Source organism: Rutilus rutilus, assembly GCF_951802725.1.
Source record: "Rutilus rutilus genome assembly, chromosome: 1".
Taxonomy (NCBI): Eukaryota; Metazoa; Chordata; class Actinopteri; order Cypriniformes; family Leuciscidae; genus Rutilus; species Rutilus rutilus.
Window position 1 is genome coordinate 36,200,439 of NC_140209.1, and position 144,179 is coordinate 36,344,617.

Here is a 144,179-nt window from a genome sequence, read left to right on the forward strand (position 1 = left end):
TTGAAAAAAGTGCACTTTTGATGATATGTTGTGATATTAGTACTAAGTTTTGAAAATGTACACCTAACTTGTGAAAATAGTACCAAAGTGAATTTAAAAAAAACTAATATTTTTCTTGAAACCATTCAGGATTTGTTTTAATAAAAAGTTTAAAATAAGATAATTTATTTGAAATATATATATTTTTTTTACTTACTTCACCTAACTAATTAGGCACTATTATTTGCTCCACAAGATGGCATGCATAGACATCATATGATGTGATATTATATTACATTTCAATTCAGCAACTCACTTACTTTCTGCTGTTGAATTGACTCTCTGGACGGCAACTTGACTCCACGCACCAGGCGCAGCACCACAATCTATGACGCTTAAACCAGGTTTCAGAAGTCTGTATTTGTCATCTATCTCGATCAGTTTAAAGGCGCTTCTACAGCGGTAATTCTGCAGGTGAGCAGCTTTAACGAAAGGGTCATTTAGCTGCCGCACCAGCCATCTCTGATCAGCAGCACTTTTCCCCTTCATGTGCAGAGGCGTCTTCTTTAGCGAGACCGCTGACACGTGAATGCACGACCTTTGTATACACTTCCACATCATTTACAAAGAAGTGACCTGTAGAGGAAATTAATGAAGAAGTAACGTTATGAAATGAAAACAAGAAGACACATGTGCGTCTGGTGTCCGCATGATGTCAAAGATGCGCGAACATTGCGCATAACTTTTCAAATCATTGAGTTATACAATATTGTGCTTTATTTGTCTTTAGGATAACGTGTGAATTATTTAGATTAAATGCATAAGCCTATATATCAGATACTCTAACGAATCTTTGAATTTATTTCTGTCTAATATTTTTTTTCAGTCGAGAATATTTGACTGTTGCACACTGCGATGTCCGATTCGTGAAGGACTCGTTCTTTTGAGTCGGATCTTTTCAATGAACTTCATGTGACGGAATCAGGAGAAATTATAGCCTTTACTAGTCGCATAGCAGAAATGTTACTAAATAAAACGTATTTGATATATTTTGCAAAAACATTTTTAAAAAACGATTAAGTGATTTTAGGTGGTTTACATGTTTTTAAGTTCGTTTAGTTCTGTTCAAAAGAACCGATTCACAGAAACGAGTCGAATTTCCGACCGAGAACATTTCACTGTTGCACTCTCGATTACAAATCTTAGGTAGGCGGAGTTTATATATTTTGCAGATCTGTAAATCATCTGTTGAACAACCTGTATGTGGACGTCAGCAGACGTCAGTCACTATGATGACCAAATTCACTGTTGTCAATCTGAAGCCTCCATGTGATCGCGAGCAACACGCGGGAAACAAGCTCGACCGACTCATTAAATTCTTTCCGTAATCACGTCTTATGTTATTATTTCTTATATGTTAATTTTTTTTTGTCTATACTGATTTCGTTGGACAAAGTAAGCAAATTATTTTCGTAGAACTTAAGCAACTTAAGAAACTGCACTGTACTGATTTATATTAATCATCTAGCCTACCCTATAAGTTACCATTTGTCGCTTATTGTTTATAGACTCTTAAGAAAAGCTAATCATCTTTTGAATGCTGCAGTGCTAGTGTAAATAAAAGTAAGAACTTGATCTGTATAATGAAATATATTATTTAAAATACAAATCCTCTATATTGCAGGAAGCAACTGCTAAACGACATAACATTATAATGATATAGCCCATATATAAAGACATTGTATTACAGCATGTTGTATTATGTAACGTTACAGGGTGATGATGCTGAGCTCTAAACTGCTGACCCTGGTGCTGGTAGTGCAGCCCGGCCGGGTGTTATTGGGCATGAAGAAGAGAGGCTTTGGAGCGGGCAAATGGAATGGGTTTGGAGGGAAAGTCCAGACAGGAGAGACCATAGAGCAGGCTGCCCGACGGTGAGTCCAACACACAGTCACTGATGTGTTCTTCTGCAGCAATGACACACAACAGTTCAGTGTCCTTGATATGCTATTGTGGATTTTGTTAACTTTTTTTTTTTTTATGTCTATATAGTTATTTATTAATAAATTTAGTCCTTAGGTTTAAACTAAACAAAAATGAGAAATGTTGCTTTGGTAACTAGCTGAAATAAAATAAATTTGAGTTTTTATATTTTATTAGATTTAATGTTTATTTTATTTCAAGTAATGAAAATTATTTTTATTTTATTTTTTATAATTCGTTAACAATAATAACACTGGTTAATATAACGTGACCAGATTTCTGAAATGGGACCCGTGGACATTTCCTAGTTCAGTGGTTAAAATATTAAAGGGTTAGTTCACCCAGAAATGAAAATTCTGTCAGTAATTACTCACCCTCATGTTGTTCCAACCCCGTAAGACCTTCGTTCATCTTTGGAACACAAATTAAGATATTTTTGATGAAATCTGAGCGCTGGCTCACTCCTCCATAGACTTCTAGGTGACCGAAACTTGCTGGCCCAGAAAAGTTATTAAAGAGATCGTTAATATAGTCCAAGTGACTCCAGTGGCTCAATCTTAAGTATATCAAGTGACGAGAATACTTTTTGTGCGCAAAAACAAACAAAAATAACGACTTTATTCCACTATTAATTTCCTTCTATCTGGGCCTCGAGTCTTTTCACGTAGTGTTTTTGCGCAGCGCGTCTGTGTTGTACGTCACACGCATCACACACATGACCAGCGTCGGCCAATAGTGAGCCTACGTTGTGACGTGTAACACAGACGCGCTGCGCAAAAACACTACGCGAACTCACTCGAGGCCCAGAGAGAAGGAAATTAATAGTGGAATAAAGTCGTTGTTTTTTGCGCACAAAAAGTATTCTCGTCGCTTGATATACTTAAGATTGAGCCACTGTAGTCACTTGGACTATATTAACGATCTCTTTAATAACTTTTCTGGGCCAGCAAGTTTCGGTCACCTAGAAGTCTATGGAGTAGTGATCCAGCTCTCAGATTTCATCAAAAATATCTTAATTTGTGTTCCGAAGATGAACGAAAGTCTTACGGGGTTGGAACAACATGAGGGTGAGTAATTACTGACAGAATTTTCATTTTTGGGTGAACTAACCCTTTAAGATCTACTTTTTGTTTTTTAATTGTTGTGGGTTCCATAATACTGTTATTATAATCAGTGTTGGGGAAAGTGACTTTTAAAAGTAATGTGTTATAATATTGCTTTACTCCCTAAAAAAGTAACTAATTGCATTACTTGGTTACTTTTTATGGAAAGGAACATGTTACGTTACTTTTACGTTACTTTTTCTCACCTGGGCTGAGCTAATGAAAAAAAAAAAAAATATATATATATATATATATATATTTTAATAAGACCAAAACGCAAGAGAAGAAAGTTAACACTCTAACATCAGCAATAAAAACAAACGAAAAAGAAACACAAATGTGATGTTTATCTAAAATCATATTTGCTTACAAAAAAAGGTTTAATTGGATCATCGAAGGTTAGCAGTAAAAACATTGGTTAATAAAGTGAGAATAAATGCATAAAGTAAAAAAAATTGCAGTGTATTTGTTATAAAATCAGACATTTCCGGGAACTGGGCACCAAAAATGGTCATCCATTAATATAATTGCTTTACAGTTCCAACACTGAGTAATAGCAGTGTTTTTTTCAGGTGTAAAAGCATTAAGAATGGTCATCTTTCTGGTACCAAGAGACTGAAAGTGAAACCTACTTTAGAAAAGCCATACTTTTCCCTCCAGTGTCTGCTTTTTCACTTCCTTGACGCTACACATCAAAGTTAAACAGTTTGAACCTTGTAACTCTGCGAATGATTGATATTATTTACTTCTCTGTTCAACTTAACAACGGTGTCTGCGATTGGTCATGTTCAATCTTCCCTGCTTTTATTGGTTTCCAACTGAAACAAAATGCCATTTAATTTGACAGGGAGCTGCTAGAGGAAAGTGGTCTCACTGTTGACACCCTTCTCAAGATTGGAAATATCAAATTTGAGTTTATTGGAGAAACAGAACTGCTCGATGTCCACATTTTCAGAGCTGACACCTATAAAGGAGAGCCAACCGAATCAGACGGTAATACAGCTCCACATCACTTTATGAGACACATACTGAGACAGAAGGTCTAATAACGTGCCACTGAAGCGGTTTGTTTTGTCTTTCAGAGATGAGGCCACAGTGGTTTGACACAGACAAAATACCTTTCAGCCAGATGTGGGCAGATGATGTCCAGTGGTTCCCACTGATGTTTCAGAAAAAGAAGTTCTTGGGATATTTTAAATTCCACGGTCATGATGTGATAGTGGAGCATAAACTGGAGGTGGTGGATGACATTTGATTGGGGTTTTAATACCATTGATGGACATTGTCATTGTATCAGTAGAAATTATCCAGCAAAATCTGATGTTCACACTACTGAGTACATGACTCCATGGAGCACGACATGCATAAGAAAATAACGTTATCCATTAGTTTGATGTTTCATTTATAGTTTGGTTGAATCCTCAAATGCATCATGATCTGTATTCTAATGTTTTGTTTTTTCCTGTTTCTTTGTTCCTTATTCTTACAACTGATTTTCCATTAGTAGTGTACATAAAGTTCTTCATCTCCAACTACCTGTCCTCTAAAAAAACAAGTTTAATCAGAAGAAAACAGAAGTTTAACTTCATTAAATATTCTGACGTACATCTTTGTGCATTCTTCAATGATTTCAAATTATGTATGATAAATATATCTATACATAAATATATTTTAAGGCATACTTTCATATCAAGAAAAAAAAAACTGGCTGCATAGTATGAACCAGTTTCAGAAACTAAAAAATATATATTTTATTAAAAAGTTGAAATCGAATTTTTTTTTTTATACATTATGAATGTTACTGACACTTTTGATCAATCTTCTCAAACTTGCATTTACTCTCTGTGCCAGCAGATGGCAGAATTGAATATGCATTTGAGTACAAAACAGTTTCCATTCCTTTGTTGCTTTCCTCAATTGAACCATCAAACATGAACAATAATAATAAGCTCTGCAAAGGGGTTTGCTACAATGTTAAACAATTAAGACAAAATACGCATGATATGCGTTATCAACAACAGCAAAAATGGCAGACATATTTCAAAGAGGTCCACGTAATGGCTTACAAGCAGTCTTGAGAATTTCAGACCTTCGTGTTTTATCAAATGACTGAAAACAGGTCGGGTAGCTATAGCAGCTAGCGGCTAATAATGACTATTAATTCCATACTAATTGTAGTTATTGCTTCATTTTAAGACCCCCTCGATCCAGGCACAGACTTAGAAAATATAGAAAAAAGTTTAGTGTAATAGAATATAGAGTAATAGAAAATACATTTTACAGAACTGTTTGACAATTAATTATAAGTCTTTCACTTAACGTTACATAGCCTACACTACCGTTCAAGTATGAATATCTCACGGTAATGTTTTTGAAAGTCACTTATGCTCACCAATTGCATTTACTTACAGTAAAACCATTTAAAATAACTTTTATTTTATTATAAAATGTAATTTATTCCTGTGAAGGAGATTCTGAGTTTTTATCAACGTTGAAAACAGTTCTGTTGTTTAATGCATGATGCATTTATTTCAGGATTCTTTGATTACAGAAATCCTAGATGTCTTTGCTCTTTACAGTCACTTTTGATCAATTTAATGCATCCTTGCTGAATAATTAAGAAATAAATGAAATGAATAAAAATACTAACCTCTTTTGAATGGTAGTGTATAGTCTATTCCTTAAAAATGATGAAATGTAAAAAAACAAAGCTGGAAGCACATGGAGTGCAGATCACAAAATACACAACAGATATCAGACTGGCAGCTGAAACCACAAACAAATAATAATATAGTGCCTTTGCAACTAGTAGCATAATCTCTGCATATTTTCTGTTTGAACACGGCAACCTTTAGCTCTCTGGCTATTAGCTTCTCAGCTCATTTCTTATTGCACCTAAGATAGCGTCTAGAAAAGGTCATTTTTCATGTGTTACACTGTTTTATACAATGTAAAAATTCTTCTCTTTCAGATTAGCTTACATTTCTAAACAGCAACATCATCTTTGCATAGGCTACATGTAAAAACAGTAATACAGTGTCTTCCTAAAATGATTCTCAACAGCATAGCCATTTATTTTAGCCGTCCATTTGCTCAAACTGTAGGAAATCGAGGGCCTTCTTCACCTCAGTAAGACTTTAAGATCTGGTTTCCCATAATTCTTTGCAAGGTGCTTTTATATGATATTGACTATCTGTAACTCCAGTAGAGATCCTGCAATTCAAACCAGGCTAGAGTTCATTGTCTTCTTGAGATTCTGAAGGCACAGAAGGGAGGCTATTTTGGGCTGAGAGGCGGAGACCGTCCATTACCGTCCCCAAAAAGACTTGTTAGCTTGGAACGAAGATCTTGCCACACCTCACCCATCTAGATCAGAGCAAAATAAGACACATCAACAAATATGTCAAGGTTTTGTTAACATCTAAGTAATAAAGAAAGCAGCTTTGGCATTTATTGAAAAGAATAACTCTTAACACACATACTGGTGATACTACATAAAGGATAAGCTTACATCTTTATGTCCCAGCACCTGTGAGTCTACAAATGCTCCCAGGATGAGAGACGTGATGGGCAGGTATGTGAATATGAGCTGGCTCTCCTGGTGCAGGCAGAACAGGGAGAAGTAGTTGCGCAGCTCCATGACCTGAATGGCGTTTTCTTGCTGCCGTGAGTCAGAGATCAGAGTGAGGTCACGGTGCGGTCACATCATCCCACCCTAACTATCATCATCATCTTCCCTGTAGTGACCAATTTCTGCTACTTGCTCACAATGAGCCATCCAGCAGTTAAAACCCACTGGATCATGACATGTTATTTGAAGGTTAAACAGATAAAGTATGTGCCTCATGATTTGGCATTGCATCATGTGACATACTTTCTCTCTTCCTCCAGCTGGCCGGGCTTTTATCATAAAAAGAGAACGGGCCTTTATAAAAGTTATATTTCTAACAAAATTAAATAGCTAAATCCTTAAAATAATTAACAAAATTGTAAAATGAAATAAATGTGCAAAATGGCTACTCAAATGATCAATTAAATGCTTAAATGCAAATCTGGCCAGTAAAAATATAGATTATTAACTTGCTTGGAATTACCTGGTTGCTTTTACAATATTTTGAGTGCTCTTGATGCAATAAAATTACATTAGAATAGTGTTTTTTTTCTTCAGTTTGGTTCAATTTTACATCAAATAACTACAGTATTTTCTATTTTAATATATTTTAAAATGTAATTGATTTCCTTTATGTATTTTAGCAGTCATCACCCTAGTATTCAGTGTCACACGATCCTTCAGAAATCATTCTAATATGATGACTTGGTGCAAAAACAAAAAAACAAAAACGTGTTATTATTATTCTCAATGTTGAAATCAGATGCTTAATATTTTTGTGGAAACTGTGATACGTTTTTTAGGATGCTTTGATGAATACAATGTTCAAAAGAACAGCATTTATTTGAAATAGAAATCTGTTATAACATTATTGTCTTTACTGTCACTTTTAATCAATTTAATGTGTGCATGTTGAATTAAATGATTAATAAATAAATAAAACATTTTACTGACGCCCAATTTTTTTAAACATTTTTGAATATCTTAAGCTAACATTTTAACTGTGACATCACTAAAAAAACATCTTCTAACATATTATTTTATATATTTTTATACATATTCTCAAATCTTTATCTAATATATATAAAGATTATATATATATATATATATATATATATATATATATATATATAACTCAAATCTTTTACAAACCCCTGGTCTAAACCCAAGATGAAAAAGAGGCCTCCTGCTATCTCTCTAAAGTGGCATGGCAGAGATCCCAGTTCATATTCCTGCGGCATCCCTAAAGGGATTTTGAGGACACAAATTTTGCTCTAGGGCTTTAGTTTCAAGTCCTTCAGATCAATTTCACCTACTAAATTAAAGAGATGCATCAGCTCCCCTGAAGCTACTAGTCCCCACATTTTCCCTCTGCTGATTCTAGCTCACAAGCTGCTATAGCTCTTTGTAGTGTGTGTGTGTGTGTGTATGTCTGAGTGTGTGAGGGCTGACCTGGACGATGCGGGACTCCAGCTGCTCTACAGAAACCTGTTCTTTAGGCTGCACGGTGGCGCTCAGCATTTGTCTCTTCATGACACTGTACTTCTGTAGCGCTCGCTGATGTTCGTGCAAGACCCCTTTCTCGTGCCGTTCACACAAGTCCTGTATGACAACACACATAAACGCTCATTAAAAAAAACCTGCTGTGGCTTGGCTTATTTGTTACCTTATATGCACATTGAGCTTTGGTGCTCATGTGGGTGACACAGGTTTGAATCCAGCTTGCAACGAATGCCAATTTTGTTACTCATTCCCATTATTTCCTGTCCTCTCTCATTATAATATGCTGATTTGCTGCTCAGTTATAATTGTTGCTCAATTCGTAATAATTTAGTTCTTATAACTTAATAAAGTTCTTATTATATCAATGTTGAAAAGGTTTTTGCTGGAAACCGTGATTTTTTTCATGATTCTTTGATGAACAGAAAGACCAAAAGAACAGCATGTATTTGAAACAGAATTTGTGTAATATTATAAATGTCTTTACTGTCACTTTTGAAAAATGTAATGCATCCTTGCTGAATAAAATGATACTTACCCCAGATTTTTGAATAATAGTAGTATATCATGGTTTCCACAGAAATATTAAGCAGCACAACATTGATAATAATAAGAAATGTTTCTTGAGCAGCAAATCAGAGTATTAGAATGATTCTGAAGGATCATGTGACAATGAAGACTGGGGTAATGATGCAGAAATAAATAAAGGTAAAACATATTAAAATAATATTTGTAATATTTCACAGTATTTACATTTTTACTGTATTTTTGATCAAATTAATAAATGAGTTTGTGAACATAAGAGGCTTCTTTCAAAAACATTTAAATAAATCTTAATTATTCCTAACTTTAAACCAGTAATGTGTCAAAAAAAATCATATTTCAGTTTATTTCTTAAAAATGGACAAAAAAAGAAAGAAAAACTTCTCAGCTGAGACTAAAAATTTAAATGCATCAGTACTCACCCTGTACGACTGCAGCAAGTCCAGAAACAGATTTAGTTTTTCCACCACATCATCCTCCTCTCTTCTGCCCTGTATTAAGCAAACAAATTAAATTCCTCTGTAGCAGCATGCCACCAATTCACGTGGTATGTGTGGGCGGCACAGTACCTGTTGGGCAGCTCTTTCAGACAGAAGTGAGAACTCAACAGAGAGCCCTTTGACAGAGTGTCTAAGAGCAGCCCAGGGACTCTTGCAGGACGCCAGGACAGGCACAGGTGACTCATCTGATCCCAAACAACTGGAGTGGAGAGAGACCAAAGCTTAAATCTATACAGCCAATAGTCAGAAACATTTGGCAATCAAGCTCTCTCAAACCACTGCAATAATAAATATTCCAGCATTTTCTAACTATTCAAACAGTTAATGTTACATGTACTATTGTGTGTAAAAGATGTACAGTCAAATAGTCAATTTCATATAAATAAATAAAAACACTGCAGGGTGATTTGTAGACTTGTATCAGAGTAGGGAGTAGGGGACTCTTTACGAGAAGTGACATGGGATTTTTAATGACCACAGAGAGTCAGTACCTCGGTTTAACGTCACATCCGAAGGACATTTAGTACATTTACTAATCTCATTCGCACAAAAAAAGATTCAGTATTCTTTGAAATGAATTAAATCAGTGAAATGCAAAATTCAGAATACTATGCAAACCTACATAAATAGAACAAATATTTTTAAGCATTTAATCTCACTTTATTGACCAATGTACTTGCTGCTGACCTTCGATGATTCAGTTAACCATAAGCAAATATGACTAGATTTTTTTTTATTTTAATTATTTTAAATAAGTGTTAAACTTTCTTCTCCTGCATCCTTTTCTTCTGCAATCCAGAATGGCAGCACAGCCCTTAAAAAAAAGTTTACACTGTGTTTTGTGTTATAGGACCCTTATTTTGATGTTCTGTTTGCCTTGATGTTTCTGGTGTCTTTTCCAGTGTTAAGTTCCTGTCTGCCTTCGGCTGTGTCCAAAATCACCCCTTATACCCTTAAATAGTGCACTACATAAAGGGACAGCTATTTGTAGTGAAGTCCGAAACCATAGTGGACGTTATCGAGTGCACTCATTCAATCCCATAATGCACCGCAATAACGAGTGTACAACCAATGTATGCTCAACGGCTAGAGAGTACCCATAATGCACTGTGAATCACACCACGAATGAATTCCCGCGTCTGACCAGAAGATGGTACCCGCATGTTAATCATCCATACATCTATTTTCCAAACCGCTTGTCCAATGTGGGTACAGCATAATATCATGCTGGTATAAATTGGTTTTTAATTGATTATGAAATTGTTTAAGTAAGGTTTATACATAGTTCCCATGACAGAGTTCAAGATAAATCTTTTCATTACTACTGGAGCTTCCAGTTTGCTACGTGTCAAATTATTATTAAACGATAAGCACAAACTATGCAAAAGCGGCAGCTCAGTGTCAGGCCTTGTCTACACGGACACGGGTATTTTTATAACCGTGACTTTTTTTACGCGGTTTGGCCGTTCGTCCACACGGAAACGCAGTATCAGGTCACTGAAACCGAACATTTTTGAAAACCCCTGCCAGGGTGAGGATTTTCAGAAACGCCGGTTGCAGTGTTGTCGTGTAGACAGTAAAACCAGGGTTTTTGCTTCTGATTCAGGCTTCTGATTGGCCAACGTGGCTTTACGATTAGGGTTATATCGCCGCCTGCTGGTGTGGCATGCTCTTGACAGCGCTTGATAGCATGTTTTTGCGTTTTCATGTAGGCGGAGATTTCTTTTAAACCGAGCATGTGTGGACGGGATTTTTTTTTAAACGCAGGAGGAAAAATGAGGGTATAGGGGGCGATTTCGGACACAGCTTTTTGTAAACCCTTTTTAGTCACCATGGCGTTTAATCAGTTTCACCTGTGCCTTGTTATCCTCTTGTTTGTATATATAAGTCCTGTGTTTGAGTCTTTTGTTGTCAGTCATTGTCTTTACATCTCTGTTGTAGAGCTGTTGCGTCTCCTGTTTTCTCCTTTTTTTGTGTTTGTTGTATAAATAATGTTTGCGTATAATCCTCGCCTCATCTGTTCCATGCTGCATATGATACACCTAGAGAATTTTAGCAAAACCCTTCACAGTAAATTAAAATGTAAGATTAAACTAATAAAATGATCTGTAGCTCATACTTTCTAATGTTTTGGTGCTGTTTTTGTGAACCATTGGTCTAAGAGACACTGCAAAGATTTAGGCACAACACTGAGGATAAGTTGGTACCTGAGCTCCTTCCCAAACATCAGCAGATCTGTGGCGTTCTCCTTTGAGCGCTCAGCCATCCTCTCTGCCCGGTCTCGTAACTTCTGAAAACTGTTATGGATATTTCTGATGAGCTCCCTGCTGGATGAAAACTGACTTTGGATATCTGCTGGGAGGTAATCCTGGAGGAGAAATCACAATACAGGCAATATTGATAAATAAATATTGAACAAATATTTAACATACGAGTAAAATAAAGCTGAATCAAACCTTGGCCTGCGTTGCATATCTACAGGTCATGAACTCATCCCCCAATTTTTTGCAAGCATCTCTAAGCTTAGGTTGGACATCCTGTGGGACATAAATAAGGGAAGTTACAACCTGATGAACATCTATGAAAAACATAAAAAAAATATACATACTGTATATTTTCTCAACCCAAAATTGGCATATCTAATTTATTTTTCTTGTACTATAATATATCATAAAATTCAATCCTGTTTATCTAGAACTTTGAATTAAGTTGGTGTTCAGGTTTGGCGAAAAAGTCCATACCGAGCCACTGAAGGTGAGGAATGTTTTCACAAGCTCATCTTCGGAAAAGACAGGGTGTCGTGCCACAAGATTTAGGAACCTTCCCAGGGCTCGTCTCCGCCCTTCAATGAACTCTCGCTCTGACATGGAGGTCAGGACTGCAGCGGGGCCAAAGAACAGAGAAAAGATTAAACTTTTCCAGAAACAGCTAAACATAGTCCTTCCATTAACACAACACAGCAAGGAGCTTTCTGGTACTCAGTTACTATGGAAGTACAACTTGCTGAAGTCTGCAGAAAATCAGAACAAGTTTACTTTTTTTAACCTTGGCAGAGCCGCAATTGTTTGTCTGGTGGATTCCCAGAAAGCACTGAATGTCACAGCACAGCCTAAGTGAGAGGTGAACAAGACTATAATCTAAAGGTTTGATCACAAACCCTTCACAGGCTGGTATTTTACAGTGAATAAAACAACGGCCTACCTCCTTTCAGCGCCCTTTTGGGAGGAAGCGCCGGCACGGCTCTGTAAGCATATCTCTGAAGCAGGAGCTCATGGAAGACGTCAAAATCGCTGTATCGCCGATAGACCGATACTGTAAAACGCTGGAAAGGGCACATGGCACATGAACTATCAGCGATACATATAAAATAATGCAACTGTAACTGTTGCAATGACTCAGCAGCTTGCTTAAAAATGACATACTTTTATTATATTGAAAAATAAATAAATAATGTTTAATTGTATTTTTCCTGTTGAGGTCCTTATATAATACTATATTTTGCACCAGAAATAATTTTCTCTGAAATGGCTTTTCTTTTGTGTCAAATATAGATTTTAATTTCCTCATTTTTCAATAACAGCCTCTTTGCAAAGTCTGGATTATGCACCACTGGTTCCCCACATTCCTTTTTAGACTGGAGAGGATATGTTGATTTGCTCATCAAGCTATTTTATCTCAAATAAGATACTGCACCCTTGAGAAAAAAGGTTCTTTATTGGCATTGATGATTCCATTTAGAACATCCATGGAACCTTTCCATTCCACAAAAGATTCTTTATAGTAGAAAAAGGTTCTTTAGATTATGAATACATGGTTCTTTTAAAGGGATACTCCACTTTTGTTGGAAATAGGCTCATTTTACAACTCCCCCAGAGTTAAACAGTTGAGTCTTACCGTTTTCGAATCCATTCAGCCGAACTCCGGGTCTGGTGGTACCACTTTTAGCATAGATTAGCATAGATCATTGAATCGGACAGGACCATTAGCATCTCTCTCAAAAAAATGACCAAAGAGTTTCGATATATTTTTCCTATTTAAAACTTGACTCTTCTGTAGTTACATCGTGTACTAAGACCGACGGAAAATGAAAAGTTGCGATTTTCTAGCCTGATATGGCTAGGAACTATACTCTCATTCCTGCGTAATAATCAAGAAACTTTGCTGCCATACCATGAGTCCAGCAGGTATAATGATATGACGCAGCGCCTGAAAATAGTCCCCAGCTCGGTAAATTCCAACGCGACCGGGACTAAGTTTGTCTAACCTATTAGACCTATTTTCAGGCGCTGCGTCATATCATTACGCATGCTGCACTCATGGTACGGCAGCAAAGTTTCTTGATTATTACGCAGGAATGAGAGTATAGTTCCTAGCCATATCAGCCTAGAAAATCGCAACTTTACATTTTCCGTCGGTCTTAGTACACTATGTAACTACAGAAGAGTCAAGTTTTAAATAGGAAAAATATCGAAACTCTTTGGTCATTTTTTTGAGAGAGATGCTAATGGTCCTGTCCGATTCAATGATCTATGCTAAGCTATGCTAAATGTGGTACCGCCAGACCCGGAGATCGGCTGAATGGATTCAAAAACGGTAAAACTCAACTGTTTTCAACTCTGGGGGAGTTGTAAAATGAGCCTATTTCCAAAAAAAGTGGAGTATCCCTTTAAAGGTATAGTTCACCCAAAAATGAAAAATCTGTCATTAAAATTGGGAATTAAACGCTAAATTCATATGGATTAATTTTACGATCTTTTTATGAACTTTTTGAAGCGTCAAAGTGGTAGTTGTGTAGCTGTCAATGGAGGACAGAAAGCTTTCCGATTTTATTAAAAAGATCTTCATTTGAGTTCCGAAGATGAACAAAAGTCTTACGGGTTTGGAACGAAATGAGGGCGAGTAATTAATACAGGATTTTCGTTTTTGGGTGAACTATCCCTTTAAGAACTGTTCACTGAAAGGTTCTTTTGGAAACTAAAAATATTTCTTCAGCAAAACCCCCCTTTTGAAACCTTTATTTTTAAGAGTGTGATCACAAAGACTCAGTGGTCTCTGTTTACACATTTATTTTAGGGTGTCCACGTGTGATGGCATCACCCAACACGAATGCTAATGCTGAAGTGAGCCATTTTTTTCAGCTTAATATGGAGAGAAGAAAATGTTAGGCTCATTTTCCCAACATTTTAGTCTGATTTTTGTTTGTTTGTGCATCATGGCTAGCATGACACTACAACAATGACTCAACTAATGGTTTAGGGCCTAAACCATTAGTTGAGTCATTGTTAGGGTGTAGACTTGGACTAATCGATTTTGTCTGATTAATGACAGAAAACTGTAAACTTGTAATGCCGCCTCTAAACTCACTCACCTCACTGGTGACCTGATACTCCACATGTTTAAGAAACAGTCCCTTCTTCTCAGGAATGAGGTCAACTTTGACGGTGTCCTTCTTCAACAGCTCTGCCAGAGTCACGGACAAGATCAGAGGACTCTCCTGAACCGACTGCATCTTTAGACTCTGAAGATCCTTCGGCTCTCCAAGCTGAGGCTTTGGGAACTCTTAAAAAAACATGACATACAACACAATGTATTCAGCGTGGTGTGACAGCCACATGTGACTGACTAACCATTACATGTGGGTGATCACAGTCTCATACTTAATCACTTTAAAGAAGACAAAGAAGATGACTTTCTTCCCATATCTGTTTCGCAACAATCTTATGACAGCATATAATAACACAGCATGAAGGAAATCTCAAAAGTAACGAGAAGGAATGAGAGAAAAACAATGAACAATGTTGAGCTATGTGGCACACCATATTTTTTCCGGTGGATTTCTGTGGTTTGTGTGCCACATTTAGAAAAGAAAATCTGGAAAAGGAGAAAAAACAACATGACTCTGCATAACAAAAAGTTGTCTCAGCAGATTCAAACCAGGATCTTTGCTTTTGTTTGGTAAAATGCAAAAACAACAAAATATCCTTCTTGGCCATTCCATAGAGAGATAAGCAGTTGGCATGCAATGGACGGGAAACTTGGTTTTGCTTAGAGGAGAGAACAGGAAACCTCACTATTAAAGTGCACAGTCAACTGTCATACTGGCAACACCTGAAATAACACAAGAGGCCTGTATTGAATAGAAACTTTAACCCTTCAGAGCTGATGAAAAATCATTAAAATAAGCCATCGAACAACCAGCCCAACATAACCATAGACCCGAGTATTGTAAATCATACACACATGCTGTAAAGGTACCCATGAGAACAGTGAAAAGTGCTGAAATGTTGAAAGCAGTAATATAAAACCTCCACTTATTAAGCTTTGCTCTTGCGCAAATCACTGCGCACAGATGGTGACAGTGAAATGCAGCTTGGATGTAATTCAGTTGGGATAGCATGTGAGAGGCAATACAATATCACGTGATATGTTGAACACAAGACAGTTTTTATGGAGACTAACTGGGGTTACTGACTTTAAAATGACATCTGATTAAGCTACACATTTACTACAGTCAGCTGAGGAATTGATCTGCTTTTGCTTACCTTGTATGAAACTCTCCAGCAGTTTGGGACTTGGTGGTTTTCCTTGTTGAGCAAGGGCAATGAGAGCCAAGCCTTTATACAGCGAGACTTTACTTAGGAATCCATCACTGTTGTTTACATGTTCGGTTATCTAAAATGTAAATGACATATCTTTCAGTCTATGCAGAATAAGTCATGGTTCCACAAGAGAACCCAACAAAATCATGATATTTATCCTTATCCAGCTGTAAATAAGGTCACTGAAAAAAAGCCTGTGGGATGTAATTTAGCTAACTGTCGGCTACGGTCTTCCTAACCAATAATAAGACGTAATCCTGGTGTAAGTCTCACCTGGTTTTGAACAGTGATGGAAAGAGATGTTCTGCTGAGAACTCTCAGGAATACACTGATAGGCACTCGTTCATCAGTTCTGGAGCAGATGGCTTGATGCACTTCACGATAGTATGAAGGGACGGATCCTAGATTCAAAGGGCTGTATGTTAAAGGAATAGTAGTTCATCCAAAAATGAAAATGCTGTCATCAGTTACTCAGCAGCACCATGAGACTTTCTTTAATCCTTGGAACACAAATGAAGATGTTTGTATCTATCTTATACATTAAGATTTCTGTCCCTCCATTGAAAGTCTCACTCAAAACTCAGAGGGTTCAAAACTTTCATAAAGAGTAATAGAAATCCATATTAATGGAGCGGTTTAGAGACATGATCGCTTTAAATGATGAACAGATTTAATTAAAGCTTTATTCACATGTAAACATTGATCAGCGAACAAATGTGGTAAACGGCAGCTCAAGCATGCTTAAACTGTCAGAGTTTTGGGTGAATGGAGGGACAGAAATCTCTCAGATTTCATTAAAAATATCTAAATATAGAAGATTAACGACAGTCTATGGGTTTAGAATGAGTCATTGATGACATTTAAACATTAAATTGATGACACAGATTTTTATTTTGGGTGAACTATCCCTTTAAGAGCTCTGTGTTGAAATAACAAATTGACAGAAGAATTATGACTAGGAATAAACAACTACAGTCAATTTCATTTCAACAAGAGAACACAGTTGGGGTTTTTTATCCAAAAAAGCTTATTGCTAAAACACTGACAGGACATTGTAGTTGCGCAATACATTTGTATTTTTACAGATTTCGTTTTATTTATTTTTTGAGTTCAGTAAGTTCTCAATGCATTTTAACAAGTAGTGTAAAATACTAAATAAAAATAAAACAACGAAAATTAAAGGGTATCACAAACAAACATTAATTTTATTTAACAGAAACCGTTTTAGGTTTTTTTTTAACATTTAATAAAAACCATTTCAAGGTTCCCATTCGCAATTTAAATTGGCCTTTGCAGAGATAAATTATCTGATTGGCTTAAAAGCAGATTCTCGCGGCAGCACTGACAGTCTCTATGGCAACATTCAGCCTATAGGAATGGATATTCACTGCATGTATCATTGCAATCAAACATTCTGCTGTGCCAACTCGTGAACAAATCGATACAATGTTGTCATACAAAAAAATAAATAAATAGGCTATAGCTATAGTATTATAAAGACATATCAGTTTAAACTTTGAGTCGTCAATCTGGACAACTTCGATGAACAAGTCAGAAAACAGGAGAAACTGGTGAAACAACAAATAAAAATAAACATTTATGCAACAAGACAACAAAGTAAAACGCATAGCTAACTCGCGTTAAAGTGACTCACGATTTTAGTCGCGAATTTTTACAACATCGTCAGCGAAATCAAGAAAACAAATTCGCATATAACCGTTCAAATACATATATAAAACAGCAAAGTAGTACAAAGGTTCAAATACATACGCTACATAAAACAGACAGCAAAACATTATCTAAAACTGTGCGATATTTAGCTTAAATGACCGTAATTTCTATTTCCCTACCTTCATTGATGTCCCCTGCCATAGTTTAGATGTCATGTGAGAGCGATAGCACCTCCATGTGATTTCCTGCAGAAAAGAGTAGGAATGTCCCTCTCCTTAAAGTTGTAGTGATGTGGAAACACATGGTAAAGTAAAGGCTATGTGTGACAGACATGGGTGGGTGGAGCTAGAGACTCATCAGGTTCGACAGGCTCTTTGAGGACAAACACATCTTTATATGACGCTATAGACATGGTGTTGTGTGGTTAGAATATGTAATTCACCCATGGGAAGTCAGAAAGCCCCCGGCCAAAAAAAAAAAAAAAAAACATCCATATTAGACTCACTAATATTGTAACATTGTATTTACCATTATAATAACAAAGTTTTTAAAAAAGTGTTGCCCACCTGCTGCTGCAACTTGCTTATTATCATTTTTGCCCACTAATACAGAGATTTCTGAAGAAGAAAAATGCACAAACAAGGAGCATGAAACCTCTAATTTCTTTCCAAGTTCATTGTTCCTCTTTCAGTCAAAAATATTTTTCTGTTGAAGACAAAACACATCCTAAACTAAATCCAACTTAACTTTAAGGAACTGAAAATAGTCATGATGAATTGATTTGATTGAGTTGAAATTCCCTCTGACTAATTCAAATGCAACCAAAAAAAAAAAAAGTTTTTTTTTCAGTGAAAAAACAATAAATGTTTGAGGAAAGCTGACGTCACATTACGAGCAAAAAAAAAAAAAAAAAAAAATTTGGAGTCTAACTCTTGATTAATCATTCCTTGAGACATAAATAGCCTATGTTTTATCTGTATTAACATTGCATTAACATTTACAGTATAGCATACTGTTGACTAATTATCATCATGTAAGTATACTTGCTCTGTGAAGCTTAAATGCCTAAGCTCAAAATGACTTGCAGAGCTTAGCTTATGCAAATATAATTTTGATCCCAGTGCCTCCATAGTGGAAGTGAAAGTGAATATGCGCAATTATTTAGACTCAACCAAGGCAGTATTTTAAAGTTGCCTGCTGCCTACAGCACACGTTATCTAGTAGCCTATGCATTGTTGATTATTACCAGATTTAGTTAGACAGTTACCAGTTTTTGGTTATGGCACTGAAATGATGCAATTGTTGATTCACAAAGTAAAGGTTAATAATTTTAGTAATACAGTCTTTTCCTGTCAGATTTAAGATAAACAGATCTGTAAAACATGTTTTTACTCCTTAAATCTGTATGTTCTATAAGTTTGTTTCTAAAATCACTTACATTTATATATTTTTAAGATGCAACTTTGGAGCATTATTGTATTTTTTTTTTTTTTTTTTTTTGCTCATTAGTAGTGATAGAGTCCTTAAAAAGTATATTCAGACAGACTTTCACACTATTTCAAGGGCCGACTAATGAATAATACTTTGATGACATTGTACATTGACATATTGACATTTTTCCATCCTGGCATATATCCTTATGTATTATTTATTCTTGGATACATTGCATATTCTATACAGCAGAAACCATCACACAATTTTAGGTTTCATTTAGGCTTGTTTTGAGAAATTATTTTGGTTGTCTGTCTTGCAGGCACAGAGACAGAATCCAGATATTCATTTATACTGCCATGAACAAGTAATTCACCAACAAACCAAATTTTGCTTAGGTTTTAATTCCTTAAGCTTTTGGTCAAAGGTCATTTTTATGGTTTCTTCCTGTGAGGATGTGCATTAAAGGGACAGTTCACCCTCTTGCTCACCCTCAAGTTGTTCCAAACCTGTATGAGTTTCTTTCTTCTGTTGAACACAAAAGAAGATATAAAAATATCTTCAAAAATATCTTATTTTGTGTTCAACAGAAGAAATAAACTCATTCAGGTTTGGAACAACTTGAGGGTGAGTTAATGATGACAGAATTTTCATTTTTGGGTGAGCTTTCCCTTTAAGGGGACTTTTTAAGCACATCAATGTATCATTGTTTGCTTAAGGCTGTGAATGCAATGTTTTAACATTTATTTGTCACCTACTACGTATTGGCTACAACGCAAAACATTACGTAAACATTTCGTTTGATTTAATTTTTTATTTTCTATTTTATTATACAATTTTATTTTATTTTATAAATTTCATTTTATAAACAAAATACATTTGATATGTATTTCCACAAGAATGACCATCCTCCTCTTCCTAAGGATTTTTTTTAATTTTTTTAAATATTCATAAAAGGGAATATTCCTAGTTTAACACAACATGAGATCCTGATCCTAATAGGTGGTTTCTCCAAGCCTCGTGTGTATTATTGTGTCTGACCACTAGATGTCCCTGTTCTCAACAGTTGCCTCATACCGTGATAAACCTCCACTATCTCGGTGTGAGTTTGTTTCGGTGGGCAATCTGGGCATACGGCTCGGTTGCTTGGCTGTTCTTCACACACTCACACTGGTGATTAGAGATCATCTCACCGAGTTTTGTCGGCAGGGAGGAGTCGCGTGGCGTCTGCTAACCCACACACGGACATTTTGACTTCATAAACACCTTCCCCGGTCATTTATGAATAATAAGGACAAAAGGACGGAGGAGTTTCACCGTGGGAATGACGGAGCCGCGGACAAACGCTTGGCATTAATCTCGACCAAAGCAAGGGAGATACATCTCGTAACTGGCTGGCATTGCGAGCAACCTGAGGACTGAGTCTTGGATCTAGGAAGGTTTCAGCTCTAAATTAATGCATATCTCAGGGTTGGTGTACATGCGTGTAGTTTTAATGTATCCAGACAAAAGGCAGTTTTGAAAGGAGGAAGTAAGATCTTGTAATACACGCTTCCCTTGTGTTTACACAGTCAGCCGGTAGGGAAAGGAAGGCTCAAGTCCTGTTTTATACAGCTGAACGCTTCTAAGCAGAGAAGATTCTCTAAATAATTAGCTCTTTGCCGTTGCTTGTTGTTTAAACCCCTCGTTTTACTTTACAACCAGCTTTCTGTTTCTCTCCAGGCGGGTTAAACAACTAATCGCATTTAGCTCCATATCACTATGGGTGAAGGACGATAGACGGGCATTTTCCAGGGAAGAGCAGATTTATGTGTCACTTTGTAGTCTAATGACATTGTTTAAACCCGGACAGAAGTTTTAAACTTCCTGCTTTAGTTTCTCTGGGCTCGGAGTGTTATTGCCATTAAGATTATGGCTGCCGTTGTGAATTACTCTCCTCCGTGGTGGGTTAACTTGATGCACAGACTGCCTCACTTTAATCTGCAATTTGAACAAACCAGCAGTGATTTTCGCCCAGAGGACTCATCATACCAGCAGGTAAGTCCACGCATTAACCCTGCTACTGCACTGTGAAAGAAAGAAAAAATGATATGATCAATAACTTTTTAAATATTGTGACAACATATGTTTTTACATTGCTTTAACTCATCAAAATGTAAGCAATTTTCAGCTTTTATTTATAAGTTATACAAGACTCAACTTATTTTTTGTCAGTCTAATGTAATTTCAGTTGAAATGACTTAAACATCCAAGTTGATTGTACTTAATTTAAGACAGAGTTTGATACTGCGACTTGTGCAGATGAAATGCTGTTGTGTAATATGAAATGTTGTGTGTTGAAAAGGCAGATAACAGTAAGTGTTGCTGATAATTCAACATAATTCAGATTTGACCTGTGAATTAAGTAATTTGTTTGAGACATAAATTGGCTAGTTAGTTCCTATATTTTGTTCCTAGCCACTGAGACATGCAGACACAGAAAGAGCTGGTTAACAAAAGAGAAAAGATGTGCTCACTGTAGGACAAGAGAGATTGAGACAGAGATGCACTTCCTCCTTCACCGTCACAAATTCAAATCAATAAGAGACCTCTACATAAATTCATAAACTTAATAAAGACCTTTACAGCCATTACTGAAGTTGAACAAATGAAGAATACAAATCCCAAGCTTTGGCAATATTGTAATATTCACAGTCATGCCAATAAAGCAATTTTGAATTTAATTGTTTAGGTGTGGGGTTGGGGTTAGGCTTCAACGAGATGGGGTGACAATTTGGCTGGGAATTCGAAATTCGGCACAACACCTGTCTGGAGTATGAGTAGGTTTCCATTTTGCACTTTCCAGCACAGTAGTGAGAACTGGTGTCAAAAATATAATTTTTAAGGGGAAACCCTAAAAAATATAATGTGAAAAACGCTTAACGTGGCTTAATGTGCTAAAACACTGACCAAGGACACCCAAATTTCTGTTAGATTTTACTACTCATTTACTACCAAGACAATGGCACTGTGATCCATGCAGAAAGACAATAGAGTGGTGCAGGTATGACGTCACTTTGTAGGCCAATCGGCAGTTAGCATCACACTGGTTCCCTTGACAAAAACCCAATAGGATTTTTCCATTGGCTTTTGGTGTGTCGCAAAAAATAAGCTCTGTGACTGTGATCAACAAAAGTTAATGATACTTATTACTTCCGTTTTGTCCATCAAGATCATTTTCACTGATGAAGACAACTTTTATGAAATATTGAAGCCTAAATGCAGTTGCCAGAAGTAAAAAGTACTTGTTTTAAAAAGTACATCATCATCTTGCTTAGGCCAAAGTTCATTTGAACGCACCCGACGTCGCAACTTCCCAATTTGTAAATACGAACTTCCCAGGAGGACTTCAGCGCACCAAGAAACCCTGATACTTTGATGTGAAACATTTCTTTGTCTATCGCATTATAGGACCAGAACGAACTGTTAATTTTAGCTCGAGTTAATGGGTAGCTTATCTCTTAAAGAGATCACGCAGATGTGCATTTCTTTGTGCCATAAAAATGCAATAGCGATCATTCAGTCTTTATGATGACTTCATAATTATTATTGTAATGCTTGCATGTCTCTAATGTTGAACACACCCAGGTGTGGCTGTTGAAGGTAGAAGGTATAGGCTTCTGAGGACCCTTTGAACTTCTTGGCTGTAGGGTTTCATCATAGAGACAACAGATGGCCTACAGACAAGCCAGGAGTGCCATCAATCTGGTGACATTGTCTAATCAAAGCTCCTTAAATCAAGTTTGGCCTTCCCTATTGTTCGCTTTTATGGAGTTTTGGGTTAAACCAGTTGGTAACATAGAGTACTAATGTAAAAAAGCCAGAATTGTGCCTGGCCATCAGAGAGCAACTTTTGGATGACAAATTTAGACATTTGAATGAAATTGAGAAGCCAGGTGGTACCATATGTTGTCAGAACTATAGGCACAAAATCATGATAATAGTGACAGCCCTACTGCATAATATATATAAATATAAAACCGAAACAAACAAATACCATATTTTGTGAAGAGATAAACACAGTGAACCATTAAGAGGACCATTTAAGACATCAAATAGCTATTATGTAATGTATAAAGCTATTGTGTAGAGCTATTGTGTAATGACTGTTCACCTTGAATAACCCTGTTATAGGTGCAACAACAAACAATTTTGCGGTTCTCTGTTCCAATTTTGGTAAAAGAGCAAAAACTGTCGAATTATATACGTACATTTTTTGTCTCGTTTTGTCTCGTCCGTTGGTTATCACTGCCAATCATCGCAGTTTCCGATTCAAACGAGCATTTAAACATGGTTGTCAATCTATAAACTTTGCAGTGTACTTATCAGCATGAAAAACATAACTTGCATTCAAATTGTGAATGGGTAATAAACAGAAAGCAGGAGAAAGGCTCCCTTTATAATCTCTAAGGCCGCATGTCCACCAAAACGTTTTTAGCCAGCTGAAAATGCTTAGCTGTGGGCTCTTGAGAGCGGAAGTGTTAGTATCTCATTTCACATGATAGTTTGTTTCTGTATTGTTTGTATATAGCCACAGATATGATTGTGATTAGCTACCTACATGGCTAAATGCATGATGTACACACTGTAAATAGAAACCTGTGATGCTCAAACAAACACAAACAAAAGTGTTTGAAAGTAGCATCTATCGGCGGGTACCGAATACTCAGTAATACTGGTACTGCAGAAATGCTGGTACCGTCAACTTGTTTTGTTTTTTTATCACCGGTAGTACTGCCATGTTTGACAAGCCTATTATGCAGTCATACAGGTGATCATTTGGCGGGGTGGCAATGACTGATTGGGTACTGTAGTAATAATTTAGGCATACAGTTTTGACTTCAGGATGCATTGCATACCATTCAAAAGTTTGGGGTTGGTAAGATTTTTTTAGTTGCGTTTTTGAAAAAAGTTTCCTATGCTCATCAAGGCTGCATTTATTTGATCAAAGATAAGGTTAGAACTAGCCTGGGTTTCCCCATGCTGCCTTGGGCGCTGCGCGATTTTATTCACGCTGCTAGGCAGCCTGGACACCATGGACCAGATTTTCCCCTCAAAAAGGGAACCAATCACAGAACGGGGAGGGAGCAGCAAGACGATGACGACGTCTATGCGACACACCGAAGCAGTTTGTTTATATCTATGGATCCAACATGGCATTAGACGCGAAGTTACCTTTCGATGCAGCCTTAGATAGTGTTCTAAGTAGTTTAGACGGCAATATTCGCTGAACGCCATCGTGTACGCATAAATCTCTGACCCATCGTCTTCTTCCTCGTCGAATTTCTGTCGCTCTACATACGTCATCTGGTATAATTGAAACGATTGGCTATGAGCTACGTACAGGCGCATTTGATAGACATTTGTAGCGCCCAATAAACGGCTCTGGGCATTCGTAAACCACGCCTCAAATACGAGAACATGAACATGTGGTTCCCAGTCTACGTCTCAATGAGACGAGGTCTGACGTTAGCCAGGCTAGGTTAGAACTGCAATATTGTGAAATATTAAAAATATTTCTTATTTTAAAATAATTGGAAATGTATAATGTGCTAACCTACACGTTATTTAGTTTTTGACTGTGCATCCACAAAAAATGACACTGACAAACTGTCTGACACCATGACACTGTTTGATTAAAAGTAAATGCAAAAAAAACGAGTTAGTTGTTTAGTTAACAAATGCCATTTGCTTTTATATTTGTTTGTTTTTTAATGAATTGCAATGAAATTTATAAGTGGGACTTATGTGTCTAGACACTGGCTTGGGGCCAGTGTATGTGCGCACATTATGATAAGAATCACTTCTCTTTCAACTAGAAGCTACAAGTGTAGTGGAACTAGATCAAGGAATGAGTGGATTCATTTAGACACAGCAGTTGCAAGCTGACAGCCGACATAATGCTCAGTTCCTGCTTATCTTCTGGCTTTTTCTACTGAAAAGTTGGTCACTGAGATGTTAAGTTGCACGAGAAAGCAGATAAGATGGAGAACAGAGATAAAGTCAGAACATTCAGTGCTTCTATCTAGATCATAAAGCCCAGGATAGACTGTCAGCTGTTTGAAAACATATTTCACCGAGCCAACAGGATTGGAAGAATGTCTTAAAACAGCATGGCAGGAGACTTAGATGAAGCAAAGATTCTCTGTTTTTACAGTTGTGCTAAGGGGTCTATCCTCCTCCTGTCAAATGCCATTGGCATCAGTTGCATATGGCATTACAGATAACACGTGAACTGTCTAGAAGCTCATCTGCCATGGATGGAGAGGAAGGTCTGACTCCTAGCCACTTGGTTTTATTGTTTATAATTTATGACAAGTGCCCTTTTGCTGCACCAAGCATGTAGTCCTGTAGTAGTCATTTTTCTGTTAGCAATTCAATCATTTAAATGCTGCTTTCTTTTGTCTTTTTTTTCTTTTTTTATATACACAGGAAAAACAACATTTAGTTTTTTTTCCCCACTGATATCAGCTAAAGAATATTATCAGTTTTCTTAGATTTATAATAATAAAAAAAAAGAAAATTATCTTACATTTTTAGGCACATTTTTGCTGATGATATGTCACAAATACAGTTTATGTCAGAAATTTTTTTTGAATATTTCACTACATTAAAATTATTACATTTAAATGATTTAATTGCTAAAAACATAACTGTAAATTCTATCACAGACTTCTTAATTTTACTGATACGACCAACCATTCACTAATTTATTGACTGAAGAAATGTTTTTTTTTTACTTTACATTTGCAATTGACAGGACGCTCAAGCAGCTTGTACTAGCAGCCTGTTCTCTGTAACATTTGTCTTGGAGTCACAGCAGCACACATAGTTGAATGATAAAAGACAGCACAGCTGAGGATGGGGGAGAGCGAGAGAGAGGACACCTGCTGTCCATTGAATGGCGCTTGTTCACAGGATTGGAATTAACTAGAGATGTCATCTCGTTTGGCCACTAGTTAGGGGTTAAGCTCACTCCTGATGCCCCAGTTGGGATTTCCTTGATGCGCTTATGTGGGAACTTTGTACTAGTTTTAATTTCAGCTCAGTATTTTTTTACTTCTGATGGTCTGGTTCCGTTAAAAAGAACAAAGGCAGACTCGCTTTTAGCATAAAATCATTATTTATTAATGCTGCAGCCTAAATATTCAGTTGTTGGGGACTGCTGGACTTGTAGATGACAGGTTATTAATGTTGCTCTGTAGACTGTCAAGAAATGTGAAGTTGCAAGCTAATGCAATCTAATACAAATGCATACTAATAGAAGCTAATGCAGTAAATGCATACTGGAGATAGTTTGGGTCATGGGTCTTTAACACAGGAATTACACTACTTTTCTTACATTGGTGTCGGTCTGTGTAAATATGCCATATGTTTAGTTGTAGCTGTATCTTCAATGAACCTTTGGGAAAATAGTTTTTCATAAAATTAACTTTATTTTATAGCATTAACAACATAGTTGTGCTTGCTAAGACATGAATTATTTATGAATTATTTTAAAATAAAAATTTCTAAACGTTTAACTAAGTACAGATAATAAATGAAGTCTCTTATGCTCACCAAGGCTGCATTTATTTGATCAAAAATACAGTAAAACAGTATTTTGCAAAATATTATTACGAAATGTTCGTAATATGAATATAAAATAAAATAAAAACATTTATTAGAAATGTTAATTAAATAAAATTTGTAACAATATAAACGTCTTTACTGTCCCATTTGATCAATTTAATTTGTCCTTGCTAAATAAAAATATATTAATTTCTTTCAAAAAAATAAAAATAAATCTTTTTTATGGTAGTTTTGCCCCAAACTTTTGATGGTAGTTTACATGAAATCATGTCAATACCATTTTTTTTCTTCAAAAAACTAAAGTTATTTTTAAATGCTACAAGTGAATTTAGGCATCACAACATGATGATGTAAAATGCATTCTGAGTTTTGCTAAAATTACAATTAACTGTTATTTATAGGCCCGATTAAATAAAGTATAACAATCTATAAAAATAAATGAAATATATATTTCATATTGGCCGATAACTCTTTCATTTTTTAGGCCACCATTCCGTTTGTGAACTCAAGTGCAGTGAATCAATGTCTAATATTGTAGTTGAACCTCACCCTTTCCCATCCCCAAACAATTGTCATTGGCCATCAGTGGGTATTGCATTGAGAGAAGCATGTCTCGCATGTTTACAAAGGCCAGGACTGTGGGAGTTTGAGCAGTGCTTCTCACGAATTGTCGTGGATAAAAGCCAAGCTGTGAAGGGGGGAGGTCCAGTCAGTTGGATGATGGATGAGACTGGAGCTCTGGGTTTGTTTGGGTGAGGACAGATCTGCCAGCGGATGAGGAGGGCACACAAGGCTAACTTGAGTGTGCCGCCACTGGGTTGTCTGCCACAAGTTGATTAACCTAAATGTAGAGTTTGGGAAGTCTTGTATAGTACGGTATATGATTTCCATCCAGAGTTGGGAATGGGTATGTGAACAAGTTAAGAGTAAACAGACTTGGTGTAATTTCATATTGACTTGTAAAATTGGTGGTATTTTCATATTTAGTCTTCAAACCATGCTAGCCCATGTGTTTTACTTGCTTTACTTGCTTGGACTGTTCTTTCTAAGCAGATTTTTCTGGAGTTTAGGTGTATTTGAATTGAAACAATTCTAGGAATTCTAATTCAGCAATTATAGGAGCTTTAAAAGTAACCCTTTAAATCCATAAACCAGGCTTTTTTTTTCTGAACATTTGAAGACCGATTATTAGTAAGAACCTTGATTAGATAATAATTGTATTCAGAGACTCTACTGGAAATTTGTTTAGCATCATCTACCCAGATTCTACTCAGGTCTGTAAGAAACTGGGTTTTATCCCGTCCTGACCGCGCCAAGAAAGTCTCGCAAACGTTCTGCAATCACCAGATTCAACAAAACCAAACGTTTCTACTTGATGAAATCGTTTGACAAGCGCAGTTTCTTTCCTGTGTTGAATGGTTTCTCATTGTCTCTTTTTAATTTAAATTAGTTGATCTATAGACACTATTGAAAACAGCCAGAAATAAATATTAGGGTTGGATTCTGGAATGACGCGTCAGCGTAATCGAGTACGTAGCCTAGATTACGCACTGTTTATGTTCGTCCCTAATACCCTGTCGTGATTCACACGAAACAAAACTCTTGGGATACTTATAATGGATAGAATGGCGGTGCCGCTTAGTATGGTTGCGTTCATATTAGGACTGTGCGATTTGGGAAAAATATCTAATTGTGATTTTTCTGACAGATATTGCGATTTGATTTGTGATTTAATTTTGTAAAGTCAAGCTTCAGCTTCTCAATAGGGTTCAGCACACACTTTAAATTAAAGGAGTACAACAAGCAGATGCAGTGTGCCTTTCTATTAGTGTTCATTTTTTCAGCTATTTTTATTTCTTTATTTAGTCTTAGTTCATATAGCGTTTTGTTTTTTACAAGCTTAATAACCTACCCAAACTAATTTTCGGGACTAAATTAACCGAACTGCAGTGGACAACTATGTCTGCCACGTCATATAATGCACGAGACATAGTGAACTGTATAATAATGACGAGTTTAGTTTACTCACGGAGAGCCGGAGGATTATGGATGAACTAAACAGTGCATAATCGATGTAATCAAACAAACCATAATTTGCCTCTTGTTAGTGATAGTTGGAAAGAGATTGTATTTATAATTAGAGGGATTAGACATTTCTCATTCTAGAAACATATTATTTGACTAAATTAACCCCTGTGAACAAAAAATGTGCAAAAGCTGTCACTGGGCAGTACTCGCCTTTGTACCTTATTTACCCCTAAAGTAGGCGTGTCCAATCATGGTCCTGCAGGGCCAACGCCCCGCAGAGTTTAGCTCCAACTTGTCCCAAAATACCTGCCTGGAAGATTCTAGTAATCCTGAAGACCTTGTTTTCCTTGATTCAGATGTGTTTAATTGGGGTGGAAACCAAATTCTGCAGGACAGTGTCCCTCCAGGAGCAGGATTGGACACCTCTACCATAAAGGGTGCATATTATTACCTAAAGTGTACATATTGGTGCCTAAATTGTACACATTAGTACCTTAATAGTCCATTTTAGAACCTTTTGAAAGGGTACCACCCTATTGACTGCTTTTTTTTCTGAGAATGTGTGTGTGCCAGAAGAATTGGCCAGTTTTGCCAGAAGAGAAAGAATGTAAAAACTATGTGAATTTTGTGTTCTCACTTGAATTTGACTTTCCAAGCTAACAGATGTGGACTAAAAGAATCACAGTTTTGATTTCAACAGTTTTCACCACTATTTTATTAAAAACATCAGAGCATGGGTTGTTAATTTGCCTTGTAGTGGGAATGTGGGTTTGAGCACGGCTTGAAGTGAAAATTTGAAAAACACAACCCCTACATGCTTTCCCACACCCACTCCCCAGGCTGGCTGTGGGGGAGGTTGGAGAAATTCGTGACTGGCCTCTTCATGACGTGAGGGGAGCACTGGAAACATTTCCATTTTTGATAATTGTATCGCCGGTGTTTGTTGAATCATTTTAGTCATTCTAGCGCGTCCTTCTCAGGGATGTCGTAGGGCGCACAGGAAGCGAGAGCAGGGATGCTGCTAATCTATTTTGTCAGCGTGTTTGCATGGTGCGACACAGACTGACGAGGCCGTCCTGTCGTCAGGCCAGGCAGGAAACACAAGCTGTCTCTCATTGTGGCTTACTGCCAATAAATTCATCACGTGGTTGGCTAGTTATGAAGGATTTGTGAGGGAAGCCATTCATGGAACGATGTAAACACAATCCTATTTGAAATATTAATGTCTGCTTTGATTTGACTCCAAATCTGATCTGCGTGGCTGTTTTTTTTACAGTTTACATTTACAGTTAGGTGTTAACTACTGACTTCCTGTGCATGTGTGTGGGACAGTTTATTGCCTCCAGTCTGCCTTCAAAGGCTGAAATGCTTTTAGCATCCACTCTGAAAGTGTTTCTAACCCCTCCCCAGATTACTCTTGGTTTCCCAAAGAAATCTCTGACCCAGATTTGGCCCCTTGCTGCTCCAACAGCAAATGAAAAGAGCCTCACTCTTTTCCATGACAATGTGGAAGCTATATCGCTCCCTGAGGAAAATCAAATCATTTGAAAGAGATGCTTTGGGATATCAACATTTAAATTTTGGGCTTTAAGGACAGCAACATTTTTCTTTGTTCAGTGTTTGATTTGCTTAAAAATGAAATTAAACTGCTTCGCTTTTTCAGAAGGAACAAATATATCTGCCTATGAGATGCTAGTTTGTCGTATGTGGTTTTTTAAATATGGTTTCCTAAAATGGCAGCTATATAATTTCATGTACAGTTGTGGTCAAAATTAATGGCACCCCTGGTGAATATGATCAAAATTGGCTGTAAAAAATAAATCTGCATTGTTTATCCTTTCGATCTTATCTTCAGAAGCCTACCAAAAAAATAAATCAAACATCCCCACATGTTGTTTGGGAGGGTTTCAAGAACAATCCTCCTCGCTCATCCAAAAACAAACTCCAGCAAATTCAGTTGTCAGACACGACTGGAACTTTAAATGGCACAGGGTTCTGTGGGCAGATGAAACTTAAAAGAGAGCTTTTTGGCAGCAAACGCGCTGGGTTACCCCATGTGTTCAATTTAATATACCGTTGGATCTTTAATGTTGTGGGCATATTTTTGTCTGCTGGAGGTCCTGGACATCTTGTTCAGATACATGGATTCTATCAAATATCAACAGATCAAAACCTGACGGCTTCTGCTAGAAATCTTATAATGGGCCGTGGTTGGATCTTCCATCAGGACAACAATCCAAAACAAACTTCAAAATCAAAACAAAAATGTGTTACGGAGCACAAAATGAAGCTTCTGCCATGACCCGTCCCAGTTCCCTGACCTGATGAGTGGAGTGAACTGAAGAGAAGAAGCACCAACATGGACCTTGTGAATCTGAAGGATCTGGAGAGATTCTTTATGAAGGAATGGTCTCTGATCTCTTGTCAGGTGTTCTCCAAACTCATCAGGCATTATAGGAGAAAACTCAGAGCTGTTATCTTGGAAAAAGGAGGTTGCAAAAAGTATTTAATAAAAGGGTGCCAATAATTGTGGCCAACATGTTTTGGACATTTGTTTCATAATGTGATTTCCCCCACCCAATTCTACATTTTCAATTCTTTTGCGTCAATGAAAGATAAATTTTTTGAAAGATGAAAGATCAAAAGGATAAACAAAGCAGTTTTCTTTTTTTACAGCCATTTTTGATTAAATTGACCAGGGGTGCCATTAATTCTGACCACAACTGTATAAACTCAAGCGTTTTTACTTTAATTTTGAAGGTGTTAAGCTTTGTGCATATCTATTTTTTTTTTCTACCCAATATTAAATTTACAATATTCAAATTAAAAATATAAATGAGATTTATATTTTATTTCTCACTATTTAAAACTAGGGCTGTCCGTAGAATAGTCAGAAGTGGTCTCCTGAATTTAGTCTTTCAAGACTTAGCCTATTCTTTTGCATGAATAAAATGTGCACCTTGCATGGTTTCTGTTACCCACACCACCCACAAAGATGCTTTTTTTGGAAACTAAATGATCTTTCAAACCTGTAGGTTAAGTTTCTGTTTTGTTTTTAAAGCCACATATTTGTATAATACAAAAACGTGTCATTTCCTGGGGCAGTTGTGACATTTTCCAATGTCATTTCCGAATATTTCCAATGACATTCACTCAAGAGCTTAAGGCTGAACTATCCTAGACTCTTATCGTCTTGAGCTTCAGTCTCTGCCAGACTGAATGAAACCGTCTGTGAGTTTGTCTGCTGTGCCGCATTCATTCAAAGAACCACATCCACCATCTTCTATAGGAGAATGAAGGCCTTTCATAGACAGTTCTGAAATTAAGATTAGGTCAATTACGTCACTTTTTTTTCTTCTTTTCTTTTAACTGATCTTCTGAATCAAATCTCAATGAGTGATTGTTTATAGTGTCCCATAGAGAAGATATGGATGAACCTATGTTTCCACAGCTATTACCATTGTAAATCTAGCAACGTTTTTTTAATATTCTAAGAAAAAAAATTTTTTTATGATACTATACTTTATAATTCTATACAATGATGCTTCACAACGACCTGACAGAAATACTAGTATGTTTAATTATTTCTCAGTCCTCCACGACGGGTTCTATCACATCTGTGACGTTGACCAATAGGAGCACAGAAGCTCTACATGGCGAAACAAAAAGAGAGACGATGGCTTTGGTGCTGCTAGGTGAAAGGTTTGTGGAGCTATGGTGTTTATGATGTATCCTCGAGGGACTACCACGTCAGAGTGAAAAAGATAAATGCTGCCGAACGATAGAAACGCTTCAGAAACCCAGTGAATACTGGAATTAGCATTAAGCTTGCTAATGATTCATATTATCCTTCACAGCTTCGGTAGCTTCATTTCCTGAAATCAATCTCTAGCTCCACATTCTCGTTGACATCACGCATATCATTAAAAATGGCATGCGATGATTGGTTGGGAAGCAACGTGTTGTCTCTCCAGACATTTCTTGTCCACAACACAAGAATTTAGGAGTTAAAATCACATAATCTGACACAGAGACTATCGTAACAGACACAAATATTGTGTAGTCTGAACCCGACATAAGGGAGTGGTGACAAATTTGACATCTCTCCTCTGACCACTGTAATCGGTCACTCTATATTTTTTTCCTGTTTTGGAAAGTCATTGAAATGTTCTCATGGATTTTTTTTATTTTGCTTTTGTGGTAAATGAGAACGCAAAAAATATATTTGTCATAGTTGGGTGACCTATGGTTCTATTGTGGTGAACGTAATTTAAATAGTAAATAAATGAAAAAAAGTGTATTTTCTTAGTAGAGCACAGTGAGATTCCATTTATGGCGAAAATCTATTTTCTCTGAAACGTAACAAAATAAAGGGTGGTGCATATTTTGCAAATATCAGGAGGATGGCCTACAGCCAGGAGCACATTTCAGCACAGTGACCTTGTGTTTGAAATGCTGCTGTTGTTCTTGGGCAGTGGTATCGCTCAGCAGGGTCTTTCGCTGTGCTGCGTCCTGAATCAGCATATGGAAAGAGGAGATCCATTAAGATAATCTGCTGAAGATTACCGTCTGTTTAGAAAAGCTGAGTCTGGGTCTTTTCCTGTTAGCAGCAAAAGGAGAAACGTTGCAGGATTGAAATCTCTGTAATTGCAGTGACCTCCTTGGCACAAGTTCTCACAGGAAAACATGATCATGAGCCGCTGGCAAAGGCCAGTTGTGTTTCAAACCTCTATCCGGCGAGGAGGCCTCTCGAAAACATGTAGATCGTATACAATTTGCATTTACGCATTTGGCAGATGCATTTCTTCAAAGCAACTTGCATTGTATTCAATGTACACATTTGATCAGTTTATGCATTCCCTTATTTGAAACTTGGTTTTCTTGTTTGAAACCAATTTTGTAGATGATAAATTGACCTCCAAACCTCTTGTTTATTCTACCATCTTCTACTAGTGCTGATTATTCGATTGCATTGTATGTTTATAAAGCCACAGCATTCTGCCAATACGCTGAGATGATCTCATAGGCACAAAGGCTGTTAATCACATTCTCCAAACACATTAGCAGAGGTTGTCAGCTATGCCATTCTGGTTAGAGCTGTTATTCTTTGTAAATGAGAGTATTTAAGCACTGATTAATCATATCAAGATTGCTTACTGGCCATTCTGCCAGCACCATTTCCTGCTGGCACAGATTTCCTCATCCTGAGTCGTCATTTCACCCATCATCATCATCATTCACACCTCATTTGTCTCCGATGAATTCCTGCCTCATATTACCTATTGTTGTATTGGATGGTTTTGGGTTTGAGTCAGTAAAAAATAAGAACAAATACACTAATTACAAGTATAGATAAATACAATATAACAAAGTTACAAAGTAAGGTCTAACTGTAGTGTATTCAACTATGGACGTAATAATTAGGCCTAAATGTAAAGTAACACAATAGTGTTCACTTTATAAATTAAATATAGATTAATCTTTTTGTTGTTTGATTAACATTCATGACTTGGACAGTAGCAGGTATTTATAGGTTGCTGTGACTTTAGTGAATGCACTGATCCAATACAATGATACACATCCGATTTCTTTCTCAACTGTGTACGTTAACTTAAGACATAACCGACTGTGTTTACGAGAATACTTGCAGAGACTGGTATTTTAAAATAAGTTTGTGTCTATATGTCCATTCAAGCGCATGGAGATGGAAAAGAGGAATCAATTCGCTGTTCTCTTGCTATCTGAAATCTGGCACGTATGGGCAAGTATTGAATTGATGGTGAAACTTAGTAATTAATCTGCGAAACACACATGCGTGCCGTACGGCCCGTACAGATCATGGATCAAATACGATCTGTTTAACCAACTAATCATCCAACAAATGTTTAGTCGGTTTGTGATTTTGACCAGGAAAGAGGTTCATGCTCCATTTTCTATTTATAAGAGATAGTCATCAGTAAAGTTGTCTCGGTTGGTTCGTTTATCCTAAATATGCATCTATTTGGTTATCCACCTGTTGGCTTAAAAAGAATCTTAAACGTAAAGTCCAGGTGTCTGTTGCCAGTCGGCATAACCTTCACTGAATCTTTCACTGTGTGAGAGTTCAAGAACAGACAGAGGGCCTCACAGAAGATTCATTTTTCTTGAAGTGCCACTGTGAATAGTGGGCATTGTGGTTTGTGGACAAGTGGTTTTCAGCCAATACAGTACAAGGCTTAATTGTGCTTCTAAAATTAGATCAGGGTTTAGCATTTGCCTGCAGGGACTGAGTTGTCTTGTTTTTTGGAAATAATTTGTCATGTTTCTCTTAATGTAAGTCAGAACGTAATGAAGTAATAGACATTCTGAAAATATAATCTAGTGGTCTTGAATTTAAATCTATGCAGAACACAGATGTATTGATATTTTTAACTTTCTGCAATGGCCAAAGACCCATCAGCTGGTGGACCATCGTGACTGATCCTTGGTTTTGAGTGCTGAGTGTGTTAACTGAGGTAACCTAATTAACAAGGCTTATGTCTAGTAAAGAAGAGCTGTGAAGCATACTTGTTATTCTGTTGCATTACCCTAACTCGAATTTTAACTGGTGAAGTGTTGTTGTTATTATTAATCTAATGGTGAGGCAGACTTGTATCAGTCTGGTGCACATTGTACCATATCCTGGCTGGAACAGTCCACTTAATCTGGAAAAGACTGAATGACTGACATGTAAAATAACCAGCCAGTGTCCGGATGGAGCTGAATTTTATGATGCCACAATAATAGACCAGTGTGCAATGTGGTAGCTCATTCAAATAGCTGCAGCAATGACAGTGACAAACAAATGAGTAGAAAATACACTAAATCCCAAATTCTGGGGGTTGGTAGGAGTTTTGAATTTTGTCCTTGAAGAACGTCTCTTATGCTCACCAAGGCTGCATTTATTAAAACAGATTATTATTATTTTTTAACATTATAAATGTCTCAACTGTCACTTTTAAACAATTTAAGGAATCCCTGCTGAATTTTCTTTAAAAAAAAATATAAAAAAAACGTAAATCCTACAGACAGCTTTTGCTGGCCCTGCTTACAGACCACAGATGTTAATGGTAGTGTATGTGTAAACTTTGTTCAAAATGTCCCTTCACCCAAAAGTACCAAATACTGTCTATTTCACGGACATTAGGCAAAATGAAATAGTTATATTCATATATATATCTTGTTTACTTGTTAGCAGCTGCCTAAAACGAAACTCTTGAACTCTTGAACTCTTTCATTTTCAAGACTCAATGACACAATTGTTAATCCACAACTTGCAGCAACTAGTTGTTCCTCGGAAGGTGACATTGTGGCAGTCTGGTAAAATGTAAACTTTGTTTCATGGCGGTCTGATATACCTTCACACCCAAATTCACCAGACTCATCTGAGCCTAAAACGCCTAAGTAATTAGAGATGAACAATCAGGCTTTGAACAATCAGGCTTTGTGTTTTAAAGTAAATGCATTGAGCAATGATGCCCTTTAAGTATTACAGACTGTGCTTTTAAGACCTGTTCGCTTTTCCAGTCTGACTTGCTGGGCCCCTTTTGAACCGACACAATGGTTTTCCCAGCTCTCCTGTGATCACACACTGTGAGCTTGACGGACACTTGGCACAGGTTGAAAGCTGTATGGAAACTACTTGATTTGGGAGATTTGAAATGCTTATATGTTAAGAGGGGTTCAGTGAGTCTGTGCAGATTAACTGATTGGATACCAGGCCAAACCCATCATGGGTGTCTCCATTTGACCGATTCCCCCGGTAATCAGGCGCGACCAGAATTGGGTCAGTTTTTGAGGAATTTGAGTGTGGATGATCTTAAAGTGCTTAATCCCTGTGTGGTTGTCACAACAAGATTGTCAGAGCGAAGTGTGTGTCTTAACCGAGAATAGCTCTGACCTCATTATATACAAAACTTCCCCTGCAGGTTATTTGTCACGTGATTTTCAGCGGGAGACTCGGCTTAGAGCAACCCACACAGACGTCGTTTCAAGTGTTTCAAGGTGCTTATGAGTTGTCTTAGTCATATTCTGAACATCAAGAGTCATAAAAACTGAAATGAACAGCTGCAAAGAAATCTACCACAAACTTGGTTGGGTTCAACAAATTAGGTCATTTATTTTTTTGTAACATACAGCTTTTTTTACGTTTATGAACTAATATCAAGGCACACTATTTTCCTTTCTTTTTACAACATTAGATGTAACATTCTTTTATTTTTTTGCTTTGGAGGCTAAAGCCTGAAGTATACTTCAGTTTTTGTTTCTTTATTGGATTTATCTACACAGGAAAAGTGTACAGATACCAAACCCATTCGTCACAAGTTCAAATTCCACAAAATGATTACCCTGACTAACAAAACAATATAATTATATAATAATTGTAGTGTTTTATAATACAATAAAACAGACAGTACAATAAAACGGTAAGATAAAATACCTAACAATAAGTAAATAGAAAAAAAAAAAAAAAAAAAAAGGGGGGTGGAAGAAAAGGTGGTGCCCAGCTTAACTGTTTGTAGAGTAAGCCAGTACTTTATCCAAAAAGGCAGGCCATATCATATCAAAAGTCTTTAAGGATCATTTAAATGAAAAAATCCCTGCTATTGACAGACTTTTCCATCATTTGAGAAAACGCTTCTCCGCCATTGTTGGAATTTGTCTTTGTTTCGACTGTTATACAGTACGGGGCGCTATTACACATATTCTGAAAGAGTGGAGATTCTCTGGAATAAAACACAGACAAAAAAGGAGCTGAAACAAGTGATAAAAGCATTGCTTATGTACATTGTAGTCTTGAGAAAGAAAGAAAAAAGGCAGAGGCTCTGTTCTTTCTTTTGATGTATTGCATGTTCATATATGCCCTATACAACAAATGTCCTGGGGGTCATTACATTTTTATAAAAATGATCAAAAACGCTGCCGGTGGCTGACAACTTTTTTTGTTTTTTAAATGCTGGCGAGGAAAGAGTTAAATGTAGAGGGTGACACAGGCTTCCACTTTAAAATAATGAGACATCTTGCTAATGAAGTTGTGAAGGCCAGAACCTTTTGCAGTGATGCTGAAAAGTAAATTTCAGATGGTACTCCAAAGATAGCTGACAGTGGATTTGGATCAGGGTTTATACTTCAGTTAAGAGCACTTTGGTACAGCTGAACACGTATACTCTATTTGATAGTGTGTGCGAACACAAGCGGTCGACACACACGCACTAGAATATTTCATCCGTGTCCAGTGTCTGCACTATGATTACATTTTTTCCATTTATGACACATTTAATCAATAAATTAAGGATGGATTTTTTTTTTTTTTTTTATGTCTGCACTATTTCCCTCCAAACATGATGACCGAAAAAATTTCCTTGTATTAATTTTAACTAGAGTTGCGTGGTGTCTCTTAAACCCCCTCACCCAAGTGCTCGTCAGCACAGGCGTCTTTTGTTGTTGCTGTTTCTTTTTCAACTGTGAAAAAACAGCCCGGGCCAGTGTCGCCACCAAGAAAATTCAAGGCGCATACACAAACTGAGCCTACAGTTTATGCATGGGTCGAAAAATCTGGCTACGCACATACTATGCTGCTGAAGAAATTTGCATCATGCTTAGCGTATGCATGGAAAAAAGATGTTTACTTTGAGTTTAACGTTCCAAAATTGAAGGTTCATTACCAACAGTTGACTTAGGTGAAGAATGGCTCTTGTTTTGAATATTATGTATCCAGAATTTCCCGCATCTCTAAAATAATTTTCTCTTCTCCTCTTGCAGTCCATCCTGCTGCTGGGCAGTGTAGCTCTGGCATGCTTGGCTTTGGACCTCCTCTTCCTCCTCATCTACTCCTGCTGGCTGTGTTGTCGCCGTAAGAAGAGCGACGAGCAGCCGAACGCAGACTGCTGCTGCACCGCCTGGTGCGTCATCATCGCCACCCTCGTCTGCAGGTGAGTCTGAATGCATTCTTCCTCATATCCGCTCTGTCAGCGTCATATTCAGGCAGAAGATGACGCATGTAGTCACTGCTCGCTTAGTCTGGTCTCAAGTGAGATGCTTTTATCAAATGTTCCCGCCGCTGGAAAAACCCATCTTGTTGGAGTGTAAAGGACGTGTTGCATTATCTGACGGGCTGCAGGGTTTCATTTCTGGAAGGGAATTCATTTCTGCACTAATCTCTGCAGTTTATTTGGAGCTAGCTGCAGGTGTGGGTTTAATTTAGGGATGCACCAATACTAAATTTCTCCACCGATATCCGATTATTCAGAATGATATCCGTCAATGCCGATTTTGGAGTAGTCCAATGGGCAGTTCTGACTGAAAGCAGCAGTTCTAATCTGATTGGCTGGCTTTATGCAATTTAAGGGATTAACAGCCCTGATTTTGTTGTTCAGTACGTCTGGTAAAGAATCTGTGTTAAGAAGCAGGTAAAAGCTGAATATGGTTAGTGCTTTTGAAGAAGATCTAATCTCTGGATTTGCCAAAGATTGTCAGGTTAATAGCATCAAAGTTTTAGTAGGAAATGAAGTGTATGTCCATGAGCCATTCAATTTGTTATTCAGGTAGCTGAACTTGAACCTGTGTGCTTAGCAAGATTCTCTTCAGACCATTTCTCTGCCATGGCATGCTTAATTTTTTTGTCTTGTGTGGTTCCCAGGGTTTGAAAAAGACCTAAAAAAATTCTGAATATGTGACCCTGGACCACAAAACCAGTCACATGGAGCAATTTTATGAAATTGAGATTAGGGCTGAACGATTAATCGCAATAAATTGTGCTGCATTCAATTACAAAAATAAATGTTTTATATATTTACAGTAGAATAAAAAACAAAGAACTCCCGCACACTATCCGTACTTGCAAAAAAGTATCAAAAATTCTTTATTGGCAACGTTTCGGTCTCATGACCTTCATCAGGCATATGCCTGTTTTATTTTACTTGACCTACCTACATGGTCTTTTTTTCCCACACACCTATCACCTGCAGGTGTGCGATGGTGTTTGCGCTATTTACAGTAGGAAATTTACTAAATATCTTCATGGAACATGATCTTTACTTAATATCCTAATGATTTTTGGCATAAAATAAAAATCTGTAATTTTGACCTATACAATGGCTGTTGCCACAAATATACCCGTGCGACATGTGACTGGTTTTGTGATCCAGGGGTCACATATGTTACTAACAATAAACAGTGGGGGTACATTGAAATTTCTGCTACCCAAAAAAATTCAGTCAATTTTTTTTCTAGGATACTAATAATTTAATAATACTGTTACCGGTAAATGTAATAGTTAGTAAATCTCAAAATGAATTTCAATTTTTCATTCTGTACATTATAATGTTGTGACAAACATTTAAAACAATCAAGGTTTTATTTTTAAGTGTAGGCAAAATATATAGAATTTTAGATTACTTTTTTTTTTTTTTTTTGCTGCCGTTTTTCTGGAGTCTTGAATCCCCTCTGGGTCCCTCCACACACTAGTGTTGGATTGCTTGGATTAATCACGGGATGTCTATTGATTGGTTGGTAAAATTTGCTGAGGTGAAACATTGACTGTTTCATTGGATATTCCTAGTGTAGTGTGTCAGAGATGACAAAGTGCTGAGCTGCAGAATAACGTGGCTTTGTGCATGAGAAAGTCATTACTTCAAATGCAACATTCTCTCTAGGGCTGTTGCTCTTATACATGCCATCACAAAGAGTTTTAACTCTAGTTTTCCTTTAATGTCTTCTAAATCAACCGTAGTGCTGCTGTTTTATTTCAAGTGCGTTATAATCCATTCAAATTCAAGATGTCAAGACGTTTCTTTGAGCGAATGCAAACCACTAGAAGGATTCATAAACAGATTGCATTAGTAATGCTGGCTTTTGTTATGATGATGTTCGAAAGCGAAATGGACGGACAATGTGAATAAAAAGATTTTGGTGAGAAAGTTGAGGCTTGACTATCATCCGGCCTGTTGCTATGGCAGTGTCTTTCCCGGCAGCACCTAACTTGTGTACTCAAAAAAAAAAAAAAAAAGACCACCACCCTTTCCGTATCTCATGACCGCTCCTCATGTTTTGTCCATGTTAACGTGCGCTAGCTCTACAGGGAGTCCGCCTGTGCTTGTGTCGGCATGAGCGAGGGCCTGCTGTGTGGTTTTATGGGTCTCTCTCCTTCAGTTCATGTTCTTAGCTGTCAGGCAAGATGACAGGTGAGAACTTTATGGTCACTATGACTTACACACCAAGCAGTAAATCCTGTCTTTAATACATGGTCCATTTTTTCCCCCCAGCTCGGAAGTTATAAAGAGCTCAAAGACAAGTCAAAAAGACAAAGGAGTGGTGTTGTCTCTTCATATATTCTTCAAAGCCACCATGGTAGCAAAATGCGCCCTCATACTAACTTAATACACAATTACATATCCTGGTCTTATTTTGATTGATTTATCAGTGCACATTTAAAAAAATATACCAAACATAACAACGTAGCATAACATAACATATAACATAACACACAACATATAACATAACATAACATAACACACAACATATAACATAAAACAACACATAGCGTATAACATAACTCACAACATATAACATATAACATAACAACTTAACTCACAACATAAAACATAACACACAACATAACAACATATAACATAACACACAACATATAACATAAAACAACACATAGCGTATAACATAACTCACAACATATAACATATAACATAACAACTTAACTCACAACATAAAACATAACACACAACATAACAACATATAACATAACACACAACATAACAACATATAACATAACACAGGTTTTGGTCTGTTTTTTTTTGTTTTGTATTTTTGCTTTGTGTTTGGTTTTTTTTTGTGTGGTGTTTTGTTTTTTGTTTTGGATTGTTTTTTCTTTTGTTGTTTTTTAAGAGGGGAAAGTATATATTTCATTTGGGCCTAATTTCATCCATGAAGAGCTAGTCTCACACATCCTCTCACTTTCTTTACCTACTCACCAAGAGTGTCTCGCTCTGTCCGTCTCGCACTCAATCCGTTCTCTTGCTATATCAGTTACGGAAACTAATCTCTTTCTCTCTTTCTCTCTCTCACTCTTTCTTTCTCTTTCTTTCTTTCTTTCTCTCTTTCTCTTTCTCTCTCTCTCTCTCTCTCTCTCTCTCTCTCTCTCTCTCTCTCTCTCTCTCTCTCTCTCTCTCTCTCTCTCTCTCTCTCTCTCTCTCTCTCTCTCTCTCTCTCTCTCTCTCTCTCTCTCTCTCTCTCTCACATATATTCATATGCTTACTGCTGTGCTTATCTTCCCTTCTGTGAAAGTCTATCCATGCACATCTGGTCCTGTGGAAGTAGAAATACGGAGAACCCTCTCTCTGTCGTCTTCACAGAATCCCTGCTGACTTTTTCCCCCCACGGGGAGGAAGATGAGCTCGTTTTCAACACAAACACCATTAATAATCATCACACCTGCGAGGGGACATGACTCAGGATTTCTCATAATATGTGCCTGCAGTCATTAATGCTTTAGGCTGGCTTCATTCTCACTTTTAATTGGTACACTTAAAGTATCAGAAGAAACGTTCAGGAAGATAAGACAGGTAGAGTCTTTACTCGAGTAAAGTTTTACTGTTCTTCCCACCGTTTACATTCCTGAAGACGATGGATCGACTGTGTGTGATGCTAAGCTTTCGTGCGGACGCTTGCAGAACTCTGTCATGCTGTCTGATCTAGACTCTACCTGTCTTATCTTCCTGAACAACAACATAGTTTATTTTCTGATGTTCCGAGTCAGACTTATGTTCTTGTTCATGATATTGATGTAGGTAAGAGCCTGCCCATTAATCCTGCTATAGTTGAGTATTTACTCCAAAATTATTTCGCAACACCTAGTGAAAGTCCCTGGTGCTCACCTTGCTTATTAGTCCCAAAACCAGATTCAACCTTTCACTTTTGCACAGGCTATTGCAAAGCGAATAGTATTACTAAGCCGGATTCTTTTCCATTGCCCCACTTAAAAGACTGTGTGGACAGAGTCTGTTCTGCTAATGTGAACAAGCTTGATCTTTTGAAAGGCTAATGGCAAGTTCTTTTAATGCCAAGAGCTTCAGAAATCTCTTTTTTAAATAATTTGCTACTGTATCCTGTTCTCGCCTTTGGGATGTGTAATGCACTGGCGACGTTCCCGATGTTGATGCATAAGGCTAACATTGCAAATTGTGCAGCATAACTGGATGACATAGTTGTCTTAGAATCAATGTAATCTTGTAAATGTCTTGTGTATTCCTGTTTGTCTACTTTGTTTCTGTTCTCTCCTAGAATGAGAAGCGACAATTGATGTTAATCAGAGCTTATGACTGTCTCCCTCTTCTGCTTCGCTCTCGTGGCCTTGTGCTCCCATACAAAAGCCGGAACCAGGTTTGGAATGATGCGGAGACGTGAGGCTGGATTTCTGTTGGGTCCCTTACTCCTGTTCCAAACATTTGTTACATTTTCCTTGTGTTTGTGTAAGGAATTTAGGTTTGTGTGAGACTATCACAAGGGAGATTTGTTGCACTGATTGTTAATTGGATATTCATTTTATCCCTGAGTTTGTTTCTTTCTTTATTGATTATTGAAATTTAAGGAAGCTGTAGGGAGGTGGGCTCCATTTTATTTAGTTGTCTTTTTCTCTTGGTTATAGTTAGAGAGGGAGTTATGTTTAGAACTGCGCCTTTTTTTTAGGTTATTTATTTGACTAAAACAGGTAAGTTACTGTGTTCCTTAAAACTTTGTCGATTTGGAATATTGTGGGGCTTATTCAAAAGTGCTGGGACTGGAGACAGGGGCTCTGTAACATTAATTGGTTTAATCTATTTAGTTTCCTTAGCTTTCATTTTAAAACTGTTCCTTCTCCTCTACCCTAGACAGGGCAGGACGTAACAGTGACAACAGAAATGGTATTCCACATAAACACGCCTGCATGATAACGGCATCATCAGAATTCCACTGAAAGCTCTGCAGCTTTCTCCATGTAATTCTTTTGTATGTTAGTCATACAAATGTCCTCTCCCCTCTTACCATATTTGAGATTATTCTGCAAAACTATGCAGATATTCCTCCCCAATCAGCGCATAAATGTGTAAAAGTGCAGATTCTGCATGGACTACTCATCACTTATGCATGAGGAGGAAATGAGCTCATGGCGTCCGTCCAGTGGACAGTTTTGCTGTACACCCTGTGGATCTAGACAGCCTATACAGGAACAGGTTGTTTAGTAAGAAGCCCTTGTAATAAATTAAGTTTTTTTTTTTTTTTGGTCTTTCTTGGAAGTAAAGTGAAATCTCCTGAGAATTGCTGATGAAGGCACATATTTTGAGAGCTTTACAAGAAATCTCAGCGGATGCATTGAGCGCTCAACAGAAACCAGAAAGTACAAGAATGTTTTACAAAATGTGGTTAAGACATGCAATCCTCTGTCCTGCATCAATGATTCATGAGGACGCAGAGGAGCGATCGTAAACAGCAGAATTTAAGGATTCATCTACCGTCCAATCAGTAATGTAGGTCAACACCTACTCTAAATGTTTCCTGTTGGTTGTGAGTAACATTTAGTGTCTGTGTTGGTATTTATTCCTACATAGGAGTGTTTCTTTGACGTCTATTTTGAGTTATGTTGCACCACATGCATTATTTAGTCCTGATGAAATCCCATCAAATGCACACTGTTCAATCAGAATTGATATAGTGGAGGCTTGCAGGTCAAGACACATGAATTTGCTTTGATTAAAGGCACTATGCAGTTTCCGTTTTTCTCAAACAGCTACCCCTAGAGTCGCTGTGGAGTACTTGTATTTAACTTTACTGTCGTAAATGCCACTCACTCACTTCCGAACGCGCTTTCTTCGTTTTCTTCCTCGACTCTGCCATGATTCACGCATGAAATGCGTGCTAGTGTCTTCCATAGAGGCTGCTTCATATCTTGTTGATTTATGTGACGTCGTAAAGCAAGTCGTGATTCTTGTGAGACTTGTCGGGGCGCCACCTCTCAAACTTGCATTGCTGGTTTTGCCAGCGGTTTTGAATGTAGTTGGTGTGAAACAGCCTGGAGGACTCATTTCAGATGCACAGCACCTATGTTTCATGCATGGACTTCTGATATCTGTAGCTTCAGGCACATTTTAGCTTTAGCGCTGCATAACTAAAGATTATGGAAATCCAGAGCAAGACTCTGAAACCTTTACAGCGTTTATGCTAAGCAGCTCATGACTTGACATTGAAGCCACTTCAAAGACTTTGATAGCATCATAGCAGCTCATTTGGGAATTCTGAAGACCCTGAGACTGACACATAATCTGTGTCCATCCAGCATTTTTATGCCTTCAATATGATGGATCTGTCCAGCTCTACATCACTGTAAAACATACAAATTATTTAATTATAGCAGAATTCCTTTTTTTTTCATTCTGATTCACAAGCACTTGATTCCAGTTTTGATTAAATTCTGATTCATTTGGGTATATTTCAGTTATAATGTCCATTTTTCATACTTATTAAATATATTCGGTCTCCGCTAATATTGGGCAGTAGGGCTTGGGAATGCATTGTATGTTAGCGATGTTATCATGATCTCTTTGCTGACAATATAAAATTAGGGAAAATAGTGATAATGTTAAAAGTTAATCTCATGTGTGATCTGTAAAAACTGTCCATTTTTTTCCACGCGTGTTTGTAGCATTGTAGCCAATCTCAGATAGGTCTGTTCACGGCATGAATGCAATGGCCAATCAGACGTGTTTCAGTTACTGAGAATCCACTCAATACCTGCTCTAGGTGCTGGAGTTTTCAATCAATAGACCTGCCACTTGTTCTGTGTAATGTGTTTCTTTGTTCTTCATATGTTTCTTTGTCCTTCAAAGACCTTCAAAAAATATTAATTTATATACACTTTAAAAAGTATTGTACTTGGTTGATGTGAGGCTTGCATGCAGCTGCTTGGCCATGGAAACCCATTCTATGAAACTCTTGTCGCACAGTTTTAGGGGAAGTTGTGGACTAATGGTTAGAGTCAGACTGTCAACCTGAAAGTTGTGGCAGGAAATGACTAAGGTGACCTTGAGCAAGGCACCTAACTCCCAATCGCTCCCCGGGCGCCACAGCAAATGGTTGCCCACTGCTCTGGGTGTGTCCACGGTTTGCAGTGTGGCAAGCAGCAAGCAGAATGGGTAGAATGTCAGAATAACAAATTAGGCCTATTTGAAATAAATTCTGTGGTTGGGAAAAGATGTGTCTACCCTTTTAAATCAAGATACGGATGTGTCCCGGTGTCGGATAGTCCATACTAGCACCAAAATGTCAATGCTGTTGTACCAACTTGTCTGTAAAACATATATTATTTTGGACTGCCCAATCTTTAATGTTATGAGACGGCGCTTTTTATCAGGACAAACTTTTAAGGACTTAATTATGGATCCAGAATTTTTATTTAAATTTTTTAGCACAAGTACTTTTAAAGAACCTTTTATAGAATTGCATTTATTTTGTACTTTTTATTTTTGTCAAAGTTTGTTTTCATTATGTTGTTAAATGTTTAGTATGTATCTGCCATGTAATAGCCGGTGATGCTGATATGGCAAACAACTCAAATACTACTACTACTACTAACTTGGATGGGTTAAATGCAGAGGACATATTCCGAGTATGGGTTACCATACTTGGCCTTCACGTCATGTCACTGTCAGTTTTTGTGTTGTTATTAAAGGGTTAGTTCACCCAAAAATGAAAATTATGTTATTAATGACTCGCCCTCATGTCGTTCCAAGCCCGTAAGACCTCCGTTCATCTTCGGAACACAGTTTAAGATATTTTAGATTTAGTCCGAGAGCTTTCTGTCCCTCCATTGAAAATGTATGTACGGTATACTGTCCATGTCCAGAAAGGTAATAAAGACATCATCAAAGTAGTCGAGAATACTTTTTGTGCGCAAAAAGTAAACAAAAATAACAACTTTATTCCACTATTAATTTCCTTCTCTCCGGGCCTCGAGTGAGTTCACGTGGTGTAATAGCGCAGTGCTTCTGTGTTGTACGTCACACATAGGCTCACTATTGGCCGACGCTGGTCATGTGTGTGATGCGTGTGACGTACAACACAGACGCACTACGCTATTACACTACGTGAACTCACTCGAGGCCCGGAGAGAAGGAAATGAATAGTGGAATAAAGTCGTTATTTTTGTTTACTTTTTGTGCACAAAAAGTATTCTCGACTACTTTGATGATGTCTTTATTACCTTTCTGGACATGGACAGTATACCGTACATACATTTTCAATGGAGGGACAGAAAGCTCTCGGACTAAATCTAAAATATCTTAAACTGTGTTCCGAAGATGAACGGAGGTCTTACGGGCTTGGTTGGAACGACATGAGGGCGAGTCATTAATGACATAATTTTCATTATTGGGTTTGGAACTCTTCAGCCATGGAATCAGCAGAGCGTTGTCACCACATGCTCCATGTGCCTCAGCACTCGGTGACCCCACTCTGTGACTTTATAGAGCCAGTGGCAAAATTTGGCAAAATATTGAAGTATACATTTTTTGCCCTGTCCTATTGAATAGTGATTCAAACTGTTTTTAAATTAGTCATTAAATGAATCCGCACATGAGAGCCTTTTGTTTTGGGAAGAACACCAAAGGCCGCTCACTCTTCAGGCACATTGTGACCAAACCTGTCTCGTCTTAACCGTGTGACACTCCACTTAGCCAAATCCCCACTGATTCAGGACGCTGTGCTTTAGGGGGATGGGTGCACCAGAACGAGCATAAGTAATGAGATCGCTCAGTGTGATCTGCCCAGTCAATGGAGTGTTATTCTCTAAGGAGTGTTTAACCCCATTCACATCGATCAACATTCACAGGTCATTACTTATTCTATATGTTACTCATATAAAGTCTGCTGCTTAGCATCAGCGAGCCCTGGGATAGATTTCGATGAGTCATGTGGCTTTTTAAAAAATTTGTATTTGTTTGCAGTATGTCTGTATTGCCCCATGAGAGCTTAGGCTCAGAATAGAGACCGTCTAACAGACTGAACTTTAATTAATACAGGATAGCAGTGATGTCGGCCCACCATAGGCCACATCTGCGGGACCACTGATTGATCTGTCCTCGGGTCACATCTTGCCTTAGAGCCCACAATCACTTCCCATCTCTCAGCATAACTATTATCGGAGATGTCTCTTGTATGGTTGAATGCATCTGATCCTATAAACCACACTGCTTCCCTCTTCTGCTTTTTCTTCAAGTTTTATTGACACTTCTACAATGGTAATACCATAGTATTCTTTGAAGTACCTTACGTTATCATTTAAGTACCATGGTATATGTTAATGAAACAGTAACATGGTAGGATAGTAGCCAAAGTATGCCCCTTTTTTTTTTCTTTTTTTTTTTTTTCATTTATATAACAAAATATAAAACCAAGAGGCATTTATTTTGAAAGAAAAATGCCAACAGTACACTTAAGTCAAAACAGTTAACAAAAATAAGTTTACTTGTTGTTTTTCTTCTATTTTTTAGATTGTAAAACAACAGATACGACAGATGGACACCTGTTCTTGAGGAGAACTGACTTCATACATAATTAAAAAGTCATTGCAAAAACGTTTCATCTGAGAAAAGCTCAAGCACTTATTTTCAGATGCCATTGGTTTGATTTTTTTTGCTTCTAGTGCTATGAGATTCAAACACAGTGTCCAAAATTGTACAGACAATTTTCTGGGGCCACTCTGTGTGCAATCTGAAACCAGCATTGTACCACGACACTATCTTTTTGTATTCTTTGATATTTTACTCTGAGCAGCAGTTATGGCTAAGCAAATATGAACCTCTGCTTCTTACAAACAAATAATTTCTTAGTGAAGTCATTGCACAGTTTTGGTTTTTGTGTAAACACACAAGTAGCATTATAATTTGAGCAAATAAATTGCCCACATCTCACGGTCTAGTCATTCATGACCTGGTATGAGAGATTAGACTGTGTATTTGCTAGTTAACTTTGCTATTGCAGATTATCAACCAGATTTGCAGTGTAGTAGGAATGCTCGGAACTCCACTGAGCCCTCTCTAATGTGGGTCACATGACCGTGGCCTCGGGGGGGGGGGGGGGACGACGAGGTGACATCTGCTTCCTGATCCACACATTCGTGCCGCAACACGCCCCGGCTAAACACGACAATGCTTGGAGCATAAAACCAAAACACCATGCATCAGTTTAACACAACCAACTGATTGTTTAGAAAATATTGAGCTAGTTTAAGAGACTGTCACTCGATTCAACTCAAGTGACTTCCTTCCTGCGTAGTGCCTCACTGACAATAGGACCTTCAAATCCACGTCATTGTGAAATCTTAATACTTATTGTTTGTTTCGTGGACAGGCCAAAGACTAAGACTGGCAAACGCATGGAATGCGTCTTAAATGTACTTTAGCTGAGAGCTGCGGGCCTGTCCTGTCGTGAATAGCTCTTTGTTTAGCCGCAGAACCCCCCGTAAATGGGGTGGCTGCTGATTGTAGCTGCCATTGAATGCTTTACAATGGAGTTGGGTGAGATGCTTGAGCGAGAGAGGGTGGGGAATGGGAATGAGTGGGATTGAAAGCCCCACTGGCAGGTTGTACTGTTGTGCCACCTGGTGGAGAGGCAACAAGTTCAAGTCAGATGTGTTAATGGTCTTGATCTGTACCTTTGGTTCAGATGGTGCAGGTGGTCCGCTGCTGGGAACGGCCTCAGTGGGTTTGTGGGGCAGCGAGTGTTTGTAACCTGATTCCCTGTCGGTCAAAGCTGTTAGCGCAATCGATTCATTTTCATCTCTTTTCCCAGCGCTGTTGTAGTAGCCCAACAGTCTGTGGTGTGAGTTTCACAGAGTGATATCCATCTGACCACTATGTTTCTATATATATCGTGCATCCCTAGAGCAAATGGCTGTTTGTCTTATTCACAGGCTTTCATGAGGCTTAAAACAGCAACCTTTTGGTTGCCATATATAATAGCAATAGCAACTTTATTTATATAGCACAGTTAAAACAACACAAGTTGACCAAAGTGCTTTACAATGTAACACAGAACACAAAAAGAGAAAAAGATATAATCTGAAATAGAAACATCACGTAGGCATCACATAAAATAAAATTGTCACTGATTAAAAGCTATTGAAAACAGTTGAGCTGCTTAATATGTTTGTGGAAACCATGATTTTTCAGGATTCTTTGATGAATAGAAAGTTCAAAAGAACAGCATTTATTTTAAATGGAAATATTTTGCATATGCTAGGCAAGTTTATTTATATAGCACATTTCATACACAATGGTAAAGTGCTTTGAATAGAAAAGGAGTTAAAATAATCACAACATGTACATAAAAAAATTAAAAATAATGCATTTACAAGTATTAATTTCTCACAAAAGAAAATCTTACACGCCCCAAACGGTGGTTTATATAAACACATTTGTTGTATTTCCAGTAGCTGAATGACTGTTATTACTATGATGACAGACTTTTCATTTTTGGGTGGACTATCCTTTTAAGTGCCTCTGGTCAGGAATGACTGCTGTTTATCAGTATCCTGAATTATCTGTGATCCTTAACTATTATTTAATGGGTCATTCATATCATGTGTTGTTCAGTTGTGTTATCTTCTTCCGGCTGTGTGCAGGGTTTTAGAAATTACTGACCTATTCCTCAGGGTTACCACGGCTCTACTTAAGGCCTTAATTTTTTGTGTCCTTACAGCGCCGGCATTGCTGTTGGTTTCTACGGGAACGGAGAGACCTGTGACGGCGTGAATCGACTTACTTACTCCCTCCGCCATGCCAACCGCACCGTGTCAGGAATACACAGACTGGTGAGGCACTGATGCACACTGGGTTATGTTGAAATGGTTCTCCATCCCTCCAAAATACACCAGAGCTTGCCATTCTCTCTGACTTACCATTGTTGCACTGATCCTTAGCTCATGAGAAAAGAGCTTATAAAGCAAATGTGTGTTTCTGTAGGTGTCAGAAAGTACATCAGCTCAGAGCCAGACTGTGGACGAGAATCTTCAGCTACTAAAGGACCAGTATGCAAAGCATACAGACTACCTGTCCATCATACAGAAACTCCAGGCTCAGCGGGGTGAGCTGGTCCATCAGATGGCTGACATTCCTTTTTGGAACAATCTCAGCATCTCCCTGGAGGATCTGGCAACCCAGATTGAACTATATGACTGGTACAGGTACGTACATTCATATCTGTCACAGAAAGAAATCAGTGAAAGAAATCTGTAGGGATGTAAAACTTTCTGGTACTTCAGTACCAAGTCGATACTAAAAAAAAAAAAAAAAACATATTCCAGTATCCGGATGCAATAATTTATACATTTAGTTTTTAATAAAGGAAAATAGCTTGCTTTTGTTTAAAATAAAAACACTTATTAAAAAAGATGAAATATGTTATTACTAGTTTAAGTGTTATTGTGGGGTGTTATTGCAATATACATTTTTATCTTCCTTATATTGGTAACTGAAATGTTGGTGTTGTGACACATATTTTGTTTGTGTAAAACCTTTTTAACATCCCCCCCCCAAAAAAAATTGGGAGAAAAAAAACGCTCAAAGGATTTCTCTGTCACAAAAGTTGTGAACAGTGCATTCTCAGAGAGAAAAGAAATTAGTATTCTGTTCACTCGCGGTCTCTTTCCACCTCCCGTCAACCATTTACATTTCTCAGTGAAAGAAATAGCCGTGGGGGTCTGTTAGTTTGCCTAAAAAAGTCAAAGAAGTTGCATTCCAGGCTTCCAAAACAGGATAAGCCTATAAAACTAAACATGTTTGGTATGGATTCCCAAAATGTTCATTTTCTAAACATGTTTTTTTTTTTACAAATGTTGCCACCTTTATGCCATCTAGCAAAAACCCCTATCATCGTGATGGAAAGTTTGCACAAGTAAGCTTAAAAAAAAAACCTTTTAGGTATATAGTATATACTACTGTTCAAAAGTTTGGGTTCAGTAACAGTAAAATACAGTAAAACAGTAAATATTTTAATATTTTTGTGGAAACCGTGATCAAATTTTTTTTTTCTTGTTTGATGAAAGTTCAGAAGACCAACGTTTATTTGAAATAGACATCCATTGTAACATTATAAAAGATAAAGGTAATGCATCCGTGCAGAATAAAGGTTTGGTAGTGTACAATAGACAACTGATCTGTTAGTGTTAGTGACATTAATGCTGTAGAATTTGCTGCGGTTGAAATGTATTATGTTAATGTGTTGTCCTCATTAGGTGGCTGGGCTACCTGGGTCTGCTGCTGTTTGATGTGCTTATTTGCCTTCTGGTGCTCTTCGGTCTCATACGCAACTCCAAAGGAACTCTGATTGGGTAAGAAGGTTCTTCTAGATGTGTCTTTTGAGTCGTGTGTGGTACACCAGGGAAAACAGAGCTTATTAAATTTGGAATGAATTAATTATCATTGAAGCAAAAAGTATCCATGTAAACGTAGCTATTGGCACCGACATCCAGTAGTCAACATTTGAAGTGGATCAAAAAAATTCATCAAAGTTGTCCTAAGACGAGAACGGGTGTTGTTCAAAATTCATGTATAACTTTGATGAAAGGTTTCGATCCACTTCAAATTTTGATTACTGTATTTTAAGATATGTCACTGCAAGTTGCTTTCAGTTAAAACAGCTCAAACATGCATTTTAGTCTGGGACTAGCTTAAGCCTTGTCTGTGAAACCGGGGGACTGAATCGTTTGTCGTAGTGCTTCGTGGGAGTGGGCGAGGACAGATTTAGGTGCAGATTTTTTTTGTTTCTCATAAGGATTTCTTCTCTTGAACACAATATTTAAAAAAATAAGTAGAAATGATGTAGGCTGATGGCTTTAACCAAAGCAAATACCATCAATTAACTGTGTAGCTCATAGTAGGTCTGTCTTTAAAGGTTTATAAGTTAGCGTTAAAATCTGGGACTCAGCTGTTACACGCTATACTAAAAGAATAAAAAATATGTATAGTTAACTCATGTTGCTCATCTACCTTTTGAAACAACCTTCGTGTTCCTTCGTCAGGTATTTAGGCTGCAAATCAGGTTTTGAAACAGAGATATTGTCTGTGTACATTAGAGAGTCCATCTCTGACTGGGTGGTCACTTTTTTTTTTTTTGTATGTTTGTTTCTTGTGGGTACACTGGAGTACCTCAGGTGCATGGTGTGGGACCAATCATGTTTTGTCATTTAGTAGATTGTGCAAAACAATTCCACTAGCCCTGCCAAAAAACACGGATAGAGCCGTCTCATTAGCCACTGATAACCTGCCGTTTCTTAAAGAAGGGAGCGGTGCATTGTTTCCCCGGGCTAGAGCTCACATTAAAGCCTGGTGTCTCCATCCTGTAGCTGGCTTACCGATTTCCTCTGGCTTGTCTTGCCCATTATATGTTCAGACATTTAACATTTTGCATTCACATTATATAGCAAAAAAGCCTGTTTGACTTGAGGCCGTGTCAGAAGGTAAATGTCAGGATATTGATTTGCTCAGTAATAAAAGTTGCTACTTGCTAAAATCACGACATCTTGAGGTTGCTATAGTTCACTCCTGACTTAAGGCAATTCATGATGCCAAGATACCATCCTTTTGTCTGATTTGGCCTTAATTTAAAAGAACAGATGGAGCCATAATGTTCATTAATGTACGTTTAATTAATCACAAAAAAATCCATTCGATATCCGTTTTTTTTCTAGAAAACAACTTTAGAGTTGTATACTGCAAACTGTCCTTTTTTTGTTCAGAATTTGTGTTTAAAATATATAAACATTCATAAGATAAATAAACTTAATATAACTAAATATTTAAGATATATTCGTTTTTAGAGAAGTATTTTAGTTAAGTATTAAATAATATTTAAAAAATCTAATGATAATTAGTGTGTGCATATATACTATTTATTTTTTAATTGTATTAATATTATTTAATAATATAAATTTATTATTATTATTAAATATTTAGATTTGAAGATGAGCAGATGTTTTGGTTGTTTTACACAAAGATGATACTCATAACAAGCTATATGGATGATGGTAATAAATGTGTGCTTAATCCCACTGCTGCTAATTTTACCTCCATTAAATTCTAATTATATTTGAAAGTAATGGAAATTGTTGTGGGATGAAGGGTTTTCCCCAGCAAAAATAACCCTTTGAGGGGTTTCCAACCATTTAAATGTTCATAACATGTATAAACTGTATATAATGATGGCTGAGATCATCATTATCTTTGTTCTCTCAGGGTGTGTTTTCTGGGTGTGTTGGCGCTGGTGATCAGCTGGAGCTCACTGGGTCTGGAACTGACTGTCTCCTCGGTGAGTGTCTCCATGGCAACACTACTCCACACGGAGGCAGGGCAGTATTATACTGATGCTTCCTCTTATGATCTTTCCTGCACAATATTGAATTATATCTGTGGAATTACCTAAAGCAGCCAGTAATAGCTTATCTCTGATTAGCAGCCTGTTTAGCTCAGTTTTACTGCTTTGAAGGGGAGATATCATGGCTTTTTTTTTTTTTTTGCAGATGTACTCTAAAAGGTACTTGTACATAGAGTCGTTTTTGCTCGTTAAAAAATAAATACGACCGCACGTTGTGTCAATCACGTTCACATTCAATCGATTTTCTGCGTTTTTCGCATCTGTAGCAAGCACTTTGAGAAGTGTTTTGACAGTTCAGAGCCACCGAATGACGAATACGGAAAAATGCATACACAAATTTCGGACTCGGTGTGCAAGGACCTTAACACTCACGATGCAAAACTCCCTCCCCAGTCAACACCGGACATTAATAGGAATTGCCATGGTTGGGACGTCAGAACCATTAGCACATTAACATCGACCACCTGTGGTCAACTCCTATTTATCATTAAGCAACTTCATAAAACAATTTCATGGTGCTGCTTTTTCTAAATTCACATAAAAGACAGTTACATATTAGGATTGTACAAACCTCAAAATCATCTAGTCAGTGGGTGGCCTACTACTAGTTGGCAAATCGATTGTATGGAAGCCCCTGTATGATTGGGCTAGTTTCAGATTGACCTGACCCTGATTGCATGCATTTCTTGGGGGGAATTTGGATAAGATGTTTTCTTGCTGGTGCAAAATGCAATGAAACAGAAATCAGGGATCTCAAAGGTGCAATTTTTTTTGTTTTTGGGACTTTTTAACTTGACATGCCGTAATAAAAATACAACACTTGTCAAACAGCTAAAACACAGCAAGCTGCCAGGACGCTATTTAAATCACTGCCGCTAAAAATAACTTACAATATATACACTACCATTCAAAAGTTTGATGTCAGCAGGATGGTTATGAATGTTTTTGAAAAGTCTCTTATAGTAACAATAGCTCTATTTATTTGATAAAAAATACTGTATAAGTTATTTAAAATAACTCTTTTCTTTTTTCTTTTTCTTTTTTTAAATGTATTACTCCAGTCTGCAGTGTCACATGGTCCTTCAGAAATGAGTCTAATATGACAATTTACTGCTCAAGAAACATTTCCTATTACACTGTAAAAATACAGTGACAACATATGTTTTTACATTGCTTAAACTTAAAATAAGTTTTCATAAGTTATACAAGATTCAGCTAATTTTTTAAAGTTTTACTGTAATTGTCAGTTTAATGAAATTTAAATTGAAATGACTTAAAGGGATAGTTCGGCCAAAAATGATATTAAACCCATGATTTACTCACCCTCAAGCCGTTCGAGATACATATGTCAATCATTTTTCAGACGAACACATTTTCAGTTATTTTAGAAAATGTCTTAGATCTTTCAGTGGTTATAATGTCAAGTTATGGGGTCCACCTCCTTCAAGTCCCAAAAATGTGCATGCATCCTTCACAAAAGTAATCCATCCGGCTCCAGGGGGATAAACGAAGGCCTTCTGAGGGTAATCCGTGCGGTTTTGTCGTAAAAATATACATATTTCAAACTTTATAAACGAAAATAACTGGCTTCCGGCAACGGTCGACGCGCGTTCACGGAAGATGAATGCTGGCGTATGACGTAGGACGTAAATCATGGGTTTAATATCATTTTTGGCCGAACTATCCCTTTAAGTATCCAAGTTTAAGGTACTTACAAATATAAGGCAGAAACTTTTTTTTGTCTTTAGTGTGTCAATGTTGAAAACAATTGTGCTGCTTAATATTGTGAAAACTGTGATTAAAGAAAAGTCATGAAACTTTAAAAGAACAGTGTTTATTTGAAATAGAAATCTGTCAGTTTTGATTCATTTAATGAATAAACTAAGGTGATTAATTGAAAGAATATTTCTGAACTTCAGTGGAAAATAACATGCTATAAAGTGTAGAATATACTCTATTTAATTGCTTTTCTCTCTCATTTTAGGGCTTCAGTGACTTCTGTGCGGCACCTGACATGTACATTACCAAGGTGTCAGAGCAGTACACACTTATCAAGAAAGGTACGTTTTATTCAGTTATCTCTACCATTTTCTTTCTTCCACCTCCTGCTGATTTGTGAGTAAGACGCTTAATCTAGCAAGTGTTATTGTGAATCACTCGCGAGTCTGTCTGAATATAGACTGTCCTACACCTCCTGACGGAGGAGCGTGTTCTCTGAGGAGTGAACAGTCACACAGGCTTTCATTTCCTGTTGGCTCAGAGAGGAAGCGTTCCATCTGACTTTCTCTTCCTCACTTTATCAGCATTACTCAACACAGCAGTTCCTCTTCAAAGTGACCTTATTATCCACAGGAGACTGGATGCTCTCAGTAAATCAGTGGGAAGAGACAACTGTGTGGGTGTTTCATCCACCAGCCTGTGTTTGTTTTGTGTGTCCAAGCCCTTCCTCTTTGGGTGGCCGGAGCGAGATCATACGTTCTGGTCAAGCCTAATCGAGGTGGACTCTGGGTACGGCCCATTGAAAAATGGTCTTCCTGTGACTTATTCCCTGGAAAGGAAGCATTTTCACTGGCTTGAACATGTGTGAATCCTATTAAAGAGGACATATTATGCTGCTTTACATTTTCAACTTTCTTTAGTGTGTAATGTTACTGTTTGAGTATGAAAAAGATCTGCAAAGTTACAAAGTCACTCCAAACTGTTTCTGAACTCCCTCAAACGCCTCGATTGTAATCTTGAGTTTTCTTTTAGGAACGTACACATCACAATATTCCTCATTTAAACAATCCCCATCCACAAAAAAAGTGCAAGGCCTGGCTGAGTTGCATTAGTAGTGTGTTGAAACTCAGTTATAGTAAGGGGCGTGACATTTCTAAAATACGCTCGAAGCGACTGACCAATCGCAACACACTGGTCCAGACAGCCAATCAGAGTACACTGTGCTTTTCGGAAGGAGGTGCGTCATAGAGACAGGAACTAAACGGAGCATCAGACTTGGAAGAGAGTTGCTGCAACAATGTATTTTAAACATTCAAGCATGAACACCTATTCTAGTAGACCCAAAGACAAAAGCAAGACTTTGTGAAAGTGGCATACTATGGCATCTTTAAAGGGGCATTCCACCCATTTGAACATTGTTTTTTATTTAAAGTGGGTCATATATGTAGTCGAAATGTAAAATAAATTTTGAATTTGGTGCCTTCGTGACCGAGGAAAGACAAAAAATAACTTCAGGACGCATTTGTATGAAAGACAACAACTCCCACAATGCACCACATTGCACAGCTCCGCAAGCCACTCCCACTAATCCAGAAAGCGCATATCTGCCTATAAGAGAAATCACTCTTCCGTCTACAAGTCTAGCTACCACCAGAGCTTGAAATTCATTTCACATTCACACAAAATGTCTAGTTAGTTGGCGAACTCATTACTCCTCGTTTGTATTTCTTTCGAAAAGGTGAATTATTGCATGGTACCTGGATGTTCAGTCAGAACATATGCGGTGCAAAACTAGGATAGTTCTCAACACAAACGTCCGTGTCCTCGTCTGATTCAGAGATTTCGTCCAGGAGAAATTGTCATCGTTGAAATTCTTTGCCGCAGACGGACTCTATCTCTGTGTTCGTAATTGCATCTTACAGTCTATGAGTTGCATAGTGAGATCACCGGCGCCACCAGTCCGCCCTATCTCGAGCCAGTCCGGGCTCCTCGTCCGCGGCAGGCAGGTCTTCTGCCTCGGCGGCTCTTCGCTATAATGCGGCTTGTAAAGGTAGCCACAAACACCTGATTCAAGCATCAGACTTCCGAAATCCTCTTCCTCTAGTCTATATCATATTGAGCACTCTCCTCCGCTATTGTCATAACTTTACATCTGTCTCCACAGCGCCTGTTAGCTTAGCTTCAAACAAGATGGAGGATATTGCTTTCAGTTTCAGAGAGTAAAGTCCCACCCACTGATCTGTAATAGGTCTGTAGCGTGAGCGGGTCCCGCCCCCTGGGAAAGATGAGGAACTAGTGCTTGTCTCAACAGAAATCCCCCCCTCTTACACTTCCTCCTACAATGACGCAAAATGACGATTTTTGCGTCATTGTAGGAGGAAGTGTAAAAGGTAAATAACGGATTTCTCCCGTCTCAGGGGAAAATGAGAGAGTTTTGCACGACCATTCAATAGTATGACTGGGTTTCTAACAATGCAAAGCTTAATCCAAATGGGTGGAGTGTCCCTTTAAATGCTTTTAAATGGGTTTCGTTATGTTGGAGCTATTGTCATTAAGATGCAGAGGTTATATTGGGACTCGGTGAATGACTCCTAGCATTGGTGCTTCGCAGTAAGCAGAAGTGTAATAATGAATGCATGTGGATCCCTGCATGCTTTAGTGTAGCATAAGCAGGTTCGATATGTCAACTTTGGCCTCTGTTATGATTAATCAATTTGTTAGTCGGCTGTGAAGAGAAGAGCTACAGCAAAGAGAACTTCTGAAGAACACAAAACAGGAGAGAGATAAGAGGAGAGGAAGAGAAAACCGCTGAAGGATGGGGATGATAAACCGTGTGACTCTCAGCTTCACACACCCATGAAATTGTGTGTCTTCTGGGCTCTATTCTTATCTTTGTTCTTCCTATCTTCAGTCTTTCTCTCATTTGCTCTAAATAACTCCTTAAGGGGATAGTTCACCCAAAATTGAACATTGTGCTGTTATTTATTCACCCTGATGTAATTTCAAATTGTAATTTTTTTGGGTCTGTGGAAATAAAAATAATAAGTGTCTGTTTTACCCAGACTTTTTTGTCTAACCCAGTTCATAGTGTCCATGTGCAGTCAAGCACCAAAAATTCACAAGTGCTCCATGTGACTTGTGCACTATATTCTAAAGGCCCGTTCACACTAAGGATGATTACTATAAAGAGAACAATAAATATATAGTTAAAGAATAGTGAAGTCCACATCACAGCTATAATGATAATGACACAGAGGAACGATATCATTGGAATCACTTTCAGAACTATTTTATCCAGTTGATGAGCCAATCAGAATCCATCCTGCTGTAAACAAGCTCGCATATTTAAGGTGAAAGACCAGCACACGCTTAGAATAAACAAAACGATATAGTCCACTGGTGTGGATGATAATATAGGTATCATTATGGTTATCTTTATATTTATCGTTGTTGTTGTGAACGGGCCTCAAGTCTTTTGAAGCAGTGTTTGTTGTTAATTAAAACTAACACATCAGACTTCAGCTCACACCTTTGGACAAGTTACGTCCCTTTAATCCAGAAAAAGATTTGGAGCAGTGATTCAGCCGGAAGCATTAATGGCTGTAGATGGAATCCACAGAGAAAAAGTGATCAGTGAAGCTTTGAGTGTGTTCCCTCAGGCCATCACTGTCCTAGACTGACGAGTCATACTGCGTTTCCCCAGAATAGAACCCAGGCTTCTCTGTGCTTACAAACAGCACGCATGTCCCTGTGCCATCATGTGTCTGCCTTCTGTGAGGAAAACCTCAATATGTATTCCAGCATGTCTTCTGTGCTGTGGTGTTTAAAACACAGTCTAGTTGTTTACAGACGTTTTAGACTTTTTACAGACTGTTATGCATTTATGCAATAATTAAAATCTAGCAAACTTTTTTTTATTATTATTATAGTTATATAACACTATACTTTTTAATATTAGCCTGGCATTACAACAACAACAAAAAACTAGTAAACACTGCTGTGAGTTTGTAATGTCATGAAAAAACAATAGTGGGGGGTTTTAGCTTGGGGAAAATGTACATCTTTAACATTTTGAAATGTAAAAAAGGATCCTTTTTTAATTTCCTTACTCCAAAACACATTTAGAATATGTGCGCATTTACATGACAACGATGTACTAAAAACAGAAAAGTTGTTTTACTTCTTTTTTTTTTCTTTTTTTTTTTTGCAGACCAATGTTGTCAAAATGATCCCCCGTTTACACTGATCTGAAAGAAAAAGAACGACAAATAATGCTGTATTCATGCCAGGCCATTAGTTGGCAATGTCACTTTGTAAAGAAACACTATGTACGTAAAGAAAACGCCTATAGACTGAACACATAATACGCATACACACGACGTCACTGTTTTCACAAATTCACATTTTAGTAGTTTACACAGAGACTATAACTGTATCATTTTCAAAAACATTTAAACAAAGTTTGCGTTTTCAGGCACCCAAATGTAAATAAACGGCCAAAACCAATAAAACAGTTTTCTATTTTCTGTGTCGTTCAAATTGCCCCTTAGACTGAATGCTTTTGCTACTTCAGTATGTAAATCTCCTAGCCTGGATGCCAGCCGAACTTAGCCCCGCCCACAACATTTGAGGTCGGGAAGTTCGGTCTGGACTGTCTTGATCCGTTGTGGAGCGACTATGCTCGAACCAGAGCTGTTCGGACCAATCAAATGGTCAGGGTGGGCTTTATACGATGATGGACAGATGATCAACAGTAACGTAATGATCTACATCACCAAAGAGCACTTGGGTTGAATTTGTTTACAACAAAGACGGCTTCCGCTGGAGAATTGAGATGTGTAGATTCCGCCATCACGTCTGTTATAGAAGATATCGACAGCGCATTAATTTTAAAAGAGGAACAGAGAACCGCGATCATTTGTCGATCGGAAAGATGAATGAAGAACATACGTCACTTACTCCGTTGCCCTGATTGGTTGTAGGCCTGTCCAATTGAGTGCAGAGGCATTTTCTTTCCTGGTTCGGTTGAAACACGCCTCATAATCACTGCCCAATGGAGTAGTATCAAACTCATATTCTGACGACATCAGACTATAAATCACCTGTTATTATTGGCTAACCAATAATAATTCACATTGTTTCTCACAAGAGTGTCACAGTGTTTATCCTCATCACTTGTGACGTTCACTCAATGTTGATTTCAAACCCAGAAGATGAAAATAGTCCAAACATATCTCTACTTTTAATGGGGAAAGTGTTTAATTTAATGCTATAATTGTCTTCCATGATGTACACGGTTTAGTCATCTGGTAACGTCTCAGAAGAATCATCATTGAAGAAAAGCAGTGAAACCCTTCATAAAGAAGATCTGGCGTGTTTCCTGTCTTGCATGAATCAGGATCTTTTACAGCCTGCAGTCATCGCAGAGTGAGTGGGATTTAAAGCTCGGCCTCCTCTCAGAACCGCTTTGGAAGTCGCTCCATTGTCTTTGTTTCATAAAGGCATCACCAGTCAACCAATATTGCGTCCAATTACTGGAGGTCATTCACACATGACATGTGAGACTATGGGGCCCTGACACACAGCCTGAATGCTATTACAACCTATAAATCCAGGCATAAACTACACTATAAACCAATGCCGCTCACTTCAGCCTTTTATATACAGCCGTCCATGGGTAGAATTAAGAGGCTAATTTATTCCCTCATTATTGCTATAATTATACCGTTTATATGCAGTCAGGGAGGCCGGTTGTATGCGATGGGAGAATTTGCTTGTTCATAAGCAGGTTTTACAGACACCACTGCTGGCACTTTTCCCTGTGACCGGTGCCATGCGCTTGTCCACGTGTGTAATGATAGTGATGAAAGCATCACTCCTCCTCAACAAACCCACTGCTCTGACGCATGTGTCTGTTTTTGATTCTCATCCACGCAACCCTCTGCAAGCTGCGTATGAAGATGGCCCGAGACTCCATCTGCGTTGGCGTGTGGAGGTTTATGAGAGGACTGTGTGAATTAGTATTTCCGGTGCAGAAATAGAGAAGGTTGTTGTTTTTTTTAACCCTGCAGTCTACATCTTCACTGCACTCTTCATCGTTACAGTCACACGTCAGATTCATTGCTCAAAAGGTTTGGTTCATTAAGAATTTTTTTTTTTTTTTTTTTACATTAAGCAGCACAGCTGTTTTCAACACTGATAATTAGAAATGTTTCTTGAGCAGCGAATCGGCATACAGTTTCCATATTATGAGAATCGAACCCATGACCTTGGTGTTACTAGTGTCAAGCTGTCAAACTGTTTGAGGTACTAACCCTAGTGCTTCTTTTTAGGAGGTATTCAGGTCTCGTCTTTCTTTCAGTCCTCCTAAAACATCGACACTCTTCAAATGTGTGATTGTGATTTTTCTCTTCACCTTTGCTAAACGTAGTAGCTGCATTAAGCTGTCTGCTGTCAGAAACTTCTCTCCTTTTCTACCATCTACACTCTAGTGATATTGTAAGTGTTAATGTAAACTGCTACCAAATATAAACTAATACACATTTACTGACGAGCATATGCAATTATTAATGTCCAGTTGAGTGAGATCTGAACTTGCAACCTACTGCACCTGAGGCAAGAGTTATTCTTGAGCACCCCTAAGGCTGAAAGCCTACATTTATTCGATATTTGGGCTATTTTTTTATGCTTAAAGCTACCAATAAGAGTGTTCTCAGCTTAATTTTAACATGTTTTAGCATGTCTAAATCCGTTCCACAGATTTTCCTCTTAATATCGGTGCAAAAAAATCTGGTCTAGTCTAGGATTAGTTATTGATTCTTTCACTGACTGGGAAATTGTCCTCTACAGAAGAGAAATTATATGTTAGGCTTATCTTGGTTGAGTGAGGCAGTCGTGGACTGAATCTAAATTGCCTCGTGGTCGGAAATATAGCTATTCAAATACCTGACATGGCTGCTGTGGGCTCTCTGAGGTCAGCAAATGATAGTGTGTCAGTGTGAGTTCTACTTAGGGCGGATGTGAAACGGAAAGAAATAAGAAGATTTTTAGCTTGTTGCAGGTTTGTAATGACTCACAGTGCTTGTGAAATAGTCACAATTTGTTGGTATTCACCATGAAGTCCAAATTGGCAATTCTGAATGATTATTTTTTTTTAGCTAAAAACTTTAGTCAAAACTTCACCTCCCTCTTTCAGCAACATCTCGTCTTCTCTGGTGACGTGTTTACTGTCGCTTGGGTGGGACAACCTGTCACTCACATGAGATCGACCATTAGCAGACCACAATCCTCCAAACAATTCCCCATTGACAAAATCAAGTCCCACCCTACATTTTTCTTGTTTGAAATAAATGCTGTTTCAATTGGAATTAGGACACAGAAGGAAAGTAAAAGTCTATCGCAACTTCCGTTTCATGTCGAATTTGAATAAGAAGTTTGTAGAGGCAAGCAAATGGAAAAACACTGCCATGAGTGGATCTTCATCTAGATGTTAAATGCTGATTTCTTCTGACCCAACACCTCTCTCTCTCTCTTTCTTCACAGATATCCTGCAGTATTACCTCACATGTAACGTGGGTCAGGTCAACCCCTACCAACAGGTAACCCATAGATATTAAACTATATCTGTTTAATTCTTTGATTCAGATTTACTCTATGAACTAAATCCCTCACCTTCAAACCTCTGAGAAATGTCCTCAAGAGTGTATATCGGCTCTGTTCCAAACCCCAGTGAGCTTCCTAACTAGACAAATTTGGCATCTGAGGCACATTCCCAATGCAAAGGCTTTTGAGAACTGTAAAATTAAACACCCTTAGATTCCTCTTTTGGCTTAACTCTAACACAGCATTACTGGTCTGGTTCAAGGAAAAGGTAATCCCAGAATGCATTGCGATAAGGTTAGTGAAATTTTCACAGATAGTGACAATTTGACTAACTGTGACAATTTTTTATAAATAGTTACGTTTTTGGTTTAAATATGGAGCAAATATTAAGTGTTATTATAGTATTATATTCTGTTAATTATCAATATTTTTGAGTAGGCTTTATAATTATCTATTTAGCTGTAACTTATTTTTATTGCACTTTTAGTAATTGGTCAAATTTTGTACATTTTAGGTTTTTCATCTGATATTTGTATTTTAAAGGAGCTGTATGTAAGAAATGTATTTCAATTAATCATAAAATGGCCCTGATATGTCACTGGACATTAAGAAATCATGTTCATTTCAAATACTTATATCACTGACAACAGTAGTCCGGCCAGGAAATTGTCATTTAAAAAGTGAAGTTGCAGCCCTCAACTGATGTTGATGTTGTCATGTTGTGTTTTGGCCTGATGCTCCACCCTCCACCTATCTACCAATCACGAAGTCAGTAGTGTTTCGGCATCCGGGTTGCCAGCTCAGCTCTAGTTACCACAGCTGCAGCTACAAACCGTTCGTGCTGGATCCTGCAGCCTATCTGGCAACCTCGAGTCAGGGGGGAGGGGATACACCGCTCTACAGTAATTTAAAACTGATTGCAGTACCAGTTTTGGCCACAATCTTACATACGGCTCCTTTAATTGATTTCAGCTTTAATTCAGTTACTGAAAACGATTTTGAATAGTTTTAGTTAACAATGCCATCACTGATGCTCTGGGAGAATTAACTTAGTCCTGTGCACGTAACGTGAGGTGTGAGGGACCATTCATGTTGTTGTTTCGGTAAAGAGTTTGATTTCATTGTGGTAAGGAAGCTGCCTTAGATGGTAGTTGCCAGTGTAAACAATAGACAGCGAGGCATCTCTCTGGTCTTTGGAAGACAGCCAATCTTCTCCCTCCTCACACTCACACTATATCTGCTTCGTTTGTCCCTCTACATTAGCATTCTCCTCGTTGCGAGAGCTCGATGGAAATGTGTGTTCCTTTGGCTTCCTGCCTCTCCCTTTAGTTAATGAAGTCCTTCTCCAAGTCTTTATTTGACTAATGCATGTGCATAATTCAAACAAATCACAGCTCTTAACTGATCATGATTGATCTATTATGTCAGTGACAGCTCCATTGTCTTGATATCACTTAATTTGAATGAAGGGTGATGCCCATATGGAGATTGAACGTTGTACTTTGTCAGCTGATGCCTCAAAATGGAGTTCCTCCTGTTCTCATGCAGCATACAGATGAACTCTGCCTGATTCACATCTGAGACAGCAAATAAGTGGAATGGATATTGATTTTAGGCTTAAAATGTCATCCAGGAACATTTAAAGAACATTTAAAGAGAAATGTTGAAGATTCTGCAACCAATTTAATGCGTTATAGTTCAAACATCAGAGCTACTTTGCTACCTGTCAGGTACCTTCTAAGGGGCTGTTCATGTACCTTCTAAGGGGACACAAGACATGTTCTTGTTTTAAAATAACTACACTGTAAAAAAAAAAAAGTTGCTGCCTTAAATTTAAGTACAATCAACTTTCAAGTTTGTCATTTCAACTTAGAAATTACATTAAACAGACTTTAAGAAATTAGTTGAATCTTGTATAATTTATATAATTTATTAACTTAAAGCAATGTAAAAACATATGTTGTCATAACATATAATTTTTTACAATGTTTTTCTGGAATTTCCTTATCCTTAATGGACTAATGTACACTACTATTTAAGTCTGTATGATTCGCTTAATGTTTTTAAAAGAAGTCTCTTATACTCACCAAGGCTGCATTTATTTGATCAAAACAGTAAAAACAGCAATATTCTAGAATATTACAATTGAAATAATGATATTTTCTATTTTAATATGGTTTAAAATGTAATTTATTCCTGTGATGGCAATTTTTTAAAAATTGAAACCATGATACATTTTTCTTCTAGATTTGATTAATAGAAAGTTCAAAAGATGATTATTATTATTATTATTATTATTTTATTTTTTAATTAGCAAAGTATAATGTTACAAACAATTTCTGTCACTATTGATCAATTTATTGTTCATCTAAATAGATGTTGTAATTTCTCTTAAAGAAACCCACACTTTTGAGTGCTGCCTTAGAATTTGAGCAACACAAAGTGTATCTTCTAAGGCAGCATCATTTTGGAAGAATGTTGGAACAGCGTTTGTCATATTGCTTTTCATAATTCCTGCCCAACTTCCTGCTAGCAGCACGCTTTTCACTTTTGTTTCTCGCTTTTCGAATTTGCGATCACGTGTACTCTGTGTATAGGCCTATAATTTGCTGGCATAAAGGAGCCGCTATCAATATGGTATTGAAATTTGAATGCACTCTCGAATTTGCTATAATGCGTACTCTGTGTATTGGAAGCAGCGATACTGACCGCACATTTGACAAGAAAACTTTCATATTTGTCAATGACCAAATCCTCTGCCACTGTTTTTTCAGTCATCTCGCCTCACTCTCATCACGTGATAAGTGAACTCTGACTACTGCTGCGACTCTGCAGCTTGTGTTGTAGAGCAGAGCAGAAACTTTCAGTTTATAATTGTAGCGTCGTTTGTCTAACTGAAGTAAATGGTTTTTATTTCCATAAAAAAAGCAAAACGACAGTGGGGGTGGTGCCATGGTGAGCAAGTAATGTAATTAGAGTACGGCCGAACACTGTGTAACACCGACAGCTGCAGCAAGCCCACCTTAAGCTTGTCCTAGCTGCTGGCTTTTGTCTTCAGAAGTCAGTTTCTAGCAATGTTGCCCGCACGTAACACTGGAACCAAAAGTCTCCTGTGCACTCAGTAAAGAACGTACTTTCACTGCTTCTTTCTCAGTGAATTTTCCAGCCTATCATTGTAGAACTGTTGACAGACAAAGCTGACACAGTGGCCATTTGGCATCTCAAATATTCATGTTTTCAAGACCTCTGCTCTTGAAATATTCCATGACACTTTAAAATGTCCTTAATGGCCGGGTGCCAGAGCCTGTACTGACTTTTGCTGCTGGGTGTAAATGCACTGTTGCATTATGCAAGTACTAAGAGTGGAGTGCGCAGTGGTGAATGAACTCTGAGGAAATACTTCTACACTGGGCAGGAACCAGGAAGTGGCAGTTGTACAACCCAGTTTATATAACCTGTCTAGCTCTTAACAGTATTTTTTTTGTGTTTTTCATAAAATAACTACGATCAAACAATAACAACGACTGATTAATAATGTGATAGTTTCATTAATTATGCTTAAGGACGTGATGAAGTGATTCAACTTTTGTAGCACTTTTACATTTAAAAAAAGAACAAAAAATGTTTTGAACCAGTAATATTTTTTTAAAAATCACATTTGTATGCAGCAAAGATGCATTACATTTTAAAAAAATTACAGTAAAGAAATGCGTAATTTAGCAAAATATTTTTATTTTAAATAAATGCTTTTCTTTTGAACTTTCTATTTATCAAAGAATCCTGAAAAACTATTTATCACAGTTTCCACAAAAATAGTAAGCAGCACAACTGTTTTCAACTTTTATAATAATTAGAAATGTTTCTTGAGCATCAAATCATCATATTAGAATGATTTCTGAAGGATTTTGTGACACTGAAGACTGAAGTAATAATGCTGGAAATTCAGCTTGGCCACAGGAATAAATTACATTTAAAATTGTATTCAAATAGAAAACAGTTGTAAAAAAAATTTCTTTCTTTTTTTTATCTTACAAACCTCAAAATTTTGAACAAAAGTGTCTCTGCCAAGCTATACGGGAAGTCTTATAAATATAGTTGCGTGTAAATGTGTATGTATGTATGTATGTATGTGTGTGTGTGTATGTGTGTGTGTATATATATATGCATATGCAATTATGAAAATTACTATTTTTGTTTATTTTATAGTTCATTTTCAACTTGCGTCTTTAGTTTCAATTTATTTTTATTTTGATTTGTTGTATGTTTGAGTTTAACAAAAATAGTTTAGATATTACTTTTAGTATATAAAAAATACTGATTCCTATAATTTATTTTCCTCTCTGTGATCTTGTTGTCTAAAAAAATGGAGTAAACTTAAAAATGCAGAATGTAAATGAAAATATTGATTTCTGAATCAAGTTTTTTATGAAGAGTAAAAGCTTATCTATAAGATAACATTTGCACAGATCATATAACTGATTTCTTTTGTCGTCTTGTAGAAGTTGTCAGGAAGTCACAAAGCACTGGTGGAAATGCAGGACGACGTGTCAGAACTACTGCGCTCTGCAGTCCGAGAATACCCCAACACAAAGGTGAGCACTCGTATGTTGGTATCTACACGTGTGTGTGTGTGTGTTTCAGAGCATGCATGCAGTATGTACGGTCCATTTCCCACAATTCCTGATACACAAATGTCCTAAAGTGTGTGTGTGTGTGTTCGTTCTCCCCCTGGGCCTCTGTCATTGTGCAGCATCTGTGTGTGTTCTGGCACAAAGTAATGGCTGACATTCAGTACATGTGAGAAAGAAAGCCGTCCTCTCGCTGGAACACAAGCGTTGAGAGAAAATGCTGAATCAATGGAAATATTTCACCCTTAGAACCAGATAAAATCTGTTTACCACTGCAGCTTTATACAACTTAGACCTCACACAATACTGAGCCTTTAAAAGAAAGAAAACAAGCCGCTCTTCTTTGACATCCTTCTATGTGAATGTTTTTGTTTGTCATGTGTTTGCTGCCATCAAGTGCTGAACTCATAAAAACTGAATAGAGCGTTAAAATTGTGAAATGTTTGAAATTGATTATGCTTAATATATACACTACAGTTCAAAGGTTTGGGGTCACAAATTTTTTTTTAAAGTAGTGTATACTTAATGCTTTTATTCAGCAAGGAGAGATTAAATTAATCAAAAGAGACATTTCTATTTCAAATAAATGTTGTTTTTTCACTTTCTAGTCATCAAAGTTCACAATTTCCACGAAAATGTTAATCAGCACAACTGGTTTCAACATTGATGATAATAAGAAATGTTTCTTGAGCAGCATTTACTGTATTATAATGATTTCTGAAGGATCCATGTGACACTGAAGACTGGAGTAATGATGCTGAAAATTCAGCTTTGACATCACAGGAATAAATTACATTTTACAGTTTATTCACAACACATAGAAAAGTTATTTTGATATTTCAAAATATTGCTATTTTACCATATTTTGATCAAATAAGTAAGTAAGCTTTTGAACAGTAGTGTATACCTAGCATATCCATCTAGAGTTTACATTTAGAGTAACCATGTTATTGTGCCTGTTTTTAGGGAAACCTTGAGCAAATTCAGGGGGCTTTGAACACCACTGAGGTTGGACTGCACCAGCTCACTGCCCTTGTGGACTGCCGCAGTTTGCATATGGTGAGAAATAGTGTTTTGTTTTTAGAGTATATGACCACTTTGCACATCCGGTTCCACTCAGACTCGAAGTAAAGCACAGCTTGCAAAGATTTTCACTGTAACCTCAACCTGTGGGTTTCTGTTGACATGAAAAACCAAAGGCTTGCAATCCACTCACAAACAAACACTCGTACACACATGTGTTTCTATCTTCTATCTGCTTTAAACCTCACCAGCACTTACTGCTGCAGTCTGGAGCCTGTCCTCTTCTCCAAGATGGAAATGTCTGATATTTCAGGATTCAGCATGACTAGAGTTCCTCCTCATGGCTGAAAGACAGAGACCTGCTGTGTGGGTGGTCCTGAAAATGCATCTCCTTCCCATGAGAACAGAAAGTAACGGATAAAATATGGACTTTTGGAAATGTATTATACATTATTAATGGTGTTTTCATACTGCAAAAGCAATAACACCCTTCACAGTCGTCCAAGCCGTACATCTGGGCTGTATGTGGGAGCGTTTGTGCTGGAGATACAGAACAGTGCCGGCGGTAATTACAAATGGAGCAATTTTGCTGTTAATAATGACGGTAATTTGGAGGAAGGAGACGCTGCCATGTTTCTCTGATAGCAGCATGTGTAGGGCTGGTTGCAGTTCAGGCAGCATTTATTATTAAAAACCCCTGTTTCTCTCTGCAGCATGTGGTGCCATCTACTGCAGGAAGTTCTCAGTTAGAGAGTCTAGCACTGGATGTTATCATATCTTCTGTTTTTATTATTCACATACCCAGCAGAGATAGGCTGGTTTCTGTATCCGTTTGGTTCATGCAAGCAGTGCTGCAGTGGATCAAAAAAAAAAATCATCAAAGTTGTCCTAAGAAAAGAACGGGTATTGTTCAAAATTCATGTATAACTTTGATGAAAGGTTTTGATCCACTTCAAATGTTGACTACTGTATATATTCCATTCTTCCATTCTTTATCGACTACATGAAGTGAATTAAACAACACATTAAATCAGAGTTTCCCAGACTGAGGTTCATGAAGGAGGGTTCGTGCAGTTTAATGAAAAGCTGATAATTACGTAATATATTTAAAATAAATCCAAAATACCAATACATAATTAAATGACTTGCTGAGTGAGAATTCAAATAATAATGAATGTGTTCGACAGGAGTTGATTAGATATGCAATGTGGTAATGCTGAGAAAGTGCTTCTTAAAAATGAAATGGTTTATGTAAATTCAGTGGTCAAATGCTGTGTCTGTGTGGCCTCTCAATTTTTCATGTAATTATAGGCACATGACCAGTGGCTGGTCTGTGTGTGCAATTCAACAAAACTATAAGACTTTCTGTACATTTAGAAGTGACAGGCTTTTTAGAAAGTAAAATGGAAAAGATGGAAAAAAAGAATCAGGGAGGATCAATAAATTGTGATTTACTGCCATTGTGTGAATAATATTTTCTCAGCATCATGTCATTCAAAACCTATATGCTACTTTTATGCTTCCACCGATGAAAGAAAGTCAATGATAGCAGTGAGTTAATGACCGAATTTTCATCTGTTTAATAACAGGCAGTGTTTGCGTGCAGTGCTGGGATTGTGCGTTTAATGCTGCCTCTGTCTGTTTCTGTGCAGGATTATGTGCAGGCATTGACCGGAGTGTGTTATGATGGGCTGGAGGGTCTGATCTACCTGGTGCTGTTCTCATTCATCACAGCTCTCATGTTCACCTCTGTCATCTGCAGCGTGCCGCACACATGGCATGGCAAAAGGTGAGATCTTTATAAAAAAAAATGTGTAATGTTTATTACGTTTAATTATAATTTAATAAAATAAACTGATATAATGACAATAATAATAGTTTATTTATAGTCAATAATCAATCTGTGTGAATAAGTTGCTAAAGTTGTGTAAATCAGTGATTCCCAACATTTTTGACTACCGCAACAATATTCAAAGAGCCCATACATGTTCAAGTTGTTTGTAATTTACTAGATAAAGATTATGGAAAATATTTCTTCAGTTTATATATAGTCAATAATCAATCTGTGTGAATAAGTTGCTAAAGTTGTGTAAATGTAAATAAGGCTTTAAATCAGTGATTCCCAACCTTTTTGACTACCACAACAATATTCAAAGAGCCCATACATGTTCAAGTTGTTTGTGATTTACTAGATTTTACAGTTTATACCTGATAAAATATTAAATAGCTTGGCATAACTAATGCTGGGTACACACCAGAAGATAATCGGGCTGATTTTGGGCCGATTTCCCTTCTTCCGACAATCCTAGCTGTGTCCCGATTATCTTGATGGTTCAACAGATTATTTTATCAGATTTTCCCTTGGTGTGAGGTGTGTTAAGAGTGTCCGATCCTGCTCGGAAGAGCGTCGGAGCCGCCCCGATCGCGAATCGTAAATATTCAACATGTTTAATACTTACGATCAGAAATCCTGATGTGTGGGGGGAACCCCGAGGACAAACGCGCGCAACGTTCTGGAGATTATCACGTGAAACAAAACAATATCCAATCAGAAAGCGAGATGATGGACAGCAGAAATGGAGGATCAGCTTGTTGATAATTCCAACAAGTATTGTTGTTCCAACAACAAAATCATTCCAAACACTATCATCGCAATTTTTTCCTGCATATCGTTCGGCATGCTTATTCTGAAGTCTCGCGAGATTTCCTGTGTTCACAGTCAAGACTCTGGTTGAAAATCTGTTCATGTGTGGTCTTTGTCACATCATGGCACACCACACACTATAGGAGCAAAACGGTTAAATCTAGGATTTTTTGTCCTCATGTTTGTGGTCTATCACATTTTGAAAATCTTATAAGATTTAAAAAAATCTTTTGGTGTGTACCCAGGATTAGAAATGTATAATGTTTATTTAAATTTTTTTTACTGAATAATACCATATCTAGAAATCACATTTTTAAAATTAGTCTACCTCAGATAGGGGTTTGTAGACTGTGGCGGAGCCCTGGTTCTTCAGAGAAAAAAGTTGTTGAGGGGCTAAATTAAAATTAGTTTTTGTTTAGTTTTTTTGTTTTAATGTTTGTTTTATCTCATTTTATTGTCTCATTTTAAATGAGAATAGGATCTCACAACATCAAAACCAACCAACAGAAATCACCAACCAATAAGCAGTGCTGAGTAGTAACTGTAATGTAATTTAATCTGGATTACATAATCAGATTCCAAAAATTAAGTACTGAATTAAGATTTAAGATTGTCCCGGACTAAAATGCATGTTTGAGCTGTTTCAACTTAAAGCAACTTGCACTGACATATCTTAAAATATTCTCTGAAGTTGGTGGTAATTTGTTTTAAGAGAGTAAAACATTTTTTTTTATTTTGATCTTTTATTTAATGTATTTAGATTTTTTTATATAAAAATATTTGTAAACCCTGATGTGATGTAACATGTAATGCACTTCATGTTGTTGATAACAAAGAAAGGAATATATTTTCTTTCTCTTTGTATTTTTATATCACTATGGTACAATATTATCCTATTACTAACCACAATTTTTGTCTGTAATTTGGAATCAATTTATTAATAATGTACCCAACACTGCCAAAAGATATGAACTTTTGTGTAATGTGTCCAGAAGTGGTATTCCAGTCGAACAAACAACTGTTGGTCTCATAGTAACAAACAAGCCAAGCAAAAAGTGAAATTGAGGTGCTTGTCTACTTCAGTGTTATATCTACCTACCATTTTATAATGACAGTATGCATCTGTTAGTGGCCTTATGCTATATATTTCTGTATTCATATCACTAATACGCATTAAATCCGCATTATCTGGCTTGTATTTTGCTTTACCGTGAAATGTGCAGTTTTGTTATTGTCATAAAACTTACTGTTCTTTTCCCATGCATACTTTTGGTATGACACGTTCATTCAGTGGAACATCCTAATTTTTGTAGTTAAATACACTCAAGAGGATTAAACCAAAGATAAAACAACAGTGGAAATAGTGGTTAGTGGTATGTTTGTGTGTCCGTGGGCATTGTTGTGAAGACTATGGTCAGACACCTCATGTTCCCATCACACTCTTCGAAAAGCAAAAGCAAAACGGAAACAGCTGCCTCGCTCTATCAACTTCCCCCCCGGTTCCTTCCCTTTAAGCACTCTGTGTGGGAATCGCTCACATCTTCCTCCCATAATTACATAAAATGTAATAATTCCCCGGCCTAGACCCATGCAGTTGCTCTGCCAGGACAGGCTTGCATCAGGCAAACAGGATTACACTGGGAGAGATAGAAAAGACAAAGACGCCAGCTTAGGCACATTATGTAATTATCATCACACTCATAAGTGTACGTCTCATGATACACAGCAATTCACGCTACCTCTTCATTATAGATAATTAGCAGTTTCTGAATATGAGTTTAGGCAGGCAGTGCAGTGTCAAGGAGTGTTGGGAAAAGTCGCTGCATGCGTTTTTATATACAAATAACTTTTTGTTGGCATTAAAGGTGCACTTAGACATTTTTTTCCTGATTAAAAAATGATTAGTAAATAGTTTAAAACGATGTGCAGTCACATTAGTAGCCTGATAAAAATGATTTTATTAAAACTAGGGATGCACGATATATCGGCCACCATGTCGTATATGAATATAATAATATAAATATATAAATATTCATTTTTAATATTGTTGTTATTGGCCCGATAAGAAAATTTGGTCGATATATTAAAGCAGATAAATAATGGATTATTTCCTTTAGCTGAGACACTTCAGATGTGCACTGTTCACCATGATGTTATTGACATCAAACAAAAGGAAAATACAGTTAAGTGCAACATGGGGATATTTTGGGAATATTTAATTTGATTTTATCAATCAATAAATTCCACTAGAAACAAACCTTGTTGTATTATTTTAATTTAATACTGTGAAGCTGCTTTGATACAATCTGTATTGTGAAAAGCGCTATACAAATATACTTGACTTGACTTGACATGTTGAAAAGTGCAAGTCTGTCATATAGGCTTCATAACATTGTAAAGAGAACACCATTATAATTGTGTGCTTGGGACATAGTGAGACTTTTGTTTTTGTTATGCTCTCGAAACCTATCTAAAAATTTGGATTTAGATTAATCGGTTATCTGCATTCAAATATAAAGAATTATCATTTAATTAAAAATTTTATTTAAACCATAGTGGGTCCCTCATGGGGGCAGACATGTTGGTCACATGACCAATTAAATACTGCCAAAGTCCCTTTAAGGCAAGTCATTTCTCTCGGCGGCCATCTTTGAAACTCCTCTCGGGCAGCTCTTTCAGTAATGGAAGTGCAGCTCCTATCTCTTTGAATGGGGAAACATCAAATTCATCAAATCAAAGCTGTTCACCAAGCTTACTATTAAATTTCAAATAATTTTCATGTGAAATCACCAATGAAATCTGACGACAACCGTCTCATAAATTGTTTCTAAACTCTCATATCATGACACCAGACTGCATTTTCCAGGCTGGTCCAGTTTCTTCTATTGCAGTGATGCGATGACTTAACTAGCTGGCGATTGGCTCTTTTACTCAGAAGGCGGGACTTATTCCGCCATATTGCGCATTGCACTTTCTCCCATTCATAGTAATATGAGTGCATTGTCTTTCTATTTCTATAAATCAATGATGCGTGACTTCTCTTAGGCTGTAAATCCACCAGCACATGTTATAAAAAGACAGTGCCCCTTGTATTAGGTTAAAAATCTGGGTTCAATCATTTAACACAGTTAAGGTTTAGCATTTTAAACTCACACTTTACAAAACATATATATTTAAAATTGTATTTAACAGCTATTTTTTTTCACAAACTGATTATACAACAATATTGTAACTTTTCTACTATGTTTATTTTTAAACATTTACAATTTTTAAATAAGGAGTGTGGAAAAGAAAGGAAGTTTCTTCAGATAAAAGCATCTGCCGAATGCATAAATGTAAATGTCCTCAGTGTAGTCGAGAAACTGAATTTATTTTAAAATGTATTTTGTTTTTGTTTTGGGATATGCAATATACGCTCAAATTAACCATAAAGATATTGTCCACAACATATGAGAGAGTCGAGACTTTGCATATTTGTCCATGACCCTTAATTAAAAATGTCACAATTTCAATAAAAGACATCATAGGTTAACAAGTAGGCTATTTCTGGCAAAATCGAAATGGGTCAAATTGACCCACAACATGATCTGCTGCAAATAAATGGCACATAAGTGTTTTTCTTTCTGCATAGAAATGAAAAATGTATCAATATTATTTTTGTCATTAAACCTAGTACTGAAAACTATGACTTGGTGTAAACAAGTCTTCATGTTGTGCACTGGATCACTTCTGATAAGCTCACCTTTGTGGACATAACGCATCCACACTTTATACCAATGATCATTTTTAAGTGTTAGCTACACTAGTACAGAAGCTAAACTATTGTGCATTGAATAGTGATGAATAAAATCGAATTTTTAAACAATTCATGAAACTTTATGTACCACCAATGACCAGCAGGGGGCGGCCCAGATCTGTATACGTGTAGCGCCACACTGTTTTACAGTCCTGCTGATAGTGTTTATTTTACTCCCTCTGGTTTCCATCAGCTTTTTCATTCACATCCATTAAGCTAAAGCACTCTTGATGCATCCCATTCTGTTCCCGATCATATGCAATCACAGCAGACACAAGAGAACAGACTGTTAAGTGTAATACAGTCATTGATGCAGGTATTTGTGTGATTCCAAGCTTTTCCTCAAATGGTAATATGTCCTCCCTCTGAAGAGGAAATGGAGAAGAGCGGATCACACACTGCTGTCTTGTTCTCTGTGGCTGAAACAAATCAGATTTAGGATGGCAAACACATGCCTGTGTGCTCTTCCTGTTTGTCATGAGAAACACAGCTGAGATCGCCCTCTGCTGTCCATACCACAGTGTGATGCTTTAATGGTGAACATCAGAGAGAATTTATTAATGCACAATTGGACATATCTCCATATCATATTGGAGTCATCCATTTACCTAAATTGTTGTTTGCTAATTTGGTATGTTCAGTGACTTGACAAAGCTGAGAAATGTTATAGTGTAGAGCAGTGACGTGTGAAGTTCATGTTACAGAGTTACACTACTGTTCAGATCCTTCAGAAATCATTCTAATAAGCTGATTTGATTCTCAAGAAACATTTATTATTATTATCAAAGTTGATAAGGGTGGTACTGTTTAAGCTGGAATGAATAGAGAGTTCAAAAGAACAGCATTTATTCGAAATATAAACTGACGTTCAAAAGTTAATGTGTGCCTTAGTATTGTTTCCTCTGCTTATCTGTAGACACAGCATTGTTCTTGCTGGTGCTAATCTACAGAGAGTATTTTACTTGTTTTGTATACAGAAGACAGCTTCTTCTAATGTCTTGAGGGTCCCATCTGAGTTTGGCAGTGCTTGTCTGCTATCTGCAGTGTCTAACACTACTAACTGGCAGATTTACTCCAATTCACACTCCCACCGCGATCATGGCTCGCACTTTCAGTGAGGCGACTTCACAGCAATTCACAACTTGCGTGACATTGGGTTCTGTTGAAAGACTAAACAACAAAGATGTGGGAAAGGATGTCCTGTGAAATCGATGAATTATCACCATTGAGCTCAACCCAGTTTGATCTGATGGATCTGTCCCGGGATTGAGTCACTTTGAATATAAAAACAGTTGATGCGAGGAGTAATTTGTATGTTGTGTGTTTTGTGCGAACAGGCCCGAAGAAGACAGTGAGGAGGAGTCCGTGGCTCATGGAGGCAGACAGAATCATGATAACCTGTACCGAGTGCACATGCCAAGCCTTTACAGCTGCGGCAGCAGTTACGGCAGCGAGACCAGCATCCCTGCAGGAGCACACACTGTCAGTAACACTCCCGTTACTGAGTACATGTGAGTTACACACACACACAACATCAACAACCCATGCACAGTCTTTGAACACATTCAGGTCACCTTTACCCTCCTGTGAAGGATCCATGGGGTGTGTGTAGAAATAGCTCAATCACTTTGACCAATGTTTCTTACTAATCCAACATTTCTACTCGATCGCTTTTTGATTCTTCCATGTGCCACCATTCATTTATATGTGAGAAAAATAGTCATTTAAGCAAAACAATTTTATCAGAACCTAAAGAAATATATGAAAATGAATTTGGGACTATTTAGATCACTAAACAACAATGATGATGCTTAACAATAACAATAATAATAATAATAATAATAATAGTGGTATTATTGGTATTAATAATTTTTGTTATGGTAATATAGTAGTAGCACAATAATATGAATTATATTGTATGATAAAAGTTATGTTATTGTTATCATAATTCTACCACTTTATTATTAAAAATATTATTGTTATTTGTTCTTGTTATAGAAATATAGTAGTAGTATAATATGATGTTGTATAATTAATAATCATTTTTATCATAGCCATATAGTTATGTAATAATATTTATATAGTATTATAATAGTTATTATTATTATTATTATTATTATTAATTTTGTTGGTAGTAGTAGTTGTTGTATACAAATTCATGATTTATAATAACAAGTATTACTATATTTATGAAAATAATGTTATTTATTATACTTTTACCACTTAATAATAATAATAATAATTATTATTATTATTATTATTATATTTTAAAATAATTAATAATAGCAATTATAATAATTAACCATATCGTTATATTATAATAATAGTTGTTGTTGTTGTTGTTGTTATTGTTATTGTTGTTATTATTATTATTATTATTATTATTATTATTATTCATTGTAGTAATAGTTTTATAAAAATGTCTTGTTTATAATAAGTACTATTTTATTTATATAAAAAATAATGGTATTGTTAAGACAGTCATAATACATATTATGTTTTTATTGTTATAATAATGATTTATTTTCTGTCAAAGATATAAAGATCAGATATAAAACAACAATTTAGCTCTACATATTAGTTATCAGACACCGAAACAAATGTAATCAGTATTCATCCATCCTAAAAAAATAGTTGGCTGATTTCATCCCATTCAAGCTGATCGCAGCCCTGCCTGTCTCTCTCTCACACCATATGTGCTGCACACGAGCAGGACTGAGCATTGTTAGGGATCTGGTGTGCACTGCCATCGACTGCTCCATATGTGTGGTGTCTTGAACTGAGGATGAGAGAACCTCAAACAGCTGCTCCTCTCCAGCTGTGTGTCTCTGGCGGAGTGATGGGGGAACGGGGTGATGCAGGGGCTAGGAGAGGGATGTGGGGTACCTGGCAGAATGTTACGGGTGAAAAAAACAGCAAAAACTACCTAAAAACACAAGACTAGCTGTACTTTTCAGGAAGAGAGAGAATGCAATGTAATCTCTAAAACCCCTTTGTTTTCTATATAAATAGAAGTAGTGTAATAATATGACACATTTATATAAAAAGTAACAAAAGTGAGGTGAAGAAATTAATTAAAAAAATGTTTTGCCTATAATGCATTAATCAAAAATGACAGTAAATAACATTTATAATGTTACAAAATATTTCTGTTTCAAATAAATGTTGTTCTTTTGAACTTTTAATGAATCAAAGAATCCTAAAAAATATATATTAAGCATACAAATCACGTCGTTTTCAAACTTTATAATAATAAGGCACCAAATCATTTTAAAATATATTGAAATTATTTGAACTGTTAATAATATTTCACAATATGACTGTTGCTGTATTTTTGATCAAATAAATGTAGCCTTGGTGAGCAAAAGAGACTTCTTTCAAAAAAAAGAGAAAGAAAAGAAAATCTTACCGACCCCAAACTTTTGAACCGTAGTGTAATTAAGCGAGTACAATCAATTTGAAATAGATCCGTAACATTAATGCAGGAGTTTTTTGGGATCTAAGTGTGCGTGTCTCATTTTCAGGACCCAGAATGCAAACTTCCAGAACCCTCGCTGTGAGAACACTCCTCTGATCGGGAGAGAATCTCCTCCTCCATCTGTAAGTATCTGCACTCGTCCAACACACACACGAATCACAGAGTCATTTTGACAGCCTGAATGCTTAAATATTCACCATAAATAGCACGTTCGGTTACACTTTATTTTAAAGTGACGTAGTTACATTGTACTTTCTCAAATAAGTACTGAGTGATAATAATTAACCACATGTACTTACTGTAGAGTTACCGTTAGGGTTAAGGTTTGGTTTAGGGTTAGTTACTTGTAATTATGCATCATTTATAGTTATTACTATAGTAAGTGCATGTAGTAACGTGTAACCACGTCACCTTAAAATAGTGTTACCGCACATTCTTATAGTTTGCCTGTGTAAATCAGTGATCTCCCCCACTGTAGTTTCGTCACTGTACACAGCAAGTCATTACAAAGAGGCGAGCCCTGAACTCTGTGCAAGTAAATCAAGTCTTTGTGGATGATTGAGCAAGAGAGAATCGACCACAGACCTCTAAAGCCAACTGTAGTTGGGCAGCAGTTCCAAAGTGGGAACTTCTTGCCTTGCTTGACCGAGCTTACAAAACTGGAGATTTATAGTCATAGATCGATGTCGCAATGATTTTTCATGTGTGAGGAAAAGGAGAAGAGAGATTTTGAGCCAGCTGCTCACTTACCAACTCGAAACGCTTGGATAACAGAAGTGAGATGTCAACACGGTCACCTGTTGTTCGTGAAATCATGCTGTTACACTCGCCGTTTAGAGATGATTGATTAAACGAGTGCCTCCGACATTTCACACAGACCTTTCATGTGTTTTTAACACCTTACTTTGGCGGCCGATCAATATGATTCTTCCAAAATAAGAACTGGAGCGCAATGCAAATGTAAGACAGCACTCTCTCTGGACTGTTTGCAATTATCATTTTCTGCGGCAAAAGTAAAAACAGGATGTATCTTGAAGTTCAGACACTATTTTGGCAGTTTCATTCTTGTCTCTGCAAGAATCCGGCAAACAAGAAACAAACTTGTTGATTTGGTGGGACTGTTGGCGACGCTAAGAATGTGTGCACATAATTAACTAGTTGAGTAAGTGTTCTGCACCTCCTTGTTGACTTGTAAAAACATTATAAAATAGATTTTCCTTTGCACAACTGTCTGCTGTAAGCACCAAAATAAACATTCCCATTGAGTTCACGTAGCCTATCACCATTACAACTGCACACATTAGGTGGCACTGTGGATACGTGATGTTAAAGTCAGGATAATGACGTGTGTTTTCAGACACATCCAAAAGTTACTTTTATAAAAGTACTGCATTACAATATTGCGTTACTCCCTATGAAAGTAACTAATTGCATTACTTAGTTGCTTTGTATGGAATGTGTGTTACGTTACTTTTGCTTTTTTGCTTTTTCTCACCTAGGCTTACTTGTTTGTTTTTTAATAACAAAAAAAAAGGCTCTTTCACACCAAAAGTGAAATGAATAAGCCTGAAATGAATACAGTAGAGGGCGCAGTTACAACAAACCGTTCTGCTGTGCTGTTGGATCGCAGATGAAAAAAGACGCAAGAGAAGAAAGTTTAGCACTCTTAGTATGCTTATTAGTATGGTTGAATTGGATCATATTTGTATTATTTAATTAATGCAGGTTTGCGTAATATTTAATATTTTGTTTGCATTTAACTGCTTTTATTCATTCTGAGGAATACTAAACCTGTTTTTGTGCAAGTGAGGTGAGTAAATGCCTGCTCACGTTTAGTCTAGAACTACAGTAACCGTCATGTTCACTCAACGCCTCGTAACTTATGATTTCTCTCAACATGGGGACAGGAGAGCTGTCAGTCAATACACGTGGGAAAAAATGTACTTGCATACTACTTATCTGAAAATGTACCAGATATTTTATTGTACGTTTTAAAGTAATGCGTTACTTTACTAGTTACTTTAAAAAAGTAATCTGTTGTCCCAACACTGTCCAATTATTACAGTATTTTCAATAGGATTCCACGTGAGATGGAAACATTTCCCCATGCTCATTTTGCAACAGGTTCAAGTTGGTGACGCAGAAACCTTCAATAAAGAATGGGCCTTTTTTGTATGTGACATTTCGCTGAAATTTCACCAATATAAACACACTTTTACTGGCATATTTGCTTCTCGTTAGAGTCATGCATCCCACTGGAAGAGAATCCGCTTTTATGAGAATCTCGATTGCATATGAGACCATTACCAGATTGCTTACCAGATTAGTGTATATTTTTTAAAAAGATTTTTATATAACTTCTGGGTGAGTGGTAATGTTTTTGTTTTTTTGCTAACAATAATTGCTCGTTTAACATTTGTAAAGTAAAACTAAATCTAAATTGCATGTACATATACTTTGTAGTTTACCTGTAGTGTAGGCGAGCTACAGATTATCTGGACTTGCTGGTGTAAGTTATTCCCACTCACACCCGTGTACCTGTGTCCCCTCGCACCTTTGTGTCTGGTCTTGTGTCCTCTAGACCCTGAGTGTTGGTTTGTTTGTGTGTGTGTGTGTTGGGAGTTCATGTACGTGTTTCTTGAGCTGGAGATGTCAGTGGTGTCTATCTGCTCTACAGTTTCTTGTCGTTTTCTTTTCTGCAAATCCACACAGTTGTATTTGACATCCACGGACAGTAACAGCCGTCACAGCTGGCAGTTAAAGCCATCGGAGAGTCCCCGCTCGTTTTGGTAACAGCCTCAGCTATTCCAACAGGTACTCAAATGCCCCACTCCCACTTATTGGCCCACCTCCCTCCCTACAAAAACAAGAAAACAACAGCGTGATTCCTCCCCAAACCACCTTCATCCCGACCCAAGCAAGCTGCCCTCGCCCCTGGTGTTTCTGTTGTGTGCTTCCCTGGTCTTGTCATCTGTGGGGCAGCATGTTCTCCCTCCACCAGTATTAACTCTTCATGTATCTGACATAGAATCCAGTTTCCAAGAACACCGAGAGGGATAAATGCATTAACACAGACATTAAGGGAGAGAACCGCTTTTTAATTTAGTTTAGCTAATGATAAGCATCCTAAAGGTGAATTCACACTGACAGTTATTAAAACGTCGGAGGTCATTGAGCCGCAGTGCTAATAGATTCAAGTCTAGTTTGAATACATTTGAGCTCTGTCTTCTTTATAATGGTCCCTGGCAGTCATGTTGCTAAAAATCAGCACTGTTTAAAGTCGTCATGAAACGGAAGTTACAATAGTCTTTTCTTCCCTATTGTGACGTATATCTGAGTGAAACGGCTTCTTGAACAAGAAAAACTGGACGGGACTTGATTTTTGTCCATGGGGAATTGATTGGATTGTTGTGGTTTGCTGCTGTGATGTCATGTGAGTGACAGGTTGTCCCGCCCTTACGCCTGTACACACGTCATCAGAGAAGAGATCTTGCTGCAAAGGGTACTTATTTTGATTTAAAGATTACAAGGGCAGTAAAAAAATTAAAAAAAAAGTGCACGGATAAATAATTTAAAATAAATGCTGCAATAATCCATAAATGTAAGAATGTTCATGGTGACTTTAAAGGGACAAAAACATTCAAGAAATGGGCATGAAAAGCTGTGGGAAGAAGGGATACAACAACCAATAAAACACAGATCTACAACGCTCTCATTATACAGAGTAAATGAATATTCAAATGTGAATGGAGAAAAAAATCAAGAGTTGGGGCAATTTACTGTATTTTAAAAAAACATAAACCTATGACCACAAACTGATAAGCATCTTATCATTAGAGATTAACAACTATCATGAACAAATCAAATAGGTTATGGTAAATCTTAAGAAATATCAACAAACGAGCATTTCTGGTCTTTATAACAAATGATCGACTTCTTATCGCTTTGCCATTGCAAAACTCTTTCAGTGTGATTGCCCGTTAAGTCTTGTGAACGAAAGTAACTTCATGTAGCTCGATAGATTGCAACAGTAGGCATCTCAGGCTTTGATTAGTAGGAATCTTTGATTCAAAAGTACATATTAAGTAGTCCTATTAGGGATGCATTAATACTGGAGTCAGTATCGGCCTCATGTCGTGTTCAAATGTAAGTTTTAACTAAGTGCTGCCAGCTCCAGTCACTGTTGAGGATCAGTGTACATTGGACTTGAGTGTACAGATTGGACAGGCTTTTCGTTCATTTAGAAACAAGCGTACGTGACTGAGAGTGATGATTTTCCAACTGAAGGAATAAGTTATTATGCTCTAAACTATATTGACAACTATATTAAGTTTGAACAAGCCACTTTGCAAATGTTATAGGCAGACAGAGTACATTCATGCCAGTCAAAGACTTCAGTAAGAATAAAATTAGCTCAATGGAAGCAAAAGTGGCTTTACATTAGTTTTGGGGCATTTTAGGCCTAGAAGTATAAAGGAATATGTCTCTTCATTCTTGACTATTAAGTCACATTACTTGTATGTTTCATAGTGTAGTTTAACTGCTTGCTGTTTTGTTAGAGTGAACAGTTGAAATTTGCAATTTTTGCCATTTTAATTTATTAAAAAAATACTAACTGCACTAGTGCGCTTTTTACAAACCAATTAATATTGCATCTACAAGGCTGTCTAAATGATTCTAGGTGTGCTGTGGCAGTTTTATTATATTTTTTTATTAGTTGTACTATTATGATAAATGTTTTTTTATTTATTTTTTTATTTTTTTATTATTATTATTTGAGCACTTTACAACTGTTATTAACATCCACTCAAAAGTGAACAGTGCCGCAAACAATTGTGAATTTAACTAACACTGTAATTGTCTCAAAACAAAGATATCAAATCTTTAAGTACAACTCTGGGGGGGGGGAAATTTGCAATCTAATCATAACTTTTGGAAACATGCATTATACAGTATTGTTAAAGTCCTAGGCATGTTAGTATTTTCACCCCAAAAAATGGTTTTAAGCCAGTTATTTATTACTTTTGTTGTATGATGGTGAGATGAGATCTCTGTGTGGATCATACCGGCTGTTTTCAGACTCCTTGTGCATACAAAAATCTCACTGGATTATTACAATTAATGGCAAAAGGGATGTTTGGAAATGTAAACTGATATTTCCTACTGATACACTACAGCAAAAGATACAAATAATTGGCTTAAAACCTTCTTCTTCTTCTTTTTTTTTTTTTTTTTTTTTTGGTCATTTGTTCTTAGCTGATAGTTTGTTGGCATCAATATTGGTTATTTAATTATGTGTGCTAATAGCTTCATTTTCAAATTTTACATCTAGATTACCAGTCATTCTTTAAGATCACTGATAATTTAATAACACCGTTAAATGTAATTTTGAGCGAATCTCAGAGTGAAAATCCATTTTTCATTCTCCAGTCCACATTATAACGTTATAATGCCTAAATGCACTCTTGGCATTTAAAATGACTGATTTTAGTTTTTCTTTTGGTATTTGGCCACAGTTTTAATATCAGTGGCTGTTCTTTGTGTAAAAGCCAAATTAAGTCTAAAATCAAAATGATTTTGTATGTTTGTTTTGTTTTTTTGTCTCCCTCCAGTACACATCCAGCATGAGGGCCAAGTACCTGGCAAACGCCCGACCCGACCCCAACAGCAGCTCCGCAGCAAACTAGAGGAACACTGTCTCCTTTCCCTTCAGTCTAAAGCTACCCCTCATCCACGTCTTGTTCCCACAGCCCAGACAAGTTTCACCCCAGGCCTACTCATTTAGCCATGTTGATCTTTGATGCGTGCTCTCCTCCCCAGCTGATAAAGGACGTCCTTGCATCATGTAAATACTGCTGTCAGAGGAATGTTCCAGAAGCCTCTTGTGCTGTTTCCAGTTGGCCGGTTCAGTTCAGGCAGCTAGTTCAGCGTGGCGGCAACAGAAGGGTTACTCTCAGCCCTGAGTGTTTGTGTGTGTGTGTGTGTGTGTGTGTGTGTGTGTGTGTGAGCATCTGTGATGAGTATGAACTACATTATGTACAGATACGTTGAGTGACGTGTGTGTGTATGTGTGTGTTGATCCATGCTGCCCTTGCTCAATTGTGGTGCTCTTGCCAGAGGCTCAGAAAGGTCCAGAACTGAAGAACTGGACAGGGTTTAATGCCCATAACCCTACATTCCTGATTGGCCTCTGTCCTCTGGTCATTTGAAGAAATGTGACCTTCTCCACTTTCAGGACCTACTGCCACGTCCAACTCTATACAGTTAACATCAGTGGCATCTACTGTAATATAACTGGACCAATCTAATCTTAATAGCGTGAGAAACTCTTGAGCATTGAGAATTTCCTTAGAACTCTAAGGAAGAGTCTAAGGGTTTCTCTTATTTTTGGCTTGGATAGCAATGAAATGGTTTGAGAAATAAGGCCAGAAACACACTCTACGCTAGTACAGAAATGCAGTATAAATGTATTGTACATCCTGTGGCGCTAACCTTCATACTCAAGGGGGTGATAGAGAGCCAGATGTGTTTTTTTATTTTTTTATTTAGGTTGCTAGCTGAGTAAGGATGTTTCTGAAATGTCCTCCTATACACTCATTCACTACTGACTGCTAATATACTCCACTAATATAAGTGAATAATTAAAGAGTGAATTTGGACACTTAGTGCACATAAAGTGCGTCGAGATGCAGAAGTTCATTTGGCATGACGCTTGTTGTGCTTGTTTTCTAGTGGCCAGCTGTTGAGTGTACATCGATTGCAGTGCATTATGGGATTGAATGAGTACACTCAATAATGTTCAAATAGTGCACTATATAAGGCTATAGGGGGTGATTTCGAACACAGCCCAACTTTCTCTTCAAAAAGTTGCTTTGTCGTGAGAGTAATGGAGAAAAATTTGAAATAAGATAAAAACGAATGCTCGCTTTAGCAAGCTTTAGTTTAGTTTAGCTTTTACGTTTCTGTACTTGCGTATAGTACGTTTCAGGCCTAATTCTGTAGCATACGCTGGTTGTGGGAAGAATGGATCTTTTCATCTCATTTAAAGGCTTGAGTTTTTGGTGTGAAATTAAGGTTTGTAGATGCTGTGTAGCTAATGAAATCCTTGTTGGGTTTTTTTTTTTCTCAATATACATGGACTGCATTAAACAAACTACTAATTTAACTGGGCTATATCCACTGCCATTGCTGGAAAACCTGGAAAACGGAGCCAGACAAACCAGCCAAACAAAGAGGAAATTGAGAGAATTTCAGATTGTTGACCAAACCCTGATGATCTGGATTTTGACCAAACGCTGATGATCTGGACAACCTCGAGCTGCATATTTTCAATCTGAATTCAGCAAAAATCTAAAATTGCTTTGCCTGATGCTGAACATTACATTTGTCCTAATACTGTACAAATACGGAGACACTGGGACCAGCTCAAAGACGATTCATCATCGCTTATCAGTTCCAGGCAAGAGGCTGGGAGAGGAGTTCATTGTACTGTAGACAATGTAAACTGAACATTTGAACCTTAATTTTGCTGATCGGTGGAGTCCTCAGGGAGGGGGACACCAATATGGCAGGAAGTGAAGTCATCAATGGCCTGTCTTGTTTTTTCTTCTTCTCAAAGAAACAGAAGAGAGACCGCAAGCCTCAGTAACTTTTGCTGTAATTCAGTGTGACTTTCAAAAGCCCACAATTTCCTGGGCTTGTTGCTTCTGTACCACAAATTGCTTCCATTCCCAGAGTTGAGAGGAATCTTGCCATCCCTGAAGAAGACATAAAAGTGATGTGCTGTCAGACTGAATATTTTCCCCTTGATGAGAGCACAGACGCACATGAGACAAGGCCAGCAGCTGGCATCTGATCCGGTTGGACTCCCTGTCTCCTCAAAAGACCTCTCTCTGGTGCTCTGGACCCCATATGAGGGTGCCAATGTTCTCATATACCATGGGCATCATCTGTCTCACATTCACACACCTCAGGACCACATTCTTCCCTCATACTGCCAACGTCTGGATTTCCGGACACCTAGTCCATGTCATGTCCTTACCACATATTCAGGGCTCAACAATACGTTTTTATTAGTCCAACATTTTCACTTGCCCCACCCAAAATTACTGAAGATATGTGTGTATAATTATAATTTTTTTTCATTCATATATATTTACATTTTAGATTTAGAGCTGTGAATAATGACGGCTCTAAATGAATAATGATAAAGGTTCATAAGTGAAGTTTCATGCTGACCCCGGTCGAGTGGGTCATTCTTATTGTTGAGTCCTGATTTTCCATCTCACAGACAGTCGTGTGGGAATGCAGAATTGCATGCATGCTTTGTAAATGCGGATGGGGATGTGGGACTTGAAACAAATGCCAATGTGACAAAGTTGCTCAGAGACTCCCAGACTTTTATGAAAACAAGCAAGAACTTCATGGTTAGGAGAATTAAAGGGATGTATCACAGCTATAAACAAACAGAGCTCATTATTTGACTGTGAGCGTTTTATTTCATTTTCTTTTAAAGCATGGTCATCCTATAAATGTGGAATGGAGCCATGTTGTGTGCTACTGACGCTTGCATTGGTTTCTCGGTTGATGCTTTTTTTTTTTAATCAATGAACGAGGTCTGTACATCCTTGACTGTGCCAATAACCAACAGCTTTGTACCTTCTGTGAATCTCTAAATGTTTTTCATCTTTAAAGTGGACTTTTTTTCTCATGAGCTCTGCGTGGCCTGAGCAACCAAATGAGACACCTGTGAACATGAGCCTGACGTTGTGGGAGTATCTTTATTTTTCTCTGTAAATGACCACGTTTGTGATGATGCGATCTCTGAATTTATGTCGCCATTTACTCCTTGGTAATGTCATACTGCAAAAATAATGTATTTACAGTACATTAATGAAATATTTGCAAGAAAATGGCCCATTAAGGACATGGAATTGTTGTAGTACAAACAGATCATTTTTTAATTATCTTTTTTTTTTTTTTTTTAGTCTGGCATATTTTTAGACATATTAGCAAGCACAAAATATTTTGTCTCTTTCATGCGAATAAATGATTTTGGTCTTTTATCAAGATGTTTTTATATGACTTCACTGTAGGATGACCTTTTTCAGTTACTAAAATGTTGTAAATGTTTTATTGAGCTTGAACTTTAAGATTAAACCTAACATTAACTGATACACGTGTCTTATGTTTAACTATTAGCTTGTTGATCTCTCTGCTGCAGAACTTTTATTTGTAACTATGGTGAGTATATTTATATTACAGTATTATAATGGTGGTTATTAGTGTGAAAGATCATTTAATTATTTAATCATCTTTAGCTTACTTGTCATTAACTTTTTTTTATATTGTAATTAGGCTATATCATACCACATAAGCCGCACTCTTTAAAATAGCAAACTGGCCATGGACATCATCTGTGTCACTACAGCAAAGACTGTACAGAGATAAATAAAAAAATAAAATATATTTATATATATTTATTTAGCCTATTATGAGTGGACGTTCTCCATTCATCTTCTATACTCAATCACTCCCCCTATGGCTTGTGGATATAAGAGCACCGTTTACTTCGTTCTGGTTCTAACGTATAAACCTAAACACAGGAGGGCAGCATTGTGTCATTCAAAAGAGAGGACTTTACTATGGACAAGTTCGGAAGGGTAGGCTATACCAGCTTACTGCAATATAGCCTACCACCTAGTATTAAAAAAAACAAACAAACAAAAAAAAAAAAACCCGTAAGTGAAACATTTATTATTCCAAGAACGTTTCAAACGCTGTTTGTTCGATATTGTTGTCACGTGGCATCACTATCATGTTTACTTTAACTGTTTCCGGTGAGTTGTCTAGTAATTTAAAACTTTTAATCAAACGTTGTGAAATAATAATAATAGCTTTTGTCAGTCTCATTAAGTAGAGTAATGAGTCAAGAAAGAGATGGTAAAAATTGCAACAGATTCATCAAAAACTCAAGGCCTGCTGGCCATCGTGGGATGCATTTCTCCACATAAAAAGATCTAATATTTACTGCTCATATTATATGTAGTTGGTCTATTCTTTGGGGAATTGTTTACGCAGGCTACTGAAAATCTGAGCTTACTATATAACACTGAAGACTAAGAGTTGGCCTATACAGTTTTGAATTTCACTACATTAATAATGCATTTAATTAATAATTTCTGTATTTCATATATTAGCTAGGCTACTGTTAAAGGTTATTTTATTTTTTACCCAATTTTTCATGTGCCTTTAGTGTTTGATCTGTTAAGACTCACTGTAACATCTAACCAACATTTCCTACAACTTCCCTGTTGTTTATTTCTCTGAATGTGCGAATGTTCGGAGCTCCGTGCGTTACGTTTTAAAATGTTGCCTAAAGATTTTTCAGTCAAGTCAAATGCATTGAATGCTGTCTGGGGGCTGACAGCTAGGAAAACAGAAATCCCAGTGTTGTGTTTATGACCTCAGTCATGGAGGGGTCAGTGTCACAAACAGGACAGACACCCACCATAGTGGCTTTCCTGTCAGCCGCCTCACTGGCCCTGTGTGTGCTGAAGGGGAAGAGGGTGGACTTCCGGGAAAACACAAAGCACATAATCAAGGGATCTCTACACAGAGCACACCCTGCTTGTCTCCTTCCATTGTCCATAAAAATGTAACGCGTATATATTTTTTGAGAGCCAGACAAAGTCACAAACTCAAAATGTGAACAGGCATCAAAGAAACAAATTAGCTTACCAATCCACACAAATGAAACGCTTGCGTATGTGTCACAGGACCCCCTTTTCCCTCTAATACAAAATGCCACAGGTTTATTCCGTAATTGGGATCGCAAATGGAATTCTGCACAGCCTAATTGGAAATTGAGTTAGGCCCCTATTGTTGAGCCTCAGGAATGCATTGCGAATGCCGTGGAGTGGTTAAGTGAATGGAAATGAGGGTGATGCCATGCAGGCTCCTGTGAAACACCCCTCCATAGCAGATTTGCTTTTATTAGACACAGAGCTTAATGCCAGCACATTTAGTGTGGCTTCCTCTCGCTTCACGGTTGGGCCTTTTATTTGTGCACATATCAGTGTGTTTGATCATAGGTGATATATCTTCAGGGGTTTTATCATCTGCAACCATCTGCTTAAAAAATTATTTCTGTTTGTCAGGAAACGGTTGGGGGCTTTCCTAGCAGATGTTAATTTTGTTATGCTGTCAATATTGGAGAACTTTCCCAGTCCCCACATTTTTTTAAACCACATTCTTGCATAATTTAACAATTTATTTGAAGAACTACAAATGGAAATAAAAACTGCTAACATTTTACAATAAGGTTTGTTTCCATTAGTTAACTACATTAGCTAATTTAAAGAAACAGTGAACAGTACTTTTACAGCATTTATTAATCTCGATTAATGTTAATTTCAACATTAAATTTTTTTTAAGATCCAAAGTTGTATCGATTAACGTTAATGCACTGTGTATAACATGAACATTTTTATTAAGGTTAATAAATGCTGTAGAAATATGTAGCTCGTTGTTAGTTCATGTTATTTAATGCATTAACTACGGTTAACAAATGAGATCTTATTGAAAAGTGTTACCTAAAAATGTTTTCCGATATCAAAATTCAGTCCGGACCGTGTAAGATTAAAGAATGCAACAGCAACCAAGGTCAATTTTAGTTGTCTTTACACTCCATCTTGATGGAGAAGATTTTGAGTCACGGTGACAGGGCAGATTCCTCAGATCCATACAGAGGGGCAGCTGTCTTCAGGGGGTCTGCATACCCATTCCTCACACCCCACTGGCTCTTTTTAACATCATTCTCCACCAGCAGGAAGGAGCAGGCCACTCTGAAAGACTCAATCCTGTTGTCCCTTCTCCTTTATTTAAGAGCAGTGTGGAGAAGCAGGCATTCCTCCAGTGCTGGCTTTGATTGTCAGTTAACTTCTCTCAAACTCCACCCATTGCTCTTCTCTAATACCCATACCATTCAGAAACATCTAAGGCTGCTTATTCTGAGCCTTACACTCTTTTTTTACCCATTTTGTCAGCTTTATTCCCCCTCACTGTCGTGATTTATATACCTCTGTGTTCTTTCCCACCACAGCGCAGGGACAAGGGAAAGTTAACAAGGTATAACCCACATTAGTGCACCATGTTGCCTCTGAATACCCCAGAATACCTCAAGAATGAACAACTGCAGGAAAAGCTGCTCTACACCAAAACAGCATTGTGCTAAAGGGCCGGAGAGCTGAGCTCTCCAGTTAACGTGAACATGACTCATTTCCTTTTAAGGAGGTTCGGTCTGTTGTGTCCGTTGAAGATGACATGTCAAAACTGAAACCTTGAGGAGGAAAGCAGTTGGGTTTATTACTCATAACAGTTGGTTGTTGATATTAGCCCCTTTCACACATACAGTCTTTACTGGTAAATTACTGGTAAGAGATCATGTGTGAACAGAACCTTTAAAAAAATCCTGACAAATTGGTTCCGGCAATTTACCAGTAAGGGAAGTTGTAATATCACCGGTAAATTACCGGTAATGTGCTCTGTGTGGGCGGATGAAGCCAACGACGTGGCGTTTAAAGATCACTTCCGATGACTGACTTCACAGAATTTACCGATATTTTGGAGCTGATCTGGGAATGTCCCTAACCTGTAAAAAGCCAGAACGCCATTGGTTGTGTGAACAACATATTTGTGTATTTACAGGTAAAGTAATTCTGGTAATTTTACGGTAATTTACCGGGATTGCTGTGTGAAAGGGGCTAATTGATTACTGTCCTGTCGTGCACCTTTGCAGGATGTTAAACAATCCAGTGGCTGATTGGCTCAACTGAAGATGTTAGAGTGAATAAACTTGTTTATCAGTTAATAGCACCATCCTGTCCTGTCCTGCCCTGAGAGAAATCTTTGAGTTTAACTGATTTGCATTCTGCTTTGCATCAGAGAATCACCAAAAGTTCACTTTCCCCTGAGTAGTTCACACACTCATCCCAGCACAATTCTCATTCCATTAGATGAAGCTCATATGATTTAAGTAAGATATTTCGATGTGTCCGTGTTACTGTGTGATAATAATTAACTACATATACTTATTATTGGGTTAGGGTTAGTTGCATGTAATTATGCATAATTTATAGTTATTACTAACAATGGGTAAATCAGTGTAACAAGGTTTTATGCTTATTTATTTGTGAAAATGCAACATTATAAGATTGCTTGATTTTCTTTTCAAAGTTCAATTCCATTTTCATTGAATATTTAGATTTTATTTTGTTTCTGAAACTATTTTTAATAGTTTTAGTTTAGTTAACATTAACATCACAACAAGCTCTTTTATAATAATTTTCCTTCCTAATGTTCCCTCCCTGTTCAACATAACTTTTAAGACTGTAATGGTCTGTGCTGGGGAATACCTTCTTGCACCTTCTGTTTTAGTTACTTTTTGGTAGTTAACTACTTTTTCAAGCTCCTTGATTGTAGTTGACCTTCTAATTTAAAAAGTAAACGTTTAAATAACCAATGTAAAATATGACAGAAGGAAATGCACTTAGTAGATGATGTGTGAAGTAAAGCTTACTGGCTGTGTGTGTGTGGTGTGGTGTGGGGTGGGGTGGGGTGGGGTGGGGGGGTTGTGGGATACAGTCCCACCCAATCTTTGTTTCAATTGGAAATAGTCAAATGTTAATTTATGCAGATGTAGCCTATGCTAGACAGTTAAAAGGGCCCAAAGAAAGATCACATTTTCCAGAATGAGCCATTGGAAAGATCTGCTTGTAGGAAGTAGAGAATGAGATCACACATTTTAGCCTTGCTATTGGCAGAACATCGTCTCTTGGTGTTTTATTTCAAACGTATGCTGGTTTCTAAAATGTTGAACAAAACCTTGAAATGAGTTGACTGTTTGTTGTCATCCAGGTGAGAGTTCATCTAGGCAGCTTTGCCACGGAAAGTCAACAAAAAAATGTACAGACAAATGAACTGCTGAATGAATGAATGTTCAACACGTGGGACACCCAGGAGACATCTCTCAGCATGCTTGATAACCCTCCATGAGAATCCCTGAAACAGACATTTTTGCTCTGTGAGGTAAAGGCTCTATGGCCGAGGATATCTGATAGCTGGATTAGGAGATTGTCCCTCAGTTCCTTTGAGCACATGTTCATAGGGATTACAGATCCAGCCAGTGGCTGGGAGGCCTGGAGAACTGCTGTGGTGTGCAGGCGCTTGCTCGCTGTAATTATATCCTCTCAAAAGAGTTGACTGAAGAGAATTACCGGTAGGAGATCATGTGTGAACAGGACCTTTTAAAATCTACCAGTAATTCAGTTCTGGCAATTTACCGGTATGAGAAGTTGAAACAGAGTAAATTACCGGTATGATGCTGTGTGTGAACAAAGAATGAAGATTACAGGTATGAGCTCGAGGTCCGAACACGCTTTGGGTCAATCATAAAAGTTCAGCTGCTTTTTAATAGTTTTTCTATGTAAATATGCGCTAGATGGAGATCTTTGACAGCTTTTTCAGCATCACGCTATTGACCCTGCTTTCTTTTCCAATCATCATCAGCGCTACGGCTCTGCAGTTAGATGTGCGCGTCTCACGTTTTTAAGAGCAAAAGATCATACCATACAGCTGTCAGATGTAAATAATAACATGTTGTCAAATTGACCAGATTGTAAACCTAAAGCGCTTCTCCTCTCCTCTGCGTTTAAAGATAATTTCCAATAACTACAGAATTTACCAGTATTTTTGTGCATGATCTGTTAACTGTAAAAAGCCAGAACGCCGTTACTTTTGTAAACAGCATATTTGTGTATTTACCGATAAATCATTCTGGTAATTTTACGGTAATTTAGTTCTGGGATTACTGAGTGAAAGGGGCTACTATAGTGACTAAAAGTAAACATTTAAGATTAGCATGACAGCGGTGACTAGTGTTAATGCTAATCTTAAATGTTTACTTTCAAATTTAACATAAATTTGAATCAGCCTTGCCATTGCTTTCTTTTTATTAAATATTCAAACTTTTATCTGGTACCTCACTACCTCACTTGAACAAACCCCTAACCCTAAAGTATTGAACTGTGTAACTTCGCAAACTACATAAACAATAACAGTGCTCAAAACACCTTAATAACCGCACAACAACATGCTAAAAATGCTCCGAACATTTTAGTAACCACAAAAGATGTTACAAAGATGATAACGCTAGTGAAAGTAACATCTTATGAGAGGAGTTATTTCTGTAGAATTGTCAGGAAGCCTGTCTGATCACTATCTAACAGAAGCTTTCACTATGAGTTTGCAAGCCCTTTTACTTCACTGAACACAGTTTTGTTACGGCACTATATGGCACTCAAAAATGTTTTGCACAGCACTTTTTTTGCATGTCTTTTTGAGGCCTCTGTTGAAGTAATAAACGAACAGTTGGAGAGCTTTTGCCTTATTCGTTATGTGCGGATCCTTTTGTTCTACTTTTTTTTTTTCTGTTGGATTTATGCACCCCATAAGTTTTGTGATGTTGGACTGTACACATTTGGCGCAACATCATTTCTTTCACCACCTTTTTTTAATCGGACATAGAATATGCCACTGGATTTGGGTAAAAGAAAAACATTTCTACTTAGAGACAGATAATATAAAGTTCGATATGAATGTAGCTTGAACAAAAACGGGGAAAAAATACAGACCGTTTATTGCTATGATCAGTTTCGAGAGTTCAAAAGGTTTGAGAATGTAAAGATATGAGGAGCTGCAGGGCCCTCTGACTCATAATAAAAAACATTGCCATCTTCTTTTCAAGAAACCATGCAACGGTCGCTTTGCTCAAGCAACCATTTATTTGTCTGGCGAACCACTATGTGGGTTTGTGGCCTGATGTTTTTGCATTCGGTAAAGCTCTAGTGTTTTTGTTGGGCTCTCTGAGGTGGAACTGGCATTGCGAGATACATCTAGGTCAAGTGTCAAAGGGAGCGATCGGTTGTGTTTTTTAATCCAAGAGTTTTTTACTCTTTTAGTCATTTTCCAGTCTCTTTCGGACCCAGACATTGTGTGGTCTGACTGTATTTCACGCATCAGTGCAGAAGCAGTCAAAACAGACCTCGAGGTCTTAATTACAAATGAGAATTTGGCACGAGGATGAGAACGGAAATGGATTCTATTTCTAAAGCTCGGTTCTCTGTAATGTTTGTCATACCAACTAGCTAAGTGGTTAGCAGAACTCATTAATAAGCCCTTCAGGTTGATGAATGGCGTGAATGTTTGGGTGTAGCTTACACATTGATAACCCTCACTATAATTTTGAGGTCATAAGCAAGTAGTTTTGGTTACGGTACAGGCAGCTTTGTTTATATGTCACACTGAAGACGTAATGTTTTGGGTGTTTTGTGTACAGTCGGGTTAGAGGCACCTGGTTTCTTTTAACTGATAACTACCTCAGTAGTGTTTAGGCAGTTATCTTTCCTTTAGGCAGATTACCTTTCTCTGGCTGTCTGCCCTGCAAAGAGTGCTTTGCATAATTCAGTCTCGCTATCCACCTTGAGTGTGAATTCAGCTTAAATAAAAAGCTTCTTGGAATGCAGACTTGAAGACCAGTACCCATAATCATAGGTTTGGTTTATTACAGTATAGTGAGAGCAAACACATGCTCAAATGTGTCTGATGCTTCGGCTCTTGCAGACATGTTTTCTGACATCTGCAGCCACATATGACATATGGACTGTGTGAAGTCTTTAAAGAGGGTTTTGGGAGGAAGAAATATGATTCAGACTCATTGAAGTAAGTCTTTTCGGTGCAGTGGTTAATTTTGGGGTGATCCGTGTCTCAGACTTACCCTAAAGAATGCAGAAATCCCCTCTCTGCCCTCAGACTCATGGGAAAACAGGCAGTCGTGGCTTAAGAATATAAACTCTCACACCATTAAAATAGGCACAGATGTGACTTAATAAAAACATGATTATGTTTGTTATAGGATCTTTGTGATCTGACTGGAATGTAAAAGATTGTGGTTTCAAAAGTATATTAAATAGTGTCATCGGGGTGTGGAATTAATGTTTGTGGTTGAGTTCTCAAAATATGACCTCAGCCTGTTATTAATGTTTGAAGGAATAAAAGGATTTGTATCTACTTGCAATAACATTTACAACATCTCTGTTGTTGACCTCCCATTTATGTGGAGGAATTCCTTCATCCGAAGGAAAATAAGTCTTCAAAATGTATTAATTCATCCAGTGAAAGAAATTCAGTTTCTTTAGGCTTTGTCTAGGCTGCTGCACATATTACTGATTCTGATTATGTAAATCATATTATATTTTTTCTCTGTTGACGTTTTCAATGAGACCAGACTAACTAAATTTAACTTTATTTCATGCAGCTGTGTCCATGCTGTGTCCATCCATTACCTACAGTAGAGCAGAACAAAATATGCTTTCTAGTATTTGTTGCAGTTGTTGTTGTTGTTACTGTAAAAAGTGATTGGTTAACTTAACCTAAAATAGGTGAGGAAACCTGTTGCCCTAAATTTATTAAGTAATTAACTGCATGCGTAGTTGAAAAAAATTAAGTTATGTGGATTTGTCAAGTTCACATAACTTATTTTTTTCAATTACGCATGACGTTTATTTACTTAATGGTTTCCCAATTGATTGCTTTTTACAGTAAGATAAAATTCTGACAGCTTATGTAATTCAGTCTTTTTACCAGTATAGCAGACTACTTGCATAAAATGCATATAAATAGCAGTTGTCACTCTATATCTCACAATATGACACTCAAATGTGTCGTATTTGATACATTTTAACATGATTTTTCTATAAATTGCTGAATAGATTATCAAGTAACCTAAATGCTTTGCCACAGTAAATGATAATCTTGAAATATAACAATGTAAAAAGTTATTCTTATGTTTACTTAATAAAAATCATTAAAGATTTTACAACTAAAAGATACATGTGCCATGACTTGAAGGTGGACATTTTAAGAATTATACTAAAAAGGCCTTTTACTTGCTCACTTACCAGCAAGAAAAAGTTTTAATATTAGAACAACTATATTACACATCTAATATTTCTATATTAGAATATTTTAATGTTCACAGCTTGCTAAATGAAGGTGGTGACACATCTTAACTCGTTCTCCTCTATATATTCAAGGCCTCAGATGGCGTTACTTACATAGTGTGTTGAAAGAACCGGTAGTGAGGAAATGATCTTTCCCATGGCATTTGTTGTAGAATAATAAATTATGTGTGAGTGAGACTAAACTTTCAAGTGTGTTTCATTAATTCAGCAAGCAACACACAACGGGTCAGTGCCAGCACTCGAAACCCACGAGAGGCCAAGTTTGTTTTGTTTGCATGCTTCAGTAACAGTTCACAACAGTTTTGACAGAGTAAGAGACACTGGCCTCTGAACTTCTGCGGTCTGGCAATGATTTTACTTCCAGTGATTGATGCAAGTCGACTGTGTTGCACTAAGTTTGTCCTTTTCACTGTTTGTCTTATATGTTGTTGAAAGTGATAGATCACCAAAATTATGTCATTTTGTACTCGTTACCAGTATGATTTTCTTTCATTTGAGGAACTGGAAGGAAAAGTTTTTGAAAATGACAACGCTGCTTTCTTCCATACAGTGAAAGTAGATTGTCAGCACCTGGTCACCATTCATTGTGGATGAAAAAAGTGGTCCCTATGAATCATATGTTAGATTTGAGTGAGAAACAAACAAAAATGTAAGTTTTTAACTACTGAATCTGTTGTCACCATTCAACTGGATTGAATAAAAAATATGTTCTTAATTTTTCCTTTAGTTTTTTTACAGAACAGAGAAAGTTGTGCAGGTTTGGAACAACATGAGGGTAAGTAAATGATGGCAGAATTAAAAAAATTTGGCCAATCTTCCTTTAAATCTGAAATATGTATGTAGTGTGTGTCAGAATGAAAACAAACAACAGTGCAGCAAAGTTTCTTAGCAAATATGCTGCTTTATTCAAAAGCTGAATGGGGAATTACCAAGGTAGCCCATGGTAAAAATATCAGGATTGTGATCCCTGAGAGGACAACATTTGAACAAAGAATCCAGATACTGGACTATAAATTACAGCCATTAGCAAATTTCAGAGCATTTAAAAAAGAGAGAGACATTTTAAAGGACTCATCAGAACTAGGCCTGATCCATAGGTGACCAAAATGCATAGAATATCTAAACAATTATGTACAAATACAATTGTTTTAACATGGCACAGTACATAAATACTGCTATTACATAATATATACAGGCTCACCCAATATGGGTCATTTCCCACAGAGAAACCGAAACTCTGTAAGGATCACTGTTGTTGCTCATGTAAAGCTCACACTTAACATGTTTTGTATAGTCGGCATAGTGATGTCCAACTGCCAGCCGTGAAGGAATGGGAAAAACTATGGCTCTAGGCCAGACCACTTTGTGCAAGAGGAATCATAGAACTCGGATCTGTGCTATAAACACGTCTTAAACTTTAGCTGCCATCTGTTTTAACAATGTACATTGTGTTGACAGTGGCCCTGGTGCCAATTCAAAAGAATTAGCGATTGCGAAGCGATACTTTACTTGAGCAACCAACAGTTCATTCAAACCAAGCTGTGCAACTCCCACTTCAGTACATCTTTGAGCGAAAGCTAAAAATATATATATAATAAATCATGCCAGAAATCTCATATCTATCTGCCAAGATTGTGTAAATGCATTGGCATTAAATAATGTAAAGATCAAAAAATTTGGGCCACTTGGTGCATTTTCACACAGCTTTAACAGTTATAAAGTTACAAGTTATAACAGTTCAATCACCATAAAATGCCCAGAGGATTTAGGGAGAAAAGTGCTTAATCCTCATACGCCACAGATTAAAATAACCTGACAGCATATTTGGAAAATTTGCCTATTGCCAGCACAAAATATCATTAAAAAAAATAATAGCAATAATAATTATAATAACACTGACATCAAAGAAATAAATTTGCAAATAAAAGACCTTCATTTCATTCAATTTGTCCGGAGTCCTTTAGAACTAAATAATAAAGCACCCATGTTACTTATCTGCTCCGACTATTTTAAAGATTTCAATCGTTAACTCAAACCTGAGGGAAAGAACATCCTGAATGGTATTTGGAGAGAATAAAATATAAAGTATGCTCTAATTTGCTAATTAAAATTTAAAACTAAGCACATAAAGCTGGCAAAAGGCTTGGGTATACTAGAAAGTTACATTCTATGAGAATTGCAAATGGGATACAAGCAACAATAACGACATAAAGCACAGTTGATTGCCTGCAAAGCTTGGCGCTGAAAGCGTCCTTCTGAAAGCCGGGCCCTCCGTCATGTCTGAGTTGGACAGGAAGATCAGGCACCAGGCAGGAAGGAACCGTTTAAAGGCGGGCCGCACAGCAGCCCAGTATAACCACGGAATGCCGTGCGCCACTGCAGAGTAAATGCAGAGGCCACACGGCTCAATAACACACTGGTCCCTCATGCCTTTCAGATACCGAGGCAGTGAGGGACGAGGATACAACAGAGGAGCCGGTCGCCTCAATAGGCAACCTGAGGAGGGCACCACGGAGTGTCTGGGTACAGCAGACAGTGCACTGACTTAAACCTGAGAGAGATTAAAAAAAGAGATTATATTAGTACATGCATGCAGACTTAAATAAGAGAGACATCCAAATATGATCTAGAATGTTAAGAAATTTGTCTTACCTGGATGGATCCTCCTCAACAGAGAAAGCCCCTTTCATGTTGATGATATTCCTCTTGTTCTCAAACATTCCATAACTCAATGTAATCTAAATGAAATCGAATGAAACAATGCGTTAATACAACTATACTGTATTTTACAGAACCAAGATGTTCCTGTATCAAGTTTTCATTAAAGTGCATTACCTGTTTGTGTACTTCTGATTTGGACACCTGTTGCAGGTTCTCCAAGTGTGAGTGGAACAAGCTGCTTCGAGTCAAAGGAACCCCAAGAACTGACTCGATGATGTATCCAATGGTACAGTCATCAGGAAGACGAATCTTCTCAGCAGTGTTCATGAAATGGCCACCACTGTCATAAAAAAGTCAACACAAAGTCTATTAATATCTTAAAACATTGTGTTCTTAGATGCTGCATTACGATAGTTGAAACGTTTTTGCACCTTGCCCAAGGGCTCATCTTCAAAGCTAGCCCACGGCTGATACAGAAGCCTGCACCTCCCGTGGCAAACCAGAAATTGACAGGTCTCTGGAATGGAGAAACAAAAACATCAGCTTCTGTTCTTAACACTCTTCCTCATCTTTACAACCAATGTATATACAAATTGAGGATATTTTGGAAAACCTACCATCTTGTTGTCCCCAAGTCTTTCTGTGGCTTCAATTGGCCTGTCCAAGCTGGGTTTGCCAATGTACATATCCTGAGTGTGAGGGTAGTTGGACAGCAACTTCACCAATGTCTTCACATTCACATAGTTATCATCATCCACATGACAGAACCACCTAAACCATACAGAGATATCATTAGAACATCCAATATGGTTTGCTTTGACGCTGAAACATAATGTAACAATAACCAAACAATGCTTACTTTTTTCTGGACTCAATGAACTTGTCATACTCAACTGCCATCTTGCAGGACAGAGCCTGGCGGCTGTGGGCAGCAGAGCAGTTGGTGTTGATGGCATGGCTTCCTGATTGGACAAGAAGATGGATACTTTGTCAGTGTTCATGTAATACTCCACTTATGTCTATCACTTGAGAAATGGCCATTATCTGATAGGTCAGGTGACTTTGCACGCGCCTTATTACCATCTCCCCTCTAACAGCCCAGCCCCCGTAGACTAAGCACAGGATTTTTAAGAGGATTAGAAGACTGAGTCCAAACTATGCGCATATCAAAGAGGGAATGTCTGCTTATTTCTAGCCTTGTGACTTCTGCTTGAGGAAGCTGCACTCACCAATTTTCTTCTTTAGTTCCTCATCTTCGCCGTCCGTGAAGATGTACGTCTGCAAAAACAAAGACAAAGCCCGGTTAGCTCTTTCAATGCAGCCACACAAGTTCGTCAATTAATCACTGCACCAGAGCAAAGACGAAACAGGAATTGGCGTGTTCCAAACTGGAATCATGTGCTTTCGAGAGCTATTTATCCCAAGCGGACTGATTAGGAACCATTGTCTGAGTTTTACGCCATGGAAAACTCAGCAAGTTAAACAAGCCAAACTCTACCCCCAAAAATAAAGGCCCCTTGTTCTTGTTGTCAGTCTCTCCATGGCAACTGCTCTGCGCCCCAAAGCATCCCAGGCCCAGAACAAAGCGGGGAGCAGACCACCCCAATTACCCCCACCACCCCCAACACTCCACCCCCATTCCATTGCCCCTCACCGCCTCCCAAGTCTTTCCATTCTTCATCCCTCTATCCACTTCAGACATGTTAAAAATGTCCCAAAAAAGAATGGCCAAGTCATTTGGAAGAAAAGAAAGGAGCGCCATGTCCTATTCTCCCAAACATACTCGGATTGATGAATATACATTCTCCCTAGTGTGCATTCACTGACGTCTGACCCCTCAGGGTTTTGTTAACGTTAAAATAGAAGGGGTGGGATCAGGATCTCATTGTGGGAGATAAGACAGAGCAGGTGCAAGGCAGCAGCCCCAGCTCAAAGGAGCCATTGAGAAGAAGACGCCACACGCCTCAGACAGACTGATGAAAAGGCGGCGTGCCCCTGGTCATGCACTGTCGTTAACCTGTTTGCTTTCCACCTCAGGTGAGACAGCACCTGCCACCCGCCGCCTTATCACAGCCACGTGTCTGAACAGATCAACCTGCCCACACCCAACTGGCCTTGAACATGTACACCTACGCTACAAAACTATTCTCTTATGAGCTTCAGCTCTTTTGTGATCTTTATCTCAACAGTGGATTCATGTTTTGTTGCCTTTCAAATGCCAGCACGCACGCACACACACGTGGACTGGTTCCCCCTTTCCACAGTCGCATTTTTTTGAACGTTCAAACATTGCAAGATAATGTTTGATTGGTTTGCAGAACAAACTCTAAGCAGATGTTTAGCGCAGCACTCGGGGGCCAGGGCCCAAGGCCTCTGTTTGTTCAGGGAGGGCTGGCGGTTGGGCCGGGTAAAGGATCAGAGGCTGGCGCTGTTTGCACAGAGTTCCGCTGAAAGGACAGACTAATCACACAGGCAGCTGCCAAGGCAGGCCGGGCACTGACAGAGAGAGAAACCTCAGAGCTGATTAGTGCATTACAATGTGTGTGTGTGGCCACTCACCCCCAACCCTGCTCCCACTGTCCCTTTGCATTGAGACAATGAGGAGTGGGTAAAGCTGTCACTGGGTAAAGCCTAAATATGTTTGCCTGGATTTGCATACAGCTGCAGTGGTTAACTAAAGAGAGGCCTCTCTTGGTACAATGCTTTGTTTCTCCGTTTCCCTTTTATTGAAGATATTGTGAGCCAAAATGACCCTTTTGTGGTTTCTTTCATAAATGTCAAGTCTTGTCTTCTAAATGCACTTTTCCCAGCATTCTCGGCACACAAGAAAGGATGAGGGTTAGCGTTCGGTTGGGCAGAGGTTGGTAGGACTTCCCACCCCCCCAAAGGCAGGTCTGGCATAGGGCAGGGAGAGCAAGGAGCCTGGCTGTCTGTCTCCTTCTACCCAGGAAGGAAGTGGAGAGATGTTACTCCCTCTATTAAACACCACACAGCCCTGCTCCCTCTACCTGTGCCAGTAAGAGACCAGAAACTTGCACAGACTCGTGCCACAATAGATCTGCACAGCTTTAACCATCTTGTGCTTAAGCCAGAGAAACTACTGCCTTAAACAGTGAGTAATTATGCAGTTAAGTATTTCAGATAGAAGTAATGAGGTTGGTCATGGTACTTCTTCTGCGTCAACCAAGTGTGCATTTGATCTTGATGGCATTTGGTAGCTGTCTGTGTAACTGGACACCGGATACCACAGCCGCGGCACAGGCTGTTCTCTCATTGTTGTGAATTTCTCTCACTGGGGAAGCTGCATTGTTCCAGGGGGGAAATTTAGAGAAACAGCGGAAGCCAGAAGCTGCAGCGTGAACAATTCAAAATGGGGCAGATCTGACTGAAAAGAATAACACTATTCAAGAGTCCTGACTCATCAAGTCAAGATAATTATAAAGCATGCTTTTAATAATCAGAAACAAGTACTCAGAAAGCAACAGAGCTCTAGGGTTTCATTCTCTCAGAGAAATACTGACAAGGGTAGGGGAGCTTCTAGCTGACCGTGACTAACTCTAAACAAAGACAAGACAGTTTCCCACCAAGAAGAGCCACAGGCTGCCATAAGTGTCAACAGCAGACACAGATTGGATCTACTCTCAGTGTTTACATGTAAACAGCCCAAGACAGTGAGCTGTTCATCACCTGTCAGGGCAGCATTTGAAGTAGGTAAGCAAGTTAGAAAGATCCTTCTACACAAGATTCTAACCCCTATGAACATATTCACAATGTCGGTCACGCAACATCTCACTTGGCATATGTGACAAAGTTCCCATGCTGTAGGTCTAACAATGCCTGGCCCGTTGAAACACTTGTCTGGTGCCAGCCATTGTGGCAAGTGGCCAAACAGTACACCGGAGTCCTTTGGATAATCCCCGGCCGTTCAGATGACAATAACTGGGATTTAACATACTCAGGTGTTGCACTGATGAATGTTTAAATAATTTGAGAGCGGCCCTCCATGTGTACATGTGAGGATTCATATAGCTGGCATTAGGGCCATCTTTTGTTCTTTGAGACCAGGCCACCTGGCACTCATTCTCCTAGAACTCCCCCTTGTATTCTGGTCTGCACTGGTCTTTTATGTCTGCACTGCTCCCCACCAGCTGCTGCTATTAATCCCTGCTGTTAACTCTCTCTTATGTGGGTTAACTTCCATCGACTCTTAGTTTTCCAATCTCGCCTGAAGCCTGGAGTGGTCATATCAGTTTAGCTGGATAGTGAAAGACAAATCTGAGCTGACTGAATGAGTGCAGAAGCTAAAGTTGTCTGATTTAAATTTTCACATTCCACATGCTCTTATATTCAGAGTACCTTCACAGACATAATGATCTTTGTACTCAGACTCTGCATGCATATAAAAGTGTTATAGCTGTGTCATATTCAAATGACAATAATAAAACCCCCTCTTGTCTAAGGTGTGAGAGAAACTGATTGTGACAGAGCCCCGAGGCAAATTAAACTGACTTTTATAAAAATGTATAAGCGACCACTCTAGGTGGTGGGTAAAATCACTTTGACTGCTCTGTGCTTGCTGCTGTCGAGGTGCCGAGAATGCTTTTGTGCTGGCTGCAAAAGAGGCCTGTTTCTCAGAGCTGTATTTTCATACTGTGAGCCACTCGGCATGCTGCTGAAAAGCCTTTCCTTGCCTATAGATGCTGTCCCTTTGTGCCACCCAGCATCTCTATAACGAAGACTCTCTTTTCCCACCGCTTGGGTAGCTTGACCCAGCCTCTGCTCCAGATCCCCGGTTCCCATGGAGAGTGGGAGACAAGGGGCTGGCAAAGCTTTTCTTTCCCCCTTCAGAAAGACGCTTTGTTAGTGCTGAGAAGGGGACAGCTCTGAAGCCGCTGCTGTGATGCATCCTTAGCCCTGGCGTATTCACGGGGACACCCCAAACAATGGAGCAGGAGGGGAGAAGGGGGGACTTACAGCCACCCATCGCTCTGTGAGCAACACAGCAATTGCTACAGACAGCACAGAGAGACTATGAATATGATTTTTTTTTTTTTTTTTTATGCCATGCAAATAATACTATTGAAAAACTATTTAAAAAGTTTTAGGGTCCTGCTTGTAGATACACTTTGTTAGTATTAAGACCATAGATAGGCTGATAAGATATTTTTCCACACATCTTTACTTAATCGGCTGTCTATTATTATTATTATTAGGTATGTTAATAAATGGCATCATCCAAAGGGTCTCTGAAGTGGAACACCATTATACTACTGTATGTTTAACATGAAACAGCAATGTTCACAGGTAAATTAATTTCATTAGGTAATGTAAGCTACAAAAAGGAAAATAAACTTGCAACAATTATGGAAAACAAAATTCATAAAAATATTCGTGCTACATTTTATATAATTCTCAAATTAGTACTATTTAAATGAATTATATTTACATATAATGTATAAAGATACATACAAGCGTGACTTGATATTAAACACTCGCAGCCATCACGAAAATAAAATCCCATTTATTTCCGGCTGGTGAAATATGTAGCCTACCTAACCAAAACTGTCAACAAGTTATGGAAACATTTTGTAACAGTGTAAACTGACGTACCTGCTGCATATTTCTGGAGATCCAGGTGTCCAGCAGTAGATCCAGTCTGGACCGGTGAAACTTCTTAGTGGTCTTTACTGCGATGAAGATGTCATCCGCGCTGATGTCCTCAGCAGGCGGCGCGTCTGTCGCCACTCCGGACGCCTCGGTGGGCTTATCCGCTTCCCTCCTGCTGCGGGTCAGCTTAGAAAAATAGGCAGAGAATCCTTTCTTTCCATTCTGCTCAGTCTGAGCTTCATCATCCACCTCTGATTCCCCCAGACTCTGCAGTGAGCGCAACCCGATCTCACTCTCGTTCTGCATCTCATCAATCTGAATCCGCTGATGCTGCGACAAAAATAACAGTAGCGCGAGACAGGTGACTGTCGCTCCCGCGAGGGAGAGCGCAACTTTACTACCGTACGTTTTCAGCATGTTTATTAAACTCTAAGAGAAGGACGCTCTCTTTGTGATATACACAGCATTAATCTAAACTTCGCTCCAATAGCCTCCTCTAAAATACAAGCGTGTCATACAGCTGCAGCATACTAGCGCTGAGAGAGTCTCCTCATTGTAACTCGGAGGGGCTTTTATAAACTGCCCCTCAGCATTGGTCACGCCCAGTAGGCGGGGCGTTGATGGCTATTGTGCTGTGGGAACCGCAGAGAGACTGTCAATGGGAGGACGCGTTAAAGGACAGCAGGCGAGGGATAAAGAGGGGGGAGGGTGAAGAGGACAAACAGGCCTAAACATTTTCAAAGTGCATGCTCTTTTAATACAAACTATGTATGTGCTAGAATCACAGTTAATTGCATATGTTTCATTACAGAAAATAATTGTACAAATATGTAAATATACTATAGATTTTTATTCATTGCAACATGGGTTACATCCTGTAAGCATATACTGTTTACATAATACATAAGTGGGGTCTTATTTTCCCCAAAATTAAAAAAGAAAATAATGAGAATCTATTTATTTTATTGTTTCCATCAATTCTATAAATCAATTTGTTTATTTATTTTTGCATGAAGTAAATGAAAATGTAAATGATTGAGTTTTCTGTAAAGTTTATTGCTACCTTAAATTTAAAGTCACAGCCTACAGTAAAGAGTAAACCTCTTACATTTACAGTAACAAGAACATGACTGTCACAAAGCAAAATTGTCCCACAAACAGACATCAGTTTGTTATTGCAAACTAAAAAATAAAAAACATGTCTTTGTTAGATTCACCTCTGAAGAATAAGATTGCTACTGACATGGATGCATCAACTGCAGGCATGTTGAATCACATCAAGTACCAGCCATTTCTCAACGTCAACATTCAAATCAAGCTCACAATGATGGCGTGCTCCAGTCAATCCACAGCAGCTGACCTTGTGAGGCCTTCAAACAACCGCATGATCATTATGCTTGCTTTAAAATGGCGCCTCTTCTGCGATGAAGTGCCTGTAGAGCTGGGAGCACGACCCTGACCATGACTTCCAGCTGACAGCTCGGCAACTGCTGGTGACAGACTTAAATGCTTTAGATCCTAGCCATCTCAACAGCTTGCTTGCAAAACAAGCAGCCGACACCACATTTTAGGCCTCACTCTCAAGTCAGGCTGAATAACTAACTTGGTTTTTGATAAAAGAGATATTAACACTCAAGAAATGGTCATTTGGAACATATAATTAAGAATAATAAAAAAAAGTGTTGCTCATTCAGAAATTCTACAGGTCCAAGACAAAGCGTGAAAGTTTCCAGTGCTGCTAACAGACTGACAGCATCTTTTGTTAATCTTTTGAAGCAGCCAACAAAAAAATGTGTTAAAACAAGTATAAGAAACCAGGCAGAGGGTTCAACCTCCCCCGGCCTCTGTTCTTTTTTAGGATCAGCACCCTTTTTTTACTCTGGTATGGAGGAACACTTTGACAGGCTCCTTGTCAGACTCCTCAAACAATCTGTGCAATGAAAAGCAGGACTAAACCACACAATGCGAAAGTTCCGCTTGTTTCCCAGATTCATGCCAGTCACCCCCCCCCCCCCCCCCCCCTCCTCTGGTGGATAACAAAAAAGGGAAGAAAAAAGTTTCTTTTCTTCTATCCTCTCTTTCATTCTCAAAAAAAAAAAAGGCTCCCCATCTGCCCTCCATACCACATCCTGGATCTTTCCCCGTTTGAAGACATTACCGCCGAATTCCAATTAAATGAAATCTCCCATCAAGCGCAACCCGCTTCCCCACAAGAATGCCCAGTGATCCTGCTACAACCCCATTCCTGTAACAACCCTGCAACCCCTTCCCACTATCCCACCATGGCATATGGAGCTGAATGATGGAGAATTTCAGATGAATGGATATGATTACCACTATGCTATTTATAGTCACTTAAATTTGTGTAGCACAAAAAAGAGGTGTATCAATGCGTGTGGCAAGCATCCTTGCTAAATGACACTGGATGCTCCCTGTCTGAATATCCCCCTTTCCCGCCTGCCAAAACACAAACTCTTAAGGCTTGGCGCAACTGTTTGATTTGGGATTTGAATGTTTGCGTAGGGTAAACAAAGCAATTTCAGCATGTTAGCTGTATTTGAGGACAGAGTTGTCTTATCTGGCCATTCAGTTTAAACAGTTCCCTTGATGCAAACTGACTCGCTTTGATCGTAATACCCACAAGTACAAACATAGATGCTCTGGGTAATGAGAGCGGTCTGTTCGGAGTGGTAAAATGGCATCATGTTGATAAAGGCACATCCTTCCTTCATCCGTTCCATATTAAAAAATTTTATCTCTGTCTTTTCTTTTCCCTCCAACCATTGGGCAAATTCTTTGAAGATGGAGGTTAAATTCACAACAGCTGTATGTGAGGATGACGGCTACAAGGCGTCCCACTGTATCCTTGTAAAGTGGATATATACAAGGATGCAGTGGGATGGTTAGTGGTTGTCTGTCAGTCTACAGTCTCCTGTTTATCATTCTGATCCACATAATGGAACATTTATCTGTTTTTGGGGGGTCATTTCTTCCTTTTGGCCAGTTACAAAGCAGAACTTTCAAATATTGAATACAATAGATGACATACATCTAGTCATCTATTTCCCCAACTAAAGGGGAAAATGGCTCTTTGAGATGGTGGTCATGGCCATTTGACATATTTAATGGGGATCTGTGAAATGTTCGATTGAATAATACAAGCACCATCTCCTGCCAAGTGTGAGACTGTCCTTGGAGCTTCAGTGTCTCACTGTCTTGTTTCTTTCCTTCTTTTTTTCCAGGTTTATTTCTCCAAAGCTCTTGGATGAAACGGGATTCTAGACAGTGATGGCCCTGGATATAATTCTTGTAAGGACACAGTGATACAATGAAACTATATTCATCCCATCTGGGTAAAATCTTTTTCAGTTGATGGAAAAAAATATCTATGTACTCTAGCCAGATGAGGGGAAAACATTCTCTATTTATTTGTCTTTTTTGGGGCTATAAATCCCGTGGAGCATATCCTCTACGGTTGCATCCAGAGCAGGGAAACATAATGCAGCTTCTGAGGGGCCGCGGAGTCCCCTGGCTCTCACTTCTGGTGTGACCTGTAATCCTATCAATGCTAGCACAGCCATGCTGGGAGAATAAACAGAGCTATTGGCTTCTGCCACGGCCCTTTTTATACATCATGTCCTTCTCTCTCACGGCGCATTTATTTCAGCCTTGGAATAAATATTCCTGAATGAGAAAATGCACTCGGGTGACTTGGGTTTGCACCTCTGCTTTTCTGCAACTTTAACAAATAAACATTGTCTGTTTTCCCAGGGCTCATCCAAGCATTGGATTCACCCGTCATTCTCGCCAGATCCTGCGATCCTTTAGAGGAGACTTAATTTTGTTATTCTGAGAATTGCAGATTGTTGGACTGTCATTTATTGCAGATGTTGGACGTCAGGGTCTGTGTCACAGTGCCAGCTGCTGTTGCTGTAACTTGTGCTTTGTTTCCACCATGTCAAATGGATTATGGGAAATTTAGCAATGGATTAAATGGCCTTTCTGTAGCAGTGGGGGGTCAGATTGCACCCCTGGCTAGTCCGGGCTAGTCCGGGCTTGTCCTCAACCACAAATGCTCAATATACGTAATGTGGCAAAATTACATAACACACGTAGTGCTCCCAGAACTCTTCTAAGTGATATTAAATATTTCACTGACACGAATGACCATTCATAATTACAATCATAAGGAAAACTTTAATTAACTGCTCATTCGTCTCAATCATTTCCTGTGTAACCATTTGGAACCGCAATTAAACACTTTTCTTTTTTCTTTTTTTTTTTGAGAAGCATTGGAACCATATGTGGGATTTACATACAAGAAGCAGAAGCAAATCATCTCCCCAACCTTTTGAAAGTAACATTTTGTGGCTGATTACAGTTTGGGGAAGAAGTGGGAGGTGTAATGATGGGAAAGGAGCCGCTTGGCTCTCTTTGTATAGTGCTGGAACAGTGAAGTTGGGACAAGGACGCTGCTGTTTGTGGGAGAATCAGGCTCTGGATCACTCAGCCTCTTTGAAAGAGTTCTCTTCAACCTATACCCTTCCCTTTTGTAGCCTGCCACTACCTTGCTGAGCGAGACAATGAACCAACCATTGAAAACTGAGACATGTTTCTGTGCTGCCCGAAGCCCATTAAGCTCTAAAGCACTACTGTAGGTCTCTCTCATCAGGCCTCTATTCTCATTCTAATAGCTCGCTGCATGCCAATAGGCCTGTCACTAGAAGCACCCATCACATTCCAGCCACAAATTCGAGTGGGTTTTGGGTTCTGAGAACGCTGCCAGTTTTTATGATGTAACCCCATGTCCTTGTAATTGGGTTCATTGATCTCATTCCAGCCATGACTCTTCCAAACTGATCTATGCAATGATGCTGTTGTCAGAGTGACCACATTTTTAACTTTATCTTATATGTTTTGATTTCCCCCTTAAATACTTGATGTTCTATACAGTTGTATTGTAGCAAGTAGCTTTAAATGGCCTGGGGTATCAGGCACTGAGATGTTGAACAGTTTCCTTTGTTTTCATTGAAAACAATGGGATATTGCAGCTGTGGGGTTTGGGTGGGGTGACCGCTGTTGAGGTGAATTACCTTTTCTCCAGCCTATTTTGGTTATTCGAATGCTAAATGGCATTTGGGAATGCTGAGATGGCTCCTCTGGGAGAATATCAAGAGATCTCATTATGTGGATCTCCTGGTGCTTTCAATGGTAATTAATGGCGAGATAAGCCACTGTTGATATTCAAATGTAAACCTGGATGAATGTGCCCAGGATAGCCATGGTGTATTTGTGTTGTTTAGTTAGCCTCATTAAGTGTGTTTACATGCATTTTAAATTATTGGATTTCAGACAGACTGAAACTTATAATGTCACATAAACATTTTAAACTTGAAATACACTACATGACCGGATTTTAAAACACTAAGTATCATACATTTGTTGGATTTGTAAATGGTTACAGATAAAAACTCAGCGTCATAAACTAAATGACTGAGGATCAAACCATTCCAGGCTTTCAAGTATTTCTGAACACAAGAAGATTATACACAAAAATACAAAAGCTGCCACTGGGCCAGTACCCTTTAAAAAGCTTCTAATATGTACCATTTTGGTACTAATATGTACACTTTTGGTCTCTATGTACCTTTGAGGTACTATGCACTCTTTAGGTCCAGCCCCCAGTGACCACTTTTGTACCTTTTTTTCTGAGAGTGTACGATTTTAGCCCTGCTTAATTCACCAGGTATTGGTCTACAATTGACCTCTGCGTAATGCGCTTGCTCAGAAAGACAGAGATGATGTGCAACGTGTATTTAATCCTTCTTATATTTGGTTACGCAATGCGTCATGTATACCTGGAAAGACAGATGAAGACTGTAGTTTGTCTAAAACACTGCTGTAGTGCTATTATGAGTGTTGAACATGGTGTCAATCAACAGTTGTGTGTGAAAGCTCAGCACAGGGTTTAGGATGTGAAGATGTCGCACTAAACTGGTGTGTGGCACGGACGTGTGTAAGTTAAACACCATAAAACGTCATTTCAGGCTGATGATGAAGGCCACACAAGTCATACCTGCAAGCGCGAAAGTCATTGTCCAAAGTGTCAAAAGCCTCAGCGTTGGTAAGTGGGCGACAGCTTCAAACACAAAACCCCTGTAGACTCTCATTAACTGCAACAAGCTCCAAAAAGAATTCTTGATCTGTTTGTTTTCATGTCTATTTGTCGCTGTAACAAGAACAACATGTTGCCCAGTCAGGCTATAGTTTCTAAATGTGCACATCCCAAGAGGAAAACACAGTGCCTTTTAGTTGTCAGTGGTCCTGTTTTATTGCTTGGTTCATAAAAGCAGTATGACATCTAGCAGCCCAGAATAATCTATTGTGCTAATTGGTGTCTGTACTGTCTTGTTATCTGGACCCACTCATTTGCATAACTGTTGACCCCCACCCCCACCTTTCTTCTCTCCTGTCCTACTTCCACCCCTCCCCCACTTCCACTCTCTTCCCATAACTTCACCTTTGACCCCGTCCTGTTATCCTGAGAACCTGCTAATGAGTGACTGCCTTACAGCCCCGTGAGACAGAGAATATCCACTGTATATTAACTGGGGCTTTAGTTTATGAGAGGACATGGGGGTGGATCTGGAACAGCAGTGAGAACAGCGTCCCTCCCGGGGCCGTACCAATTAACACAGTCGAGACCGAAAGTGCTGTCCTGCTTGATTTTGTTTGTTTATTGTGTTCTTTTTGGCCCATGTCTTCTCATTTTTTTCTTCTTGCATCAGCTATGTTGAGTTTCGGATGGGCTTTGTGATGTGAAGTATCTGTGTAATCACAGGGGACACAATCTGCCAATGCGGGACAAGGGGAAGAATTAAGCCATTGGGAAGCGATACTGTAGGCAAACGTAAGAGAGAGAGAGAAAGCGTCTGTGGAGGGGTAGGATGACAGAGCGCTGCTGTGTGAGAATCTCACGGGGAACTCTCACAAAGTGCTGAGCAGGAGAGAGCGAGTGTGCTGGGAAAACGCTGAGACTCTTTTTGTGTGTGTGATGCTAATCGCAGTTCACACACTGAGGGAGAAGCGTGAGACGTGGGAAAAATAGCACTGACTGATAGGACTGGCTGATGAGCTCACTTGTCCTAATTTTTTATTTTTTTTGGTCTCATCGGACTTAGCGGAGCAGTGGGTGTTTTCAAGGTTAGATAAAGTGTGGTTTGCCAGGTTCAGTAGTAATCCCTAATTAAACAGTGTACTGTAAAAAATAATATTACAGACATCAGATGAATTAGTGAATGACTCACCAATCTGATTTGCAGTCTTGGGGTAATGCATTATGTAATCATCTTACTTTTTTTCCAAGTAAAGGGTGAAGTAACTTGTTACCTGTTAAATTAACAACGTAACATCCAAGTGACTTTAAGAAATAATAATAATGCACACTGCTTTTCTTTTAACCTCTCATTTATCCATGCTGGAAGAAATTCACTGAAATTTTAAAGAAATGAATACCTTTATTCAGCTAGGACACATTCAAATTTATCAAAAGTGGCAGACAGACATCACAACTGTGTCCAACATTGATAATAATAATAATAAATGTTTCTTGAGCAGCAAATATGCATATTAGAATGATTTCTGAAGGATCATGTGACGCTGAAGACTGGAGTGATAATGCTGAAAATTCAGCTTTGCCATCACAGGAATAAATGACATTTTAATAATATTTCACAATATTACTGTTTTTACTGTAGTTTTAATCAAATAAATGCAGCCTTGATGAGCATAAGAGACTTACAAAATGTTACCAACTCCAAACTTTTGAATGGTAGAGTAAATACTGTTATTAAATAAAACTAAAACTTTAGTGCAATTTAGTTGTACTTATTGGTTGTAGTAGACCAAATAACAGGAGCTCATTGCTAATTGATGTTTGGAATGTGTTGATGTGCGGTTTGATTATGACATACCACCACACTAAGTCTCTCTTTTTTGTCCATTTAAAGGATCAGAACATTAATTACCTCAAGGTTAGTCTCACAGATCAGTCTCACAGATGGCTAGCATTTTACTTTTGGAAAAAGCTGTGAATTGATGCAAAAAGTTTGTACTGGAAGTCACTTGACCAGTATTTTTGCCGTTCAATATTTTTCTCAGAAATGAGACTCATTCACTGTCCCAACCTCTCTGATCTTTGTATTTTTGGTTTAGAGCAACTGGAGCACATTTGAAATATCTGCTATTGTTATATGATATAAAAAGGAAAAACTATAAAAAGAAGAAATGCTATATGTAATAAAAAGGCAATTATGCTTTGCTTAACCCAATTTTTTTTGTTAGTTTAGCAAATTTGATAAGACAGACCCACAGCATTTGATGGTTCTTCATATTAATGTTTTAAATATTATTCCAAAGCCAGCTGAGAGGAAATATTATGTACATTAGCACGCACGGACGGAATCCTTTTTCATGGTCATGTTTTGTTTTTATTCACGATCTCACTTTGATGCATCACATTTATTGTGAGGTCTGTCTGTTTCCCATGCTTTGGTTTGGGTCTCAGTCTTGTGTTAGTGTTCTCTGCAGGTAAGAAGTATTAGAGCCGGTCTCAGGCGCCTCAATGTCACCATTATGACCTGCCTGAGTTCCTCAGAGCTCATAAAGGTCCCGGGCCTCGCACTAGCCCGATACCTGATCTGCTTCCCAGTGAACTCGGCTTTACGACCCCCTGACTTCCCTTCCCTCAAGGGCTCAGGACGCACCAGTGGCCCCATGGAGTCAATCTGTCTCTGGTACAGTAACCGCTGGCTTTTGAAGCCCCGTTTGACTAATTTTCCCCATCAAGAGAGGCACAAAACATGTGAGTGCCATGCCTGGGCCCTCAACCCTGCTGCTGCTCCATCACTGTACACACAGGAAGAGAAACCATGACAGATGGGACGGCCATTCAAGGTCAGCAATCTAGCCAATCTGTAATAATACACTTCTTGTATAATCCATTTTAGATTTCACAGTTTTGGCTGCTTTTATTTCCCACTACGCAGTCGGCGTCTCAGGTTTCAGTCCCTTGTGGTGTCTTTTAACCAGATTTTCGGTGTCTGATTTATTGAAGTTTGACGGTTATGGGTTCAATTCACTGAAGAAAAGGATATAGAAAAAAGCATCAATGAAACAAGACACATAGTTCTAACAGTCTCGGTGAGATAATCTTCTAGTCTGTGTCTTGTAAAGCAGTCTTCGAATAACGTTAAGGTTGTCAGCACTAAGAAAACCCTTCGCATGGCCCGTGTTAGGATGTAGAGTAAGGTGTCTTTTATGTGGTGGTCCATGGGGGCCAGAGGAATTACGTCCTTTCAATGTGAAGCAGATGTGACTGTGAAGTTGTTAAATTACTTTACAGCCATGTGAGACACATGCTGGATACACAACACAAAACACAGAGCCCGGCCACGATAATCACCAAAGACAAACTGCCGCAACATGGGTTCTTATGGCTTCACTCGTCTGCCTTGCGTCACGGGAAATCACATTTTGGGGCTGTAATATGCTTTGTGAGGTTGAAGGTTTTAACTGTCATCAATCTTTCAGTCATCAACTATAAATCTGATTATAATTCAGTTCCGGTTTATTTCATTTTCTTGATCCAGATTCATTCAAAGCTACACAAAATCGTTTTTCTCTCATGAATCCAAAATTATTACTTAATTATTATTATAAAAAATTTTGAAAAACAAAAGTGTGTTTTGTTTGTTTTGAATGTTTTTCTCAACTCATTTGAAAGAGAAATTCAGTCGAACCGAACTATCCAGTGCCATTCAAAACTTTGGAGCCGGTAAGATTTTTTAATGTTTTTTTCAAAGAAGTCTCTTTTGCTCACCAAGGCTGCATTTATTTGATCAAAAATACAGTAAAAACAGTGATATTGTGAAATTTTATTACAAGTTCAAATAACTGTTTTCTATTTGAATATGCTTTAAAATGTAATTTATTCCTGTGATGGCAAAGCTGATTTTTCAGCATCATTAGTCCATCTTAAGTGTCACACGAGCCTATATGATGCTCAATAAACATTTTGTATTATTATCAGTGTTGAAAACAGTATCTTTTCTGAATTAATTAATCAGAGCAGTAGCAGTAGCTCTGTGACTACGACAAGTCAAGTCGGGTGCATGGGCAGGGTCAGAAACGCCACACGATACCAAGACCACCACCTGTTAGATACAGATTTAGTCTGTCTGCTATCAGCTGCCCCCCTCTCATTACACACACAAACACACATGCACAGACCCCCATCCCCTCCTGCTCTCTCTAGACGTGCTGCACTGGTCAGCTGACTGAATAATCTTCTGCTCTATTTGGCTCTCTATGAGACTCTCTATGAGACTCTGACTGGCTCATTCCCAGGGTCAGTAGTAAACATGCCAGCCCATGTATCCACCTACCGGGTCACAGACCTGCTCTTTTCTAGTGGGTGGACACCAGCGTCCGTCCCAGCATTGAATCGGCTCAATACGACCCGACGGCTTCAGTGAGGCCCTTGAAAAGGCTTTTAGAGGCAGAGCAGGCATGGCCCGACCCCTTACTTAAACAGGACCTTGTTTAGGTTTTGTCCACTTACCATTATCGTGCCCCATCTCTCCAGGACATTATCAGATGAAAAACTACCCAGGCTCTTACTGAATGTTCTCACTCTTTCCATAGAAACATTACAGGAATATTCCAGGTTCAGCACGCATTTGTGCCATAATGTTGTTTTAAAATGAATTTTCATGTCCTTCCTTTTCTTAAAAACAAACAAAATTAAGGTAAGGCACTTACTATGAAAGTGAATAAGGCCAGTCTGTAAACGTTAAAATACTTCTTTTTAAAATTGTACATCCACAAGACATGAACATGAAAATCATGCATGTTAAAAAATTACCTTTTTCTGTGTAAAGTTACATTCAGTTTAGTAGAAAAGACTCGAATGCCTAAAACCTTAAAATAATACATATAAGAATACAAGTTTTAACAGAAGAATTAATAAGGAGCTTTTATTTATTTTTTCAAAAGAGTCTCTTATGCTCACCAAGACTGCATTTATTTGATCTAAAATACAGTAAAAAAAACCAGTCATGTTGTGAAATAGAAATTACAATGTAAAATAACTGTTTTCTATTTTAATACATATTAAAATATAATTCATGCCTGTGATGTCAAAGCTGAATTTTCAGCATCATTACTCCAGTCTTCAGTGTCACATGATCCTTCTGAAATCATTAATATGCTGATTTGCTGCTGCGAAACATTATTAATAATGTTTGCATTTTCTCATGATTCTTTGATGAATTGAACGTTCAAAAGAACAGTATTTATTTAATCATTTGTAACATTATAAATATCTTCTTTACTGTCACTTTTGACCAATTTAATGCATCCTTGCTGAATAAAAACTATTCATTTCTTCTTCTTTTTATAAATCATACAGACCCCAGAGTTTTGAATGCTAATGTATAATGGACAGAGACTCGTGGCATGATTAGATTGAGGTGGAGGTCTTACGGAGCCAGCCGAGGTTGGTGAGTTTGCCAAACTCGTACAGTGAGCGTGGGAACAGACTGCATTTCCACAGGTTACAAGGATTCTGATTTCCCACGAGAGGAATCACAGAGGAGCAGGTTAACTCGCCACAGTTGGACTCATTTAAGAAACTGCTGTAAGCATATGGGGCTTTTAAAAGAAGGAACTGAGTGGCTCAAATGAGCTGTAAAAAGTGTTGTGATATGACAGACAAACTCCTTTGAGTATGGCCATTAAGACTATGATTAGTCTTTGCACAGTTGGATTAAATGGATCCTTTAATTCATTTTCCCAATGACAGGCATGTACTTAGTGCTTGTCTTGTTTTCTCTCTGTGTCAGCTTGCTTTTCATGTTTAGTTCAGCCATAGAACCTCTTTTATTATTTTACCACAAATGTTTTTGTGGTAAGACATCAGGAGTGTAATTCTGACCACATCTAGAGCATCTGACTGGGAAAACAGCATCTTGGGTATTCCGTAAAGACCAGCGTAACTGGGCACCGGCATATGATGTGTTTTTGATGCCAACAAGGTTGCTAAAACCTAACAAGCAGGATTACCCTAGTCAGCTAGCTTCATCAGAAATCTGATTGACTGTATTTACCAGTTCATCTTTGCTGTGCTGGTCCACCATCCCCAGACCAACATAAACCGTGTTTTTCATAACACTAGTGTTTTCATCAGAGTTAACACACTGTCCCGAGCAAAAACCCGAGCTCAATATAAAACTCTATGGTAAGGATAAATGAAAACCCATTACGGTTTCAGTTAGACTTATTTAGGTCAGTGAATAGAGGGATTTTACACCAAATGAATGTCCACAACTGATAACTGTGTCATATGATCTGTCCATGTTTCATTTTGTGGTCACTTTGATTTTTCAGAGCGCTTGTGGCAGAGTAAACATTCCTCAATCACATGATGCTTCCAGAAAGAACACCATTGTTCCCGAGTAAACTGTGTTAATTAGTAAACCTAGTTAGTTTCCCTGGCTGTTAATTGGTTTGCACACACCTGTTTCTGTTCTCTCTGATTACGTTCCCCGTGTATTTAAGCCTCGAGTTCTTTCTGTTCAGTGTCCGGTATCGTCGGTATTAACGTGGCTGTTATATATTCTCCTGCGAGTGTTCCTTGTTTATTTTTATTAAAGACTGTTTTTGTTTTCTACTCCTCCTTGTGCTCAATACAGCCAGTTTATGACACTTTACAGTAATAAAATTTTTTATTATATAAATAAAAAATAACAATATTAAAATATTTATCTCTTTGAAAATTAAGTTGCATAACTATTTAAAATAAACAGTAATTTATAAAAAATTAAGTAGATGTTAAGTGTATTAATAATATAAATTATTAAAATTATAAAAAAAATTGTATCTGAAAATGAAGTTGCATGATTAGTTTAGGTAATCAATCATTTATATAAAGAATTACGGTTCTCTTTACAGTAATAAAAAGTATTAATAATATAAATAATAAAAAAATAAAAAAATAAATTATTTGTATCTTTGAAAAAGAAGTTGCATGATTATTTTATTTTACAATAATTAAAAAAAATGAAAAGTAATTTAAACCATTTTAAATAATGTTCACCTTACAGTAAGATTCCATACTTTAACATTGCATTGCATATTATGAACTAACAATGAACAATACTTTTACTACATTTATTAAGATATATGTTAATTTTGCATGTAATAGTACATTTATAAGCATTAATAAATACTGTAAAATATAAAAAGATTTTTTTTAATTATACAAATTGGACATTAATTCAATTCTCATTATAAAGTGTTAAACAAAAACTGTTAAACACTGTACTAATAATTATTTAAAAAGTGTATTGGCCCCGTCTGCATGCTCTGAAAATGCGTAGGTCTCCTAAAAGAGTGTGGTTACACTGACAGAAGTTATGGAATGATGCCAAACACATGTCCTTTTATCCACAAGGACAAGTTTGAAGCTCGTACAAGTGCCACCTGTTGTCCTCAACATTTACCCTCTATCCACATAGTCTTTGGGCTCTTGAAACCACTTGATCTGAGGTATGAGACTTATGTAAGATCTCTCAACTCTGAGGAAATCCCTCAAACACCTCCTGTCCCATCCAGATTAACTGGGGTAACCTCATGTCTCGATCCTCGTGGAACCAACTAGCATATTAGGCCCACTATTAATAACCTCTGATTGTATAAAGTCCAGTCGGCGGCAGCCATAGACAAGGCCACACTTGCACCACGTCTCTTTCCCACAACCCCCAGGCACCTCTGAGGAAGTCATCCATGCCTAAATGTGCCTCCTTAATCAAAGGCTGAATGTAGAAGTTGTCCTGGAGGTTGGCTGCAGTGATTGCAGCATTAGCTAAGCACATGCTCGCCTTTCAGGGCCCAACAATGAGGCCCATTGTGCTGCTCCAGAACTGTCCGTTCTAATTTAAGATGGAGCTCCAACAGAGACAATACAGGGGAGATGGCATGGGCTCTGAAGAGACAGCATGTCCTAATGAGCGAAGGAGAGGAAAGGATGGCACATGAGTGTGGACACATTGGCGATAATGTACGAGAGGCCGTGCTATGTTGTGAATAGCCACAACTAGGCATTTTAGAAAGAGTGCAGAGTACACGACACCGTTTTCTAAAAACGATTTGGCTGTTCATTTACACAACAACAGTGTTTTGGGTGCCTGAAAATGCAAACTTTTGAAAACGATACCGTTATCGCCTACATGTAAACTACAAAAATGTGAATTTGTGGAAACGATGACGTCATGCAAATGCGTATTATAGGCGCGTAGTGTTTCTTTACAAAGTGACATCGCCAACTACTGGCCTGGCATGAATGATACAGCGTTTTTAGTTTTTTTTTTTGTTCGTGGATCTGTGTGAATGGGGATCGTTTTGACTACATTGTTGAAAAACGCAGAGGAAAACTTTTCCATTTTTAGTACATCGTTGACTTGTAAACGTACCCTACATTCATAGAACACATTTATTTTTAGAGAAATTATTACTTTTATTCAGCAAGGGCACAAATTCATCAAAAGTGAAAATGAAGACATTTAGAATGTTACAAATCATTTCTATTTTTAATAAATGCTGTTATTTTACACTTTTTTTTATTCATCAAAGAATCCTGAAAAAAAGATGTAGCAGGGTTTCCACAAAATATTAAGCAGCACTTCTGTTTTCAGCACTGATAATAATATAATAGAAATGTTTCTTGAGCAGCAAATCAGCATATTAGAAAGATTTATGAAGGATCATGTGACTCTGTAGACTGGAGTAATGATGATGAAAATTCAGCTTTGACATCACAGGAATTGAAAAATGACATGAAATTTTAGTGCAATACTATTAAGGATCTCACTCATTTCCTCTCGGCGTCTGTTAAAATGTAGGCCATGTTTTAATAACTGGGGGTTGAGGGGGGGGGGGGGGGTGGATCTGATCCCCTAATTAAGGCATGAACCCCCAAAGGAAGTCAAATTAAAGGTTCAGACCAAAGGGCCTTAAAACTATTTATGTTTCAACAGTGTTTTCAAATGTTTCAGTAATAACAACAGTTAATTACAAGAGTGATTTATCATTATCCATTGAACCATTTAGAAAACACAAATGCAGTCATTATTATAGATTTACATTTCACAATTATATTTTCAAAATGCTTAATTGTTTTGTTTAATACATTCAGTGCTCTGGTAGTTAGCTAAAAGGACAATTTGGATACCATGAGATGAACCTCAACAGACTGTGCTGTAAAAAAATTCCTATAAAAATGACTTTTTTAAACTGCAGACCTCCCTGAAAGTCATTGTATAGTTTACACTCCGGGTTAGACTCTGGCTATGGTCATGTGGTGTATATGAGATATGACAAATGAAGCATGTTGCCCCGTACTGGAACTCAGTTCAACAATGAAAAACACATCGCTCACAGCAAAAACTTTCCATGTAGAGTGTTTTTCTTTATGCTAAGACTGATTGTTTTTGATGTGAGCATGACTCCAGAACAGCATTAGTTGATTTTATTGACTTTGGTAAAACGCGATTCGCTTATCACCATTTGTAATCCTAGTCTGTTTTCCTCATGCTGTCAAAAAGTGGTTAGTATAATCATGTTATTTTGACAGTCGGAGCCCGGTCGTATTTGCTCGGGTCTGTGGTCTGATATATGTTATCCGCTCTCTGACCTTGCATTCCAATTCATCTTAATTGCTGAATTAGGAAGCAAAACAGGCCTATGCTTAAACAATTAATATGAGTGTCAGTTGAGGCAAATTAATGCTTAAGCATAGATACTATAGCAACAGTGATAAAAATACAGTATACACTGCCATTTGTTTTTTTAAGTACATTTATACTTTTGTTCAGCAAGGATGCATTAATCTGATTAAAAGTGACAGTTAAGACATTTAAAATGTTACATAAGAGACTTCTTTCAAAAATCTTACCAACCCCAAACTTTATATATTCTCTCAAATTGAAAACTTCTGATTTACTTTGACTACCAGGGTTTTAAATTATATTAAGTATATATATATACACACACACACACACACACACACACAACAGCTAACTATCTAAAAGTGCTAGCTGTCGCAAAGTCTTACACATCCTAAAAATGAATGTTCCTTTGAAGGAAAACATCCTGACCTACCCACAACCATAGATACGATTTTTTCCTTATGCAGCCTCATCACATTCTCTCACGCCAAGTAAGATTATGAGGATGTAACTAAAAACAAGACTGACAAAAAAGATAGTTGCGTTTATACTTTGAAATAAACAGAGTATGTAAGACCTTGGAAACACGCACAGCATGTGTCTGATATAAATTAGATGTTTGATATGGACTATTTCAAGGGTTTCATAACTGCATCCAGTTTTCTGTTTTCCTTGGTCGTTCTCCCTTTAGAATAACTTCATGACATTAGACGCGGTCTAAGTCCTGTATCCGTGATTCAAGCTGGTACTTTCAGAAACGCAGCTTCTGATTCCCAGCTGTCTTACATCATCGTTCCTATTACGCATTGAGCCTAAGCAAATTAGGACTGTCCTGTCCTGCCAGCCCTTGTTATCTTGTGTTATGTTCAAATAAGCTCGCTTTGTGAGGTACAACCACCTAAATACATTTCAGATTCGTTGCATGTGGACAAAATAAAGCTGTTTATAACATCGCCTGGATTTCGCCGTTTTTATTGTGGCTGTTTACAGTGTGTCATGGCAGACATGTTAAAGGAAGAGGATCTGTGCTTTAAAGGCGTATAAAGCCTAAGGCTGGGACACAAGCTCTTTTCTTTCTCTCTGTATGTGATTAGGCTCAGTATCAGGCTGTTTAAGAGAACTCTTTCTTCTTGGAGAGAAGGCGGCTTTTAGGGGCTTTACACAGGGGTGCGCTGGAGTGGTGCTTCTCCTTTCTCTCTTTCGGCGGGGAGGCTATTTTGATTTAAATGAAGGCTATCTGTCAGAGAGGGTGGGAAGGTTCTTTCAGGTCTGAAGAAAGGAGATGCTGTCAACAGACCTGTTTGTGAGCTGTACGGACATGCAAGCAGCAGATGTGTTAAAGAAAGCGCAGCCTGTCGTTACAAACTCTGAATAAGCTCTCCTCCTTTTCTTCAGAACAGCTTTATGCTAATTTCCAAGCAGACGGTTAGAGAACTTGGATTCTCCTGGCTTTTAGGCCTGTGGTGAGTTGCACTCATGACACAACTTAACCACAGTGACTAACTTTCCCCTCTTGTTTTTACAGCAAACTGGCACAGAGAGCATCATGTGCCAGTAAAGTCTCCATAGCTCCTCAATGTTGCCTCTTAAAACATCTGTTCTTGCCATATCAAGACACAGATCTGGAGAAGACTACAAAAAACAATCAGCTGTATTGAAGGCTGACAGAAGCATGTAGCCTCCATAATCCTTAATGGAAGAAGTAAGGAACAACCAGGACTGTTCTTAGAGCTGGCCTGGGTTTAAACCCAATCGAAAATCTCTGGAGAAACCTGAAAATGTCCATCCACCGATGGTCCCCATCCAACCTGACAGAGCTTGAGAGGATCTGAGGGGAAGAATGGCAAAAACCTGCCAAATGCAGATGTGCAAAGCTTGTCGCATCATACCCAAAAAGACTTGAACCTATAAAGGTGCTTTAACCAAGTACTGAGTTAAGTGAATACTTATGCAATGTGCTTATTTTCCTTTTTAATACATTTTCAAAGTTGTCACAAATCTGTTTTGTCATTATGGTTTATGGAGTGTAGATTTATGTGGGAAAAAAGTCATTTAAAGTTGTTTAACATAGGCAGCAACACAACAAAATGTGAAATAAATTAAGCCTAGACAGCAAAATAGTGTCGGCACAGATCCGACCCACATCTGGGCCAAGTGGTATCCACGTGTACCAGATGTGGGCCGGATCTGGGCCGATACTATGTTTCTGTCTGGGATGGGTTTGAATACTTTCGCTGACACTGCATAGTTTGGTCTATTTAAACAATTATGTATTACAACCATATTTGCACCAGAGACACTCTGCACACAAATCATGGGATATACTGCTAGTTTTTATTTTTCTCATGTCATGTATTGTCTTGACCAGGTAAGCCACCAATGCCCCCTCAAAAAGAAAACAACAACAGGTGCATTACAGTCAACAATGTATTGTATATTACTATTGTATGAGTTTCTAATTCTGAGTTCAGAGTGGTGAGATCTCCCTTTGATTTCACCATGCCACAGTTAAGTGTCAGTACAAGGATTTGAGTTTGAGTTTTGAGATTTTTCATTTGCCCTCCACTGTAGGCAGCACCTACAAATTCAGAAAATCCTCTGCTTTTTGTATGACAACGTCTTCTAGGGTAAGATCTATGGCTCATCTCCCGGTATGGTGCTCGGAGTGACAGAAATAGAGTGAAAAGGATGACTGATAGTGTGTTCATCGAGCCCAGGGGTAAACAAAAGAGGCTTGGCTTGGAGAGCCCGAGGCGAGCCATCTGCCAGAGTCAGTGAGAGCTGCTATTGTCCGTGCTAAAGGAATTTTCGGACAGATTGAAGAGGCTTTGCATGGGTCATTCCTACAGGGACTTCAGCATGAGCAACAGGGGTCAGACTCTTTCCACGCAGCAGATGCGGCCTGCGTTTTCAGCAACATGTGCCCAGGACATGCATATGCTTTGATAACCCGCAAACTAGCCCGTTTTGTCATCTTCATTAGGGCATCGCACACGTGGTGCGCCAGACTAACCATTAACATCAGGAATGTTTCGGAGTTTAGTTTTGAAATAGGCCACCAATGTCGTAGATCAAAGCAGCTTCAAAAGTAATCCTCTTACAGTCATCGTTCATTTCAGAGACTTTTTCTTAGAATGATATATGCTCTTTTCAGAACGAAAGCACAAATTGCGTAATGCGGTTGACTGGGCTGTTGTTCATAACTGGCATTGCCTCTAATATCGAGACGAATGAGAAACCATCTGAACGAGCCTCTGAACCCGTTTTGAGTTATTAATTGCGGAGTTTGTCATGCCTAGTGGAAAATTCTCCTCAAACAGAGAGACAAAGGCAAACCACAGGGTGACGATTGGATGGCAGCGAATTGCAGTCAAGTAAAGAAGCATTAATGTGTGCGTGCTTGGAGGGCGACCTCTGACCCTCTCAGCAGGTGTGAGTGACCGAGCTTTCATGGGAGAGGCCCGCAGAGCATGTGGGGCGGGGACTTGAGAGGGACAGATGTTGTATGGGGAATGCCCTAGGGGAAAGTGTGGCGCTATAGAGGGACAAAAGAGAAAGTCTCCTACAAAATCACACAGCCCAAACAGGTTTGTCTCCTTGACGACCGGTTGCTGTGACAGCGACAGTGAATGCTCTTGGAGATGAATGCTATTGGTTCTTCCAGCTCTACATACTTTCAAATACTCTAGTCAAAACTAAAACCCTACAGGATGCCAAAAATAAAATATAATATGTGCTCAGCGTTTGAAGTGCTTGGCTGATGGATTTACAAGTGGGATGGTGCCAAGATTGCTTTTAAATATTTTCCTTCATTGAAGAAAAACAATATTGTGGCAGTATCATATAAATTATAGGTACTTGGACACTTGAGACACACTTCACATTGAGTTTTTGTGCATTAGATAAAATATCAAAATGTATAAAAAATCTGATCTTTTATCAGAACTAAAATCAGTTTCAGATCTCATAATCAGTTTTCACATTTGATAGATAGATCTAAGCTATAAAATATTTTCTTTCTATCTATCTATCTATCTATCTATCTATCTATCTATCTATCTATCTATCTATCTATCTATCTATCTATCTATCTATCTATCTATCTATCTATCTATCTATCTATCTATCTATCTATCAGTTTGTCTGTCTGTCCATCCATCCATCCATAAGATCATTTCCACTTGCTTTATGTTCTAATTTTGAACAGTATAGTTTGAAACTTAAAAATCGTTAATTATGAAATGTTTTGCTTTCTTTTCATTTCTTTTTTATTATGTTTTTTTGAAACATGGTATGTTAAATAATACAATTAAATTCATGTGTGTGTTGACTTGCGTGTCCAAACATTTAATTATTTGTATTTCAATGTACATGTTCAATCATCAATGCATTTTTAAAAGTGAATTAGTGCCAGTATTGCTGTTTAAAATAAATTGCTTCGTAATCTGCCTAATGAAATGGTCTAAACAACAAAACAGCTCATTGCCATGTGTCCTGTTTAACATATTTAGGAGCTGAAGAGCGGCTAAAGGCACTTGTGGCAGACGGCAGGGCAGTCTGGGAGGAGACGGGGCTCTGCTGGAGGCCTGCAGTCAACTCACTCTATGAAGTCGCTGGCACTGCTTTACACAAGAAACTGTGGAATTCACTGGCCACAGACCATCCCATCATTGGACTGCAGCAACTCCAAAACCACAGGGAGCTGCAGACACAAGATAAGGACAAAAAAAAAAAAAAAAAAACTGCTTATTCTTAGTTCTGGCCAGATGTTCCTTAGTTAATTGTGGATTGTTGGTGTCAATTAATGTAGGATCCACAAAGACGGCAACCAAGGAAAGTACATTGTGTTCAACCACCGCTTGAGTTTTTACAGAATACTTTAAGACATTGATTCTGATGTGATTAAAACAATCAGATTTCCCACAGGAACACACAAATCCTGTAAGTCAATGCCAAATTTGTCATAATTCAGAAGTAACAAACAAACTCGAAAGACCAAGTCGTTTTTTTGGCAGAAAACATTGGCACAAATCACAGGAGATAACTATTTGAGTCTGGATTACTTCAGAATGTTTTATTAATAATGCTTGAAACAACATTGCAGAAGGGAAAATGGGGTGAGGGATGAATTTGAATTTGTTTATTAATCATTACAGTAATTGAAAATAGTGCTGGAAGATGGAGCATTGCAGTACAGAAGTTCATCATACTGCTGACCTGGAGCAAAGTCAAAGCGTTTCAGTGCGTTTAATTCAAAATCACAACATAATATATAGTGACAGAAGAAAACTGACACAAGGTGGAAAATGCATCGCTTAAGTGTTTATTTATGGGCTCAGTGTAACATGACTTCCTTGAGAAACAGAGCATTAAAACACGGACACACAGTACGCATAGATTTGACCATAGAGTGCGTCTAAACTCCACGCCAACGTTCATATTTATAAAAATGGTCTTTGACGTGGAAAAGCGCCACGTCAGGTTCTGATCAGACGTACGCACTTTTCCTTGTGGCAGAGAGTCAGAGTACTGCAGGTATTTGGAAATCTAAGCCATTTTTGCCGCCCAATCTCAACTAAAGTGACTGCTGCTATTTTACATGTTAATGACATTAAGTAGGTGCCATTTACAAGGTGGAGATCTGAAACCATTCAGCTGCGCACAATTTCAAGATCATTCACGATTTATAAATTTAACTTCTGGAAGAGAGGCATACGCGCTGTTTTTGTGCGTATGCTCATTCTCTGAATCATATGTACACACGTTTGAGAAATGATCTTAGATCAAAGGACGGTTTCTACGCAACATTTTATAAATGAGGCCCAACATCTTTCGTTGGTGATAGATATATTTGATGAGATTGTATTGTCAGAATGAATTCTTTACGTTTTTGGCAGAGGGACCCATAACTACCCTTTCTATGGGACTAGTGTATTATAGCAAATAAATAAATAAAAAAACATTATAAAAGGGTCATGAAAGATTCAGAAAAGCTGTAAACTGAAACCGAGAAACAGGCCACTTTTTACGTGACTTTGCTCAACAAATGCTATTGTTCAGTTGGTTTAGGTCTCCACGGCTGGTGCATACGCTTCCCGACAGTCCAGAGTGACCATTTGTACTGCATCGGTCAGTCTGCTGATGCTTGACATTAGCTGAGCCTTGGGTCAGAGAGTGCAGGAAAGCATTGGTCCGGCCTCTGAGTAGAACAGGGCCAAGTCTTAAACTTTAGACTGAAAAGCCCAGGTCAAGTCAAAATATTTTATCCGTGAATGAACCATCCAGCTTTAATCATGTGTTCGTCTGGATTGTTTTCAACACATCCTAGACCTGCGAAGGAATCTTTCTGGGGATATGACAGAGACTTTGGATGATGCTGGTGGATAGGTCTTTGACTGTGTTATTTACTGTAGGTTGTGGGATTGCACTGAATTACATATAAAATTTCATCCATTTGAATGACAGTTTTAACAGAAACTTAATGTGAATACATACAGACCTAAATATTTTTTGAGTGCTGTCAGGTTAGAAAAAGCACTGATATTTCATTAATTATATACAAAGTCATAGATTGTGGCAGTGCTTACTGGTTTTCATGGTGGTCTGAGAGATCTGTGTGGATTAAGTGGTTCAAAAGATAAATTCTCTCTTTGTTCTCTTCTGGAGCAAATAAGCTGCTGACCGGGGCAAACCGTGGCCTTTAACAGAAAAAGACATTAATTGCTCACGATTTTATTCACAAAGTAAGGATGTGTTCCGAACATTCTATAAAACGGTTTCATATTAGAATGCAAGATGGATTCTATGGAGACTGATAGATTGTTTATCTTTAAAAAAAAAAAAAATCCGTCCTCAATTCTCAGTGTGATTGTATGAAATCAGATTGAAATGTCTATATTCTGAAGGTCAACTTCAGCCAGAGGTCAACGGGAGCCTAGCTGCAGCATTTTTTAAATGTTATCCTATGGAAGTTGATGTAGTTGAAAATGTGAGTCCGTCAGAGGTCATGTGGGCCTCTTTTATATGCTGCAAGTGGCAGCTGTAGCCAGTGGGTCTGTTATTTGACACGTTTCAGGCCTCTTTTATGAACTTCACCCTGCTTTATTGGCGAGTGTGCTCACACGTGCTGTTTTTTACATCTAAATCACCCAAACTGACAGTGAGGTGTAAATGTGTTCATGTCCAATTAAAAAGGACACGTCTCATTTTTTGCAGTGAGGAATTTGGAGTGCATTCGGAAAAATGAGGAAACCTCATGAGCATGAAACCTATTATTATGCATAACATTTGGATATTTAAAAAAAAAACTGTACTTGCAGACAATGTAATATTAATGGAATAAAAGGCCACTTAGGTGTACTTAAAGAGAGTACACTTTCATGACAAGGTTTATTACTGTAACACTTAAGTACACTTAGTTTTAATCCCTTGCACATTTTTGATCATTATGCTTTCATAATCTTTTGGCATGCTTTAAAGACGTACACTTATTTTGATGTTTTGAACATACTAAATCACATACTTGTCTATAATGTTTAGAAATGTACTAAAGTGCAACTTCGTTATAATTGTGTAATTACAAATATATTTAAATACATGTCATACAAGTTTTAATAGAAGTGACATTCATGTATATTTTAGTTTAACATAAATGCTTGCCAGTATATTTCGGCACACTTATTTCAAAAACACTTGAAGTATGTATGAAATTACACATCAAGATATACTTAAGTCCTACTTAAGAGTGTTAAAAAAGCCCTGTAAAGTTCAGTTAATTACATTTAATATAAATTAAAACTATAATACATTGTCATTAAATTGAAACTAAATTCAGTTTGCACAAGTATATTATATCCATACTCTTTTTTTTTAAAGCATGCTAAAGTAAACATTCTTTCACAAGGACAAGAGGACAAGAGAAAGGATTTTAACAATATAAAATTGTTTATGATAAATTTTGAGATGTAAAAATGTACAACACTCATATATTTTGATAATAATTCCTTAAGTCTTGTATCCGTGCTATTGATCTAATATTCTATGCCAACACACACTAAGCTTGTGAAATTGTTTCAGTTGGTCTACAAATAGTCCGCATATTATGTGACAGATTTGAAAGAGATTGAGAGGGATCACAGTTCAGTCATTCATAAACTGTCTACATAAGCAGATCTACAGGATATGGCGATCAATCCTCTTCACCATGTTTTCAATTGTAAGCCAAGATAAATGTAGAGACCTTATCATAGGGTGGGGGTCCATGTTTTGGGAGGAGGTTTTTTCCTTCCAGCCAGCCAGAGGCTGATTATTAGGGAAAAGTCACCCCCCTCTGACATCTTTTCATATTCTTCTGAGAGGTAAAATGAAAAAAAATGAAAAACATCCATTTCCTTTCAGGTTATGGGGTGTCCACAGGAAGCTCTGTGTTTTCAAATCAACCTGACCAGCCACTGCTCCTCTGACCCGAGGAATGTAAATGTGTTTAAATTTCCAGGAAAACCCCTGATCACAAAAACACCCAGTCGTTTGCCTGGATTCCACCCTCCTTTCCCTTTCAGCCGGGACGTGGAGCAGGACACTCAGAGGTCTCTGATGTCAGAGAAACATTCCTCATGCGCTTCCTACCGCGCAACAATCATAATATCAGTCATCCTCAGCTGAGACAGAAGCTCACAGAGAACTTGGATGGCTGTCATGCTTTTTGGTGTGGGCAGTTGTTTTCGTACACATAAGCGCTTCATCATCTACGGTGAAGATTCCCACCATTGTCCACAGTTTTTCATGGGCTGTTATGGGAGTTATTTATCACATCCCTACTGTCTCTTGGACTGCTTACATGGAGGCTCAAACATATCTGCTTGAAACATAAATCCTATTTGGCAATGTATTAAAGGCCTTGAAGGAGACAGTGTGCTGGCTGTTATCACATTCAACACACCATCCTAACTTACTAGTTAATATAAAGTAACATTTTGCATGTTCAATTAAAGAGCTATGCTTGTCTTGTTTTGACGTATGTTGAGTTACTAACTAAAAGTAGTGATGCCACTAACTCGACATCTTTCAGTAGCATGACAGTGTTTGTTAAAAAACAGTAGTTTTTCTAGTAACTAGCCGTTTTTGCTAACACTTAGCGGTGTAGCATCACAAAAATACGTTGCTGTTTATTGTGTTGCGTTGTATTTCCCTGCTGAAAAAAAAAATCTAAGATGGTTGACTGGTCTTAGCTGGATTAAGCTGGTTAAATTGGTCTCCCAGCCTGGCCAAGCTGGCATTTAGCTAGTAGGTCAGCTGGTCTTCTAGCCTGACCATCTAAAGAATTGGCCAAAACCCCTCTAAACCCAGCCTGCTAAACCAAGTATGACCAGGCTGGAAGATCAGCTAGACCAGCAATACTTTTATAGAAATATACTTTTAAGATTTGAAATGCACATACATCAACACAATTAAGAACCTTTCTTTTTCTCAAGAATGGTAAGCAATCTAAATGCCTTAAGTCAACATGAGTTCAAAATGGTCTCTATTTACTTTATTAATGCACATTCCTGGTCTTATTGTGCACATTTTGTCAGTGCATGTTATTCTAAAGGAAATAAATTGTTTGCCTTTGCAATCTTTGCAATTCAGGAGAATGCCCACTTTTCATGATCCAATTAATTCTCATTAGATAAAATCAAGTCCTGCCCTACGTTTGTTTTTCTCATTGAATATCCTGTTTCACTTGGAAATACATCACATTATAGAAGTAAAATGGTTTATAAATGTGGTTTCATGTATAACTGCTTGTGTGTGTGTGTGATTGTTCATCAGAGAAAACAGTGGAAAGCCATTTATAGCTAAGAATGAGACTGATCTAAGTTCTTCCCCTTATTATCTGACTTGTTTTGCTTGCTGATGCTATGTGTGGGAACATGGCGTACGTTTATTAGTGCGCGCTTTGATCCAATAAAGTCTTACTGTCTGTCTCTGGCAAAGGAGCGAACAAACAGAGCGAGCACTGTGAGCGAGGGCCCGGCGTGCCTGACCACCCTCCTCCACTCTTCCTCTTCCCTCTCCATGGGTGGGACTCCCTCGGGCCTCCAGAGCCATACACACCATCTCTCATACTGAACATTATCATTGTTCCTCTAATCACACGAACCGTGAACTCTGGAAACTCGCGAGTGGCGTGGAATCGGGGCTGAAGATCGTATCGTCCGCCGTGCTGCAGATACTGAGGGAAAACATGTCAGTTTTGTTTCAGTTGGGCTTACGCCATATCTGATATGAAGCTGCCTCTTTGGACAGGAAATGAAAAATAACCCTGCAAAATACTTAAAAGCACTGATTAATAAAGTGAAAATTGCCATTGAAGTCGACCTCGGTTGAAAAGGGCTTGTTTGTGCTCCAACATATGCAGCAATCTAAATAAAGCGAAGCATTTTAAGATAAACAAATCGTAATTCCTACTGGTGGTATGATATATTTTTAAAGTGCACTTTCCTGAAACACCCATGCCAAGGCAAGTGTTTAGATAGCCTGCTAAGTGCAGCTGAAAAGCTTCTTAAATTTGTCTTTTCGGCGCACATAACCTCTATTCATCCTTGTAATTATGACTTCCCACCAGATCTACTTGTCTGAAGCACCAGTTCAGTCAAAGGGACTGAGAATCAGTGCTAGGAATTTAACGTTCCTTCAGGAGGAAATGTGTTTGCATCAATGCATAGTGGAAAATTAACGCAGGGCTGCTGAAGGGATCTGTGTTTATGTTGCGGCCTGCTCAGCAGCGAGGCCAATAGCGTCGGTGGGCTCCCCGAGCCACACCATGAGTCAGTTTTTCCACTCGATAGCCACAAAGCAAACAGAGCAGCGCTGCTGGACACAGATATGCAGAGAACACAGGATGTGCTGTTGTGGAACATCCAGGGAATTTTTCGGTTTCCATTGGTAATGCTCCATTGAATGTACGCTGTGCTTGTGTCTAATCACGCTGGTCTGAAAGGATGAATTAAAGCTTGAGCATATTTGTTGGTGAAGCATTAAATCAGAAATCTTATACAGTCATCTGACGCTTTGCACAGTGCAGTTCCCCAGTGTGCGGGTCAGTTCAGAGGAGTCAGTTCTTAGTGCTCTTAAAAATCTCCTAAAATGTCCAAAAATGCACTCATCCATACTAATATATGTATGCAGGGTTAAGTGCCTTTTATGCATCATTCCATCGTCAATTGATCAATAACTGCTGCAACGATCAGAACAGAAAATGTACGCACACATCTCTTTAATAAAATTGAATTTACTGTGAAAATTCTGTCTTCATAGTTCATCCAAATAGTTCACCCAAAAATGTAAAATTCTGTCATTATTTACTCATCTTTATGTTATTCCAAACCTGTATGACTTAATTTCTTCTGTGGAATGAAGATTGCTATTTAAAATACGACTCTGTGCTTTTTGTCCATACAATGAAAGTCAGTGGGGTCCAATGTTGCTTTGGACTCCAGTGACTTTCATTGTATGGACAGTTGAAACTCTTTTATGTTCCGGAGACAAAAGTCACACAGGGTTGGAAGGACATAAAAGTGAGTAAACGATCACAGAATGTACATTTTTGGGCAAACTATCCCTTTTAATAGAAAGAACGTGTCTGTGCTGAAAAAAATACAACACATGAATGACTTCAGAGTTTCATAATACACTCATTAGGATGAAGGTAAACATATTTGGCTTGTTGTTGGTGATGGAGCGTTCGTCCACATGACTGAAATTGTAAATACCTCCTGCACCACTTATTTAATTAAGATTTGTATAATATTTAAATAATATTCAATACATAATAAAGGTGGAATTGATGTGGTGATGAGATGTTGGAAGGAGTGCGGTAAGTGCCTGTTTAAATGTCCTTGGTCAACATGATTTGATGAACATATATCATATTACTGGTTTTACTGTACTTTTTATCAAATAAATGCAGCCTTAGTGAGCATAAGAGACTTCTTTTAAAAATCTAACAGACTCCCAGAACTAAGAAATGCTAGTTTACACCTTCTAAAAAACATTTTGAACTTAGTTTAAATATCCCTGTCATAGTCCAAACCAGCACAGATGAAAATATATTTTTTTTCCTGAAATGCCACCAGCTCTTTAGTGAATTCACCCTTATAGTATCCAAAGCTATTTACTAGAAATACTCATTAGCAGAATGTTTCTGCTCTCTTTATCTGTACTGATTAGTCTCAGATGGTTGCTGTTTAAGGGTCCTAAGATTATAGCTCTCCTTAGAAAGTGGTGTAAATCTTCACTAATTGCCATTGTGACAGCTTTAGGGAGAGTGTGTAAACAGAAGTGCTCTGGCTCACGGACTGAAAGCATGTGTGACCCCCTCTGACTGCTCCGGGCGGGATGAGAGCTCCTGGCTTGGGTGAGATAAGAGCAGAGAGAGTCTGACTGAGACCCACTTCCTGTCCTAAAGCTCTAGCTCATCAGTTTCATTGTCAGTCTGTGAGTCAGTCGCCAGTCCTTTCTACTCTCCCTTTCCTGCCTTCTTTTGCATGGCTTTTCTTTCACTAGAATTGCATTGTGATCTATCTTGTATTAAGAAATAAGAAATTGTATTTTTGATATCCTGAAATTTGTTACCTGAAAATGTTTATCAGCATCTGATTTTCTGCTTGTTTGACGTTTGAATAGTTATACCGTGTTCACACTTGAATCACTTCTTTTTTTTTTTTTTTTTGCAACCTTAAAAGCAACCTGAATGAGTTTTATTCATCTGTTGAACACAAAATAAGATAATTAAAATATTGTTGGTAACCAAACTGTTAACGGTATCCATTGACTTTGATCCAACATTCTTTAAAATATAATCTAAAATATCTTCTTTTGTGTTCTAATCGTTACACCTATTTTGTTGACTGAGATGTCTCTTCACAAGGTCTATAGTTGCATCCAAATGCAATTTTCACTAAAAATGGATGTGATTGGTTATAAAAGTTCATATTTGCCATTTACATTTATGCAATTGGTAGACATTTTTAACCTCAAAATAATACTGAAGCATTGCAATGTACTTCTCAAATACTTCACATTCCTGGCTACAACTTAAGTTAATTTTTTTTGTCAACAAAAAAAAACTATATTCATAACATATAATTCAATGTTAGGCTGCATATTAGGTCAGCCGGAACCAGGAACACTCCCCATAAATCCTGATGTACTCGTTACGTCATAAGAAGAATGGCGTCTACTCTAAGATTAGCCTCTCTGTTTAACCCGAGGTTTACCGCAGTCCGCCGGATTCAGGCCGTATCCGGATCTGATGAAGGACCTGCGCCTGGACACGACGACAACGCATTCCTGAAGTGTCAACTAGTCCCTCCCCTGTGAAGGCCTCCCTCCCCTCCCTTTACCTCTCTACAGATAAAGCGTTGTCAAAATAGTTCCGGTTCACATGGCTACTCAGAAGCGCTAAATAATTCTGCGAATGAGCGGGCCGGAGCGCGTTAAGGGTTTTCTGTTAGAACGGTGTCGTGTAAGCGGCCCCCAAGTTAATAACTAATGATCTTTGCAACGGAAGTGAATCAATCAAAACTAACTTTAGCTGGACAACAACTTGAACTGCTGTAAAGCCAACACAATCTCTGTTACTTTAATTTCCTATTATCACTGTAAAGCTGCTTTGAAACAGTCCATATTGTTAAAAGCGCTATATACATGAAGGTGACTTGACTTGACTTGTTTTTGATATGTGAGTTTTGTGTGTTTTGATTTTCAGTCTAAGATAGATACACAAGTATTGAGGTCATTTATACGTGCCAATCAGCCCTTGAGTACTGCATTAAGATGACAGGAACCGTTTTATCCTACTGTTTGAGTTAGTGTGCTTGTAGATGTTATCATCTAAAAATAACAGGGAGAGTTGTTTGTTTTGACATCAGTAAAAAGAGCAAGGCTTTGTTTGCTCTCTCTCAAGCAAGTTTGCCATGAGTTTGTTTTTTGTCCACAAGGGCGGTAGATAAATGTCCAGCATGGTTTAGCACAGAGGCACAAGTGATCTCACCTCAACGCCGAGGCCTTTCTGGTATAGCAGGAGAGACGGGCTGATGTTCAAAGCATGGCATTGAGCTCTGATTACAGCTCTCATTTTCATCTGCTGCCAGGACACATGGTGATCTCCAGTGTTGGGTGTTATTAATTAAGCAGTCATCTAATTACAGTAATTTAAAGGGATTACTCTTAATCTTTCAGTAATTTAATTACAGTTACTTCTGATGTAATTGCATTAAATACTGTGTATACTATAGAACAATTCTATATAAAACAATAGTGGATTTGACATCAACATTTAATGTTAAAATGTTTTTAATGTAACCTTCTCCAAGCACTTTGGTCAGTTCTAGAATCATTTAAGCAATTGTATTTTGTTTATTTGAAAGAATTAAAAGTGCAGTTTCCTGTCTATCCTTGTATTGTTCAACTGGTCGAGGTTGATATGGAATTTTTTTAAGTAATCCTACACTTTTTAGAGAGAGTAATAAGTACAGTAATCTTATTACACTGTTGTAATTAGTAGCTAGCAATTAATTCCTTTTTTAGAGTAACTTACCCAACACTGGTGATCGCACAGGACCAGGGCCTGTATCAGTAAAAGATGCATTACAGCTTTATAAGATGTGACTGCAGTGATAGCCTTTTTAGAAATGTCATCGAAACTATATCTCTGAGAATAAGCCAGTTTAAGAACCACAATATCCCAGTCCTCATTTTGTTGTCAGTTGAATTTTCATCCTCTGTGTGAATAGATCCACAGGGAGACATTTTAATTTAGCCTTACTGCGGCGAATATTCGCTGAAAAGGCCTTTACTTAGCCAGAGATATTAAGAGCTGACAGAACTACTTACACATCAACATCTGTTTATTCCATTCCCAGCCCATAATGATCCTATGCAAGGGTGAACCTCAACCAGTAAAACTGCTGATCTGCAAACCCATTATAATGTAAATGAGATAGAATGGTATGTTGTTAAAAGCACATTTACAAATCATTATAGTGCATATTGAGCATTTGAGTGATTAGATCTGAAATCTGAAAATAGATCTGAGATGTGATTGCTGAACTCCGATTTCTTGGCTTTCCCTTATATGGGAAGGATAATGTAAAGTAAGGCAGGGAAAGCGCAGAGGATTGCAGGAAAGAGTCTTCTCTAGAGACATTTAGATAAGAGGTATGATAAAGCTCTGGGTTCCAGTTTCCTAAGAACATTCTCTCTTTGTGTGCTTAGATGTGTATTGGTAATGGCAGTAACCTGTAATTATCTCACTTTCATTGGAGTGTAGCCTGACATAAAATATGCATTACATTTTTAACTATTTGAGGTGGAAGGGTTAAAAGATCAAAGACTTTTTTCATAGATTTATGTGAGCTGTGTAGCTTGTGTTGTTAACTAAAATGCAGCCTTCTCTCTTGGAATCTAATGTTCCATGAAGAACCTTTAACATCAATGGAAGCTTTCCACCGCACAAACTATTCTTCATAGTTGAAAAGGGTTCTTTATTATTAAAATGTTCTTTGCACTAAGAAAAAATATTCTTTTAAGAACTGTTAAGTGAAACAAGTTCTTTGGGGAAGTCATTTTTCAACCTTATTTTTTAAGCGCAAGCACGATTAATTCCAGTCCACAGGATTAACAAAAAAGTGACAATTTTGTTACAAAACCAACTAAGTTAGTTGAAATTTTCTTTCTCTTTTTAAACCCTAAAACGAGTCCTACAAATGGTCTCTGTTAACAGGCAGTACCTTTAAGAGGTACTTCGCTCCACCTGTCTCATGATTCATTTGTTCTCAGTAACGGTACAGTGCCCCAGGTGCTCTCAAGAAACCCCTCAGCACATTGAAAGCATTTGAACCACTTTGTTTCCTCTTAGCCGCTTCTTTTTTGTTGAAGAACAATGAGCGTCTTTGTTTGGCAAGCCTACATCGCAGATTAAAGTCTAACACAATGATTAGCACTGTTATCAGGAGGACCCGTGAATAAAACCCCCATCAGAAGCCGCTGGAGATTATACTCTCTCAGCATTGCACTGGTCTGGTGCTGTGTTACAGAAGAATAACACTGTAAATCATTCAAGAGAGATACACCCAATAAAACCGAGGGTCAGATATTCTGTGTGTTGGCAGATTATGTGAAAGTTTACTTGATTGCCATTTAAATATCCGAGGGGACCCTTGTTTTGGCACATTCCAGGCCGGGTCAGTCACATTCCTCGTGTGGATTTAAGACAGTGGGGAGAGTGCAGGGATTTGGGACAGTGCCTGTGTTTGGACTGATAAGGACGAGTGTTAAGGCGTGATGTGTCTCTGTCACATTTTTTTGTTAAAGCTTACAAGTCCATTGCAATGCAGAAAACAATCGGCCTTAGACTAGCTTGAATGTTAGCTAATAAACTTAGCAACAGTGTAGCCTGTCTTTGGAAAGTTTTATCAGTATTAAACAGTGCATTAACTTTATGATTGTCAAAATGACTTCATGGTGCATTACATATTGGACTTCAGAAAGTATTACAAAAATTAGTCTGAGACCTAGGGGTAAATCACATGCTCCGACATTGTAGCTTGTGTTTGGGTGACCTGAGTTCGAACCCGGCTAGGGTCATTCCCTGATCTCACCCCTTCCTTCTCCCCATCGTTTCCTGTAACTGATGTCCAATCAAAAAAGCAAAGGCCCCAAAATTAAAACAAATACATAAACTGGTGGTCATGTTGAGACAGCTAATTGCTATATCAACATATGGATCCATATCTCTACATACACATTCAAATATATGCATATAAAGTCTGCTTTTGCTTTAGATTTTACAGTGGGACATCAAGTGGTGACACAACACAGGACCAAAATACAAAAGTAAAAAAATATATTAAAGTATTAACCATTGTGAAAAAGAAGTGCTCTTAATTGTTTTGAATGTGCACTTGTAGTGTAGTTCAAGGCTTAAATATTTATATAAAAAACCCTGTCTTTGCAGATAATATAATATTAATTACATAAAAGACCACTTAATTCTACTTAAAGAGAATACACTTTCCAGACTATGTTTATTAACACACTTAAGTACACTTTTAACAAGTACACTTTGTAATACTGTAAAATGAAAAGTTTTCATTTAAAGTACATTTTATATTTATTATGTTTTATTAATATTTTAGTAATGTAATTTCCACTGAAACTGGAAGACAGGGCGGGGCACATCAAACAGCTCCTCCCATTTTTTTAAATAGCCAATAGCATTTTGTTTATCTCACAGCTTTCTCGGCCAGAGGCGTTGAGTTTGGCAAAGTCACAGTTTCCTCCTAATCTCTAGCCATTTCTCCTCCTAATCTCCTCCATATCACTGTGTAGAATTCAAATGAGTCCGATATGTGTTCTGGTCTGCGCCGACTCACATATATGATCCGCTCTGTGCTGCCGTGTCTCTGGACCGTCTGTGTTCGTGCGACACTAACATGAAACCAGACTTCGTTTGCCCCAATGGAAAATATACACTGTCTGAATTGTTCCCTATCCTTATAGTTCCATATTCCCTATAGTGCACAATGCTATTCACCGTAGAAAATAGTAAATGTTTGAACAAGTTTAGCAGCAGCTTTAGCGTATATTTATAATGTAGGGGGCGGGATGCTTTAGATTCTAGAGAGCATTTGATTGGACAGAAAATCTGAGGAGAAGCTGAAGTGCAGAGTGATGTCATCAAAATCATTGATCCATATTGGCAGAGGTGAGAGACTGTGAGTTGTGAACGCTTATATCTTCTAAATGTGAATTTTGTCATCGTTTAGGAGCATACTAGCTTACAGATAACAGTAGGGTTAATATATTCATACTAAAAGCCAAAAAACTTTTGATTTCATGGAGACTTTAAAGCACATGTAAAGTACTTGATTGTGATTTGTTGTGTTATTTGATATTACATTTAAAGTTAATATAAAAAAATGTAAGTGTACTTTATTTCAAATTAGTTATTACAAATAGGCCTACATGACATTTCAATAGACCTTATGCGCCAGAGAAACGAGGGTGCAGCCATCTTTAGAATATTGTCTTTGAACTTTGCGATCACTCTGTATATTTCTATGGCATTGCTGTCCAGGAGTAATTCGCTTTTGAAGTGGTACATTTACTTAATGTAAAGTTAATGAAAGTTATCATCAGAATTGTAATGTTTAAAGCAGATGTCTTAACAAATGTCAGTCGACCGGGAAGATTTTAAAACGAGCCGTTCATTCATAAATACGCGAGATCGTTGTGAAAATACAGACCGGAAGACAAAAGACAACGAGCACAGTGCTGAAAAGGGGCGGGGCTACAAACTACATAATAAATGTGTACATTCAGCCATATTTCAAAGACAAAAGAAGTATGAAGTTACATATGAAGACGTACTTCAGTCCTAGTTTAATGCGTTAATATTTTTCCATAATAAGTACTCTTTTTAAAAGTATGCTAATGTATACTTCTTTTACACAAGGGAATAGTAACTACATGTCCAACAGTATGCAAAAAGTAATCATGACATGGGCAGAAAGGCATTTAACCTTGCTGCAAGTGAACCCATATTTACAGTAATTTTATTTTAACCTTGTACTCAACCTATCCGTGTTGGTGTCTGTCTAATTTGGCTGCTTCTATCAAATGACAAATCAATTTGATTTTTGATTTGAAGATATGAGAAGCATTTCTTCCCATGCTTTTAATGATTGACAATCCTATTTATTATGCTATCCTAATCCATGATTATTTGGTTGCATTTTATTGTTTGCAATTGGTCATTTTTGGATCACAACCAACCAGGTATAAATCACTGTTCAGGAATATGCAATTAGCATGTCTCTTCATAGATGACTGACCCTCAAAGATCTCAATCTCGTCTCTGTGCATTGGGGGGGATTTTAATGGTCAGGTGTAATGGGGAGAATGCATTGATTGCAGAGCCGTTCCCAGGGTCCATCTCTCCAGGGAGAGATCTGGATTGTAGTGTGGATCTCTCCACCATCATTACAGCCAATGAGATGCACAATAGGTCAGGGAGATGAGATAACATTGTCTGTTGGGGAGCCGCAGGTGGGAAGCTCAACAGAGCATTATTAGGTGTTCTGGTCTCAGGGTATAGCATTGCTCTATAGCCTCAGGGGCCCTGCCCCACCATCTGCCATGACTCTCTCTCTCTCTCTCTTTCCCTCCCTCGCTCCTCAGACATGATCTTGCACATGCTCTGTGCACATATGCATTCAATGTTCCATTGGTCGCTCTGAGTAAAAAGTATGACAAATTTGCACTCGCTTTTTCTGTCATCAAGCTGTACACATAGATAAATTAAAGGAGAGGTCTATTAGACTGTTCATTTCCTGTATCCAAGCACTTCTGGTTCTACAGAGCCTCTCCTTTTTCTGAACCTGGTCTATCTCTTATGAGTTTTGTTCATTGAAACAAATACTGTCCGTCAAATAACAAAGGAACAGCAACAACATCAGAACAGTAGATGATAAAGGAAGTTGTAAATAATATCGCCACATAAAGCCTCTCGTTGCAGTTTGACCTGTTTCCGCAATTGTTCTCTTTGTGGCGCTTTTGAATATAAAACAGTTGGGAAACATAGAGTGATTGTGTCTGTTCTCAGGTTGCCTCCGATTAAGTTACAAAAAATGAAAAAAGTGAAAATGAAATCCTAAAAGCACTTCAGACAGCCTGGAACTTGAGAGATATCAATAGAAAGTAACAACAATTACCGAATAATTATTTTGTCGACTAGCACCATGTTGCTATCCTGGTAATACCAAACTCTTCTACTTCGCTTTGCTTCGTAGACAGAGTCTGGAAGGGCGTAATTGAAAATTTTTTTCTTTCTCGCGGGGGGGCGCTTGTCTGAAGTTTAAAATAATTGGTTACCCGTAAGCCAATCACATAAAGTTTGGTTATGGCGTGTGTTATGCGCATGCTCAGCCGCATCTGACTTCCACTGTAAACACATGTATGATGCGAAAACAAAACCATCGAGCGAAATACCGGAGTGAACATGGCTGTGAACGACTTTTGCAGATTATGTGAAGTAAATCTACGCATCCACGGTACAATCAGCGTCTACGTTACGGCTCTCAGCCCGCCCTCTGTTCATTGATTGGCCCGTCTGTTTTGAGGCCGGAGGAAAACGGGGAAAACGGTCGCTATCTCAGACTGAGTACAGAAGCGAACTGAAATTGAGCGGAAGTACGAAGTCTGAAGTAGTCAGGCTACCATGTTGCCATGTTGTTGAGAGAAAAGGAAAAAGTCCCTTTCCCTATTTTAATTGTAAATGTTCTGTAAACACTATAAACACCAGGTCGCTTTTAAAAGAGCTCTTGAATGGTGGAATAATTGTCTGATTGGAAATCAGTTAGTTAAAGGAAAAGGAAGCACTCTTACAAGTGAAAGACCATTATAGAAGAATGCAAACAAAAGGATGCGGGAATGTGTGGAGGAGGAGGCTTTCAGGGCCAAAATTTACATTCAAATGTCTAACAGGGTGAAGACAAGAAAGCACCTGGAAACATCAGAGGAACACCATATCTCTGTCAGTCGTACCTTCCAACAGGTTAAAGCAATAAATTAAAATCCAGGTAGTTAAAGGGCTCATGGAATGGGGTACTAAAAGCATAAGGGGAAAAATTTATTTTATCATCATGAATAGTGAATGCATATATTAGAATACATACTGTATATTAAAAAATGCGATATTACATATATATATATACTTAACACATAGCCTATATAATAATAATAGTACAAAGTAATTGATTTCCAGATATTATTTATTGATTTCTTTTGGCTTCTTTTGATTTGATTTGGCAAACAATCACATGTACTTTTTTTCTATAAAGTGCAAAAATACACTACCAAAATGTTGGGGTTGGTAAGGTTTTTTAATCTTATGAAATAAGTCTTCTATGTTCACCACGGCTGCTTTATTTGAATACATATAAAAATGTTAATTATTCCTGTGATGTTAAAGCTGAATTTTCAGTGTCACATGATCCTTCAGAAATCATTCTGATATGTGACCCTGGATCGCAAAACCAGTCACAAGTCGCAAGGGGTATATTTGTGGCAATGGCCAACAATACATTGTACAGGTCAAAATTATCGATTTTTCTTTTATGCCAAAAATCATTAGGATATTAAGTAAAGATCATGTTCCATTAAGATATTTAGTAAATTTCCCATGGTAAATATATAAAACATTTACCATTTAACGTTCACAACTATGTGACTGGTTTTGTGGTCCAGGGTCACATATGATGATTTAGTGCTCAAGAAACATTTCTGATTATTATCACAATCGAAACAGTTGTGCTGCTTAATATTTGTGTCGAACCTGCAGTGCAAGTGCAAAAGAACAGCGTTTATTTAAAATAGAAATCTTATCAATATAAATGACTTTACTGTTGCTTTTGATCAATTGAATGCATACTTGAAGAAAAAGTACTAATATAGCATATATATAAACTTACTAACCTTTTGTAGTGTATATTTGTGCATGTAAATACATAGCTTTCTTTATATTTTGGGAAGGTGGTCCCTCTTCTTCACTTGGCTTCAAAAAGATTGAAACCCCTTGAAATACTGTAGATGAGCCTTTGTTATGCTTGAGATGAAGGATGATGGTGGTTTTCATCTCCAGTTTTTGGTGTATGGATCAAATTATCATGGGTGTCACTCAGTATAATATGTGGCTCATCCTGCACAAGCTTTTTCTTCAGGAAGAACGGCTGGTCAGAACGTGAATCTGTCAACGGACTGCTTTGTACACATTGTGCCCAGACCTCTAGTCCTGGCCTACCTTTGATCTGAGGCCAAGGTGTCAAATCAGAGATGATTCCTCTAACACACGTGTGGACCATCACTCCAGACATGACACACACAAGAAGAACTTCAGGGCTATTGAATTAAGGCTTGCCGTCTGGCCTGCAGGCTTCAGATCACGAGGGTCATTATCTCCATGTGGACAATCACAACATAACTTCCAAAAACCACCGTGGGACCTTCATGACATGATGGTCACATGTTGACTTTACTTTAAAACTGGCAAAACACTGTCTTGTGATGTGTCGTAATGATTGTACACTTTGAAGATCTCACATAACAGCTGTAAGTGCTCTTACCTGTTTTGACTTTCAGCATGCCGTGCACATTTTTCTTGTTCTCAGTCAAATTTTTCTGTTTTCTAAACATCCAATTTGCAGACTTGCTGTCTACAAGACCAAAATTTGGTTACACTTTATTTGATGGTGTCCTTGTTACAGTGTAATTATACATTTAAGTACTGAGTATTATTCATTTACAACATGTATTTACTGGGGCTAGGGTTAGTTGTGTGTAATTATGCATAATTATTTATTATTTATTACTATAATAAAGTACATGTAACACGTGTAACAATGAAAACGCTTTACAATAAGGTTCATTAGTTAACTTTAGTTAACCTTAGTTAACATGAAGAATGAACAATACTTCTATAGCATTTATTAATCTAATTAATAATAATTTCAACATTTACTAATACATTATTCAAATCAAATGTTGCATTAGTTAATGCACTGCAAACTAACATGAACAATCAATGCACAGCTGTATTTTTATTAACTAACTTTAATAAATACTGTACAAATGTATTGCTCATTGTTAGTTCATATTAGTTAATACATTAACTAATGTTAACCGTATTACAAAGTTTTACCCAAAATTGCGCAACAAAATGGTAGCAGGGATGCATCTGTGAAAATACTCAAAAATTATTAAAGCAACTCACCTCATGCTCCCACATATGGTATATTCTTCAGTAACAGACACCGCGAACCTAATCTGTGACCCCTGAACCCTGGCTAACATGCTTAGAAATGCTAATTATCAACATATCCCACATTTGAACCATGTCGCTATATATCCTGAACGTGCTCTCTGCTTCTTTCCATTCATTAATCTTGCAAACATGTTTAATGGCAAGGCGTTTGCAGTGCCTGGTTGTCTATGGCATATCTGCTGTCTTGTTTTGAATGGGCGAAATGTATAAGCGGCTAGTCGCATGAGTGGTGGATGCAAGAGATGCGCTTGTGCACGTCCAAAAGGCTAATGATTTTAGCAGATGACCCTGCTCTGACCCTCA

At 37.9% G+C, this 144,179-nt stretch overlaps 5 protein-coding genes across 9 annotated transcripts in view; 2 read left to right on the forward strand and 3 right to left on the reverse strand.

Moving 5' to 3' along the window:
- mrm2 (mitochondrial rRNA methyltransferase 2) overlaps positions 1–850 on the reverse strand; it is a 3,741-nt gene extending 2,891 nt beyond the window's left edge. The window contains exon 1 of the mRNA XM_084430411.1: positions 300–850. Coding sequence (XP_084286537.1) covers positions 300–600 — 301 coding nt within the window. The 5' untranslated portion in view covers positions 601–850. The remainder of the gene's footprint in view (positions 1–299) is intronic.
- On the forward strand, positions 320–4,672 carry nudt1 (nudix (nucleoside diphosphate linked moiety X)-type motif 1). 4 transcript variants are annotated; one of them, XM_084430431.1, is made up of 5 exons: positions 1,271–1,434; positions 1,548–1,602; positions 1,755–1,913; positions 3,913–4,058; positions 4,148–4,672. In XM_084430431.1, the coding sequence occupies exons 3-5, from the start codon at positions 1,759–1,761 to the stop codon at positions 4,318–4,320; spliced, it is 474 nt and encodes a 157-aa protein (XP_084286557.1). In that variant the 5' UTR covers positions 1,271–1,434; positions 1,548–1,602; positions 1,755–1,758; the 3' UTR covers positions 4,321–4,672. The 4 variants fall into 4 exon arrangements, with proteins under 4 accessions (XP_084286556.1, XP_084286555.1, XP_084286554.1 ...); XM_084430430.1 differs by lacking the exons at positions 1,271–1,434; positions 1,548–1,602 and adding an exon at positions 320–453; XM_084430429.1 differs by lacking the exon at positions 1,548–1,602 and having other exon boundaries at positions 1,184–1,434.
- An 879-nt stretch (positions 4,673–5,551) lies between these two features.
- snx8a (sorting nexin 8a) lies at positions 5,552–17,858 on the reverse strand. The gene is made up of 13 exons (XM_084430398.1): positions 17,668–17,858; positions 16,091–16,218; positions 15,761–15,890; positions 14,587–14,777; positions 12,420–12,540; positions 11,960–12,096; positions 11,675–11,755; positions 11,426–11,586; positions 9,288–9,417; positions 9,141–9,209; positions 8,128–8,277; positions 6,577–6,726; positions 5,552–6,431 (listed from the first exon to the last, which is right to left on the reverse strand). Exons 1-13 carry the CDS (start codon positions 17,687–17,689, stop codon positions 6,342–6,344), a joined length of 1,560 nt encoding a protein of 519 aa, XP_084286524.1. The 5' UTR covers positions 17,690–17,858; the 3' UTR covers positions 5,552–6,341.
- A 2,163-nt stretch (positions 17,859–20,021) lies between these two features.
- ttyh3a (tweety family member 3a) lies at positions 20,022–85,413 on the forward strand. The gene is made up of 14 exons (XM_084429370.1): positions 20,022–20,956; positions 38,339–38,508; positions 50,318–50,429; positions 50,581–50,801; positions 51,852–51,947; positions 53,851–53,923; positions 55,974–56,049; positions 63,251–63,306; positions 67,810–67,902; positions 68,905–68,997; positions 70,614–70,750; positions 76,739–76,912; positions 78,926–79,001; positions 84,492–85,413. Exons 1-14 carry the CDS (start codon positions 20,831–20,833, stop codon positions 84,564–84,566), a joined length of 1,578 nt encoding a protein of 525 aa, XP_084285496.1. The 5' UTR covers positions 20,022–20,830; the 3' UTR covers positions 84,567–85,413.
- A 12,424-nt stretch (positions 85,414–97,837) lies between these two features.
- lfng (LFNG O-fucosylpeptide 3-beta-N-acetylglucosaminyltransferase) lies at positions 97,838–105,774 on the reverse strand. Of its 2 annotated transcripts, XR_014625063.1 has the most exons (9): positions 105,231–105,774; positions 100,850–100,898; positions 100,480–100,582; positions 100,238–100,391; positions 100,052–100,137; positions 99,795–99,960; positions 99,612–99,697; positions 98,856–99,510; positions 97,838–98,131 (listed from the first exon to the last, which is right to left on the reverse strand). XR_014625063.1 is itself a non-coding variant. In XM_084385998.1 (8 exons), exons 1-8 carry the CDS (start codon positions 105,642–105,644, stop codon positions 99,444–99,446), a joined length of 1,125 nt encoding a protein of 374 aa, XP_084242124.1. In that variant the 5' UTR covers positions 105,645–105,774; the 3' UTR covers positions 97,838–99,443. The 2 variants fall into 2 exon arrangements, 1 of the variants encoding a protein (XP_084242124.1); XM_084385998.1 differs by having other exon boundaries at positions 97,838–99,510.
- Between the last annotated feature and the right edge of the window lie 38,405 nt (positions 105,775–144,179).

Coding starts and splice junctions, on each gene's coding strand:
- snx8a (XM_084430398.1), bottom strand. CDS start 17,689: ATGGCAGGGGACATCAATGAAG. Junction 12,541..14,586: donor AGTATCAGGTCACCAGTGAG/GTGAGTGAGTTT, acceptor TGCCCTTTCCAG/CGTTTTACAGTATCGGTCTA. Junction 6,432..6,576: donor AGGTGCTGGGACATAAAGAT/GTAAGCTTATCC, acceptor GCTCTGATCTAG/ATGGGTGAGGTGTGGCAAGA.
- ttyh3a (XM_084429370.1), top strand. CDS start 20,831: ATGGCTGCCGTTGTGAATTACTCTCCTCCGTGGTGGGTTAACTTGATG. Junction 50,802..51,851: donor GAACTATATGACTGGTACAG/GTACGTACATTC, acceptor TGTCCTCATTAG/GTGGCTGGGCTACCTGGGTC. Junction 63,307..67,809: donor AGGTCAACCCCTACCAACAG/GTAACCCATAGA, acceptor GTCGTCTTGTAG/AAGTTGTCAGGAAGTCACAA.
- lfng (XM_084385998.1), bottom strand. CDS start 105,644: ATGCTGAAAACGTACGGTAGTAAAGTTGCGCTCTCCCTCGCGGGAGCG. Junction 100,138..100,237: donor GACTTGGGGACAACAAGATG/GTAGGTTTTCCA, acceptor TCTCCATTCCAG/AGACCTGTCAATTTCTGGTT. Junction 99,698..99,794: donor AATCAGAAGTACACAAACAG/GTAATGCACTTT, acceptor GATTTCATTTAG/ATTACATTGAGTTATGGAAT.
- nudt1 (XM_084430428.1), top strand. CDS start 1,269: ATGATGACCAAATTCACTGTTGTCAATCTGAAGCCTCCATGTGATCGC. Junction 1,914..3,912: donor ATAGAGCAGGCTGCCCGACG/GTGAGTCCAACA, acceptor TTAATTTGACAG/GGAGCTGCTAGAGGAAAGTG. Junction 4,059..4,147: donor AGAGCCAACCGAATCAGACG/GTAATACAGCTC, acceptor TTTGTCTTTCAG/AGATGAGGCCACAGTGGTTT.